At 40.5% G+C, this 144,179-nt stretch overlaps 1 protein-coding gene across 3 annotated transcripts; it reads right to left on the reverse strand.

Moving 5' to 3' along the window:
* Nucleotides 1-49,516: 49,516 nt before the first annotated feature.
* On the reverse strand, nt 49,517-112,224 carry BET1L (Bet1 golgi vesicular membrane trafficking protein like). 3 transcript variants are annotated; one of them, XM_044082819.1, is made up of 4 exons: nt 112,053-112,224; nt 102,036-102,127; nt 86,407-86,466; nt 49,517-50,809 (listed from the first exon to the last, which is right to left on the reverse strand). In XM_044082819.1, the coding sequence occupies exons 2-4, from the start codon at nt 102,108-102,110 to the stop codon at nt 50,642-50,644; spliced, it is 303 nt and encodes a 100-aa protein (XP_043938754.1). In that variant the 5' UTR covers nt 102,111-102,127; nt 112,053-112,224; the 3' UTR covers nt 49,517-50,641. The 3 variants fall into 3 exon arrangements, with proteins under 3 accessions (XP_043938754.1, XP_043938752.1, XP_043938753.1); XM_044082817.1 differs by lacking the exon at nt 112,053-112,224 and adding an exon at nt 110,966-111,282; XM_044082818.1 differs by lacking the exon at nt 112,053-112,224 and adding an exon at nt 110,859-110,986.
* Nucleotides 112,225-144,179: the final 31,955 nt, after the last annotated feature.

Below are 144,179 nucleotides of genomic sequence, written 5' to 3' on the forward strand. Positions count from 1 at the left end.
GTGGAAATGAAATCTGTATCCCTGGGACACTATATTTAAAACCCATTTGTCCTGGGTTATAAGTTGCCAGTTTTTTGCATGAATAGCCAGTTTTCCCCCCAAAGGGGCGGCTAAGAGGTAAGTGCTTGGTAATTTTAAAGGAAAGTCATTGAGAATGTATAGGGAGGTGTCTTGTTGTTTCCAGATTTGGAAGCGGAAGCACCCCATTGCTTAGTTCTGAAAGACCATTGGGACTGAAACCTGGTGCTTTTGGAATGTCTGGGTTTGGCTTGAGTGGCTCTGGAAGGAACTGGAAAGGACCAGTTCTTAGTAGGCCAGTGCCTACTAAATCTTGGAGGTTGTACTTGTAAGAAATCTTTCACAGTTTGCATAGATTTTAGCTTTATCTTCCATCTTTTTTAGAACTTCTTCAGCCTTATTGCCAAAGAGACGGTCCTGCTGCAAAGGAGCATCCAACAATTTTGCTTTAACATGATCAGGCAGAGATTGCTCCTTAAGCCAAACATGCCTTCTAAGCACAAACCTAGTAACAGCAGCCCTGCAAGAGGCCTCCAAAGAATCAAAACCACATTGCAAACTATGTTTTCCAACTTGTTCAGCTAAATGCAATAAATCCTGTAAATCCTTATTTTCCACACAGTCAGAAATCAACATCATTTTCTGTTTAAGCAGTCCCATGATATGCTGTTGATATTTTAGCATATGGAATTGACAGTTTAAAGCCCTGACTGCCAAGGTTGCAGAAGTATAAACCTTTTTACCCCATCTATCCAGCACCCTGGAGTCTCTATCAGAAGGGGTAGGATTTTTAGCAGTAGAAGCCTTAATGCCCTTGGGCCCCTGAGAAATGGTTTCAGGGTCCACAACAGGATTTTTGAAAAGGAATTTGTGGGAGTCAGGAACCATGTAGTATCGGTCTGGCTTACAAGGGGCCGGAGGCAGGGAATCAGGAGCCATACTGGATTCTGAAAACACATCATCAACAATGTCTAGTACAGGAGGTATAGCCAAAGGCCTATGCTGAGGAAGAAGAAGTAAATCCCTAAGCCTCTTTTAGATTCAGAAAAATCCTGACTTTCCCAGTGGAAATGCTCCCTTAAGATATGTAAAGTTTCCCCAAAAGAAAAATCCTCAGGGGGAGAAGCAGAAGAAATGGAATCCTCTGCATCAGAGTCCTCATAAGTAGGTATGGACAAATCCTGTTCATTAGAAGAGTCAGAAGAAACAGAGTCCTGTTCAGAAGATTCATTGTCAAGTTCAGCCCTAGGCCTCTTAGAAGGCGGGGGGATTGACTACCCCCGATTAGAGTAATTAAATCTTCAGCCACTTTGATCATTTGTTTTTTAGGCATAGGGGCCTGAACATATGGCCCGGCCGTCGGTTTTTTAGACACTGATCGAGATTTTGGCCTTAATATTGAAGGTGGTGTCGGTTTAATATACAAATCTGTAGGCCTGAATACACCCTCGGAAGCTGGTGCCTGCACAGCGGCTCCGGACCCATCCAAGGTAGAGACATCCGTGGGTTCCATAGGTGAAGCATCTCGCGGCATACCGGACTCCGAATGGGTCTCATTAGAGGCCTGCGAATCAGAAGTAGTGGGTATCAGGGGCTGCGAAAGTGCCTCACTGAGTACCGGCGAACTGGTGACTGGCTTAGAAGAAGCATCATCGGCAGTTTTGGACCTCAACGGCCTGTCTCTGTCTTTTTCTTTGTGTTTTTTCGGTATTCCAGTAGTCGGATGGCTAACCAATGTCATTTCTGGATAATTAAACCGGGAAACGAAATATTTAGAAGCAAAAATGTACCGATGATGGATAGTGCGCTGATTAAATAAAGCACAAAACAGACAGCAAGGTACATCGTGGTCAGGGCCTAGGCAAGGAATACAGTACAAATGGAAATCCTTATGAGGTATTTGCTTCCCACAAGTAATACAATTATTAACTTTTACTGACATCTGTAAGGAGCAAGAAAAAGTTTCCCCAACAGGGTACTTAGCTTTTAGTTGAAGACTTCGGTTCTGAAACTCGAAAACGAAAATTTCAGGAGTTGGCCGACCGGCACTTGCGAACTGCTTCTGCTTCGGGCACCGCGCGGCAAGAAAGACAGATGAAATGGCATCGGCTGCATGTTTTATACCCCTGACAACCTGACGTCATGGAAGAAGGGACAGCAACCAATGCAGGACCCAAGACTTTGTTAATCAGGCCGACTGAGGGCAACCTGCCAGTAGATTACCCAAATGTAATGACTGCAACAGTGAAACATGAAGAACATCTATGCAGAGTCTTGGCCCTGGCAAATGGAGCATGATGTATGGTTGTGAGAGGCACCCAGGCAAAACAAACACTGTTGTTGGTGGTCTTAACGGGGAATCTGTCTCCCACACTGGCATTTACCCTTCTTGAATGACATGAAGCCCCAGAAGCAACCAAAACATAAGAAAAAAAACTATACCCCAATGGGGCACTTACCTGCGATAGCTCAGAACCAGCAAACAGGACGTATGCATTAAGACCCACAATCAAGAGATGCATTCAGACTGGCAGCAAAGAAGTTCTGAGGATGGTATATCTGAACACCACCTTTATGCCTTACACTTTGCGAGGAACATGTGTGTGAAGTACCACATACCTTAAAGCAACCAAAAGCTTTTGTATATTGGCTGGATGTCAGGCTACCCAAGGCAATGAATCCCAGTCGTAAGGAATACTGCAACCAATGAATGGAAGGACATCTTACTGTAAATGGCATCACCCACACTGAACCAGAGGCCATTGCCAACCTTTTGGCTGACAGGTCCAGCTCAAACCCACCCAGACAATCCAAAGGAAGTACCACATAACACAATCCCCCCCAGCCATTACTAGAGAACAGGTCATTAATAATGCACTTTCAACGCAAAAAACACTGCATCGATTGGCTCGGATAACATCCTGGGAAGTTTAATAATAGCATGAAACATCAACTCTCTAGTCCACTTGAATCACTTTTCAACTGCAGCCTTCAGTCAGATTTTGTGCCCAAGGAATGGAAGATGGCTACAGTCATTCCCCTGCACAAAGGAGGTCCAACCACTGATCTGGGTAACTACAGGCCCATAAGTCTTAGCAGCCTCATATGTAAGGCCATGGAAAGAATGATCACAGACATGATAAATGAGGACATAGGTAACCTGCAATCTCTGGACCCATCATAGTTCAACTCTATTAAAGGAAGGTCATGTCTATTAAATCTGGTGGACTTTTTTTGAGTGTCACCAAAGCAAAGGATGAAGGTAAGACCGTGCAAACAGCATACCTCGATCTGGCCAAAGCTTTTGATACAATACCCCACTCAGGCATTATAGACAAACTCACTAATTTAGATATAAACCTTTTTATCACCTGCTGGATAGCCAACTGTCTTACTGATAGGACCCAGGAGGTCAAAATAGGTGACGTCACCTCCACCAAGAGGCCAGTCACTAGCGGAGTCCCTCAGGGGCTCAGTACTGGGCCCACTCCTTTTTGACAACTATTTCTTTGAGATGGAAGCAATTGTTGAAGGTTTATGGCTGACTAAGTTTGCAGATGACTGCAAGCTGGGAGTCATCATCAACTCCCCTACAGACACTACCATTCTTCAATGGCCATCTCTGACTAATAAATGGTGCCAAAGCCATGGTCTTAAACTCAATGCTAAAAAAATGCATAATTGTACCCTTTGGGAAATCAACCATCCCAGCTAATTACCATGTTGATAATACACCCCTAAGAGTCAACCCAGTGGTTGGGGATTTGGGTACACACATAGACAGTAGCCTTACCTTCGACCACCACATGGCCACAGTGGTGAAGAAATCCTTTTATGTTGCGCAGCTTATAAGTAAGGGCATGACATCTAGGTCCAAAGAAGTCATTATCCCACTGTACTCTACCCTTGTTAGACCAATCATGACTACAACGCTCACATTGTTATGTACCGGACCAGGCATACGTAACAACTGGAGTGACCTCAAAAGTTCTTTAAAAAAGAATACAAGGCATAACAAACCTGCCTTATGCAGAGCACCTTAAAGCCCTTTCCCTCTACTCAGTCTACTATAGACTGCTGATGGGTGATCTATGCCCGGCTTACAAGGCATCTGCAAATCCCACATTTATTAATCTCCTACACATTCATAAGTCAAAGAGCACCAGAAATACAAGGTCTAGGGATGTGAATTTTGTCTGTGACATAAACAAAACATGCTGGGAAGACAGACATGTGTCCCGGAGACTGCCCCTCCTACAGAACAGGCTTCCCATCTATGTGAAGCTGAGTTCATCTTTTATTCAGTTTAAGCACAACCTAGACAAGTGGATGGAGCACAGAAAAGTTACATCAGGCCTGGCACCCATGAGCCTTATGGACAAAGGTAGCTTATAAATGCCTGGCCTTCAAAGTCCTATTTGGATCCAGGACATCATCATTCTTTTGGAAAAACCAGACTAGGCTTAGAAAGGCCCCTTTGGTCAGTAGCCTAGTAAAAGGCTATGAATCTATTATCTGCACAAGTTTGCCATTAAATGCAAATTAGCCTGCAATTAATGATTTGGGAGATTTTCTTCATCCTACCCAACTATTCGAGCAGATTAACCAAAAGCTTAATTTTCACCTTATTGACGTTTAGAGAGATAAAAAGAGGGACTAAAATGAATATACTCTTTATATGTTTCAGATATTTTATTAGAATCAAGCTCAGCCATAGATGGCTGAATTTGAGACTTTATAATAATTTATCTTTGATTATGTTCATAGGTTGGTACTAGGCTATCGGCCCTAGGGCCTATGCAAGCCTAGCCATAAAAATTCCCCTGGATATTTCTTCCCACAATATTTACTTCTCTGGACCCCTGTCTAGCAGGGTGACTGACATGATTCCCGGGTGAATTTCCTATCTCCCAACCAATCATCAAGGTTCCTTTTGAAGAGCGCCAATGAGGCGCTCTGCTTGACATGTATGGGCAGTCTATTCCAGAGTATCGGGAGTCTCTGGGTCAGGAACCTATCCCTCCAGCATGTTTTGTTCATTGTGATGACAAGATGTGGCTCTGAGGGATTGGGATTTCTTTAAGTGGAGCATGTCCAACAGCTCAGGGTTTGACATGACCTTATATGTTAAGCAGAGATCGCCTTTGAGTAGACGATATGCCACAGAGTATAGCTGGAGTTTTTTTATATGGTCAGCATATGGCATCTGCTTTAGGCCTGTGATTCTTTTAGTGAGGTATTTCTGTGGCCTTTCCAGCTGTTGCAGATGACTTGTGAGGTACATACCAAACGGGGCATTATACTTTATAATGGGGTCTAATGAGGGATGAGTACAGTGGGACAATGACCTCCTTTTTTCTGGATGAAAAGCCCTTAGTGATGAGGTGTGCCACATAGAAGGATTTCCTGACTGTTGCGGTGATGTGGTTATCGAAAGTGAGACCGCTGTCCACCTGTGTCCCTAAGTCTCTCATCACACTTTCGATGTTTAGTGTCCTGCCACCTATGTGGTAATTCATGGGTACATGTTTTTTTCCAAAGGGGATAACTATACATTTCTTGGCATTAAGCTTGAGCCCATGGCTCTGGCACCAGGCATCTGTTTCTGTAAGACCCTTTTGTAGAATATCAACATCATTTGGGGATTCAATAATGGCTCCCAGTTTGCAGTCATCTGCGAACTTTGTTAGCCAGAGTCCCTTAGTGTTGGCCTGTACTTCAGAGAAGTAGATGCCAAACAAGAGTGGTCCCAGGACTGAAACCTGAGGTACTCCACTTGTCACTTGTCTGGAGCTGGATTTGGAGTTGGCTACTTTTACAGCCTGGGCTCTGTCAGTAAGCCAGTTGGCAACCCATCGAGTGATGTAGGGATTTATGCACAGCTTAGTAAGTTTATCTAGGATTCCAGAGTGGGGGATGTTGTCGAAGGCCTTGGCGAGGTCCAGATAGGCTGTGTGGACTGCCTTACCCTTGTCCACAGCTCTGGAGACTGATTCGAAGAAGTCAATCAGATTCAGGTGGCAAGATCGGCCCTTCACAAACATAAACTGGGTGGGGTCCAGTGTTTGAAGGTTGCCAATGCCTTTGTTTATAAGTTCCATGATGATGCGTTCCATGCCCTTGCAGATCAGGCTTGTCAGACTGATGGGATGGTAGTTCCCGGGATCCAAGGCGGAGAGTGGGATAACTGTAGCTGTGCGCCATTCAGTGGGCATAAAGCCTGAGGTGAGGCTATGATTACACATGATACTTAGGTGAGGTGCCAGTTCATTTTGTAGTTCATGTAGTACACAGCCTGGGATGTCATCTGGTCCCATGGATGCTGTATTCTTAACTTTGGAGAGTGCGGTTTCTACCTGTGTGGCCGTGATTACTGGAATTTGGCAATCTTTTGGTACTGAGATGGGCCCTTTAGGGGGTGAGAGGGGAGTGAAGTTGGCACTAAATTGATCTGCCAGGATATTGGCAATATCCTTGGGGTAAATATATTTAATGCCATTCTGTTGTAGCTCAGAGTAGATCTGAGCATTACCATTTATATTCTTGACATAACTATAGAATGCCTTGTGGTTGTCTTTGGAATCTTTGGCAATTTTATTTTTGTAACTAGCTTTTGAGGATTTTATGAGGGATCTCAGCTTCTTACTGAGGCTGGTGAGGGAGTTTTTTGCATCATGGGATTTTCCTCTTTTCTGCAACAGTTTCTTCCTTCTGTTGTATAGTTTGTTTATAGCAGGGAACCACCAGATTGGCTTCCTTTTTTTGGAGAAGAGCATCTTGGCTCTATTTGGGATGGCACGATTCATGCACGAGTGGATGTGCTTGTACAGATGACCTCTGAATACCCACGCTTTCATGCTGAGAACATAATTTCTTAGCAGTCACTGAGCTGCTAAAACAGAAAATTTAAATAGTATCAATTTCATCTTTGACATTTCCCAATCTCTTATTAGTACACCATAAACAAAAACATTTTTATTCTTTATTTTTTTTTCATACTTCTTTCAACATCTAATGTAGCTATGAAAATTTGTCACACAATGTACAGATCTCTGTTATATTTTTTTTCTCTCCTTGAACTGTTACAAGGAGACTTGAAATACAATGGAAGTTAATTAGGACTACATTCCAAACAGAATTTTGTCAAAAAAGCTTGAACCATACCTGAAAATGTGAATAGCTCACCACATAACTTTTATTCAACAATGCCTGATAGTTCAAAAAGTTCAGAAATGTGGGGAAAAAAAGAAGTCATGTCTTACCATAATGTTCCATCTGTGTTGTAGATCTTTGTTTATTCATTACAGATAGGACCTTGGTTCCATCCTCGGAACCAATACGGCCGTTTCCCAGCTCGCGCAAGCCAAAAACTCCCAGCTAAGAATCTACCTATAATGCCCCTCTACTAGTTACTCCAAATCGAGTTTGCCCGCCCTGGATAAAAGATGTAGTAATAGAAAAAATAGTAGGAGGCTCTGTCCGAGCAAATACCCTAACCAGGAGTCCCTAAAGTCCACCAGGAGTCCAGGCAGGGGGAAGGAGGGCAGAGAGTAATGAATGAACAAAGATCTACAACACAGATGGAACGTTATGGTAAGACATAACTTTTTTATCTGATGTTGTAAATCTTTGTTCATTCATTACAGCCAGGACAGAGTCCCCAGCTACTTGAGTCCTGGGTGGCCCTAAGGAAGGCTATTCCTGAGCACCTTAAAACCAAAAGACACTCGTCCCCTGGAGGCCAAATCCAATTTGTAATGAGATATAAAGGTATGAGGTCTTGCCTAAGTGGCTGCTGTGTATATATCATCCATAGAGGATCCGGAATGAAAAGCTACAGAAGTAGCCATAGATCTGGCAGAATGAGCCTTTATTCTGGAAGGTAAGGACAGCTTATTCTGTTGGTAGATAATGGTAATGACATTTCTAATCCAAGAGGATAAAGTCACTTTGGAAACAAGTTTACCCAATCTGGGTCCTGCAAAGGCCAGAAACAATTGGTCTGTTTTCCTGAAAGATTTAGTCCTGTCCAAATAATAATGAAGAGTGTGCAAAAGGTTCTCCCCTCTATTAGAATGCCTTGGGAAGAAAACCGGCAGGTCAATAGATTGGTTAATGGAAAAGCCAGAAATGACCATGGGCAAAGAGGGGTCAGTAGGAAGGGACACCCTATCCGTGTGAAAGATCAAGTAAGGACTCTTGACACTCAAGGCCTGCAGCTTAGATTCTCTTCTCATTGAGGTGAGTGCTACTAGAAGTATGGTTTTCCAGCACAAACATTTCAAATCACATGAATCAAAGGGCTTGAAGGGGGAACCTGTGACAGACTGAAACACCAGAGTCAAGTCCCAGGGTTCTAAGGGAGGCTTGACCAGAGGTTTAACATATAATACTCCCTTCAAAAAGGTCTTGCATAGGCGGTGTGACATAACTGAAGAATTATCAAGACCATTATGAAAATTGGCGATGGCTGCTAAATGTACAGTGATTGTCAATGCTGAGGCTGCTGCATGTAAAAGAGTAGCCAGGTATTCTAGGATCTTTTGAATAGGCATAGAGAAAGGGTCTAAGTTCTGGTCTTTGGCACAAATAGAAAACCTAGTCCATTTACTAGAATAAACCCTTCTAGTGGAAGGTTTATGTGAGGCCACAAGAATTTCACGAACAGGAGATGGGATGTCAGGCAGCCTGGCAATCACTGGAAGTGGAGGAACCAAGCTGTGAGCTTGAGACTGTGCAGGTTCAGATGAATCAGTCCCTGAGGATGAGATAACAGGTCCTGGGAATGATCCAGGATCCATGGGCTGTGAATCAGATGAGGCAATAGAAACGGGAACCAGACTTGACGTGGCCAGTAGGGAGCAATGAGGATCACTTCGATTTTCAACCTCTGTGCTTTCTGGAGGAATTTTGGAATGAGGGGAAATGAAGGAAAGGCATACAGAAGACCCAGGGGCCAATCGTGCATTAGAGCGTCCCTCGGTGGTTCCCCCTGTGGGAGAATCAAGGCAAAATAGCTTTTGCATTTGTAGTTTAGAGAAGAAGCAAACATGTCGCAGTAAGGCTTGCCCCAGTGTTGGAAAATCCTTTCTGCTGTTACAGGGTTGGGGGACCACACGTGAGGCATCAGGATGTTCCTGCTCAGATTGTTCGCAATAAGGTTGGATCTCCTGGGGATGTGCGTTGCTATAAGAAAGCGGTTGGAAGCTATCGCCAGTGCCAAATACTCATGGCTTCACGACACAGGGAGTAAAATCTGGTTCTGCCTTGCTTGTTGATATACCAGATGACTGACATGTTGTCTGAATTGCAATGGTCCCCGGGGGTAGGGATGCATGGAACGCTAAGAGAACCGCCCTCCGTCCCAGGACATTTAAGTGCAAGTTGGCCTCCATGGGGGTCCAGGTGCCTTGGGCAGTCTTTCCCTGGATGTGCCCGACCTTAACAGTGAAGTGTCCATGGTCACCGTGGCCGTGGGTTGGGGAAGACAGAATGGTCGACACCAAAGATTCGTTTGTGGCTTCATCCACCATAGCATTTCTTCCTTGCAGCAGTTTGTAAGGCGTATCATGTGGTTGAGTTAACAACGACCATTGTACGGAAAGGAGTCACTACAGGATTCTCATGTGCAGTCTCAACAGTGGTACTAATGTAATGGCAGCTGCCATGGAGCCTAAGAGTTGCAGTACAAGACGTGCTGGTACATAGGTCTGAGGAAGAAGGTCTTGGATTTGGTGTCTTATTTTCAAAAGCCTGTGGGGAGGGGGGAGAAGCTTGACAGGATGTTGTGTCGAAGACCGCTGCAATAAATTCCAGTGTCTTCGTTGGGGACCTTTGAGATTTGTCTTTGTTGATTTTAATCCCCAAGTGGAGAGCGAGACCTTGAGTGTAATAGAGGCTGTGGACTAGGAGATTCCTGGTCGGAGCGGTAAGGAGCCAGTCATCTAGATAGGGAAACACCTGGAATCCTTGTAGTCGAAGATGAGCTACCACAATTGCCATACATTTGGTGAACACTCGGGTGGGGGGGTCTGTCGAGAGACCGAATGGCAGTGCCCTGAACTGGCAGTGATTGGCTCTCAGCCGGAAGCGGAGAAACCTCCAGGAGCGGTGATTCATCTTTATGTGGTAGTGCACATTCTGGAGGTCTATAGAGCACATCCAATTGTCCCTCCCTAGGAAGGGAAGAATGGACTGTACTGTGACCATCCAGAATTTTTGAGGTTTGATAAATTTGTTCAATAGGCTGAGATCCAGGATTGGTCTCCAGTCCCCTGTCTTTTTTGGCACTAAAAAGAACCTCGAGTAAAACCCGGATCCTCTCTGGTCTGGTGGGACTGGTTGGATGACTCTTTTTCTTAGCAGCTTCTCTATTTCTAAGGCTGCTAATTCCCTCTGATTGGGTGGTACATCGGGGATTCATTTGACGGGTCTGGGAGTTAAATCGAATGGTATTTGGTAGCCTCTGGATATTATTCTTTGCACCCAAACATCAGTAGTAATAAGATGCCAGGCTGATAGATGCAGAGAAAAATGACCCCTGAATGCTTCCAGAGGAAAGCAATCGGGATGCTGCTCAGGAGTGCTGGTAGGGTCTGCCAGAAAAAGAATCTCTAGCGCCCTGGTTACGCGGACCCCCTCTACCCCGAAAGGGGCGTCTTCCATATGAGTTTCCCCCTCTACCCCGGGGGGATTGTTCACCATGAGTGTCATGAAAGGATCCTTGGGATTTCTTGAACCACATCTTTCCTCCCTTCTGGTTCCTGGAGTAGGGCCTCTAGGGGTTGGAAAAGCGTATGCCCACAGCAGACAAGGTCTTTCCATCTTTCTCACTACCTGCAAGTGTATCTCATACCTTGGGTCCAAAAAGTGCAGATTCGTCGACAGGTGCATTGATGAAGAAAGATTTAAAGGGGTCTGCGAAGTCACACAACCACATCCAAGCATTATGTATCATGACAACACCAGATGCTGCAGCTCGAGCTGCCCCCTTGATGGTGTGAGATATCAAATGCATCGAGGTGTTCGAGATGCATTCAAGGGTAACTAGATGCGAGGCGACAGTATCACACACCTCATCGTTCAGTACCCCCACCAAAGAGGAAGACATTTTGGAAATTAGGTCTCTTTGGAGGCGAGTAAAGTATGCCAGATAGTTCAGTGACCAAATGGTGAAGGTCGCTGAAGCATAGGTCCACTTCCCTAGTCTGTTCATGGTCCGGGACTCCCTGTTTAGAGGATGGACAGTGAAACTGTCTTCTGCCAATTCCCTCTTGGTGGCCGCCACCACGACCATAGAATCAACTGTCAACTGTTTGGACCAGTGGGGCTGGTCTTCAGGTGGAGATAAAATTTTCTAGGAGAGGTTTCTGATACTAATGTCATTGGTGCTGACTGAGAACCTTCGGAATGAAGGACCCTTTCCATCACCTGTACAGCAGGCCCACTCGAGGAGGGATGGGAGCCCAGAACCGAGAGAGAACCTCGGAACCAGGGTCACACCCCGCCCTGAAGAGCCCACCTCCAGTTGACGAGTTCCGAGAGAACTGGGAGCCATCGGAATCGTGGATATACATGGTGCCAGCGAGAAAATAGGCGCCGGACTAGGTACCAAGGTACGGACAGTCCAAGCACCACTCCGAGAAAGGGTGGTCGGTGCTGACAGGGGAAACACTGCTGTCAGAGCCGAGACAGTATGTACCGAAGTGGACATTGGTACCGAGATCAGGGTGGATACTGGAGAAGGATAAACAGGGGAAGAAGTGGTAAAAGATTCTGAGCCAGGAGGGATGGAAGGTCTAGCTGGAATAGGCAATCTCCTAGCTACCAGAAGTTGGTCCACAACCCGCACTAGGTCTAGTTCAGAAAAACTCTTAGTGGATCTAAAGGAGGCTGCTGAAGGGGAATCAGGTCTTTCTAGAAAGGGGCTAAACGTCTACCCCACAAAAGGGTCGTAAGTTGGAGAATATCTTGTCCTTGGCAGGTATTCGAGTTTTAGAGCCGATGGAGCTGAAGAAACTGTCAGCACCATGGCCGGGGATGGTGCCGAGGCATGTACAGTCACTGGAGCCGATGTGGGATCCAAGGATGGCACCGGGATCAGTGATGCCGAGGTTGGAACTGAAATAGGAGTGAATATCATGGTCGGCACCGAGGGATAGGACCCAGAGCCTGGTGCTGAAGAGGTCTGCACCAAGGGCGCGGGCGAAGCACGCAGCCGACTCGGTTCCATAACTGACGGAGATGTAGGAACCGAGTGACTCCATTTTTCCTTATTTTTTTGGTCTTAGGAGGGATGAAACCTCCGACTCAGATAGAGCCTCCGAGAAAGGTGTCTTCAGTAAACCTATTAAAATAAGTTTATTCTTACATTTTCCTAGTGTCCTATTACTAAAACTAGCACACATGTCACAGTCAGCTTTAATATGATCCACACCCAAACAGTAGACACAACAAACATGTGTATCTGAGTTAGGCATCTTACGTCCACACTTGTCACACTGTTTAAATCCCAACTTAGCTTTGTCTGACATGATAAGACAACAATGCTATCCTATACAAAAAAATAAGGGAGAAAATACCAGTGATGTTATTTTAAAGAATACCACTAGTAAAAGGAAAGGCCTGCCAAAGACAGGAGAGAGGGACAGTACCAGAAAAGGTAAAAAATTAAATTACCAAGGAAAAGGGTAGGAAATACGCTTAGGTTATAGGCGACAGTGAGAAAAGGCTAACTTGACTAAAAATTAAGTAATTTTGAAGAAAAACTGTCATAAAATTAACAATTTTCTGCTTAGCTTTGAGAGAGATGGCTAACACGTCTGACTAGGAACGCGGCAAACGAGATCTGGAGTAACTAGGAGAGGGGCATTATGGGTAGCTTCTTAGCTGAGAGTTTTTGGCTTGAGCGAGCTGGGAAATGGCCGTATCAGTTCCGAGGACGGATCCGAGGTCCTATCTGTAATGAACGAACAAAGATTTACAACATCAGATGTACAGTTATTTCACCACTGACATCTAATGGTTTGTACCTTTGTCAGGCAAAAAAAAAAGATTCTCAAAATGAGTTTAATTGCCAAATAGCAATAGAAACTTTATTAACCATCTCTATAGCTAAAAAAAAAATGAAGTTCAGATCTATGGCTATACAAATTAGAAACTGCAAACATTGCAGATCATTAAAACTTCATCTGTCTAAATGGCGTCAATCTTCAGAGGACATCCTTAAACAAAATAAATCACATCTAAAACCACAGAATTAGTTTAAAGTTATACATTAAAAAGTACAAGAAAGTGAACTTGTATGTCAGGATTATTTCTACTAGCGTCTCAGACAACTTGAGGTTTCTAGGATGAGACCAGTAATGAAGTAGTAGTGCTACAGAGAAAGGCTGGTAGTTAATATTCCCTTTATATTATTTCTCAAAGATCCAAAACAAGGCATCAATATACTCTCACCAAGTTTAAGAAGCCCCTCTCTGAGCACCATTTCAAGGAACAAGCATGTAAATGTTTTAAGGGATAATGGATAAAATCTTTAAAAGGCTTACAATTCTAAAAATGCTTACACAGTCTTCTCAGTTGTTTTCCTCTGCAATCAAGCTCTTCTTATTCCTGTGTTCCCATTAGTCTCTATCTAAGCCTCTCTCTGTAATCTTTATTTTTCTTTTACTTACCTCCATTTGAGTTTTTTCCCCTAATGGAAATTCAAATTTAAATCTTTAAGAAGCAATTTTATGTAGCCAAACTGCATTGCAACCCATGTAAATTGATAAAACCAAATGTAAACCTGCTACTTTATCAGAAACTTTTAAGACTGTTAGAATGTTATATTTAATAAAAACTGTACAATACCTGTGTTTGAACTTTCTAAAGTTTTTCAGCTATCACATTTGAACTGTACAACTAAAGTTTACTTGCAGTACTTAATATTTCTGAGTCTTGGCTGCTGCTAAAACTGGTCACTAGGCCAGTCTACCTACTCTGTTACCAAATAGTAAACATAAAAATAAATAAATCCTTTGTAATTTTCTGCAGAAAAAAACTTATGACAATGTTTAACTGTGAAAACAAATGAAAACAACAAACTTGGTAATTCACTTAAAAATGATGACACAATATAATCACAAATATTAAATGTTACATCAATATACATGGCAAAGGGCATGAAACCTCTCTAACGGCTGTTTAAAAAACGCTGTTTATTTACACAGCCATAAACATACACAATGTTTTGATATCTGTTCAAAGAGCACATGCATACCACTAACAATTTTGTATCTTCACCACCAAATAATAAATACATAAAATGACACTGCATGCAGGCTGGACCCCCCCCCCCCCCACAAAAAAATTTTTTTTTTGCAGCCTTCACAGTACAGTAGTCAGCAGTCCTCCAGAATCTGTTCTCTAATTAACATGGCTGCAAATTCTGCCTGCACGGGGACTGACACCTTTTTATATACACTTCTGCTACTGCCACCTTCAGGCTTTTTATGAGACGGCAGCAACCAGGATTGTATAAGAACTGATGAGCTTTGACTGACAGAAAATACAACAAAGCAAACAGCTAAAGTAACAAGAAAAAATGTAAGGAAAAAAATCTACTTTCTCCTCGTCCACTATTGTAATGTCAAGCAGTGAGTAGTGAATTCAAAGTGTTATTTTTCAAGTAATGCATTATGTTACTTCTAGAATCACTACTGCAAGAATTGTCATTTCAAATGATAGTACAGGTGCAGACCCTGCATCCAGTGACCAAATAGTGGAAGTTTCTGAAAGCTATTTGATCCATCTAGCTATGACTCATGATGTATTGTGGTGCCAGCATTTCTCTGAGCTGAGCTGCCTGACATTGTGTACTGGTACTTGAGCAACAGGATTTCAGACTGACTACTCTTCTGATCCCTGAAAAGCAGACAAATTACTTTTTAAGCTACATTTGAGACTTCTGTGGCTTGCTTTTTTCTGTTTTCTCCTGTGGGGTGGAACGGGGGGGATTGCCGCACTGTAGGCATTTATTTTCTAGTTGCTGGTTATCATTAAGTCTGTATTGGCAAGATTGTTCTGTATGGTTATAATCTGTGCTATGTTGTACAACTACAACCTAGCACTTGTCTGAGCTGAGCTGCCCAATGTTGTGCAACCTGCAGGTAAGCAAAAATCCATGTTAACTACCACCCAGTGGGTACATGTTCTTATCATCCTGTCAGGATCCCTGAAATTTACTTTTCTTAACAGTTATGCAACATGCAGAAGTTTACAAACATGTACAAATACAGTTGCACCCATGATGTATTACTTTGAATAATTTTTGCTAAATCTGTATTCTTTGAAATTGAGAGTAATTAATTTCACTGTTTGCTGAGTTCTGGCACCTGCACCATGAGATTGTGCCATTTCTGATTACTTGTGCTGTGATTACATAACTCTGGGACACTCAAAACTGACGTCTGAATGACACTGTGGCACTTTTGCATATGTCTGTTAAACTGTTTGCCTTCATTCACAGTGAATAGCTGCGCTGTGCCACTGCTTTACTGTGCTGAAATTTTAAAACACACTGCCCTCATTTTAGCATAATGATGTGAGGTAGTCAAGCCTGCATTGTGCAAAAAAGATCTAGCACAAACCCTTGCATTTGTGAATAGTTAAATCTGTAGGAAGTTCAAGGCGACTAAGTCTTGCACCCATTATGCATTTTCATTTCCAACCCCAGACTGTATCGCATCTCAAAAGGAAGGCTACACCCGTCATACCAGAGGGCAATTTATAAATGCCCATCCAATTATACAGGTCCCACTTGAAGGATGACAGTGTTTCACACTGCTTTATCTGTGGGGGAAGTCCATTCCAAAGGTGAGGGAGACAGTGCATATCAAAATTTCTCTCTCCAGTTTGTTTTACTGATCAGCTAAAGCAAGTTTAGATCCCTTGATCTGATATTTATTGGACTTTCTGATTTGTGAAGGGACAAAGAGATCCTGGACTACTGCGTCCCTCACTGCTTGGAAGGCAAGGTATAGGTTCTCCTCTGAGGATCCTGTAAAACACAGTAAAGAGGGAGAGTGTTTTTAGTCTTTTCTGGTAGCTTAGGCATTTTAATTCTGTGATCCTCCAATAGGAAACTCCAGGGTATTTTTCAAACTACTTGGTATGTCTGGTGAGATACATGCCAAAGCATTTTACAACTGGTCTGATCATGGCTGAATATAAGGGAACAATAACCTCTTTAAATCTGAAGGATAATCCCTTGGTGATCAGCTGCAACAAGTAGCAGGATTTCCTGACAAGTGTTGTCACACAGTGGCCAAGAGAAAGAATTATCAAACCAGACTATCATGTCTCGAACTATATTTTCAGTTTGTAGTGGGGTATACTCTAGGAGGATTAAAGCTGTGAGCTGTAGTTCCTGTGGGACAGAGTTTGACTCATTCAACTATCATTTGCATACTCTGTAACCATACCTTTCAACTGTTCAAGTTTATGCTTCATATTTTTGTTGTGTTCCTTATAAAATGTGTTTTTTGGGATTTTTGTAGCAAATCAGTGAGGCTTGAAGTCACTAAATAATGACAGACATTTGAGTTTCAGACTTCATATCCTTTAGAAAATGCATGGTAACTCAAGTCCATTTATTTTAGCAACTTTCTAATTTTATAAGAGCAATATTTAAAACATGTCCCTATTTCTGGGGCTTTGTCCCCCATTATTTTGGCTTTGTCCAGACTTTTTGTGCTAAGATGTTGAGACTTATGTCTGTAACTGTGAGCAAGTCAGTAAAGCAGACATTGCTCTTCGGTCACACCTGAAAAGGGAGTGTATGTGTCCAATAGGCCTACCTGGTTAACAAATGGATACTGCCAATGCTATATGCTGGGGGGATGGTTAGTCTGCTAAATGTGACAATGTTGCATTTTTTAGCATTTAATTTAAATCGATTTTAAATACACCAGGCATGGACAAGTGTAAGTTCCTGCTGCAGGGCTTCTGTGTCAGAAAATCTGTCGACGACTCCAACTTTGCAGTCATTTGCAAACTTTGATAGCCATTTCTTGCTTTTTAGTCTAAGTCATAGAAGCAAATACAGAACAAACCCAGTCTGAGCAATGTTCATGTTATCTGCTGCTGTCTCTGCCACACACAGTGTGGGTTAACGGGTCCATATGACTTGGTCAACAGTTCATTTGATTGACACTCATTTGGTCGACAGTTCATTTGGTCGACAGGCATTTTAGGTGGGGGGCTGTGCCCCCCACACCCCCCTAACTATATATATCAACTCCAGGGTTGCACAACATTGGGGAAGGGGGCAAATCTGCCTGTCGACCAAATGAGTGTCAATCAAATGAACTGTCGACCAAGTCATATGGACCCTGGTTAACACACTGTGTGTCTGATGTACTGCACAGTGGTTGTTATGCAGTGGCAAACATGCCTGTATTTCTAATTGCCTTGCTGACATTTTTGCAACTACTCCTGTATTTTTTATTCATCTTGCCTGCATTTTCACCTAATTTGAGAACCCAAGCCCGCATTTTAACCAGTTTTATTACACTACAAATTGTTAAAATGTGTAAGTAGATCACTACAAAATATCACAGTGAAACACACGATTAACAGCATATCACCTTTTTATCACTACTGCTGCCAACCATTTAAGTGTCAAAACACTACATACCTCGAAAGTAGATATACTCCAGTAGAACTCTGTGTAGCCCATACTAGCCACACACTCTTTAAACTCAAAAAACACTAAGTTGAGCACTGTCTGTACACCACACAACTGCCAATTCCTCTAAAGAAAGTGGTGCTCTACAGTTGCTGTTCTCCATTCACCTTCAACTTGCTATCAAACCTTGGATTCTTTACCAAACCACTGAAAAGCAACACAACAGTCTGCTCTCATCCCCTCTGTGGTTAGCTACTTGCAATGGATATTCTGCAGCAATGCAGCAACTACTTAATGCTTACTGACTGCCCACTGCAATTTCTTACCACCACAAAGAACTGAAAGAGATAACTACTTACTTAAACTGGCTAGTGTTGGTAAGCTTCTCACTTCCACAACAGACCAAAATCCTATGCCAAAAGTTATAAATAAAGCCTATCAAAGCCTTCTAGAGTTTACATCAGAAAACCTCAACCTAGACTGCAGGAGGCATCTTCTCCAACATCCACAAGTACATGTCTATACATGCACAGTTCTCAGACTATCCACAAAGGAATTAAGCAAAAGCCCAAAAAACATCAAAGCTGATCACTCAGAGAAAAGTTTTAATCATTCCCAAGTTTACAATATGACACACACACTTCTCACTTGGCACACTAGACAAGAACAGGGTAACTGTTGGCCAATTGTGGTCAGAATCCATGATGTCACAAGAGACCCAAAAACCTTAAAACTTAAATACAATTAAGACATAGTGCTGAACATAGCAATGAATGACTTGGGCACTCTACTGTAATGGACACGTACAAAGACATGACAAAACATACTACTTATGTACTGGAGGCATGGAAGATGTAGACCATGAACAGACTTTTGCCTTCCCCATGGATGATGCCCAAGTACCAAGATAAGAACAACTGGCTTGAACAACCGGTTAAGCAGTTGGTGTCATTCAAAGGAGATGCAATATGTTTCAGCCAGGGATGAAATAGTAAACAATGCATCCTACTTCAGCAAGGATAGCTTACATCTCACACACGACGACTTCAGCATGCTGGCTAAACACTTGCTGCCGTTATGGTGCATTCTTTAGCCAAAGCCTACTTGAAGGGCATTCCAACAAAGCAAATTCGGAATGCCCTCTTACTGGGCATTCTAACAATGCATTCATATCCAGACAACAAGGTGGTGCTACTCCATGCCGGAAGTCGTAACAGAAAGATGGCAGAAATTAAGGTACACCTGAAACCTGAACTTACCCACATTTGTTTAATTAGCAAAAACTGGTTCCAAATCACTCCATTTACACCAGTGGTCAGGGTTTACCATGCTTTCAGATTAAGGAATAAACAACATGACAGTATTTGTTTTGGTCAGTAATTCCATAATCTTTAAAAAGACTGCCAATGATCCTAATCCAGATCTCCAACACTCAATGAACTCAACTACTTTACCAATTCTTATTACCAATTCCCATCAATGTCTCCAAACAACCACGCTACATGCCTTACTGCACTTCAGAGGATTACTGTTCAACCTAATACTATCATGTGAGCAGATATTTAATTACCTAATCACTGAAGAACATATTTATTACATTATTTATGTATTCTCAATACATTCCATGATATTAACAAAAAAAATATCATGTAACAAATTAAACTACACACCCACACACACACACACACACACACACTAGTCCTTACTAACCTAACTCCTGTCTGTACAATCCCTGCATTACCATCTCTCTTTTAAAATGTAATTGTATATCAGTCATTGCTGCCTTCAAGACACATGGACCCCCACCTCCAAGCCCCCACCTAAACACACTCAATTTATTATCATTAGAGAAATACCTAAAACCGATCTACTGTACCTTCTAGATGACTTGGGTAAATTCCCATGAAATCACATCCCTGAAAAGACAGCGTCTTACACTTTCAACTTCTACAAGCACCTCAGTAATTGCACAGACAAGTAAATGTTCCACCTCCTTAAGTATTGCAAAGGGATTACAAACAAACCCATGTGATGTGTTACTTAGTACACTGTACAAAATGGAGAAGAAAATCTTTAGCAACTGTAACAAATCTAATGCCCTAACTCAAAATCCACTGAACCAAGCTAGCGGACATCTTAAGTGAAACCATCAGGAAATACAGAGTACAGCATGAACTTAAATTAGTCAACTGAAATACTAGAACTCACGGCAACACAGTGAAACAAAGCACAAAAACAGTTCCAGTAGAAATGTCACGATCCACAATTTATTTTCTATTATTCAGACACAAATTGAACTCAGTGGTTTAGCGCTTTCATCTACGTGTTGAAGACTTCTTCAGAACCAAGTTCTGGTTCTGAAGAAGTCTACAACACATAGATGAAAGCGCTAAACCACTGAGTTCAATTTGTGTCTGAATAATAGAAAATAAATTGTGGATCGTGACATTTCTACTGGAACTGTTTATGAAATTAAATTAGCCACAGATAAATGCAATTACAAATCCTTCTTCATCTATGTTAGGAAACTAGGACAAAACAATTCCCCCAAAATGTACCAAATTGGTCCACAATAACATCATTTATTCTGACTAAAGGGCACAGTCAATAGTGTAGCAAGTAAACACAGTATGAATTTTACCCCTCTCCTTATCATCCCTCCAGTACATTCAGAATGCTACCCCCACTACACACACACACACACACACACACACACACACACACACACATCTCTACTGAACAAGTCCTATAATCACTAATCACAGCTAAAAATGACACAGTTAACAGCCCTGACAACACAGCTGGGTACATACTAATCAGTGCCAAGCACCAACTTTCACAACTTTTAAAATTTCTTTCGACCTTGGAGGTTAGCCACTGGTTTTCTTCCCAAAAACCTTCAGATCTGCTACACTAATGACATAAAGGCATTTCTTCTGACCTTGGTAATTACAGGCCCATCAGTCTCACCATCATTATATGAAAGGCAAAGTACGGTACAGTTGGGCAAGAAACTTACCATAACCGTAGATGTTCAAATGATCACAGCTGCAGTAGCCTTAGCTATTTCCTGCCAAGGATAAAACAGCTGGCCAGTTCCTAAAGCTTCAGAACACCTTCCGTGTGTCAAAACTTTCAAGCAGCTCAATTTGAGCTGACTAACAGACAAGTTTGGGCACCACGCCCTTCCAACTGTCCTGCCAACAGACAGGGAGGCTGACCCCAAAAGGACAATGCTAGAAACAACAAAAATAAAATGTCCACACCCTGGCATAAACAACACACACCAAAAAACAAGGGGTGGAGAAAGGGAGCAGCTACTGCATTAGTGTTCATTCAATCAACAACTCACACAAATATTGTTAAACCAAAGAACAACTAGCTCTGAATGACTGCTGGTTATTCTGATGGCACCAACGAGAAAACCTCTTCCATTTGTCAATATATGACTTTCTAGTAGCAGGCTTTCTTGCCTTCAGTAGAACCTGATGCACATCCTCAGTAAAGAGCTTCCTAAAAGGAATTAAGACACTATACTCCAAGCAGTCAACTGAAGTTGATGGATGCTGGGGTCTATCAAAACATCCCTGTTCTTGTGTGAGTAGATCCAGTCTGTGAGGAAGCTTGTGGTAACTGTCTCCTGGCCTTTCCAAAAGAAGGGAGAACCACGATTGCCCGGGCCAGAAGGGAGTCAGCACAATGATCTTGGGAGGGGCTTCTCCTGCTGCATCTTCAGAAATACCCTGGCTATTAGTGAAAACGGTGGAAAAGCATACAGGAATATTACTGTCCAAGGAAAAGAACAGTCATCTGTCTTCCAGGTCTTGTTTGAAGTCCTAGAACATAACATTGTTAGCTGATCTTTCAGAAAGGAGGCAAGAGAGGTCGACTTGAGGAACTCCCTACAGACAGAATGCTGGAAGACCCCCCTCCGATCTAGTTTCCATACATGAGGGCTTGTTCTGGTCCTGCTCAGCTTGTCTGCCATGCAATTTGCTCCAATGGAACACAGGACGCTCGTCGACTGAGATTGTGCTTTGAAGCTATAGCTCAGGCTCACATGGCTAGTCTGCAAAGGGGGTTTTGACTTTGTCCCCCCTCACCCCACTTGCTGATATACCACAAAACTGTGGCACTGTCTAACAACTTGAAGAGGTCCTGGGGACCAATGACGATTTAGAGACCCGAGTGCCATGATCATTGTAAGCATCTTATAGTTTTCACAGGCGTTTACTAGGCTAACAACTACAAGGGCCTTTTTTATGCCTAGCCAAGCATCCCAAATCTGTGAAAAATTCTCATACCCTTGAGAACTTTAAACAGGGCTTAGGAGATAAAACATTTACAAGCACAGGCCTGAAAGAAGATCCACCTACAAACTAAATATGCTCATTAAAGACACAGGTGCCAAACCAGGGATGAATTCCCTGTTCCCCATCCGACTGTCTGGGTAACACTTGAATTGGGTTAGGGAGAACTTTACTTTACATGGATGAGGAGCCTGTTTCAGAGAAGGTGTAGTCTCCAGGATACATACCTGTCCCTCCAGCAAGTTCTATTTATATCACAGGCAAGGTTTTTAGAACAGGTAATTCTGATGCTGTTTATTTTGCAGATATGCAGGAGGTCCATCAGGGAAGGGGGGGTCTAACAATATCTTGTATGCCAAGCATAGATCTCCCATCAACAGCCTGTAAGAGACAGAATACAGGGAGATAAGGCCTTGAGGCGGTATGCACTGGACATGTAATTTATGCTCTGTATTCTTTTTTGAGGAACCTATGTGGAAGTTTCAATTACTGGATGTGCCTGGTTAGGTACATACCAAAGGGGGCACTGTACTGAATGATAGGTCTGATGAATACAAAATACAGAGGAACAATGACTTTGTTAGACCTAGATGCCATACCTTTGTTTATAAGTTGCACAACACAGAATGATTTTCTCACTACTTTAAACATATGATAGTCACAGCCTATATTACTGTTTGTGTGCGCCCCAAAGTCTCTGACTACTGGGTTAGCTCTTAGGGGTGTGTTGTCAAAATGACAGTTACCAAAGATAATGACTTCCTGAAGAATACTATTATGCATTTCTTAGCATTTAGTTTTAGACCATGGCTCTAACAGTGTCTTGTCTGTACCAGCCCTTCCTGTATAACATTTCTGCCAGTGGGGGATTCTATGACTGCTCCTAATTTGCAATCATCTACAAATTTAGTCAGCCTGAGACTGTTGACATTGGCCTTGATTTCAGAAAAGTAAATGCCTAAAAGGAGCGGTAACAGGACCAATCCCTGAGGGACTCTCACTTGTTTTTGGCCTCTTTGAACAGGAGAACTCCCAATTCTAATTTCCTGGGTTCTGTCTGTGAGCCAGATGGCTGTCGACCAGGTGACATAAGGGTTTAAACCTAACCTCTAGTTTGTCAACAATGCCTGAGTGGGGTGTTGTGTGAAACGCCTCAGCCAGGTCAAGGTAGGCAGTGTGAACCATTTGCCCTCATCCATTGCTCTGGTGACCTTCTCATAGTAGTCTACCAGTTTGAGCATACAATACCTCTGTTATTTATGTGCTTGTGTATGTCCTTGGTGTGGCATACACCTTGCAAATGGCTCCCCAAGCAATGTCAGAGGTGTGTGCACTGACCAACTGCTTTGGAACAGGGAAGGAGAACAGCATACCTGAATTTAAAGTTATCTGCTGTCTCCACTAAATGATCTCTCTTCTGACAAACCTAGTATTGGGATTTGAAAAGACAAAGGGTGTTGGTGCTAAGACCAAAGGCACTTCAGATACCTCTATGTCTTTCTTGTGTGCAGTCTTGACATAAAAATCATAGAAGCCATGAGACACAAAATGCTGAGGTATCTGCTCAAAGTGGCCAAAGTTTGAGTGGAAAGATTTAAAATATATCTATATATCATGTCTAGTGTCATCACAGGAACACAATTCTCCGTAACGGAGTCATGAAAGACTTAAATGTTCCCTTGGAATCTCAGCTTGTGTAAGATTCGCTCACCCAAGAGAAAGATTCCTGACACTTTGAAAAAGACTCTGTAAAGATAAGGAAGTCATCTAAATATGGAAAAATGTGGACACCCAGTAGCCTGCAATGAGCTACAACTGGAGCCAGAAACTTTGTGAACACTCTTGGTGCAGTGGACAGTCCAAAGGGTAAGGCAGAGAACTGATAATATGATCCAAACAAAACCTTAAGAAATGTCTGTAGTCTGGATGTACGTGGATGTTACATCTTTTAAGTCTAGTGTTACTAGGAAACTTGAAAGAGGAATAAGAGGTAACAGGTTGTGAAGTGACATAATTTTGAATTAGGGCACTAAGACAAACAGGTTTAGGAAAGAATGATCCAGAAAGTACAGTTGTGTACACTTACCATAAATGTAGATGTCTGAGTGTATTCACTGTTGCAGTCATCACATTTGGGTTATCCCTGCCAGGGTAGCCCTCAGTCGGCCAAAGTACCAGAGGCGTAGTATTTCTGGATCGGTTGCCGTCACCCCAGGACTGATGTCAGGTCGTCAGTGTTATAAATTAAGGCAGCCAACGCCATTACATCAGTTTTTCTTGCCCTAACTGTCAGGATCCCCCAAGAGGGAGCTAGGTTAATTTGGAAGACCACCACCAGTAGAAAGTAATACCAAGAAATCCTTGTAAGGATAGAGAGAGAAATTGAGAGAGAAAAACAAGGGGGATGGAAGGAGGGAAACCAGGACTGCAACAGTGAATACACTTGAACATCTACAGTTATGATAAGTGTACACAACTGTACTATGTTCTTCATGTTTCACTGTTGCAGTCATCACATTTGGGTTGATTCCCAAAGCTGAAGAAAAGGGTGGAAGCAATCAAGAAGACTGGGGGCTGGTTAGGATGCCCTGCAAGACCGCTATGGCAAAGCCTGCCCTGGATTTGGAGAAGATAGGCAGGTGGTAATTCTTGGTGAAGGTATGAACAGATGTCCATGTTGCAGCCTCCAAGATGTCCCTGATGGGGACCCCTCTGAGGAAAGCTGCAGAGGTGGATGTTGCTCTGGTGGAATGTGTCTTGACCCCCTTGGAGGGAGGTTTCCCATGCTGCTTGTAGCAGAAATGGATGCAGTGCACTATCCATTTGGAAATGGTTTGTTTGGATATGGCCTTGCACTCTGCTCCTGCAGCAAAGCTGACTAACAATTGATCAGTCTTTCTAAATGATTTAGTCGTGTCTAGGTATAATCTGAATTGTCTGTGCACATCTAGAGAGTGCAGAATCCTTTCCCCACCTTATTTTGTGGGTTAGGGGAAAAGGTGTGCAAATACATGGATTGGTAGAGAGCCACACTAGAAACCACTTTTGGCATGAAGGATGGGTTAGTCCTAAGGAAGACCCTGCCGGCATGCAAAATGATGAAAGGCTCTACGGCCATTAGTGCTTGTAGATCGGATACTCTTCTAGCTGAAGTGATGGCCAGAAGGAAGGCTATCTTCCAAGAGAGGAACTTTAACTCTGGTGACGCTGCCGGTTCAAAGGGAAGCAAGGTGAGCTTTTCCAAAAGAGGCGTGAATTTTAATGGAAGAGAAGGATAGACCCCAGTGTAGTAGGTCAGCCAGGTAATCAAGGATGAGAGGTAGGGAGGGCTGTGCAGTCCCGGCTAACTTGGCCTGAATCCAGGTGCAAAACCTTTTCCACTTGTCAGCATAAGACTTTCTAGTGCTAGGGTGCCTGGCCTCACATATAACATCTAGAACTTGTCTGCTTAGATTGGCAGCTTGTGCAGTGATCAGGGAATATGCCAGGCTGCCAGATTGAGGGTCTGCAATTGGGGATTCATGAATTCTCCATTCCTCTGGGTCAGGAGTGTTGGGATCTGAGGGAGATGCCATGGTGGCAGTAGTGACAGGCTGCGCAGCAGAGGGTACCAGTGCTGGCATGGCCAGTCTGGGGCAATCAGGATTGTCCTTGTTTTTTCTTCCCTTATTTTAAGTAGTACCCTTGTAATGAGTGGTAGAAGGGGGAATGCATAGACCGAGAGGTTGACCCACTGGAAGGATAGAGCATCCACTTTCCAGGCCTTGCTGAGGTTCCCTGGTGCAGAATTTGCTGAGCTGATGGTTGGAGTGGGAAGCACAGAGGTTGACCTTCAGGGTGCCCCATTTCTGGGTTACAAGGGTGAAGGTTCTTTGGTCTAGCTGCCACTCGTGTGGGTCCAGAAGACTTCTGCTTAAGTTGTCTGCCAGTGACTTCAGAGAGCCTGGCTGGAATTGTGCTAACAGGTGTAGTTGCATGACTAAGGCCATGCGCCAAAGGGTCATGGCGAGCCTGCACAGAGGGTACGAGTGAGTCTCTCCCTGTTTGTTGATATACCACATCACAGTAGTGGTGTCTGTTTTGATTAGTAGATGCCCAGGGGAGAGTAGGGGTCTGAAGGCTGTCAGAGCTTGCTGAACAGCTAACATCTCTTTTTGGTTGATGTGCAGATCTATTTGGGTTGGGGTTCACTGGCCCTGAATGCACCTGCCATCCAGGTGTGCACCTTAGGCATAGTCTGATGCATCTGTGATGAGGGTCTGGGTGGCGTGGGGTTGTGAGAAGGGTAGTCCCTTGTTGTGCTAGCATGCTGCTGCCCACCAAAGAAAATCCTTCCTTAAACAAGGTATCATTAGTATAAGAGTTTCCAGGTCTTGGGAGTGATGATACCAAAGGCTTTTTAGGTACCATTGTAGTTTCCTCATATGCAGTCTGGCATATGAAATGAGTAGAATGCAAGAAGCCATGAACCCCAGAGCTTGCAGGATTTTCCTTGTGGAAACTGGGGTCTGGTGGCTAGTTCAGAGAAGCAGGTTGACAAGTAGGTTTGTTTTTTCAGGAGTAAGGAATGCCATCTGGGATGCCGTGTCCAGGCTTGCTCCCAGGAATACAATCTTTTGCGTGGGTACTAGTTTGGATTTCTTTTCGTTGATAGTATACCCCAGGGAGGTCAGTAGGCCCTTTACAAAGGTCAGGTGCTGTAGGAGCTTTTCCTGACTGCCTGCCTGAATCAGGCAGTCGTCTAAGTAGGGGTACATTTGAATATTTCTTTGTCTGCAAAAGACAATGGTGGGAGCCAGGCATTTTGTGAAAATACTGGGAGCAGTGGATAAGCCAAAGAGAAGTGCAGAGAACTGAAAGTGCAGTGATCCTGCCCTGAAACGCAGATATTTCCTACAAGATTCCCTGATTGGGATGTGTAGGTAGGCCTCTTTTAGGTCAAGGGTGGCTAACCAAGCATCCTTGGAAAGCATAGGTAGAAGTTGCTGGAGGGTGAGCATTTAAAATTCTGGTATCACCAGGAAAGTGTTTAGAATGGATAGATCGAGGATGGGGCACCAGGTGCCCTCTTTTCTGGGTACCAGGAAGAGTCTGGAGTAGAAACCTTGGCCTGCCTGTTCTGCATGAACATGCTCTACTGCCCTCATAGAGAGCAGAGAAAGGACTTGCTTTTTGGCCTCTGCCCACTGGTTTGGGGGTAGATCTGGGAACCCTTTGGGGTTGGTAGAGTGTGGAAATAAAATTTGTATCCCTGGGACACTATGTTGAGGAGCCAGCAGTCATTGGTAATGGTGGCCCAGGTGCTTGCGTGGAAGGAGAGTTTTCCTCCTAGGGGCAAGAGCGGCTGGGCAGAGGGAGGGGGTGGAAGTGTAAAGTTATTGTGAGTTCTTACGATGAGGGGGTGGCTTAACACTCCCTGGTTTTGAAGAGGAGGAACTCCATTGCTTAGATCTCTGCATTCCCTGGGGCTGCTGTCTGGGGGGCCTGTTTCCCCGGGGTCTGGGCTGAGCTGAGCTGACCTGGAGGGGGTAGGAAAGAACCAGTGTTTGGAGGGACAATGCCTACTGAACCTCTGTGGCTGGACCTGCAAGAAGTCGTTAACTGCCTGCACAGATTTAGTTTTTTCCTCCATCTTTTTTAAGACCTCCTCTGCCTTGGCGCCAAATAAGCTGTCTTTATGCAGTGGTGCGTCCAATAATTTGGATGTGACATGGTCTGGCAAGGGCTGTTCCTTTAGCCAAGCATCCCTTCTAAGGGCAAAACCAGTGACTGCTGCCCTGCAAGATGCTTCTAGGGTGTCAAAACCACATTGTAAGGTGTGCTTAGTTACTTGACTTGCAGAATGCATTAACTCTTGTAACTCTTATTTTCTGCAAAAGCAGGAAAAGAAGACATTTTGTTTGAGGAGTTCCATGGTATGTTGCTCATATTTCAGCATATGGAACTGACAATTTAGTGGTCTAATAGCAAGAGTAGCAGCGGTGTATACTTTTTTTACCCCATCCGTCTAACGCTTGGGAATCCCTATCTGAGGGGGTGGGATTCTTAGCAGAAGTCTTTTTGTAATTCCTTTAGGTCCTTGGGAGATAACCTCGGGGTCAGCAGTTGTTTTTCTTAAAAGAAATTTGTGGGAGACACAGACTCTATAGTACCCATCTGGTTTCCTGGGAGGAGGAGGGAGGGTGTCAGCGGTCAAACTGGATTCCATAAAAACATCATCCACAACATCCAGTACAGCAGAAATAGCCAGAGGTATGTGCTGTGGAAGATCCAAGAATTCCTTGAGTCTCTTTTTTGACTGAGGGTAGTCCACACATTCCCATTGGAAATGCTCCCTTAAGGTATGTAGGGTTTCCCAAAAGGAAAAGTCCTCGGGTGGAGAGGCTGAAGGGATGTATTCCTCTGCATCAGAATCCTCATAAGCTGACAGGGGTTGCATATCTTCATATTCAGATGCATTAGAGTCATCGGACTCCTGTTCAGATAAAACTACTGGGGACAAATCTCTTTTTCTTTTGGAAATGTAGCCTGGCTTCCCCTGATAAGCATTATAAGGTCTTCCAACATTTTAAGCATCTGAGACTGAGGCAAGGAAGCAGGTGCCTAAGATTGGGTCATCGGTTTCTTGGGTGTGGTTCGTACCCTGGGCTTTAGAAACTCGGTAGTTTTCGAAAGAACGGTAGAAGCAAAAGAAGTCATCGGTCTGTGTCGAGAATCCATAGTGCGAAGTACTTCCTCAGAAGCCTGCTCAGCGGCACTGGACCCATCCAAGGTAGAAACATCCTCAGGATCCTTAGTCAATGAAGAGTATCGCGTCATACCAGACTCTTAATGGTCTAGGTACTACCTTGCAAATCCACAGAAGCAGGCGTCAGGGGCTGTAAAAGCACCTCACTGAGGATCGGAGTACTGACGACTAGCTTAACGGAAGTGTTGTTGGCAGTTTTGGACCTGTGCTGTCTGTCTCTGTCGTTATCTTTATGTTTTTTTTGGATGATCTGCTGTTGGATGGCTTACCGAAGACATATCGGAATTTGAGGACTGAGAGCGAAAATATCTAGCTACAGTAAGGGCCCAACGATGTATAGTTCTGGCATTGAACAAAGCACCAAAGCGACAGCGGGTGACGTCGTGGTCTGGGCCTATGCAAGTGACACTGTAAGAATGAAACTCTCGGTGTGGTATTTGCTTTCCACAGGCAAGACAATTGTTAACTTTTTCTGACATTGGTTAGAGCAAGAAAAAAGGATCCCAAACAGGGTACTTAGCTTTAGAAGACTTCAACTTAAATTCAGAAGTGAAAAACTAAGGTAGCGGCCGACTAGCACTCGTGCAAACTGCTTCTGCTTCAGGCTCCTTGGCAAGAAAGGCTGATGGAATGGCATCAGTTGCCTTAATTTATAACATTGAAGACCTGACGTCAGTCCTGGGGTGACGGCAACCGACACAGAAATACTACGCCTCTGGTATTCGGGCTGACTGAGGGCTACCCTGGCAGGGATAACCCAAATGCGATGACTGCAACAGTGAAACACAAAGAACATCTGGTCTCCAAGCATTTTCTTTGACATCAAGAACATCCTTGAATAAAAACAATTTCCACCTAGGAAGGAGGATCTGGTTCTATTACTTCTTGGGACAGCATGTGATAAAGAACCAGTGGAAACAAGAGAGTCTGTTATGCAGGATGAGGAACGATCCCCTAAAAATGAGGAATTTCCTCCCACTGCCATCTGTAACCTTGAGGAATTATCTTCAGAACCCATTTGTCTGAAACAATCTGCTGCCAAACAGAAAAATGGAGATTTAGACTTTCTGGAAGAAAACGGGGCCAGGGTGAGAGATGGTCACAAGGTCTCTTATAGAGTCATTAAGACTTGTTGGATTGTCCTTGGTTTTGGAATGTTCAATGCTTCTTTTTGGAATCCACCTGCCATTTCTTAAAACTCTATTTACCTGTATTTTGGATGAGGAGTTAAGAGAATCCTTTAGGAAATATGGACAAATTTGGAAAAGAAGGATTGAAAAATCTGAGATTCCCCTGAATCATCTTACCCCCTTCTTAACACTATTCGATCACTTCAGCAACAAAGGGGTGAAAAACTATACAAAAAAGGAATTTAAAATTTCATTTTTATCAATAGCTGGGAGGTTCTGAGAATGCAGCCATGCAAACCTCCACAAAACAGTACCAGTGGCCATAGCTCGGGATGAAGTGTCACAGTCTTACAAGCACTGCAAACAATGAGTAACAAAAATTATTTAGAGTAGATTTTTCCTCATAAGAAGAGACTACAAATAAAACACTCCTCACACTTTCACAATTAGTCAGAACAAACTATAACATAAGAGCGTTGAAAATAAATAAAAGGACAACGAGTGTAGAAAAATCCACAAATGAGGCAATAGGAGCTAGCGCTTTCTTTCACTTTATTTTCCGTGAACTTCTTTTTTCTGAAGAAGTTCACGGAAAATAAAGTGAAAGAAAGCGCTAGCTCCTATTGCCTCATTTGTGGATTTTTCTACACTCGTTGTCCTTTTATTTATTTTCAAGTTTGTTTCTCGGTTTGTCCGAAGTCATCAAGTGGTATAACATAAGAGCCTGACAACTCAAAATTCTGAAAAATCAAAGCTGCAGAAGGATACACTTTATTCCCATACCTATAAATAATTTCCCCATACTTATCAGAAAGAGTAGGATTGGAAACAACTAAGTGTTTAGTAGCAGAGGGATCACTTAAAAACCATAGCTGTTGGGCAGGTTTGGGAATAGTGTGCAAAAACTTAAAAGACTGAGGAACTTTATACAGCCTATCTACTTTTTAGGGGCAGCTGGCTGACTAACAGGAAAACTAAGGCAGTGACAAACATCCTCTAAAGCATACAGAACAGGAGGAATGGTGTAGGTTCTGTAAATTATTTCTGTACCAATTCCTATTTTCTGAGAGACTGAGAAACCTCAGTGTTCTTCCAGTGAAAACACAACATTCTAGCAACAGTGTCACAGAAAAGAGAAACCCCCACAAGAAACAGAAACTGAGCTCTCCTCTACGCCTAACTCAGAAATCTGAGGAGAAAACCCTGCATCTGTCCTTTCATCTTCCTGTTCAGATTCAGCTCTCCAATCTCTTCCGGAAAACAGATCCATATTTACCAGAAACTACTTTACAAGAAGGCTCAACAATGTGACTGAAACCCTGAGCCAGACCCAGTAAACTACTCCTGCTTACGGAAATTTGAGGAGGAGTAGACACATGCTTAGTTTTTTTTTTTTTTAACGGGGATAATGAGGTCAGACATATTACTAATGACAACAGCAGCTTCCCCTGGGATGGACACAGCAATCTGATACAACAGGGAAGCCTTCTCTGTTCTCTCTCCCATGACAGATGAGTAGCTCTCCCTTGCCCAATGAGGGAACCCCAAGAGCTACAGAGGATGTGGCTAACCCCAGTGGATATAGGTGCTACACCTGAGGAATCTGGGGTAAAAGATTAGTTGACTGAGGTACTACAAATGTCTGCAGCAGAGTCACTCACCTGCAGTTAAGGCAAATTTCCAGCCTGCTGTGGTGGCAATGGCTATTTGCTTAACTTTTTCTTTTTGTAGATGGAAGGAGGACAGGCCATGGAACCAGGGATATGTTCCATGATCAAGCCGAAAATTGTGCCACTTTCTTTGGGAAAACTAAAAACTATATGTCTTTAAAACTCACTTTTTCCACATAAAAGTACAGTAAACAGCACTTAATGTTTTAAACACAGCTTCTCGATGGAAAAATGGTTTTCAGTTCCTTTGCACAACTTTTAAACTGACAGGAGAAAAAAAAATAGTTCTCCCATTTAAAATTACAATAGTATTGTGACATGTTATTTAAAATGCAAACTCCTACCTTTAAAATAAATTTCTTGAAGACAAAAGTTATAATATACACACAATATTTACAAAATCTAATTTTTTCCCCCAAAGGGAACTAATCTGCCAGGCAAAGGAAAAGTACCATACCAAGCATCGATCCTCAAAAGCTTTACAGGAGCACTCTCTTCAACGGCAGTAAAGATCTGAAGAGCACAGCACTCAAACTTTTCTTTTAGTCAGCTCAGATTGAGCTGACCGACAGTTTGGGTGCCTGGAAGGTGCCCTGAAGCTTTGGTAGCTGGCCATCTGTTATATCCTTAGCAGGATATAACACATGTAACTAAGGCTACTGCAGCAGTAATTGATGCCAAGGCACTTCTATGGGCTAGGCTTGTAAAGACTCCGGGGCCATTAGCCTAGTACAACCTACAATGGCCATCAAATAATATCCAAACACATAACTGCAGACACAGGAAAAATTATTAACAATGACCCAGATTGGTTTGATTTTTTGAAGGGCAAGATAGCTCCTCCTGAACATGGTAAGCTTCCAAGTCTCTGAAGTGGCGGCAAACGGTTTCTTGGGGGAGAGTGGCTAATTACATCTGGCTAAGGTTATTGATACCATCCTCCACACTAGTATTACAAACAAATCTCAATATCCATACATCCATCTAATACCTCTTTTTCCCCATTTTTGCACATGGTGTCAGGGTGTCACTTCTTCAATGACAATCTACAGCCAAGGTGTACACATCCAGGTGGCTAGCCCTGCCATGGTAGTTCTTCCACATCACACACTTATACCTATGGCCAGTTTAGAGTGTCCAATCCACCTACTGCATGTCTTTGGAATGTGGGAGGAAACTGGAACACCCAGAGGAAACCCACGCAAACAGAATGCACCCAGTTAAGAATCGAACCGGAGAATTGCTTGCTGTAAGGCGACAATGCTATCCACTCTGCCACCGTGAATAAAATCTCAGCACATATACACCCTAAATTGTCTGTGGGATTGCTAATTAGCCATCTGACAGAGCTCAAGTTATGAAAATTGGGAGTAACCTTTCTAAGCATAAAACCATATCTAGCAGTGCCCCACAGAGTTCAGTGTTGGGGACTTCATCTCTTTCACATTTATTCTGCCATCATCTAGGCCAACACTCCAAGAATACGGCTACCCAAGTTTGCTGACCAACTCAAGCTCGGTACTACTGCTTAATAATAGACTAATATCAAAGTTATCCAAGCAGGGGCTCGACTACACTCACCTAGTGTTCAGAAAACAACCTGAATCTAAAGGACAAAAATGGCAGGCAAGCAGGCCAGCCAAATCCACTTCCAATCATATTAAGAACATACCTCTAAAGACGGACACTGCCATAAGAGACCTTTGTACATAAAAAGGACAACTTACTTGTATCAAACCACCCTGTCTGCTCCACAGTTAGGAAATCCTCTTTAGTCCCATGACAAAGGGAATTTCCTCCAGATCTGAAGATGTAATTATCGCTCTGTATTCCCTCCTTCATTACACCTACTAGGAAATATAATGTCCTATATGGTATGTACCAAACAGAATAGAGATCTCCAAGAAAATAGAGGGCCTTGAACCTTTCAGCTATCCATATGAGATGGTAGCATGACTATCCTGGTACCCGGTAACATACCAGCTCCTTTCCATTGACCAATATCTAGCCTACTACATCATGAAGAAGCCATCTTTGTCTGAACTTTTATGCCTTATCAAGACAAGTATCAAAAATACAAAATACTCATCTACACCAAAACGTTAGCAAAACTCACTGTAGAGAGGGAATAAAACACACTCCAGTCTTACGTACTGTTTGATCTCAATCTGTATATTGTAATTATATTGTCTTTCTTATAATGTCTAACACTTTTTTCTAAACCCTATAGTATCTCATATATGAACCCACTGAAATAACCTGTGCATTTCTACATATGTCTTTTTCTATGTCTATTAATTTTGTTAAAATTTGTTAAAATTCTACTGAATAACACTGTTGGAGCTTTTCTCCCCAGGCCACCATTGAAAATGGGTTCCTGACCCAGTTGTATTTTCCCGGTTACCATATGTCAATAAATAAATAAATCTATAGAGCAAATGTCTCCTACATATCAAGCACAGTAGTACTATACCATCAGGGCATATTACAATTAACAGATGAGGAGCCACCCTCAGGGATCACCTGTATGACACTCCTTGAAAGAGGAGGACAGCATCAGCATTATTATTCCTATGGTTATTCTTAAGGGTTTTTAAGAGCTAAGCATCCTTTCCTGTAGTGATCAAGGCTAGGCCCATTATTGCCCCTCTGATCACTTGCCTTGTAATTTCTTATGTTCCAAGGACTAGTTCATTGGGTTCTAACTGCATCTTTACAAATGACCAAAATTAGTTTTGATAAGTTGTCTTACTGATTAGTAGACACAGAGGGATCACTATTCGTTCATGACCATTGTGTAGTTTTAAGGAGTTCCTCCATTCGTCATTCGTCATGTGTTGTTTAACTGGGTAGATGCACACAAAAGTGTATGAGTGTTGGGGACTCACCCTTCTGCAAAAATATTATTTCACTGAGGGCACATTTTAAAGGTTACTGTTTTCTTGTTCAGCTGTGATGTCATGTGCATGCACATAATCTACACTGCAAACACGTCATTACCTCAACTTATTGTTTAGGTGAAACATGGACTAAAGATGGTAAAATCAGTAGTAATAACTGTCAGTGGGGATAGGCACACATTTCTATTTTATTGCTTGATTATACAAAATAATGCACACATTAATATTCTGCAGATGTCTCTACTTTATATGTATGCAGGACAAAAAACAAATCTCCCTGACTCCTGGGGCAGCTGAACAATTACATGTTTTATGAGAAAGAAAAATATACATATATATGGGTCTGCTTTGGTTTCTGGAAAGTTCATTATTTTGACAAACAAAAGTATAACCCCATGTATGCGAAAGTGCACTTAAACAAAAGTGCACGTTTGCGAATACTGGTTCACCGAACCGGTAATAACAACAAAAAAAAACACTGCAGCACCAAAGCACGCTACAATGGGGATAAGGGAATATACCTGTTTCCCCACTGTAGTGCGATCTTGGAGTTAGTAATATATAAAGTAGCGTGGGTGTGGGGGGGCACAGCCCCTACATAAGGGGTCCAGGGGGGCTCGCCCCCCTGCAAAATTGCCTTTGTACCGTGTCATGTTTTGTTATTATTATTGGTTCGGTGCAGTTTCATTTAAGAGCACTTCACCTAAATGGGGTTGTACTTTTGTTTGTCGACATAGTGAACTTTCGACAAACAAAAGTAGACCTATATATATATATATATATATATATATATATATATATATATATATATATATATATAAACACACATACACACACACACACACACACACACATGCAATACACAGAAGGGAGAAAGAGGTTATGAAAGCACATAATCAGTAATCCCAATACAACCTCTGTTCTACAAAAATATTTTTGGGATACTGTTGCACTGCATTTGTCAAAATTTCTCCATTACCTGCAGTGTCTGCTAAACAGACTACGCCACTGGCAAAATATGACTTGCAGTAAATGCTCTCACAATGGCCATACTTATTTATGAATCCCAGCTACAACAAATTTATCACATAAGCCTTTTTTTTAAAACGTCTTACATTCTGCACCTACAGAGAAAGTGAAAGAATCCACACAATGGCAAGTAAATGTTTATGAAGTGAGTACTGGACTTCATAACAGTTTTTCACAGAGGCATTAGGAACACAGTTATAACAGCGCATGTGTGTGTGTGTGTGTGTGTGTGTGTGTGTGTGTGTGTGTGTGTGTGTGTGTGTATGTATGTATGTATGTATGTATGTATATAACAAGTGTTGAGCACAGATAGCATTTTAAATCAAAGACCTCACTTGTTTCTTACAAAGAAGCAGGCATTCTCACTTCTCCAATTTGTTCAAGGCTGATGAAGAAAACACACTGGCAGACAGTAACCACATTTGCAAAATAAAGCATACTACACTTGTCAAAAATAAATTCTTTACTAGGGAAATAAAACAAGTATTTACAAAACAAAAAGAATGCTGACTTAGACAGAAAATACATCAAAGTTACATGAAAATTCATGTTCTGGTTCTATTTGTCTGTGTGGGCTATGAGCAAATAGAATATAATATATTTATTGTTAGTCTAGCTATGCGAATACAATGGAGAATGGTTTTAAGGTATGTCCAAAGTAATAAACAGCTGCATAAAAGAAAAAAAGAGGGAGAGACAGATAATTATTTGGAAACATCAGAACCTTCAACTTTGTGTGCTTATTTTGTTATAAGGCTGCAAAAAAGTACTCATAACTCAGACTATGCAATAAATTGAAAAACAGAAAACTCTGATTAATATAGCATCTTTAGTTATTTAGCATTTACAAAGAAATTAAAATATGAAGTTTTCATTCCACCTTTGCCACCCTCTTTCAATAAAACTCAGTCATATTTACATAATATAGTAGGGGGTGTTTCAAAGCTGTTTGGTCTACACACACAAATTCTCTACTGCTATACGTATATGTATGTGTGTACGTGTAAACATATATATATATATATATATATATATATATATATATATATATATATATATATATATATACACACACACACATATATATATATATATATATATATATACACACACACACACACACATATACATACATATAGATATATATATATATATATATATATATATACACACACACACACACACACACACACACACACATTACATATGTGTATATACATACATACATACACACGCATATCTATACATACATACATACACACACGCGCACACACTACACAGGGGCCAGCATACTCACCCACTCACAAAGCGCAACACAATGCTAACCATGGAGCCATTACATGTCATTCATCCAGCAGCTTCTCTCCTCAGATTCTATTAGCTTTTTTTTTTTTCACTGATATAAAAATACATCTGTAGGGAAAAGTTTTCTTTTTTTCCTGATGTGAAAAAGTATCTGTAGTGAAAAGGGCATGGTGTATTTCTTTTGTTCTTTAAAAATTAAAGATAAAAAGGGTCAATATAAATGTAACATCTCAGATTTTGTAGGCAGCTGGAAGATACATGGGCAGAAGTATCAATTTTTGTTCTACTACCATTTAAAATGCATGATAAACACTTTCGTGTGTACTGCTTGTTAGCACCATAAGAGATATGGTTAACGTATTCTGTCAAATGCAGTTTGTTGACAGTTAGATGTCACACTTTTTTGAGTTATACTACAGTGTTAATGTCAATGTTGTGCAACTGTGGCGTGAGAAGTAAGGGAGGGCAGATGAAGGCCCTATATAAGCCGGGTGTAGGGGGACACAGTCCCTTGAATAAGGATGCAATATTTTGGTAATCACAAACTTAAACCTATAACATCTTTAGCCATGCTTCTTTAGTTGCGTTTCAGTACAATGCACCGTTTACCAGTCTGATTAAGTGGGACATATGGATTACATTTACATGCATATTATACACATACATGTATATATACAAACATACATATAAAGACAGTTCACAACATAATGTTACTTGGGAGGATAGGCAACTTCACTTAAAATGTCTTTTGAAAAAGATATTTAAAAAGCAAAGCACAAAGTAAGTCAGAGAGATATGCTCTCTCAACAGACAAGGCTGTACAAGACAGTGTTCCAAAATGGAAAAGTCAGAGAGAACTGCAGTGAAGAAGCGCTGTGGTTGGCATAATTGATAAGGTATTTACTTCACAGATACAAGTACATGGTTTGATTCTCGCCTTTGGTCACTGTCTGGTTATTGGCTGCACATATATACATTTAGGTCTGTAAACTGATTGCCTACCTATGAACCCTATGGATGTTCCAACAGCTCAAGGAAGTTGCTTGAAATTTCAAACTACAGCCTAAAGAGAGCTGTCTGCATAGTCAGCCAGGTTTATGCTCTTATGTGCAATGGAGTGAATTCACAAGAAGTTTGCCTCCCCACATGGGCTGAAATGTTTCGGACTGAAACAAAGATGTATTTTCTTTTTAAAATGTCAGAGTACCTCTGTTCCTATTAATGCAGACTTTCCAACAGTTGTTCAGGGCTTTGCTTAATCTACGTAAAAGATGATTTCTTTATTACCTGTAGGTTACTGAATGCCATTGCAACCAAAGTCCTGCCTCTTACATTTCAGTAATCTGACACCATATAAAAAAAACAATAAAACTGAGCACAACCAAAAGACCAGTGTAAATATACTAATACAAAAAAAAATGTAACTGCACAAACGGATGACTTAAAAAAAATTTTAGCGTGGTGTAACTTTTAATAGTTGGTTTAATTGTAAAAAAATGGCTTCTTCATGTGATTGAATGTTTTGTATTTTAAATGAGTATTTATTTAGAGCGTTTTTTTTCAAGCTTGTATATTTCTGAGAAAGTCTGATGAATAGTGACTATTAAAACATTACACTATGCTAAAAATGTTTTCTGAATCATCCCTTTGTGCAGTTCCAGGTTTTTTTTTTTTTTATTAGTGTATTTTACACTGGTCTTTTGGTTCTGCTCAGTTTTCTTGATTTTTGTTGGTGTACTGGCTGAGCTTCCTGATGGCCGGTGTTTCGGATGACGAATTGTTAAATTTAACTCTGCATCCCACTCCTACTTCACAAGGAAAGATACTAAACAATTTGGTAGTGTCAATGGCTGAGATGCAGAAATCTTAGTACAAAATTTCAAGATGGTTCTACTGTGGCTGTTAACCACTTTGGTGGGTTTCACAATTCCTCTGAAGGTGGGGAGGCAGTGTTTCAATTTCCATTAAGAAGAGATACTGTTTATAAGGATGTGGCTTTGGTGCTGGATACAAGCTACAATCTTCTGTTAGTACAGGACAGCCGGAGGTATAGCTGCTGTGATTCAATGTGTCTACTCTCTTGGATGAACTGAAGACGGGACTAAAAAGGTATCTTGCTTTGGTAGTGGAAAATAAGTACTTTGAACATTGTATCAAATTCAACATTGCACCAAAAGGGGCTAGATTTTTCAAAGTACTCCTTTCTTCAATGAACTAGTTTCCTTTTTTAACAATGCCGGCTTAGAGTTTTTAAAACTACTTATTAAAAACAACAATGGCATTTTATCTACATTAAGTACACTGCAAAAATTAGATAACACTTTGAAAGAACAGTTACAGATATGTGGTAAATTAGTGCCCAATTATGACAATGTCCTTGTGTCTATGGATAGACACGAGAAAACACTGATACAGTGTAAACAAAAGAAGGTGGTTCATGATTTAACAGTACATGAAATGATAACAGCTTACAAAATAGATTTCTCAGTAAAACAACAGGATAGTTCCTACAAGGATTTTGGTTTTAAACAACAACAACCATGATGGATGGGTCGGTACCGGTTCACAGAACACTTTCAATTCCCCTAATAGTACTGGGTCTTTAACACTGGCAAGTTTTCAGACAGGAAATGACAGTATGTATTTAAATAGCAAGGGGAAGAGTGGTGAAGGAGGTAATGGAGTCAAACCAAATAATGTTGATATTCCCCGAGCTTGCTCTCCCTCATTTCAGGATCTGTTAGTCAGCTTAATAACAACACTTGTATTCTATAAAAAAACTTCCAAGAGACAACGAACAGAAATTATTACACTCGGTGCAGAGGATCAAAACATTAACCCATTCATGGACAGTGAGTTCAAACATTACGATTTACAATTTTTCTGACTTTGTTGTCAATGATTTGCATCGTAAGTAGTTACAATTAAGTTTTAACTTTCTACCTAGTCAATGAGCAGATAAAACTAGAACACTGCTCGATTTAAAGTTTCTTTACTAGAAATGAACACGTAATAACAACAGAATAAAGCAGGGTCCAAGAGATCATACAATAAGAACAAAATGTATATGTGGTCAGCTCTTTCGCAACTGCTTCATCAGACCATTAAATAAACAATTGAGCTCAGTCAACTTAAATATAATTCATTAACGTATGTTAACGTAACAGAATGCAGAAGAGACAGCCCATTCAAAATAATTAAATACAATAAACTACAACACAAACCCTAAAGTACTATACAACCAAATATATAAGGTGTGTGTGTGTGTGTGTATGTATATATATATATATATATATATATATATATATATATATATATATATAAATAAATATATATATATATATATATATATATATATATATATATATATAAATAAATAAATATATATATATATATAAAATGTATGTATGTATATGTAGGGTCTATATTAGAACATCGAATATTTAACAGTTCGAATCACTAAAGGTAGACCTTTAGTGATCGAACAACTGTTAAAATATCGAATATTCGTAAAAAAAAAAAAAAAACAAAAAAAAACTAAAGGGTGTAGGGCAGGGGGGCAAGCCCCCTGCGCCCCCCACTACTTAAATATGCCAACTCCGAGACTGCACTACACTGAAGCAAATGGAAATCTCCCGTTAAGGAGATTTCCGTTTACCCATTCGATGTTCTGCACCTTCGCTATTCTATTATATATATGTGTGTGTGTGTGTGTGTGTGTGTGTGTGTCTACTAGAATATACACTAAAACATGATCTCTTGAACCCTGCTTTATTCCTTTATTACGTGTTCATTGCTGTTTATCTTTTAAACAACAGAATATTTGTCCTGGTTGGCGGTTATTTTGTCTGGACATTATTTTTTTACTAAAAAGTTAAACCTTAAATACATCATGCAAGACATACATACTAAAAAATGTTTAAGAAAACCTTCGGTTTTTAATCTATTTTACAACATACCATCAGAATTTTTGAGGATTTTTGTAAGAGGGACATAAGTTGTTGGAATAACAAAACTGTCAATCCGTTTTACAATCTCGACAAAGATGAATTTAAGGCACTGTCTGAACTTAGAGTGCAAAAAAGTTTGGGATTCATGAAAGTGGACAGGGAGGGGCGGTTGTTATTATGAATGTTCAAATGTACAATTCCATCATTCTGAAAGTGTTAAGTAATAAGGATGAATATGATGAGGTTTCTTTGTGTGACAATAAAAAAGTTACATTCACATAAATAGTTGTTTGTACGAACTTCTCATGGATAGTGACATCAGTGTCGAACTTTACAATTTTTTACTGGTAGGCAACCCTAGGATCAGGGTGCTCTTTCGAATACCTAAGATCCATAAGAGCACCACTGACCCCCCCCCCCCTTTTAGACTGATCATATCTGCTTCAGGCAGCACTACAGAAGGAATTTCCTTACATTTAGATCACATTTTCAATCCATTTGTCCAGCAGGAGGCGTCTCACATTTGAGATCCTTGTTTTTTTTTTAAATACTATAAGAACATTTCAACAGAATTTTTCCTAGGATCCCGATTTATTTAGTATGGTCACAGTAGATGTTGTATCATTATTTAATGCTATCCCTCAAGATGAGGGGTGTTGATTTTGTTAGGATTTTTTTAAACAAATATACCACTATAGATAATAATTCCATTAACATATATATTACTCTTTTAGAAATATTACTGGAAACAAATTATTTCATTTTTGATAATAGATATTATAAGCAATTATTTATAGTAAAGAATGAAGTCTTTGATCATTCAGATTTTTTAAAAGATCTCAATGATGGCATTATTTTTTTGAAAATTACAATGGGTGATCAATGACAAAAGCTTGTTTTTTGGATACTGAGTTAAGTTGGGACACAGTAGTACACAATTTTCTAAGTCAAATCCATCGTAAAAATACATTTTTTAATAGTTATGTTCATTATAAAAGTAACCATCCAAGTCGCATCAAGACGAACATCCCACGTGGTCAATTTATTTGAGCATCACGTATGACCATTTTAGATGATGACTCTGAAACTGAGGTACATTTCATAGCTCAGTTATTTGTAGCTATGGGTTACTCTTTAGATTCATTAAAGAACATGGCTATTGAAACTCGTAACAAAAGATTTCACAAATTGTCTCCTATATTACTGAAGGGATTTGATGATAAGAATGCAAATACGAATCATGTCAACATTAATACTGGATATGGTATCCTAGATATTGTATAGATGTGACAGCAGATAGTACCACTATCAGAAGTCTTACAGTCAATAACTGGAAAGTTATTATGGGCAAAGATGATTTAGCCCAGGTGTTGAGTGATACCCCACACTTTATTTATAAAAAATACATGGTAACAAACAATTGTTAGAATACGATAGCATGAAAATTTCACCAGTTCCTACTTCAGAAAGGTTTGGGACATTTAAATGTAACAGTTGCAATATTTGTAGGTTTATCCATGAAGGTCCTTACATATTCCTTGAACACATTACTTATAGCATTAGAATTCCTGGTAGAGTTAATTGGGTACTTAGTTATTATCGTAACCAAATTCGCAGTAGGAGAAGAGTCTAACTTCCAAGGGCTTCTCCTTCTGAAAAATGTTGTGAAAGGTACATGGGAAGTGTGTGTCTTGACAAGTGTGGAGAAGTAGTACAGATAATGGATTAGAAATCGGATTAAGGATTTCAGAAGCAAATTACTGCAACCAGATCTGGTGCAGGAGAAATGGCTCATTTCAATGCCGTTCTCCTGCCGAAATATGTTGGGAAATGTTCTTGGGAAGTATGTGTCTTGACAACTGTGTACTGCTGGTAGACAGAATGAGTTACAAACTGGATGCCGCTTTCGGAAGTGTGGCAAAACGATGTGGAATAAATAACCGGAAAAAGCAAATTATTTGAAGCACAAGTATGGTACAAAGGAGTACATGAGTTGTAAAGCAAACATCCTGAGAAGGAACAGCTTTGGCAGAAGGAGTGGCTAAGGTAACAAAAGGGGTGGGGCAAGTCAAGACACAACATAGCAATGATTTTGTAATAGCGAATGTAGTCATTTGATGACAAAAAGAGCAAAGAAAGAAAAGTTCCATCTCAGTTTCTTGGGCAATCTGCAGGTTTTAAAAGCGTGCAAGTTAGCATGAGATGACAATGGTGAAAGCTTAAGGCCGTTTTCTTGAAGCCTGATATTGAATGGATGGCTGTATTATAATTTACCAATGGCTATTGCTACAGTTAAATAAAACAAATTACTTTTGGAAATGGGTACATTGTACATTACATCCTGTGCTGATGTAGAACATTTTTTGGCAGGAGAACGGCTAGGAAATGAGATGCTTCTCTCACTGCGAATCTGATAATAAATATGCAAGTACTTTTAATTGTACTACAGCTGGTGTAGTATATATTTCTCTATGCTCAGGATGCCCTGCCTTTTATGTAGGAATGACTATGAGGAGCCTGAGCAAAAGAATTAAGGAACATGTCTATGCATAAAGGTCAAGGACGACAAGAATGCTTTATATAGACATTTTGTGACATGTCCCAAGTATAAAAAGTTTACTTTCACTATTTTAGATCTTGTGAAAGAAGGCAAGAGAGGAGGTAATTTTAAAAAACAGGTGGAAAAGAGAGAAACCGAGCAGAAGATTAGGTTAGCTGCCCACCATCCACCTGGTTTAAATGACAGTATTAATATAATAAACATTCACAGACTATCGAGTTTTTTTTTTATGGATTTTCGTTTATACTATACTTTATATTGATTTATTTTAATTGGTTTAATTGTATAAATGGCTTCTTCATGTGATTGGATGTTTAATATTTTAAATGGAGTATTTATTTACAGTGTTTTTTTAAGCTTGTATATTCCTGAGGAAGTCTCTGGATGAATAGCGACTATTAAACGTTACACTATGCCAAAAATGTTTTCTGAGTCATCCCTCTGTGTGAATCTGACACCATATCCTGTTTGGTTTCTACTGATCAGATCATAATAAAAATTTTTTTTTTTTCTTCATCAAAATCTCCCATTTGAGAGTTTTGTTAATAATAGGTTTCTTGACCAGCAAAAGTACAACACTTTGAGATGAACACTCCTCTATGTAGAATACACACACACATATATATATATATATATATATATATATATATATTTTTTTTTTGTATCGCTTAGCCCAGGTTGTGATTGAAAAGGTTCTGTTGACCAGTCTACTTACGAAATTATCAAAATGAAGCAAACACTCTCTTAGTTACACTAGTCTGTGTCCAGATAGACAATTTCTTAAACCAAATACAACATACACAAGTGAAACTGCAGCCACAGTACAAACACTAAAGTAGTATTTAACTTAGGCCATGCAGTTTATCTGAAAGCTACTTCCTATTTTCCATCATCCAGCCAGTTTTTCTGTTTATGTTTACCTTTAGTAATCTTTATGCAAATGCGGTATGAAGCCTCTCTCAAATTATATGAGTACGTGTTACCACAGCACATTACAAATTTTTTGTCTCTATTCCATCCATCTTGTATGGTGTCAGTATGTATTAACCTGTTCATCAAGAGATTTCTTTAAAATGTCTGCTGATACGTTTCCACATATGGAGATTTTAGTAGCCTTTCTAGGCTGCCAGCCACAATCACAAGGGATCCATCTATATTGGTATTAATTAACTGCAATGGACATGTAACAAATCTTAACCAGTGGACGTCTTGTTTTGGGTTAGACTCATAACTACCACTCAGCAATAATTTAATTGCAAACTGCTTTTCATAAGGAGCGTTCTAAATGGAGGCCAAATGATTATCAAATTATACCATCCATGTGTGCACTTTGCTAAACCTCCAGCAACCTAACTTTGTAAAGGTACCAGGCCAAGCTATGGCCTACAGAGCAGCTCAGCATATCATTGGGCAAGTGGAAAATGACAAAGTGAATTACATAAATAAATGCTTCTTATTTGGTTGCTGGTAATTGGAGTAGTCCGTAGACTCTTTTAAACTACAATCGGGGCCAAGGTACAAAAACAAGTTATGAAACACAACAGAGAAACAGGTGAAATGCAAAAAGCAGACTTTTACAAAATACATTAAGTATAGAAAAAAAGTATATACCTAAAACTTAATATTTACTATCATATGTCTTTTTAACAGTAACGTCCCAAACATAATGCAAAATAACACAATCACAAGAGTTTGTTTACAGATATAAGATAAGCATACCACAGCATGGATTACTTAAGTTAATAATAAAACCACATGCACAATCATGAGCATTCTTTCTGTAAAGAACTTGTCAGAAATGTGCTACTCCTCAGCCTCTTATGTAGAAAAGAAGTGAGTGAGAAATTACAAATATATGAAGATAAGGGGGAGGGATACATAAGGGTAATAAGAGTGGAATTACAGTATATAGAACGGCAAAGGGGTAGCTTAGAGAAGCAGAACTATATTAAAACAGCATCTCTAATGCCAGTACGTATGTTTTGTTGAAGCAAGAGGGAATGAAGTGACTTCCTGAATGAGATAAGGTTATCTGCCAACATCATGGGTTCAAACAGAACATTCTAGCAAGTTGCAGCATGACAAAAGAAAGATCTGGAACAGAGGACTGAACTGGAGTTTCAGACAGATTAGCTGGAGGTTCTAATACAAATTTTATTGAGCAAAGGGAGGCAGTGTTTTTGTTAAAGAAGTTTCTGTATAAGAGCAGTAGACTAGCCTTGTCACTGACTGGTAGCTATTTTTTGTTTGGTGAGAGTGATGCAATGGTGTCCAAATCAACCGGAAAGGTTAAATAAAGCAAAGGATTTAATTTTCAGCTTTTTGCAGCTGGGTGGTAGTGTACAATGAGCCCAGGGCTTTTACAGGCAATCAGTATTCAAGTCTGAGTAGAACCATCATTTATGGCTATAGCTCAGCAACCACTAAAGTAAGAAGATAAGAGATCCTGCAACAGGGCCTAATTTGATTTTTTTGAGTTTGGGATTCAACATGTTTATGAAAGGACACCTCCTGGACAAAAAGAAGTTCTAAATATCTTTTTCAAACACATGAGGGAGAGGAGACCCTATAGGGTCTGTAATGGTTAACAATGTATGGGCAATTAAGCTTTTCATGAGTGTCAAATAGTATCAGTGAAATTTATGAGTATTTACAATTAGTGTAGTTTTATGGAGTCAGTTTCAGAGAGCTATGACATTAGCCTGAAGTTCTTTCTGTAGGCAGGAAACAGATCTATTCCCTTTAAGGAGAATATCATCATCAGCATAGAGGATACAGTTGGTATGAGTGAGATCCCATGGTTAAGAAAGAGTAAAAAAAGAGCTTTGAGAAACCCACCCTTTGCTGCTAGATCCTCAGACCCTGCAATTGCTGAAGCATGCAGAATGTAGTGTCTACCATAAAGACGGATTCTCAGCAACAGTCTGTCTGCAATACTAAGCCATACGTGAAGTTGAGTGATGCAACACCTCAGAAGCAAATCTTCTCTGATTCTGGTGGCAGGTGGGTAGGTGGGGTTAAGTACGAGCAACCAGTACTAAGCTGCACAATACCTGTGCCTGACTACATGCATTTGTTTTAAGTGCGAAGCACATTTTCCAAACATTACTTACTGCATCCTTGAGGTCATGGTCATCAGTAGACTTTTGCCCTCCCTTTGGTCAAACCCTCGTTGGTCAGGTCTGACCATAAGCTAATCACCCTTGCCATCCACATCCCTTCCCCACCTCCCAGTAAGGAAACCTCTGTAAAAAACTTCTCCAAAGCCAACTTAATGCTACTCAAGTAAGAAGTGACAAACTTCATGACACCCATTCAGATGAGAACTGAAAGTTTGACTGCTGAATCCTACACTAAGGCACTGTACGAGCACATCCACTCGTGCATGAATCATGCCATCCCAAATAGAACCAAAATGCTCTCCTCCAAAAAAAGGAAGCCAATCTGGTGGTCCCCTGCCATGAACAAACTTTACAACAAAAGGAAGAAACTTTTGCAGAAAAGAGGAAAATCCCAGGATGCAAAAAAACTCCCTTACCAGCCTCAATAAGAAGCTGAGATCCCTCATAAAATCCTCCAAAGCTAGTTACGAAAATAAAATTGCCAAAGATTCCAAAGACAAACACAAGGCATTCTATAGCTATGTCAAGAACCTAAATTGCAATGCTCAGATCTACTCTGAGCTACAACAGAATGGCATTACATATACTGATCCCAAGGATATTGCCAATATCCTGGTAGATCGATTCAGTGCCAACTTCACCCCCCCCTCTCATCCCCATCTCAATACTGAAAGATTGCCAAATTGCCAAATTCTGGTAATAATGGCCACACAGGTAAAAACCTCACTCTCCAAAGCTAAGAATACAGCATCCATGGGACCAGATGACATCCCGGGCTGTGTACTACATGAACTACAAAATGAACTGGCACCTTACCTAAGTGTCATATTTAATCATAGCCTCACCTCAGGCTTCATGCTCACTAAGTGGCGCACAGCTATCACTCCACAAGGGGGGATCCATCTTGGATCCTGGGAACTACTGCCCCATCAGTCTGACGAGCCTGATCTGCAAGGTCATGGAACGTACTATCATGGAACTTATAAACAAAGACATTGGCAACCTTCAAACACTGGACCCCACCCAGTTTGGGTTAGTGAAGGGCCGATCTTGTCTCCTGAACCTGATTGACTTCTTCTGATTGACTTCTTCGAATCAGTCGCCAGAGCTGTGGACTAGGGTAAGGTGGTCCACGCAGCCTATATGGACCTTGCCAAGGCCTTAGACACCATCCCCCACTCTGGAATCACAGATAAACTTACTAAACTGGGCATTAATCCCTACATCACTCGATGGGTTGCCAAATGGCTTACTGAACAGAACCCACACTGTAAAAGTAGCTGACTCCAAATCCAGCTCCAGACAAGTAACATGTGGAGTGCCTCAGGGTTCAGTCCTGGGACCGCTCTTGTTTGGCATCTACTTCTCTGAAGTACAGGCTAACACTAAAGGACACTGGCTAACAAAGTTCGCAGGTGACTGCAAACTGGGAGCCATTACTTAAACCCCAAATGATGTGGATATTCTACAAAAGGGCCTTACAGAAACAGATGCTTGGTGCCAGAGCCATGGGCTCAAGCTCAATACCAAGAATTGTACAGTTATCCCCTTTGGGAAAAAACATGTACCCGTGAATTACCACACAGGTGGCAGTACACTAAATACAGAAAGTGTGATAAGAGACTTAGGGACACAGGTGGACAGTGGTCTCATCTTCGATAACCACATCGCCACAACAGTCAGGAAATCCTTCTATGTGGCACACTCATCACTAAGGGCTTTTCATCCAGAAAAAAGGAGGTCATTGTCCCACTGTACTCATCCCTCATTAGACCCATTATAAAATACAATGCCCCATTTGGTATGTACCTCTCAAGACATTTGCAACAACTGGAAAGGCCGCAGAAATACCTCACTAAAAGAATCACAGGCCTAAAGCAGATGCCCTATGCTGACAGTCTAAAAAAACTCCAGCTACACTCTGTCGCATATCGTCTACTCAGAGGAGATCTCTGCTTAACATACAAGGCCATGTCAAACTCAGAGCTGTTGGACAAGCTACACTTAAAAAAAATCCCAATCCCTCAGAGCCACACGCTCCAGGGATCTAAACCTTGTCATCACAATGAACAAAACATGCTGAAGGGATAGGCTCCTGACCCAGAGACTCCCCAGACTCTGGAATAGACTGCCCATAAATGTCAAGCAGAGCGCCTCTTTGGCCCTCTTCAAAAGGAACCTTGACAATTGGATGGGAGATAGGAAATTCACTCCAGGGATCACGTCAGTCGCCCTGTTAGACAGGGGTCCAGGAAAGTAAATATTGTGGGAAGAAATAGCGAGAGAATTGTTATGGCTAGGCTTATATAGGCCCTAGGGCCAATAGCCTAGTACCAACCTATGAACCTATAAGTATATTGTAGTTAATTCCTGCAAAAAAAAAGCACGAGTTAAGATTTTGTTTCCTCTAACTTCTTTATTCCACCTACATCCTGATCAAAGCAACAAAATGCTTTGCTTGCACTCTCAATGAATGAATAACCTCAGTCTTAGCCATCTTACACTTCATTATATCACCATTCCAGTTACTTCCAATACACTCTCTCATACTCTCCCATTTGTGTTAGTACTGTATACTGCTATAATTTGTAAATCCTTCAATTCACACTTTTATAAAATAGTATTAGAACAGTTTTATGTACATAAACTTCATGATAGCCAGACTTCACAATAAGTTATACACCATCTGAGAAGCCTAGTAACATCCAACTGCAAGCAAATGCATTTTTTCTTGAAAATACACACAAACTGCATAGCACTGACTAAACTGGAGCAAGTACATGCAATTACTACAAAAAAAAAAAAAAAAAACAGAAGACTTAACAAGGAAGCAGACCAGGGATGAATGCCTATCAGGAATGAAATAACGCTAACGTGACAGTATGGCAGTTTAACAGCAGCACAGTACTTTCCAATCTGTAGCTACCATACAGCTCCAGCGCTGGGACAGCGCAACTGCAAAAAGACACAGCATTTCAGTGCTCAAAAGTCATTCTAGCAACCACTCAAATAAAAATGACAGTAAAAAGGTAAAGCATGACCAAAACTAGTTTGCAATGGAAAAGACCTTAGACTGCACATATATAAAATAAGCCAAAACAGGTTAAAGTGCACATTACAGGGCACAACCACATAATTTGTAGCTTGCCTACTGCTAGTCAATTTAATGCTATTTATTTATATGTAAAAAGCAGCTGGGTTTAAAGAAGAGTGACATTACATTTAGTGGAAAACACATACGGTCATTTCAATATATACATATAAAATGTCTCTCTTGCTGTGGAAAATACATATGAGGCAGAGACAGAGATCAAGAAAATCAGCACAGGCCTTTTTTTTTTGGGGGGGGGCAGCATTCACAGTTTAAAACCTGTGCTACAGGGAAATTAACTTAATCACTATTTAAATCAGTTGGGAAACCAAGCTGTAAAATTCTTAACAGAGATCTTACAACAAAAGATAAGCTACAACAAAGCTCTAGATTAAATTTAAAAAGAAAAGGGGTGCAGTCCATTTTCAACTATACCATGACTGTCATTAAAACACCCACTACTTAAAAAAACAGACAGGTGTATAGTTAACATGGCATTTCCATACTACTGTATGCTAAACATACCTTCCTGAAGTCTGCTTGAGTCACTGTTAGCTTATCATGCCTGTGAACTTATTAGAAAGTAAATACAGATGAGCAATCATGTCCGCACATGCAATGGAAGTGACAGAATGTGTCATTTGTCTGGTAAGAAACGGTCTGCTGCTGTTCCTTTAAATGCTTGGAAATTACAAATTATTAATTTTACATCTCTTGAGCCCAAGATGGAACTGAAAGTAAACAGAATGGAGCTTAACTGCAAGAGTCACATAAAGGACAATATATTTGCACCCTAAACTACTAAACAGCAGCAATGGGTTTCTCATGTCTGGTATTAGCCACTATCAGAAGAGTTTGGACTGCAGCTAAATCAAAGCAACTGTCACAATGAATACAAAAAAAGTACAATTCTTCTCAGTCTTTACAAAGATCAAAGTTTTTGTTAAGAATTTTTCTATAAAAATGTGAAAAAAATAATGAAAGGATGTCCTCCCCCAAAGTTTCTAACTTCTGTAAAGCCAGTTACTGGCATCAGGGTTGTTGTTAAGTAGATCTTGAAGTGGGCAATCCCAAATGGATTTGCTACCTTCGTAAAGGAAAGATTCTTCTGCGAGGCCATTTAACTAAATCCATTTCTCAAGTATGTGCGTGAGAGACCAGGAAATACAAGATAAAGAAAAGTACCACCACACCAATGGAAATGTAACACAGGAGTTTCCGGTTGTCTCTTCCTGATTTCACCATACCAGAAAACCTCTTCACACTGCCTGTCAACAATCCAGTGACACTCGAGAAATCAGAGTCCTATAAAGAAATACAAATCGATATTAGCAGCCAGTCACCTTCATTAAATCTTATTTTTATATATTACTCTTCTGCATGAAGACAAAGACTACATTTATTCAAAATTTAGGGATTTAAAAACAATACACTTTATGAAAAATGGTATGCTGGTATAAAAAAATGAAAAGCAAAGTGGCTCTCTACAGTTCACAAAGCAGAATGAACAACTGGTAACGAAGTTTAGTTTGGATGCAGTCTGTTGGAAAGTAGTCATTTTATATTGAAGAAGCTTTACGATCGTGCACATTCTTCTGCAAAGGTTGTTGAGACAAGTATTTTTTGTAAAGTAGCTTGAGTAAATTATTATACCTACAGGTCTGTTTCTTTAAAGCTAGTATGATATTTATTCCATACATCACTTTACCTCACCTGAATCATCAGTATAAGCAACATATTATATAAGCAGAAAAACTGGCCAGTTGAATACTGTCAAAACAGAAAAAAAGAAATTATTTGACTATACAAAGCAGCCTTTTCCCTGGTCACAAAACTGTGTTCTATAGACTCTCCTACATGCATCAATAAAACTTCTGATGTAATCAAAGATAAAAAAATAGAGGACAAAAGGACAAGAAGGTAAACTTACAAAACATTAACTTTGACAGTGAAGATGCTTGGTTAAAATATTATTCTGCTTTGTTAACCAAGTAAACCCACCAGGCAGAAGCCCCTTATTTCTAAAGTGGTATTATGACATAAAGGGCAATGTCTGGTTAAGTTACTCACTCTGAGGTGCACAGCATACAAAAGGTAAGAGGAAGTCAAACTTTTACTTCAGCAACACTTTCTTTGGGAACAATATTTTCTGATAAACCATGGCAGCTGCTGGATGTGATTATTCTAGAATCATCTGAAGAAGCATTTAGTTTAACAAACAAAGCAAACTGAAACTAATGCACTGACTTCTATACATGTCCAACAACTTGCAATTTGTTGCCCTAACAAACATGTACAATGTGGTCACAATCAGTAACACACTTCTGCATGCAACAAACAGTACTAGGGGCAAGCGTGTGTGTGTGTGTGTGTGTGTGTGTGTGTGTGTGTGTGTGTGTGTGTGTGTGTGTGTGTGTGTCTTATGCACTAGCCTTATAGGTTCATAGGCAGGTACTAGGCTATCGGCCCTGGGGCCAATACAAGCCCAGCCAAAATGGTACCCTGGCTTTTGCCATCCAAGAAAATTATTTTCCTGTGCCACTGTCGAGCAGAGCCACAGAGGTGATCCCCGGGGCGAATTTCCTATTTCCCATCCAATGATCAAGATTTTTCTTGAAGAGTGCTAATGAGGAGCTTTGTTTGATATAAATAGGTAGTTTATTCCAGAGTATGGGAAGTCTCTGGGACAGGAATCCATTCCTCCAGCATGTTATGTTTATTGTGGTGACAAGGTTTAGGTCCCTAGAGCGTGTAGCTCATAGGGAATTGGGATTTCTTTAAGTGGAGCATGTCCAACAGCTCTGGGTTTGACATAGCTTTGTATGTTAGACAGAGATCACCTCTGAGTAGGCGATATGAGACGGAGTAAAGCTGGAATTTTTTGAGACGGTCTGCATTGGGCATCTGTTTGAGGCCGATAATCCTCTCTGTGAGGTATTTCTGCGGCCTTTCCAGTTGTTGTAGATGTCTTGTGAGGTACATACCAAAAAGGGCGTTGTACTCTATAATGGGTCTAATGAGTGATAAGTAGCGGGGAACAATGACCTCTTTTTCCGGATGAAAAACCTTTTGTGATGAGGTGTGCCACGTAGAAGGATTTCATGACTACTGTGGCAATGTGATTATCAAAGGAGCGACTACTGTCCACCTGTGTCCCAAGGTCTCTTATCACACTTTTGGTGTTAAGTATACTACTGCCTATGTTGTAGTTCATGGGTACAGAGTTTTTACCAGAGAGGATGACAATGCACTTTTTGGCATTGAGCTTGAGGCCATGGCTTTGACACCAGGCATCTGTCTTAGTGAGGCCCTTTTGTAGGATGTCCACATCGTTAGGAGTTTCGATTATGGCTCCTAGTTTGCAGTCATCTGCGAACTTCGTTAGCCAAAGAACTTTTGTGTTAGCCTGTACTTCAGAGAAGTAGATACAAACAGGACAGGACCCAGGACTGAACCCTGTGGTACTCCACTTCTCACTGGTTTGAACTCGGATTTGGCGTCTGCTACTTTCACAGTGTGAGTTCTGTCAGTGAGCCAGTTGGCAACCCATCTTGTGACATAGGGATTTATACCTAGTTTAGTGAGTTTATCTATAATTCTAGAGTGGGGGATGATGTCGAAAGCCTTGGCAAGATCTAGATAGGCGTGTGAACCACCTTACCCTTGTCTACGGCTTTGGTGACTGCTTCAAAGAAGTCTATCAGGTTTAGGAGACATGATCTGCCTTTTACAAACCCGAACTGGGTGGGGTCCAGAGTTTGGGGATTACCAATGTCTTTCTTTAGAAGTTCCATGATGATACTTTCCATGGCCTTGCAGATCAGGCTAATGGGGCAGTAGTTCCTGGGGTCCGTGGTGGCTCCCCCCTTGTGGAGTGGGATAACCGCCACTGTGCGCCATTCAGCAGGCACAAAGCCTGAGGTGAGGCTATGATTGATCATGGTACTTAGGTGGGGTGCCAGTTCGTTCTGTAGTTCGTGTAGAATGCAGCCTGGGATGGTGTCTGGTCCCATGGATGCTGTGTTTTTGGCTTTGGAGAGTGTGGTTTTTACCTGTGCAGCCGTGATTACAGGAACTTTGCATTCTTCCGGTATAGAGATGGGCTCTTTAGGGGGTGAGAGGGGGGTAAAATTAGCACTAAACCTATCTGCCAGGATGTTGGCAATATCAGTTGGGTCTGTATATTTAGTGCCATTGTGCTGTAACTCAGAGCAGATCTGAGTGTTGCCATTGAGATTCTTGACATAGCTATAGATTGCTTTGTGGTTGTCTTTAGAATCAGTGGCGCTTTTGTTTTCGTAACTAGCTTTGGAGGATTTTATCAAGGATGGCAGCTTCTTATTGAGGCTGACCAGGGAGCTCCTCCACTCATGGGATTTTACTCTCTTTTGCAACAGTTTCTTCCTTCTGTTGTACAGTTTTTTTATGGCAGGGGATCACCAGATTGGCTTCCTTTTTTGGAGGATAGTGTCTTGGTTCTGTTTGGGATAGCACAATCCATGCACTCATGGAAGTGCTTGTAAAGTGCAATTGTGTAGGATTCAGTAGTCGTAACTGTATTGTCCATCTGCATGGGGGTCATGAAGTTCACCACTTCTGTTTTAAGAAGCATGAAGTTGGCTTTGGAGAAATGTTTTACCATGGTTTCCTTAATGGGAGGTGGGGGCAGGATGTGGATATCTAGGGTAATTAGCTTATGGTCGGATCAGACCAATGAGGTGTTGACTTCAGGTGTGGAACACCGGTCACTCATGTTGATAATGACTAGATCTAAGATATTGCTGCCCCTGGTGGGGGTGTGGATAAGTTGATCCAGGGCATTGGAGTTTATGAATTCCAGAAAGCATTGAGCAAAGGAGTTAATAGGGGAGTAGTTTTCCCAGTTAATGGTGGGGTAGTTGAAATCGCCCATTATTAGGGTGTTTGGTTGAACCCTAATATTTTCCAGTACATCAAGAAAAGAGGAGTGGGAATCCTGGGGCACGGTGGGTGATCTGTAGCAAGCTACAATTTGGATTGCAGTTTTGCCCAGAGTTAGTTGCACTTGGATAACCTCGGCTGCATTATGCTGAGCAACTAGCCTGGAGGTGTGGATATCCTTAATGAATATGGACACACCTCTGCCTTTGGTGTTCCGGTCCAGGTTACATGGCCAAAAAGTTTGGTATGAGTTATAACCTGGTAGTGCAGGGGTGCTCTCTGGAGCCTTGAACCAGGTCTCAGTCACTGCACAGATAGCGATGTTCTCCATTTTAAGGAGTGCCTCGAGTGAGTGCATTTTGAGATTTAGACTTCTAGCATTGAGTAGCATCACCCTCAGTTTTTGCTTGCCTGTTCCTGTTACGGTGGTGAATTTGTCATTGGAACCTTGCCTAAAAAAGGCACTATAGGGGCGGCAAGAACCTTAATGCTAGATCTTTGTTGTCCCTCTCCCTGTCTATCTCAGTAACTGGGATATCCACCTTGAGGATTCGAGACAGTAATATCTTCTGTACAGTTCTCGAATGAGAAGTCTTTGCCTCTCACCTTCTGAGAGTTGGCAACAGAGACCACCAGCAAGCAAGGAGCCTTCTACATCACCTTTCACAAGGTGGCATTTGTCACCTTGCACAAAGGCAGGTCAGTTGACCCAGCAGTAGTGCTGTGCTTGTTGCCTTATATCTGCCTGCACCACAGCTGATGCTGCAGAAAAAGAAAATATATTGAGAAGAAAAAAATCCAAAAGTAAAAAAGAAAGAAAAATCAAGTGCTACAAATTTAATAGCTTAATTAAGCAAGTTACATTTCAACAAATAACCACATCACTGCCAGCAATACACTACAATTATCCTGCTACTGGAAGAAGTTGCCCCTCCTCCTCTCACAGGGAAATCTCATGATGCACAGAAAAAGAAAACGTTAATAAGAACAGCATATCCATGACAACAGAAGACAACTACAATTATGGGTGCTAAACCCACCATATAGTGCCAGTCGAAGATCAGAATGCTTACAATAAAAAAGGTGGATCCTTTTCCCAAATCTTCTTTCCCCTTCCAACAGAGGTCTGTGCCTGTACTGTTCACCAAAGTGGGTGATGCCAGTAGCATCATACTTTCCTGGCATTCTGATAGCAAGCATATACTTTATGCGGCCCTGTTTACCAAACGTTGTCCCCACTGGTACCAGTGGATTATGTGCAGGAAAATTTTACACTCTCCACTTAAGTAGGTAGGTGAGAGCAGTGAGACAGTTGGAGCCTGCTGAGGCCACAGAGTCTAATCCAGGAGACAAATGGTAGCTATGTGCAATGCCCATCAACAGTAGTATGATGAAAAGGGGCAGTAGCAAAGGCCAAGCTTCACACATACACATATTATACAAGACCTTCCAGCCTATAAATGAGCAGAAAGAGACCCCAGTGGCACTGAGAAAGGGTGGTAATGCATCACATTACTGGCATGATTTATTGAACAAGAAACTATAAAACACAAGTGGTCACAGGGATTACAAGATGCCTAGACATATAAAATCTTTAATGATACATGCACAGAGAGTTATTGCAAATCTTTACAAGTACTTAATAGTGCTTACCTACCAAACAATTGAGGGCTACACATGATTAGACTGGTGTAAATTTGTCTACCCATCCAGTCATCAAGAATAGCTTTAAAGGAACTCAAAGTAGTACTTTGTTTGACCTGCAGTGACACCCTATTCCACAATGGCTAGAAATATAATAACACATCCCTCCAGAATCTTCTTTGTTTGTTTGTGTAGATTTAGGTGCCTCGTAGGGGTGTTTGTAGAGCCGCAAGTGTTCTAAAAAACAAGAGGTCATATAGAATTAGGATCTTTATAGCTCAAAGGCAGAGTCATAGGGCTCCATGAAGCAGCTCGTAGGCTACCAAGTAAAAGGAGAGTCATGCTAATAAAGACAGTTGAAGGAAGCAAGACTTTTAATTTTCTTGGCTAGAAATCTCCAGGGCCTTTCAGGCTGAATTATTTACTTGGATTTTTACATACTAAAGGCAGCACTGTATTCCTTGATAGGTATGATAAGAGATTTCCCTGTGTGATACCTTAAACCACTTGTAATAGAGGCCCATGGGATATATGCAAATGGCCCCTTAAGAACATCATGTGTTTCAGCTGTATAGCTTCTGAATGTCCATGACTTTTTACTTTTTTTTTTTCAAGTCTTTATGGACAGATTCAGGTCAGTAAAGCCAAAGCCCACTAGCTGTGGATGCACATTTTTGCCTTCTTATGACCTCATCAGCAGAGTATAAGTGGACTGTTTGGATATACTCTAGAAACACCTGGTCTTTAAACCCAGCTGATGTCCATAACCATAACTTTTTGGTTTACTTGTCAATTGGGATATTTTACAGACACATTAAAAACACAGACCGCAAACATATCCTTGAGAAGTGTACAGCTCATAAGGCCTTCTGGGACCAAGTATAGCAGGGACTGGTATAGAACATCAATGCACTGGATGGCTGTAACAGGACAACAACAAAAGTGCATAGCAGGATCAAAGATATGCTGCTATACTCCTGGATCAAGTCAAAGACAGGCTTGGGTGGACCACTGGGATTAGGCCACCAACACAGACATATCTTATAGGAATGCCTGGCACCCCTCAAAGACGAAAAATAAAGAACCTTAACACTGGTGTTGACTACCCAAGTATCTGTAGAGTATGACCCAAATAAGTTGCAGCTTATGCAAATTCTGTACAACAGTGACTTGCATGTCTGAATGGTATACTCTGGCAAACACATACGCATTTATATCATTCAGAGTAATCAGAGTTGCAAAAGCAACAAAGCTGTATGTGCCCATAGGTTACTTACAAGATTTGCATGTAGCAATCAGTGTGCCACACAATGGAGAATTCACAAATATAATATACTACTGGCAAACGTATGTTACCTATATGCATTCATAGTTTCCAAAAAACAGATCAGCACATACTTGATGTTAGTGGGTTACACCAGTTTACTTGCAGCACTTGTTGTAGTACATAACTGCTCCACAACAGCGGAGCTCTTTCTTTCACCATAAAATCTTTTAGAAACACCATCTCCAACTTTTTTCATAACTTGATACCAAGTAGTATCCGATTACTTCTAGTAGTACCTTAACTTGAGCTTGATTCACAATACCACACCAGACAAAACCTGGACTGTAAAAGCTCAGTTCTCTACACAACTCATTCAATGCCTTCAATTTCAAACTCTGCACTGTAGTTTTGTGAGAATGGCATACAATTCCCAACTGCTCGTCATAAGTATACTTAAAGCATTATATTGTTTGAAAAGCAGGCTAAAGTTGCAACTTCAAAAACTATTTCTGATTCACTGCACAAGATAATTATACAAATATAATAAACATACATACATAAATAGTTTTGGCTCACTTCTGTAAAGCAAAACCTTCTAAGGGTGGATGCTGCACTCCTGAGTGTGTCATCTTTTGGAAGGGAGGTTAAACTAAGGCCCCATCTCCTTAAGTAAGTGATAGCTGATGCGAATGTAAAAGATCCCACGGCACCTATCAAAAACAGGAGAGAAAGTTTCCCAATGCGCCAGCCAAATTTCCCCTAAGAGTACAAATACCACCTCAGGTGTCCCCTGAAAAAGAAGCTACTAGCCTAGTGAGACTAACCTGGTCAACAAAAAGGATAAATAAATAAAAACAAATTCTACTGTTCATAAAGGTAGCATTATTTCACAGCTCTATTCCAGGTAACTATGTATGCACCTTTAACGTCATAAGTCTGTTGAGATCATTTTCCTTACATTTCATATTAATAATCTGTTTTAGACCTATGGGTCAGAGGTATGAAGCCCTTACTACAACCCAGAAGAACCAGGTTCACTTAGCAGCATAAGTGGTGAAGGGGCCAGGGTGGACAGTGGTGTGTCTGTGTGTGTGTGGCCAATATCAGCTTACTTATCTTGGGGGGGGGGGCAGATGAGACACACTCCAGTAGCAGAATTAAGAGCCTGGGGATCTCCATGCTGGAAAAGAAGTGTGCCATTTGTTGGGAGGTCAGACATGCACCTCCTGAAGGCAACAACTGCGAAGCTTGCAAGGCTAATGTGGGATAGTATGTGCTACAGGCACAGTCCCTGGCAGCAGCATGACCCTTCACCAACACCCTTAATCTCCTCAATAGCTCCAAACATGGGTTGGGTTGAGCCCAGAGGAGGCTAAGGCAGGTCCAGTAGACCCTGTGAATGAAGAGAGGAGCTGGTGGCAGCTGTTGGTCAGCTAAGTGGAGAACAAATAATTTGCTTTATCCTACTTTATATTAAACTTGATCATATTAAAATATCATTGGTTGCATTCCTCCATGATAGCTCTCTGAAATGTCACACAAAATAAGTATATCACTCCTTGTAGTTCTGAAAAATCCAACAGACTACAGGAAGATAACAGGTTTTTCATATTATCTGATGAAATTTATAAACAAATGTTTATACTCTACTCATTCATTTTTTTGGAATAACGGACTTTATCTTTAATAAGGTCTTGGGAATTCCACAGCCTTTTATGGCAGCCAGTGGACACAAGGCTTTGAAACTCATTCTGGACAAAGTGTTTGTCCACAACAGACTGAACAGACTCACTCATCAGCCAGTGGACACAAAGCTTTGAAACTCATTCTGGACAAAGTGTTTGTCCACTGCAGACTGAACAGACTCACTCACCCAGTATGCGCACACCTAGTGGTAATTTCAAAAATTGTCAGTCATTCTCATACACGTCTTTGGGAAGTAGGGAAACTAGACCACTTGTAACAAAAACATATACAAAAGGAGGATGACAAAGAAATGCCCCCCTTCTGAAAACCAAACTGGTGGGCTTTCAAAGTCTGCACTGCAATCTTGTCAGGAGGCATACAATTCCCAACTGCCTGTCATTGTATAAAAAGCAGACTAAATTTACAACTTCAAAAACAATTTCTGATTCACTGCACAAAATAAGTACACAAATACAATAAATACACATGTACATAAATAAAGAATAGCTTTGGCTCATTTCTGTAAAGCACAACCTTCTAAAGGGGGATTTGCTGCACTCCTGAGTGTGTCGTCCTTTGTTAATGAGGATAAACCAAGGCCCCATCTTTTCAAGTTAAGTGACAGCTGATGCGAATATAAAAGATCCCACAGCACCCATCCTTTTTGATGATTTTTAGTAAAGGAAGTTCTCCAATGCCCTGGCCAAATTTCCCCTAAGAGTATAAATACCACTTCTGGGTGCTTCCATACCTTGACAACTGGCTCCTCACGCCTCCCACCAGGCATCTACTGACAGGCACCAGGAAATACCTGTTCCATTAACGTCTACATCTGGGCATCACAGTTAACTACCACCTAGGGTCTCGCCTGAAAAAGAAGCTACTAGCTTAGTGAGACTAACCTGATCAACAAAAAGGATAAATAAATAAAAATAAATTCTACTGTTTTAGCATTCAGCAATTAACATGTTTTAGCCATTTGTTAAGGTGCAATTGAGAACACACTGTTCAGTTAACAGTTTTGAATTCACTTATCTGCTTTGCACTGCTCAATGTTACTCGTACTGAGAAAGCAGAACTGCTTGGATTACTTCTCTTACAGTACAATTAAGAAAAAAGATTTGAATTACAAATGCACTTCTTCACCACACTGTTTTCATGAAGTTCCTTAGTAAACTTGGTATGCAGTTCTACTGTGCAATTTCAACATCCATCGCTTTGCTAGACAGCTGTTCCGAAATTCCAGTAATGAACCACTTGCCAAAGTTCAACAGCAATTGTAAGAATACAACCATTTCACGTGCAACGTTTTAGTGTTCATTACGGAAACATTTCTATAGACAGAGTTGGGTTTATCATGCAACACTTTAGCACTTGTTTAAGCTAACATTTCTTTAGGCACATTGAGTTTTTCTTTCCCCTGATTTTACTACATTAAATGTAGTTTCATCAAGCTTCATTTTACAAGGCAGTAAATCCAAACACTGTATTAACTAACATAACCATTTTCATACCACAACTGTTCATCAATGCTTACTGCAGCATAAATTCACCTTTACCCAAACTAGACAAGAGTGTTGTAACATGTCTCTCTCTCTCTCTTTATGGTGGTGTTAAATCCCACAACCCAATTTGTAAACATCTTCCATACATTTTCATCATGCTAAGCAGCAGAAATCTAATTCTCCCAAACTTTACCAAGATGTTGTATACTGGAGGTCATTAGCTTAAACAGAAGATGCAGATAAACTACATTCAACATTTCCCAAGCCAAAATGGTAAGTAGACTATTTTTTCATGCACAACTGTCTCCCTTTTATTACACACTGAAAAGAAAGCTAAATCTCTATACTGTTTAAAACTTACTCAGCAAAGAAAACAAAACTTTCACCAATAACAGTTTTAGAATGTACAGATAAGCTCAGGCCTGATAACTCTGCCCATGGCATTCATCAGTTTTCTTGCAGTGGAACTCCTCCCCCCTCTACTTCTTCACTCAGCTCGTTTTTAGTCTAGATTCGTTAAATATGAATGTGGACTCTTATCCTCCCCTTACACCCTAGGCCTCCTGCCATCATGACTCTGTTAAAACACTGTACTGCAGGCTGCCTCTAACCACCGCTATCAGACAAGTCCTCCACACATAAAAGCTACTGCACAAAACTGCAAAACAATAAATCTACTTCAGTACCTCTTCTGTGTTTTTTCAGTGTAGGTGCTGACCTGACTGGGGTATTAAGTCTTCTTACAAGCAGCTTTAACTCCTTCCCTTTCACTGTGCTACAATATACGTATATTATTTGCAAACCAATAATGCCAGGGATCCATCTTCCTTAGGAAGGTAAAAAGGCATTAAGTAATTGTGTCAGAAGCCTTAGAATAATCACAGAGGGTCCTAACATAGTGACATTGTCACAATACATGTCACTACATTCAGTCAGTTTAACAATGATAGTATCACTGCCATGACCTGGCCAAAGGTGTGCTGTTACATTTTTGAGAGGATGTCAAAAGGTAAGAAACCTGCAACTGTACCACCTTTTCAAAAACATGGCAAGGAGGCCAAGGATGGTCCTAAAAGTTTTGACACTAGGCGACTCTCATAATTTTTTAAAGGCGCAGAAGCTGGAAGTAAAGTAAAATTAGACTAAGCAAACAGTCCCTATAACGTATCGCTCTTTTCACTCTTCTGTCAGAGAAGCTGTGCTATGCTGAAGGGGCGCACAAGTTTACACAACATCGTGCTCCTTGAGACTTAAGAAAAAATCTTCCATAGTCTTCAAATTTCACTCAGTGAAAGGTGTTAGTACTTGTGAAAGCCTGCCTCAGCTTAGAAGATGGAAATCAAATTATTTCATAACCCCAACATCTGTTACAATGAAACAGAAAGCATGGCACTCAAACAGCAACATAAAATAAACACCTAGTCTTGCTGCCTTTGCATACAGAATGGGTAGGTTTTGCCAAACAGACCAACTACTTCACTGGTACCAGAGTTTGTCCCAAAAACACTCATTTGCTGCATATGCTTTCTTTCTTTTTTTTTTTTTTGAACAGAAATAAAATGTTTTTGCAGGTAACATTTGATCTGCAAGGCTATTCCTAAAGGGTCAACATCTGTTTTCAACCTCAAGAAGGTAGTAGTTTTGGGGGAAAAAAAGCTCCTGGGACCAGAAGCATTAGATCCATCAATGGACTTAGATGTTACATGAAGACTTCACAGGCAAGCCTAACCCTTGTGGCCAGTTCAATGAAATCATTAGTGAGCACACTACTGTTGAGATAGAAATTGAGGAGGATAGGACACCTGCACACCTAACAAGTAAATATCTGCCTTGCCTAAAGGAAACTACAAGCTGGAGATGAAGGACCTTTCAAGCACAAAGGAGTATTAGAAGATTAGCCGAACCCATCAAGGAAGATCTTCCCTATGTAAGATGATGTAGTCTACAACTAAGACTCTGCATCCTCTTAGATGAGTCAATAACTGCATGGAATCAGATGCAGTAAATCCACATAGGGAGAAGAAGCTGAATGATAAGGCAAGGATCAGAAGTACTGATACGATGAAGAATATCCAACTCTTCAAAACAGTCCGAAACAACGTTTGGTAAAGTTATGCATCAAGGACAAGCTGGTGGCTGTGCAAGTGGCTACAAGAAACTGTTCTGAAGCAAACAATGGAAGAGGCCATGCCTCTACAGAAATGGACTTCAACTGCAGCATTTTCCATCAGAAGGCAAACGATAATGCAAATGGCATTCCACTTGGGAAAGGGTTGCACAGAGTGAAACAAGCAGCCATCCCTGGTCATTCTAAAACTCATTAGGACTGGGGATGTCAAAACAAAATCTGGCTCAGCTACATCAATTCCGCTTAGTACATGTGTATCCCAAAGTCCTACTGATTGGTCAGGGTGTAAATGGGTAATAGCACTGGGAGTCTAACCAAAGGTTTGAAAACCTCACTTCTAAAAATATTAATGAAATCAACAGCAAATCAAGCCTACCGGTAGCAAGATGAATTACAAAAATCCTAACATTACAGAAATTAGATGGACTTGGCTGAAGGACAAAAATATTTCTCAAATCATATTTTGCATGCTTATGTAAAAGACCATACTTGACAGCAGGTTAACAGACTACATTTGATGGTCAGAAAGAATACCTCAGGTCTTACTTTTTAAGAACTCTATACCTAATAATTGTTTAACCATGTCTTGCTAGGGGGATATACAAAACAGGGAAATTCTAGAAATACACTCAAGCAACCAGGTCTGCCAATGTATGAGTGGTGGTGGGGTAGATCTTGCCTGGTGGCCATCCAATGTTAATTGGTATATGCCTCAATACAAAGAGAAAATGATGGACTTTAACAATTGGCTTAGTTTCTGGTGTCATTCCAGGGGTTTCCAGTACCTGACAGCCTGGGAAGATATGATCGACAGATCACGATGCTTTGCCAGAGATGGCCTCTACCTGTCTCACCTGGGCTTCAGGCTTCTGGCAAAAGGTCTTGCCTCCCCATAGTGCCTTTTTCAGGAAAAGTGATGAGGTTAAAACTACCAACATAAAAAGTTCAATGAGAATAAAACAAGTGCTATAGTAACCACCACGGCTGATTAATCCAAGCTGTTGTACTCAAAGTTTCATTTATTCAATAAATAAAATGGAGGAGTGCGTTTGCGTAACCAAATGTACGCTTCTTCAGATCCTTAACAATTTTAAAATAATGCCAGCAAGTTTATATATGCACATCATGTGACCATTAATACCTTAATTAATCAATTATAAAATCAACTTCTAAAAGGGATAGTTACATATTATTTAACAATTTGTTTAATAGAGCGTGCATCCAACACTGGCTTAATACTGATGTTATTGTTAAGCCCAGGTGTTAAATGAGCTTGAAGTCTTAAAATCCATCGCAGCTTAATTCTTTCTAAATAATTATTATTATCTCCCCCTCTTAAATTCAACTTTACTTGTTGTTGTTGTTGTATCTTTCGGCTTTTCCTGGTTAGGGGTCGCCACAGCGGAACTCCGGTCCGCTAATGATTGCCAGTAGATTTTTACGTACCGAGTTACCAGCCCTGACGTACAACCTTCAACGAAGGTAAGCCCATTCACGCATGTCTCCACACAGAAGACGCTTTAGCTGAGAATCGAACAGGACAAAGTCTTATTGTGAGGCAACAACACTACCGCAGCACCACCACCGCGGTTTTGCTGTAATATCCTAAAATTAAAACTATGTCCTTCCTGTTCCATTATATGTTTCGCTAAAGCATTTTGTGTGTTCTTATTCCTAATATCATATAAATGTTGATATATTCTATATCTCAATCTTTTCAGAGTCTTTCCTACATAAAAACTTTTGCAACAGTTGCAACTAGCAAGATAAACTATATTAGTACTATTGCACATAAAACATAAAAAGTTCAACAAAACACAAATTAAAGGTTATACTGCTAAACACTAAGAGTCTAAACATGAAACTTCACTCATTGCAAGTATTCCTAACCCTGGAAAATGCTGACAGAAGCCTGGTTCAAAGCTGCGGACAACACCCCAGCCTTTCTGGTTACTCATCCTATCATACATTCAGACCCTAAACTGTGGACAGTAAAGCCGAAGGAGGTGGAGTTTCAATATACATTAAAGACATGCACACCTCCAGACTGGTCAAACAGTATGATGTAAAGGAGACACTCCAGGTGCAGTTAACCATTGACAAGACCCCTATTCAAAACATAGATAGCTACTGGCCCCCAAATCTGACTCAAGATGTCCTATCCGCCTATATGGACCTGTTCGAATCTATCAAGATTCAACCCTTTACCCTGACTCTGGGTGACATTAACTTCACGAACACAGACTGGAAGAACTACTCATGCCAGAACACAAATGCCCAGAGATTCCTTGATTTTGTCAATGCAAATGCCTTGGAACAGCTAGTCGATACCCCCCACAAGGGGGTGATAATATCGTGAACTCACTGCAGCATCCCTATAGTATCATCCTCCCTGGTAAGATCCGACCACAAAGCGGTCACTATTGAAGTCACCATCTCCCCCAACCTCCCACTAACAAGGATCAGACATAAAGACTTCTCCAAAGCTGATTACAGCCTCCTGAGGGATGGTATACACAGCTTCATAGCCCCTCGTCCTCTGTAGGAACTGGCACCAATATCCAAAACTACACCAAAGCACTATACAAGCATTTATATAGCTGCATGGAATCAGGAATACTAACAGGACAAAATCATCATCCACAAAGAAGAGTAAACCTGTGTGGTAGGCATCGGCAATAAATAAACTCTATAACAAAAGGAAAAAATTGCTGTCCAAGACCAAGAAGGACGAGCTGCCCAGCTGGAAGCAATTTCTCCTTCAGCTGAACAAGCGAATAAGAGCAATAGTGAAATCCTCCAAATCAAACTTCGAGTCCACATTGGCCACATCTGCTAGAGATAATCATAAGGCTTTCTTCATATATGTCCGCAACCTCAAAGGAAGCACCCAGATCTGTTCAAAACTGGTGGTCAAGGACACCACATATACAAATGCCATAAATATAGCAAACTTGCTGGCTGACAGACTCAGTGAAAACTTTACCCCTCTGCCCCCCCCCCATCAGTAAAATCAAGACATCCCCAGCACCTGCCCCCTTCCCTTATATCTAGGGAAGAGGTCATCACCGCTCTCTCAAAGGCAAAAAATACAGCCTCCTAACATCTCAGGATGCATCCTACGTGAACTCAGGCAGGAACTTGCAGTACCATTAGGTACCCTATTCAACCAAAGCCTGAGTACTGGCTTCTTTCCAGCTGAGTGGAGGACAGCCAGTCATCCCTTCACACAAAGGTGGAGTGTCCACCGATTTGGGAAATTATAGACCCATCAGCCTAACTAGCCTAATCTGCAAGGCCACGGAATGGATTATCATGGACCTCATTAACAAGCACATTGGCAAGCACCAAACACTTGATCCCACATAGTTTGGCTTCGTCAAGGGGAGGTCATGTCTGCTAAATTTGGTCGACGACTTTGAGACAGTCACCAAAGCCATGGATGAAGAGAAGATGGTACACACCATCTACCTTGACCTGGCCAAAGCCTTTGACACTATTCCCCACTTGGGCATAATAGATAAACTCTCTCAACTATGCATCAATCCATATGTTACCAGATGGGTAGCAAACTGGCTCACTGACAGAACCCATGTAGTCAAAATAGGGGAAGCCACCTCAAGCAGTACAACTGCAACAAGCGCCATACCCCAGGGTTCGGTCTTGGGCCCTCTGTTATTTGGGATATTCTTTTCTGAGGTGCAGGCCAAAACCAGTGGGTTATGGCTGGCCAAGTTTGCAGATGACTGAAAGCCGGGTGCTCTCATCAATTCCCCTAGTGATGTGAACATCCTCCAAGAGGGTCTCTCTCAGACAAATGACTGGTGCCAGAAACATGGCCTCAAGCTGAATACGAAAAAATGCATCATCATCCCCTTTGAGGAGACTTCCGTCCCTACACTAATAACAACATCCTAAGCACTCAAATCAGTCGTGAGGGATTTGGGCACCCAGGCTGATAGCAACCTGACTTCTTACGACCATGTTGCTTCTGTTGTATGGAAAGCTTTCTACATGGCCCACCTCATAAGTAACGGTATCTCATCCAGGGACAAGTAGGTCATGACATCCCTGTATTCTTCCCTTACAAGGCCTATTATTGAGTACAATGTCCCTTTTGGCATGTACCTCACAAAGCACATGCAGCAGCTGGAGAGGCCACAGAGGTTCCCCACCAGGAGAATCCAGGGCCTTAAACATCTACCATACACAGACAGGCTAAAAGCCCTAACTTCTACTCAGTTTCATACTGACTCCTCAGTGGTGACCTCTGTCTGGCATACAAGGTGATCACGGACCCCACCTTGATGGTACTGCTGCATATCCACAAGTCAAGCTCCACTCAAGTAACCCGCACATGTGGCCTCAACCTGGCCTGTGACATCAACAAGACTTGTTGATGGGACAGATCTGTGTCCCAGAGACTCCCCCATCTATGGAATAGACTCCCTCTCCACATCAAGCAGAGTACCTCTTTACCCCTTTTTAATCACAAACTGGATGGGAAACAGGAAATATACCCCTGGGATTCCACACATGTCCTTGCTGGACAGGGGCATTGGGTGCCGATTTGTCTAAACATGGGCGAAACTCCTGGCTAGGCTTATAAGGACCTCAGGGCCAATAGCCTAGTAACCTCCTATGCATAGGGAACTGAAACTTTTTATGTTTCCTTCTAGGATCAAGGGAGCACATCTCCATCCTTGTGGCCGATAAACACTGTCTTGCGATTGAAAGAGAGGGCATTCACTACAGTGGAAACTGACTGCTGGAACCATCTGAATGTGGGCATTCAAAATGAATTAACTTACCAGTACTTAATACTAAGCTGTGGACAACCTTTCCTTCCTGCCATCATTTTAAGTGCTAAAGATATTGTTCATCTGTGTCTTTTATTCAGATACTCTTACTAAAGTTGCACCTGGATTCACATTACAACATACAAATGCCTACTGTTCATGTATATGGATACTGAAAACTGAACTGATTATGGTATATTTCATTTATGCATTTCCTTTCACTGTTTTATATAAACTGGAACACTGTGTAAACTAGTTATTTGACATCTTATTAATTTATTTAATTGCATATGATTACCAGGAAGGTCTGATTGAGTCAACCAAGACTTATTTTTAAGAGGAGGCTTGGAGAGAAAAGCTACAAAAATGTTTAGTGAGTAAAAATTACAGAAAGAGATTACAGTAGACACTTTGTGACTAGAACGATACTTGAAGTACAGCGGTTATACAGTCAATACCAACAAGAAGTCTGAATGAGTGTAACACGTAGGAATTATCAAACAATGAAAAGGGGGGAGTGCAGTGCTGAAGCAAGTAGTTACGGTAAAGAGAGTTGCAGAAGAATGGGAAAGGACTACAAGAAGAGACACAAATGTTTACAGAGATCCAAAAATATTAAAATGTACAAAAATCTAGAAGAATGTAAAGTGTGTAGGGGTAGATGAAAAGTGCAAAATTCTACAGTTACCAATGATAGGAGACACTATGGTTTGAGAAAAGGAAAGGTGGGAGGGGCAACTGATTTAGCAGGACAGGAAGACCACAGCAGACTTTATAGTTAAGGGGAGGAGCACCCAGATTTTTCATAAAAATGTTTTGAGTTTGACGTTGTCTGAGGGCAGATGGCATCTGATTCCACAGTCTGGCCACATGACACAAATACAAGGCTTCACCATGTGCATTTGAGGCATTGTTCTGGAAGGCAAAGTATTCATTATTACAGTACCATTTCAATGAGATTAGGGAAGGACAATCGGATGGATGGTGCAGAACAGACAGTGCTACCATCAGATGGTTGCACTGGAGATAGCTGGAAAATTCCATCCAATTGTTTTCAAGTATAACAATGCAGTGCAGCGTTTCATAAGGGAGACTGGCGGCAAATTTATTTGGTTGCAGCATTACTCAAGTCTTCATTGTTGAGTAGTAGGAGGGCTAGTGTAGACTTGAGCAAAACAAAGTATACTGGGTAGGAGCTAAACATTGGCTATAGCCCTTTGGGCTTGTTCTGAGATAGATTTTAGATTCTGTAAAAGCCACCAATTTTTTTTTTTTTTTTTACGACACTGGATGTTTGTTTGTCTTTCGGCTTTTCCTGGTTAGGGGTCGCCACAGCAGAACTCCAGTCCGCTAATGATTGGCAGTTGTTTTTTATGGTGTCGAGTTGCCTGTCCAACGTCCAACCTTCAACGAAGGCACGCCCATTTAACGCATGTCTTTCGAACGCCCACTCGACCGTGGGGAGGACATGCAGACTCCACACAGAAGGCACTCCCAACCCAAGCTGAATATCGAACGGGAGAACCTCTTGCTGTGAGGCAACAACGCTACCGCTGCACCACCGACACTGGATGTATGGATGTCAAATTTTTAATTTATTGCCAGGGTAACTCCAAGGAATTAGGTATTTGTGACAATATCTAAGCTAATAGTGTTGGAAGATGCAATGGAAAAAATCAGTATGTGTGGCAGGACTGCAGCTATGTAAGAAAAGCATTACTTTTGTATGCATGGCACTTAGTATTGGGGCCAGAGTTCAACTGAGGAGAACAATACAAATGTTATGTACTCCCCGTAACAACACAGCTTTGTTGTCTGTTTTCACCCTTCCTCAACCTTTGGGTTTTGAATCAGACTTTAGACACTTCTCAGACTTTAAATTCATAGCATAGTTCAAGCTCCTCTGTAATCCTCTCCCAAACCCCAAATTACCTCAGATCACGTTTGTCCCCATGATATCAAGATATAAAAAGGAAACAATTCTATAAATGTATAGAAAGGTATGTGGAATTAACATCAGGAACGACTAAAAGGGGAATACCTCTGGTCATACCAGGAGACCATGTGAATACCTTCTTTCAGTGGAATTAGAAAGGAGGGAGGACAGTCTGATAAAGGACAAAAACAGACACCACAGATACAAAAGTCATGTACTCACCATAACGATGTATCTAATGTCTTTTTTATCAAGTCTTCAACCTTTGAGACACAGTCCACAGCTAGTACCAACCCAGTGTGGTCTCATGGAAGGATATTCCAGAATATGGCAGAACCAAACTCTGCCCTATTTCTAGAAAGTACATCCAACTTAAAATGACCTATGAAGTTTCAAGCATTGGACCAAGGAGCAGTAGCACAAATGTCATCTACAGACGTTCCGGATAAGAAAGCAGAAGAAGTGAAGTCTGACCTTGTAGAATGAGCTCATGGTGGGTCTTGGTAAAGACAAACCCTTGTGTTTATAAACATAACAAATACATTCAGTGAGCCACTGTGGTAATGTAAATTTAGACACAGACTGTCCCAACTTAGCTTTTGAAAATGAAATAAATAACTGGTCTGATTTCCTGAAAGCATTTGTTTTGTGGAGATAAAATCTCAGCTGTTTACATACAATAAAAGAAGTATACATAGCCTTTTATTGGAAAACTTTGGAAGAGCACTGGTAAATTAATGGACTAGTTAAGGACAAATCTAAAAGCTACTTTCAGAAGAAAGAATGGGGTGGTGCAAAAAGAAATCCTGTATTTATGAAAAATGATTTAATGTGGCTGGCAAAATAAAGCCTGAAGTTCTGATACTCTTTTAGCAGATAAACAGCAACTAGAAAAATTTTCCATGTCAAAAATTTAAGGCAGCCTTAGCCACTGGTTCAAAGGGAAACAGAGTTAATGCCTGGAGAAGAATCATACCAAGCAGGGGTAGGGGTCCTTGATATCTGGCCTGAGCAAAAACGTACCTTTAAGGAAGGCCTTGCATAACCTAAGGGAGGCCAATGACAAATGATCTCTGGCTAAATGAAAACTGGAGATTACAGCCAGCTATACTTTGACTGTAGAGCAACTTGCTCCATTATGAAAAATGGAAGCCAGGAATTGTAAAACTGCTGGAATGAGTATGGAAAAGGGGTTTAGATTTCTCTAGTTAGCCCAGACAGAGGATTGTTTCCATTTGCTCTTGTATACCTTCTTAGTGGAGATTTTTTGAGAAGTAATGATGTGTAAAACCTTGGAAGAAAGCTTGGACTGTCCAGTCATCATTATAAGTGCAGAAACCATGTGGTCAAGCCTGAGGGCTTGTATGCCCAGGTGAAGTAGCCTGGAAGGGTGAGACAGAAGATCCCAAAGGGGATCCAGAACTCAAGGAGGATATATCAAATGAGGTCAGAGGAATGGGAGCCACACTCATCAAGCCCAGAACGGGGCAATGAGGATCACCTTGCTCTTTCACTGATGAGTTATTTTTTTCGTAAAAACTTCAATATGACAGGTATCAGAAAGTAGGCAAAAAGGAGTCCGGGGGACCAATCATGAATCAGGGGGTCCCTCGGTGACTCCTCCTATAGGGGAATTAGGGCAGAAAACCTGCTGCATTTGGAATTGTGGATATAGGTGAACAGATCACAGCATGGCTGGCTCCACTGACAAAAAAATCTGTTCCGCCACTGAAGGCTTAAGCGACCACTCGTGAGGCATAAGAACAGATCTGTTCAGTTTATCTGCTAAAACTCTGGAATTCCCCATAATCTGTACTTCCAAAAGAAAGCAGCTGGAAGAGATCACCCACTGCCACACTCTTATTGCCTCCCAGCAGGAGTAGTAAGATCAGGTTCCTCCACGTTTGTTGATGTACCAGACCACTGACATGTTGCCCATCTGTATAGCAATTATCCCTTCAGGAAGGATGTCTTGAAATGCCTACAACAATAGAAAGACTGCCCTTATCTCCAGAACGTTGATGTGAAGGTTGGTCTCTAAGAGAGATCATGTGCCTTGGACTGTGTCCCAAGTAATGCCCCACCCTCAACCCAAATGGGAAAGGTCACCATGGCCTTGGGCAACTGAAATACAAAGGTGTGGCCTTGCAAAATATTCAGTGTGTGGATCTGCTAGGATACATGCTGTTGGCAGATCTTTGTGATTTGAATGGGAGATGTTGAGTCAGAGACCATTGGACTGCTAGAGTCCTCTGCAGTGCTCTCAAGTACTATCCCGCTAAGAGTAGAAGGGTTATGGAGAGCACTACTGACCCCAGAAGCTGAAGGATCAGCCTGGTTGATGGTGACTGAAGGCAGAGTAGATTTTTTTTTGCTTGAAGCTGCAATCTGGACAATCTGCACTGAGGAAGCCGAGCTACTTCAGAAACTGTACCTAGATGAGCCCTTATGAACTCCAGGGTTTGGGTGGAGAAGGAGGTGAGATTTGTTGTAGTTAACTGTGATGCCCAAAAGTAGACATAAATGGAACATGCAGTTCCTGGTTCATGTCAGTAGATGCCTGGTGGGAGACATGAGGAGCCAGTTGTCAAGGTATAGAAGCACTTGGTATCTCAGGTGAGCTACAACCACTGCCATACATGTTTTGAACACCTAGGGGTCTGTGGTGAGACCAAAGGGCAGGGCTCTGAATTGAAAGTGCCAGGTGAGACCAAAGGGGAGGGGTCTGCACTGAAAGTGCCCAGCTCCCAGCTGTAAGTGAAAGTGTCTCCTGGATCACTTGTCTTATTTTTATGTGATAGTACACACCATGGAGATCTATCAAGCATATCCAATATTCCTTCCTCAGAAGAGGGAGGATGAACTAAACCATGACCACTGAGAACCTGGAGTGTTTGACAAAACTGGTTCAAGTGGCTTAGGTCCAATATTGGCCTGAGGTTCCCCAGTCTTCTTTGGTACCAAAAAGCATCTTGAATAAGTTCCAAGTCCTCACTGGTCTGGTGGGACCTCTTGGATGTCTCTCTTTCTTAGCAGCTTTTCTATCTTCACGCTGCTTCCTTCCTTTGATGGGGTTGTACATCCGAAATTTCTTGTGAATGAATGGGTGAGGGATAGGAAAAGGTAATGTAATAACCTCTGATAATTATTTTATGCACCCTAACATCTTTGATTATGGACATCCATGCTTCCGGATGCAGAGATATGCACGCCCAACTGCCTGCACAGTACAGCAGTTAGACAACTGTTAAGGGGCACTGGAAATGTTTCTTTGTAAAGAGCTCTCTGAAACCTTGGTTTTGTGGACCCCCCAACATTTACGATTACAGTCCGCCCCACCTACCGTGGGTGCTCTATCTCAGTAGGAGTCCTGAGAAAACCCTTGCAATTTTCAGAACCACATCCTTCTACCTCCCTTTCTGGTTTCTTAAGAAGGTCCTCTAAAGGGGTAGAAAAACATATCCCTATGGTAGACAGGGTTTCCCTCCATTCCGTTCACTCCTCTAAACGTCTCTAACTATAGTTCCAAACAAAGTAGATCCATCAAAGTGTGGACTGATGAAAGATATCTTGTAGGGCTCTGCAAAGTCTCATCCAGGCATGCCCCCTATTAGTAATGCCTAAACCTGCTGCTCTCAACACACCCTCCAAAGCATGGGAAATCAACTGCATAGAAACATTTGACAGGAAATGGAGGATGGCCAATTGCAAAGGAGTGGTCTTTTTATCCTCCTGAAATGAACCTTGAGAAGGATTTGGTAAGTTCCTTAGTCAAATCCCTTTAGCACCTTTTTAAAATGTGCCAGGTAATTTAGAGACAATCAGGCAAAGGTTACTGAAGCAAAAATTCACCTCCCAAATCCAAGTCCCTAGACTCCCTGTTAGGGTGAAACAGAGGGATTTTCCTCAGCAAGTTCCTTTCTGGTGTCTGTGGCAGAACCATGTCATCAACTGAGGGACCCCTGCTCCAATGGGTATGGTCCTTAGGTGTAACTAGGAACTTGTCTGGTTTTCTAGGAATGGGTTCTGTCATATCCAGATAATTCCAAGCTCAACAGGAAATAAGGTCCACCATTTCATCTACTAGGAGTAACACACAGGAAGCAGCTGAGTCAGTTCCAAAAGCCTCAAGAAACACTGACTCCTCCTGGGCAGGGGCTTCAGAAGACCGACAACTTTCTTGTCTTAGATGATTGAGAATTTCTCAGAAAGATAAATCTTCAAGGGGTGACCTGGTGGACCCCCTCCTTCATCAAATTTCATGTTTTCTGTGAAAGACTCCTGTGGTGAATTGATGTGCCTCCTCTTGCATTTATACTTCAAGGGAACTTCCTTGTGGGGATGATCTGAGGAGGACCTGGAAGTGTGTGGCCAGTCCTGTAAAAGGACTGTTGTGAGGCCAGAATGAACCACTTGCCCTGATGTGACAGAATGAGCAGACTAAAGATCCAGGACATACAGTTGTAGGGGAGACCCGAGAGGGGCCAAGGATGTCCTCTCTCCAGTCATTTGGAGAGTTCTCTCCACTGCCTCAAAAGCATAAGCTGATTGTGAGCCCAGAACCACTCCAGAAGGAGAGAAAGCTACTTGCCTATAGAAGTCCAAGACATTTCCACAACCTTGCCTCAATGCAGAAGTCAGAGCCAAGCTACCTAATGCCAAAGTCCTGAGGGGAAGGGGCAGCTCCAAAAACCCCACACCAGAGTCAAACCCCTAACCCCAAACTGTGAGCCAAAGCTACGGCTCCAAGATCGCTCAGGCTCAGACACACTCGGTGCTAGATGGATCAGATACAATGTCACAGTCAAAGGCCAAGCTTTCAAATGCGACCCACACAATCCCGGGATTCTGGTATATGGTATCTCCGAAGCCGAGGAACAGATCAGACTTGGAGTGAGTAAGGGTGTTTGGGCTGGTCTACAGCTCACAGGTCCAATGGGAGACTCAGCCAGAAGTACTCCCAACTGAATTTGAGTCACGAGAAATTTTCTTATCATCCTGTCCACATCTGCTTCAGACAGGCTCCTGGTAAACCTGAAGGACGAGGCGATAGATGGAGGTCTCAACACTCTACATGGAGTCTCCTGCAAAAAAAAGAGAATGTAATCTGGATGAAATCAGCTCCAGAGAGAACCAATGTTGCCAAAGGGTTGGTGATGTGGCAGCCAAAGTTTAAGGATCTGAAGGAGTAGATGAATCCGAGGTCCTGGAAATTTTGGTTGGAGGAGCCAAAGCTAGAGTCAAGTGAGGACAGCAGTCAGGGAATTGTTCCTCAACTCCCTTGGCTTATCTTTGGCCTTCTCTATCTTTTGTTCTTGGGGTTTCGCCACTGACTTCTGCTTGGAAAGTATGCATCAGACAATGAAGAAAAGGAAGGCTCTTTGGTTGAAGCCTGAACATATTACACACTGCACCTCCAGATGTGCAGCCTCAAGACAGCACACACAGTCGGAGTGGGCATTCAAGTTTGGTTATCTTGTGCCCACGAGATACCCATTTTTTGAAACCAGTAGGTTTGTCACATATCTTAAAGGATAATGACCAATCCAAAAAGCAGCAAATATTAATGCCAAGAAACAGACTGCAGAGAAAAAAAATCTAGTTAGTCAAAAATAGCAGCAATGATAAATAAATTTGCAGACAATAGGAAGGGAACTACCAACAATGGTAGAGAAAACTACTAGAAGAAAATTGTTTAAAAGGGGGGGGCATAAGGTCTGTAAGGCAAAGAAAGGCAACCCTATAATATGCAAAACAAAACCTAAAATGTATATCTCAGAGAACTTTTTTTCTTTATATAAATAACAGGGGAGGATGGGAGAAGCAGAAAAAGGGTCAAAACCCTAGAGAGTCAGGTACTTATGTCCAAAACACTTCAGTTTTATCACCTCTGATTGCTGAGGCAGCAAATAAGATCTGGGGCTTGATAGAGGATTATGGGTAAGGGGAGAAGCTTGACCTATGGATTCAAAGTATGAGAACTGACTGATGTAGAAAGAAAAGATGATATTATGGAAATGAACTTCTTCATGTGTGTTTGAATGCATTTTTAGGTATATTCTATGTGGATGTTTTTCTACCTGTTAACTGTTTTGGAGAGTTTTATTTTTCATACATTGTTTGAAATGTCTTAAATTCTATTTTTCATGCATCGTTTGAACTGTCTTAACTTTTAGAGAAGATTTTGATTGCTGGGTGTGTCATTTTTATTTTATTTTATTTATTTTATTTTACATTTGTTGACCGGGCTAGTCTAGCTGGATATATGTCCATTTTCAGTAGAGGCCCGGGGAGAAAAGCTCCAAGGGTAAGATTACAAGTATAAAGCAGACATAAACAATGGTAATACAAGTTTTACAAACAAAGCAACCAAGTAGGCAACAATAATTTCAACATACCAAACCAAATATAATGTTTGTATAAGAAAAAATGGTTAATAATTTTTTGTTTTTTGTCATGTAATGCAACGAAGCTTCATTATAAAAGGAAAAGGAAGTGTTTTGTTCTGTTTGTTCACACTCAGAAAGGACGCATGACAGAAAGCTTTGTGTTTTATTAAAGAAGTTTCATTGTATTGAAGCTGCTTTCAAGTATTTCCTTACACTGGAATTTTTTTTTTTTTTTTTTTTTTTTTTAGTAGGATCCAAGTCAGATCCAAAACCCAAACATTGAGGAACGGATGAAAAAGATAGCCATCATACCCCTGGGTTTTGGCTTATAGTTCCATTAATGTATGGGTAATAGCAAACAAGGGTGGTCTTGTCTACATAATGAATAACTGATGAGAAGCAGTATACAGACCATTAACAATGTATATTAAAAACATCAATAGGTCCAGTATAGAGCAGTGAGGGAAATCAATATTAACAGACAGGAAGGAAAAGTATGACGTTTGCCGCTTGACATATTATATTCTGCTATAGCTGTGGAAAGGTTGAGAGTGGTGAGTTTATGGAGTAGTTTAGAATGAGACAGCATGTTGGAAGCTTTTGACAGACAAAAAAAAAATGTCAGAAACCAAAAGATTGTTATTACAGTGCAGGCTGGCTGAACTTAGTAAAAACATAAGACAGTTGATGTGCTGTGGTTAGGGTAAAATCCATGCTTTTAGAATTACTTAGCGGTCACTGCAGTCTTAAAGCCCAGGTCATGATCAATAGGTGAGCTAGAAATGTTCTGGCAAAAGGTGGAATAAAATCAGTACTAATAATATTCATGATGCTTCTGATGCAATTACTAAACCTGGAAGTCAAGGAACAGTTCAATCACGGGTACATAAACAAGAGTGCATCTATACACAAAGCAACATTGGTCATGACATGGGTCAGAAGCCAGTCACCACTAACAGGTACATTTAAAGTGAAAGGCTAGACAAGTGTCCTATGTAATCTTGTAAGCAGATTTCATTTCACTTCATTACAGTTATTTGTTAAACTGGAACACTGATTAGACCATGGACCCTTGTAAGCCAGAATTACTAGAAACCCCCCCCCCCCCCCCCCCCCCCCCCCCCCCCCCCCCCCCCCCCCCCCCCCCCCCCCCCCCCCCCCCCCGCCCCCCCCCCCCCCCACCCCCCCCCCCCCCCCCCGCCCCCCCCGCCCCCCCCCCCGCCCCCCCCCCCCCCCCCCCCCCCCCCCCCCCCCACCCACCCCGCCCCCCCCCCCCCCCCCCCCCCCCCCCCCCCCCCCCCCCCCCCCCCGCTCCCCCCCCCCCCCCCCCCCCCCCCCCCCCCCCCCCCCCCCCCCCCCCCCCCCCCCTCCCCCCCCCCCCCCCCCCCCCCCCCCCCCCCCCCACCCCCCCCCCCCCCCCCCCCCCCCCCCCCCCCCCCCCCCCCCCCCCCCCCCCCCCCCCCCCCCCCCCCCCCCCCCCCCCCCCCCCCCCCCCCCCCCCCCCCCCCCCCCCCCCCCCCCCCCCCCCCCCCCCCCCCCCCCCCCCCCCCCCCCCCCCCCCCCCCCCCCTTTTTTTTTTTTTTTTTTTTTTTTTTTTTTTTTTTTTTTTTTTTTTTTTTTTTTTTTTTTTTTTTTTTTTTTTTTTTTTTTTTTTTTTTTTTTTTTTTTTTTTTTTTTTTTTTTTTTTTTTTTTTTTTTTTTTTTTTTTTTTTTTTTTTTTTTTTTTTTTTTTTTTTTTTTTTTTTTTTTTTTTTTTTTTTTTTTTTTTTTTTTTTTTTTTTTTTTTTTTTTTTTTTTTTTTTTTTTTTTTTTTTTTTTTTTTTTTTTTTTTTTTTTTTTTTTTTTTTTTTTTTTTTTTTTTTTTTTTTTTTTTTTTTTTTTTTTTTTTTTTTTTTTTTTTTTTTTTTTTTTTTTTTTTTTTTTTTTTTTTTTTTTTTTTTTTTTTTTTTTTTTTTTTTTTTTTTTTTTTTTTTTTTTTTTTTTTTTTTTTTTTTTTTTTTTTTTTTTTTTTTTTTTTTTTTTTTTTTTTTTTTTTTTTTTTTTTTTTTTTTTTTTTTTTTTTTTTTTTTTTTTTTTTTTTTTTTTTTTTTTTTTTTTTTTTTTTTTTTTTTTTTTTTTTTTTTTTTTTTTTTTTTTTTTTTTTTTTTTTTTTTTTTTTTTTTTTTTTTTTTTTTTTTTTTTTTTTTTTTTTTTTTTTTTTTTTTTTTTTTTTTTTTTTTTTTTTTTTTTTTTTTTTTTTTTTTTTTTTTTTTTTTTTTTTTTTTTTTTTTTTTTTTTTTTTTTTTTTTTTTTTTTTTTTTTTTTTTTTTTTAAAGGTTTCAAAGATAAGTTTGGTTGATAGTTTGTTTCTTTTCACGAGTATTGGTGATTTTCCATTTTCAGTAGAGGCCGGGAGAAAAGCTCCAAGGGTAAGATTACAAGTATAAAGCAGACATAAACAATGGTAATACAAGTTTTACAAACAAAGCAACCAAGTAGGCAACAATAATTTCAACATACCAAACCAAATATAATGTTTGTATAAGAAAAAATGGTTAATAATTTTTTGTTTTTTGTCATGTGATGCAAAGCTTCATTATAAAAGGAAAAGGAAGTGTTTTGTTCTGTTTGTTCACACTCAGAAAGGACGCATGACAGAAAGCTTTGTGTTTTATTAAAGAAGTTTCATTGTATTGAAGCTGCTTTCAAGTATTTCCTTACACTGGAATTTTTTTTTTTTTTTTTTTTTTTTTTAGTAGGATCCAAGTCAGATCCAAAACCCAAACATTGAGGAACGGATGAAAAAGATAGCCATCATACCCCTGGGTTTTGGCTTATAGTTCCATTAATGTATGGGTAATAGCAAACAAGGGTGGTCTTGTCTACATTTATTTTTTTTATTTTTTTTATTTTACATTTGTTAACCGGGCTAGTCTGGCTGGATACATGTCCATTTTCAGCAGAGGCCCGAGGAGAAAAGCTCCACTATTAGACTAAGACAATACATGAAGAATACTTTACTAAATAGATCAATCTTTTTTAACAAGAAATAAAACAAAACAAAAGAGTACAAAGACAAAATACAGTTTGTCTGGACTAACTTAACTAGGTTACAGAAAGATTTCAATCAAAGTTCACATCATGTGGCTGAGGAGATAAGCTCAGGCACCAAAATATAAAGTTGAGTTAAGGATATCTGAAGTATAGCTACATAAAATTAATCATTGGTCAGAAGGTAGAGGACAGAATTGGTAATTAGCAGAGGGAAAGAAAGCTAGTAGTTAGAAGTGTTAAAAAAAAAAAAAAAAAAAAGCAAGTTAGAAGGTAAAGAGGTATATAGGTAGTAAAGTTAAGGGAAAAAAGGGATAAGAGATAAAAAGAAAAGAGTGGGTAGAATATGTTTACATAGGGTAATGGCATTTTATCAAAGTTAAATGTTAAGAAAGTAAAGTTAAAAAGGAGAGTGAGGTATCTAGGCAGTGAGATAAGGGAAAAGGGTGAAGGTCCAGAGAAGGGGGCTAAGAATGTTAGTCTAGGTAAGAACGGGAGAGTAAAGAATGCAAGTAGCAGACTGTTCAGAGTAATGAACATTAGTATGCTCAGTCAGGATTAGAGCAGGGGCAAAGCCAGTGGATTAGTAGGTGGTTTTTTATCTGTTTTTTGAAAAGGTGACATGATGTTAGAGAGGTCAGTTCAGTGGGAAGTTTATTCCAGTAAGAACCGATAGTGTTTGCAAATAGGGAATCACCTGATTTGTTATGAGATTTCAAGGTAGTAACTAGTAGCTTGTTGGCTGATCTGAGTGTCTTGAGATTCTTATAAGGTGTGATGACATTATTTAGTATTGGTATATTGGAGGGGTAATGAAGAATTTGAATAACTGATGAGAAGCAGTATACAGACCATTAACAATGTATATTAAAAACATCAATAGGTCCAGTATAGAGCAGTGAGGGAAATCAATATTAACAGACAGGAAGGAAAAGTATGACGTTTGCCGCTTGACATATTATATTCTGCTATAGCTGTGGAAAGGTTGAGAGTGGTGAGTTTATGGAGTAGTTTAGAATGAGACAGCATGTTGGAAGCTTTTGACAGACAAAAAAAAAATGTCAGAAACCAAAAGATTGTTATTACAGTGCAGGCTGGCTGAACTTAGTAAAAACATAAGACAGTTGATGTGCTGTGGTTAGGGTAAAATCCATGCTTTTAGAATTACTTAGCGGTCACTGCAGTCTTAAAGCCCAGGTCATGATCAATAGGTGAGCTAGAAATGTTCTGGCAAAAGGTGGAATAAAATCAGTACTAATAATATTCATGATGCTTCTGATGCAATTACTAAACCTGGAAGTCAAGGAACAGTTCAATCACGGGTACATAAACAAGAGTGCATCTATACACAAAGCAACATTGGTCATGACATGGGTCAGAAGCCAGTCACCACTAACAGGTACATTTAAAGTGAAAGGCTAGACAAGTGTCCTATGTAATCTTGTAAGCAGATTTCATTTCACTTCATTACAGTTATTTGTTAAACTGGAACACTGATTAGACCATGGACCCTTGTAAGCCAGAAGTACTAGAACCAGTATAGGTGTTCTGCATTTCCTTCAGGACAAGATGACTGGAATTTAACTGCCAAATAATAACTGGCTGAATTTATTCATTGTTCTAGACTGAAGAGGCATCTCCCTTCCTCACTTTTGTGTGACCATAGAAAAGTCGATGCAGTTTTCAGGGGTGTGGGAGACCGTTTACACTGAATTTTTTTCCCCTTCAACCTGTGCCATTAGTGTGCATTTAAATTTTCAGCAGCTGTGACTGCTGAATATACTTTCATGCAACAGACTCTCAATCATTCATAATGGATCCAACAAATACAAACAAGAGAAGTACAAGTTCAGAGGTGCACATAGGTACTTCTTAATCTACCACCTATAGGAACTGCAATACTAACACATATGCAGCAATTACAAAAGAACAGTACCAAAATATACAGAAAACCAACATTAAAACTTCAAAGACAATACCATGAACAGTGATTCTAGGAAGATGCCGCAAATGATGTCTGTAGCAGCAGTCTTTGCTACCCATTTAACCTAACAAATTGACATGTGTAGTCAGTGGAAAGAAGCCATCAATTTAGACTTAAAACCCTTTCTGGTGCAGACAGAAGAGAATCCCAGCATGCTAGGACTACCTTTTTAATCATCCTCCAGCCTACTGTCAAATTAAACAAAAAAAAAACATTTTAAGGACAGTACTAATCTTCCTTACAGTTCACTGATATGTGGTACACCTCAACATTCAATTTATGAACAAGTTAGCATCATGTTAGGACTGATGCAACCGAAACCTACTACTAGTGGCTAGGAAGTAAAGCTCCCCGGATTCAGCAAGTACAGTAAAATATCAGATTTTTGTTTAGGGCAATTTAAAGCACATTAATATTGCCAGATGAATTTTACCTGGTACCAAGACAGTCATTCTAATGGCACTTGTCTTTGGAGTAGAATCAACTTAACCTTGGACCTAGCTGCTGAAATATTTTGTACATCTTATCAATGGTCACTTCTGAAGATTATGGTTCATCCATCTCAAGATATCTGTAATCATAAAGCTTATCAAAACAGGATAGATGACAAAGCTTCTAGTCTATTCTAAATATGATGTAAAGTTCTGGCTGTACTCAGCAATAAACTAATGTATTACTGTAAAACCAAGCAAAAGGCCCACTGAAGTCACTGTTTTCTCTTCTGGAACCATTTAGGTTACATGCTTTTCATATTTTATACAGAACGTTCTCTCTCCACAGCAAGAGGTTCTCCGGTTCGATTCTCGGCTGGGGTGCCTTCTGTGCAGAGTCTGCATGTCCTCCCTATGGTCACATGGGTTTCCTCCAGGTGCTCTGGTTTCCTCCCACATTCCAAAGACATGCAGTAGATGGACTGGATAATCTAAACTGGCAGTATGTGCGAGTGAGTGGTATGGATGAACTACAGTGGCAGGGCTAGCCACATGGTGGTGTAAACCTTGGCTCAAGATGATCATCACTGTTGAAGTGACAACCTGACCCCATGTGCAAAAATGGGAAAAGGGGTTGAGGATGGATGGACTTATTAATAAAAACAGAGGTCATCTGAGTACATAGCAAATGTGTAGACAAGAAAATCAAACATGACATTGTTAAAAACAGAATAAGATCAGCCCAAGAGAAAAACATTGGGGTCAGCCTTGAAAGTACACAGTTCCCAGTCAGACAAATCAAGCACAACAGCAAAGGTTCTAGTCCTTATACAGCTGTGAAACTAGATGGAAAGCCCACACCAAAACCAACTTTTCTGCAGCTGTGCAGGCAGCAACATATCTAAAGATGGCTCCAGTGAGCAGCCCTTTTGCCAAATTAATATACATGCCAGTTATACTGCAGATGTTAGGGTATTAAAACCATTTCTAAACCAGTGCTGCACCAAAGCAAGAAGGTTCCAAAACTAATACTCTGAAGACAATTTTTTGCCAAAAACACTACTCTGTAGAAGAGAGTATCATTATTGGAGTAGGCCAGTTTGAATAGGAAAAGAAATCACAGCAAGCCTGAGGTGTGTAGAAAAGCTTCTGAAGCTAGTGGCTGGTTAATGATATAAGCTAACAGGTTAGAAATTATGAGAACAAACGCTTTCAAAATGGAGGTTGTAAGTCACAGACAGACTGCTCATTCCTAAACAGAATCTCTTTAAGCAACTAACCTACTATCCTCTCTGAAACAGGTCAGGAAAAAATGTACGGCTTATGCTGGACTTTCAAAAATAACGATCAGGTCAGTAATGCTATCGACATTAACTCCCTGCCATATTATAATTAGAAGTGTAGGATCTTAACAGGTCAACACACTTGGTGACTAATGAAGGCAAGAAATGTCCTGCTCTGGTTGCAGTACAACAACCTGTACAGCCACTGCAGGCTGTCATACTGCCCTACAAAATAACATCAAATGCTGATCAATACCTGCTTATTCTTATGGTATACAGAACTGGCTAATGGTAGCTATTCTGTGTAGCCTTAATAAGAAGGGATTCTCATAATGGGCAGGACTCCCAAGATTGTTTCCACTATTTCCAAGCGCTATCCCAGTGACTCATCTCAAGAATATTACCCTTTTTCAGCCTCCTCAATTAGGAAAATTATGTTGCATCATCCTACGACTATCAAAGGACACATCTTTTGTTTAGGGCTCAGTTGCAATAGTTTGTTTTAAATTGAGTCTAACAATTTTCTTTAAAGAGGATATCAGTCCTCCCCTGTCAAACTGGTTTGTTTATGATCTCTTTGAAAGCCAACTAGATGGAACAAGCCAATAGTCACTAAATTAATTAACTTCATAAAAACACAAGAGGCAACACCATAATAAGCGAAGGAGGCCGTTTATTTCACCACACAGAACAAAAAATAATAAATAATAAAAACAAAGTGAGCGCTTTCACATTCAAATGAACGCTTCTTCAGACTTATTTATTACCACAAAAATATTCATTTAAGTATGGCTGGATGGCTTGAATGAAAAAAAATCACTAGCCAATCAAGTGTCTAACCTGATCAAACAATTAAACAATTAATCACGATATAATATTCATTTATCTTCCACATTCATCTTAAAAAACTCATAAAATAATATAAATACTCATTATATAAACTGTATGAAAGCTTCCATGTAATCATGAAACTTGTTAATATTATAAAAAAAAAACAATAATAGATGTTCATTTTATTGATAGAAACATAGAATATTATAATATGATTCAAACACCAACATTGGCAGAAAAACATACTATCGTGCTGTTACATCACTAGATGGCAGTATGTATATAACAATAACATGGCAACCTAATGAATAAACCTTTTATTCATTAGGTTTCTATGTTTTTGTGTTTTTCTGCAATAGGCCATCCGTCTCATTTTTCCCCTTTTTGATGTTCTTATAGATTTTTTACATATATTTATACATTATATATATGTATATACATATATTCAATGTTTTTTTTTTTTACACATTTTTTATGGTAGATAAGTTGTCATACCAACATGTTAATAGTTTTTTATATGGGAGTATTTATTGTATAGGTATGAAATGAGTTTAGTAATATATTTTTACTAGATACATCTGTATTACATATATATATATATATATATATATATATATATATATATATATAAATATAAACACACACAAACACACACACACCGCCATCTAGTGATGTAGCACCGCAATATGTTTTTGCTGCCAACATTATCATATTATAATATTCTATGTTTCTATCAATAAAATAAACCTGTATTATTGTTTTTTTTTTTTTTTTTTATAAAATTCCCAGAACTCCCACCTTCAGCTGAATGACAAGCCAACTGAGATCAGGCTTCTTTTGTATAAGGTAGGTTGTAAACATGTGGTAATGAACAGTAGCTGTAATTTACCAAGGATGGATGGCACATTTCTCGGGTACTTAAAATCATTCCTCATCAAGCATCTGCACTCACTGGTAACAGGCTTAAGACCTTCTCATCATAGGGCAATTGGTAATTCTGAAAAACTGCCCCCAACACACACACATACTTGTCAACATCAGGGTTATTCACTTCCAAGCAGTGTTAATTAATATCACTAGCAAGAAATGTCATGAGATTTAAAACAGACTTGAATGGCGCTATTCTTAAATAATGTCTATGATTTTTTTTGACACTATACTAAAGCAAATAAATGCAATTAAATGTAACACAAACACGTTCACTAGTTTCAATATCTGGACACCAAAATTTCAAGTCATTATTTGTAGAACTACACAACCCCCCCCCCCGGGACAGCAACAGTCAACTTTTTTTTTTCTTTATAGCTGTTCTGAATGGGATTTTATCTGACTAACTTATGGCAACAGTCACAATCTTAAGGCAATGCATGACTGTGCTATTAGATGTGAATCAAAATACCAACAACTGATAGTTTCATGAGGCATTACAGTCACCAAATTAACAGTTTGCTTTTTCAGTACTACTGCTAGATAGCCTGATAAATCTATTTCACAAACTGAAAAAGTTGTTCCAAGAGTAAACAAAACTGAATACAAACTCTATCAGGCCTGAAGATAATTCTGATGTGGATTTGCAAAAATACAGCTGTCAAATGGAGACGGTCTGAAAAAATGTATGATTCAGATCAAAATAAACTCAAAGCTCTAATCCACTCTCATTTAAGCTAAAAGAGGAGTCAATCTATGCAGGTTTTAAAATTTGCTCACATTTTCAAACAGTTTATTTTTATCTTAAAATCCCTTCTAAAGGACTAAAGTTTAAATGACTCTCAAAGTCCCACACTTAAGTTGATTTTACACTTTAGCTGCAGAAATACTTTTCAAGAACAAAACACATAATGGTACCCCACCCCAAACTTCAGAACAAGTTCATATAAGCTGGTATATAGCAAAAAAAATCTGAAAACATTACTGGTGGCTGATTCTGAAGTTCCTGTAAAAGGTTTACAAAGATAAGCTTTGGTGCTGGAAGATAAGGTTGTGGGTTCTATTCTCACAAGAAGTATGTGGATTAAATTTTCCAGTACTGCCTCAGGGCTCTGGCACTCCTGAGTGTGCCATATTTTACAAGACATTAAAATGACGTCCCATCTGCTTAATCTGGTGGTTAGCTTAGGTGGATGCAAAAGATCCCACAGCACTTACTGACAAAAAAAAAGAGTAAATGAAGTTCACCGGTACCCTCTCCACATTTCCCTAGTCATTACAAATACCACCTCAGATCTCCTCTAAAAGGAGGACACTAGCCATGTGAAACTAAGCCAGTCAAAGAGTAAATAAAAATGTAAATGTTTTGAGATGAGAATCACTCACACCCCAAACTATTGCTTAACTCTATAAACTCACTGGGCATGCTGTCCCTTCACAGAGCATATAGTAGGCAAATGCAAGCTGTGGAAATTAAACTCATTACAGCTCCAGGGTCCAGATCTAGGAGCAAATAGTCTTAAACATCTGCACCAAACTGCTTAAACCCCTGCACCAAAATCCAGTTGCTTGATTTTATGATGGGGTCTATTTTTCTTTTTATGACTGCTATATCCACTTTATTAAGATTTTTGCCTTCTATTTGCTCATAATTGTCAAGTGGTCACAATAACCCTTTAAAGACACATCAAGTCAGTACAGTCTGTTTAAACAAACTCCCTTTATGCTCTTCACAACAAAAAAAAAAAGCCTACCTAAACTCAGCTCAGCTCTCTGTAATGTCTTACACAATAAGAAATCAAACATGTCTGTCTACCTACACTTCTTTAAAACCAACCTTCTGAACTATCTTATTTAATGACAAAATCAGTGTATTCTTCATAATCAATAACCTACTCCATCCCCACAACAGGTATGACATAATTTATTCATATATATATATATATATATATATATATATATATATATATATATATATACATATATATATCCACATGTGCGCGTGCACACACACATTATATATATTACATTACATGTATATACATACACACACACAACATGAAAATAACTAGTAGGAAGACAAGGGGAAGGGCTGACAAAAGTCTGCAAAAAAAAAACAAACATGCAGAAATCCTGGCTTACCATGCCATCTATCAAGTACCTATTCTGGGTATCTGTCTCACGATCAATATCCAACGCAAGCTGAAAAATTAAAAACAGAGAAAATTTTATAATGGTAAATCAGTTTATAAATCAGAGTGTTCACAACAAAAGTTGCAGAATCCTTAAGTCAGGTGAAATGAAAAGGAAAAAAGTCAAAGTACCTCAAGAATTACAATATTGTATGTAAACCTAGCAAAACTGCCTTTCTTGGACTCTCAATATTTACTTATATTTGTCAGCTAAGGTGCAGTACTAATCCACATATATATTTTTTGCACTCAGTACAGAAGCACTGTCTGGTTAAGTGAGTTGCTCAGAGTCGCAAAACAAACAAACTGAAAGCCAAGTAAGTAAGGCCGAAGTTTTCAGTCTCAATTCCAAGGACTAGTAGCCAGGCATTACGTTACTACATGAACATACAGCAAATAGCCAAAATAAATGAATAATTACAGTAAATAACAATGCTTCTAAAATTTCTATCAAACTTACCTTCTGAACCACTACTAAAACGAAAAAATAAACTGATTAAAGAAAAAAAAAAAAAGCATTTCCTTTTTAGATCTGTTAAACAAAAAACACACAACTGACCTATAGATAAAGTAAGCTTGTATACAGGTACTGTTAGGGAAGGGATTTAGCACTCTAATGTGGAAGATTGAGGTTAGGGGTAGGTTAGCACGCACAATACACTTTATTCATGCCTGCCAAGATTACCTCTACCCTAATCCTCCACATAAGCTCCACTCGAGTAACCCGCATGCGCAACCTCAACCTGGTCTGTGACATCAACAGGACTTGTTGGCAGGACAGATTTGTGTCCCAGAGACGACGACTCCTGTGGTAGAGACTCCCTTTCTGCTAATTAACCTTTTTTAAGTGCAACCTGGATAACTGGATGGGAAACAGAAAAAAACACCCGCTGGGAGTCCACCTGTGTCCCTGCTGGACAGGGGCATCGGGTGCTGACTTGTCAGAACTTGGGCTAAATTCTTGGCTAGGCTTGTAAGGCCCTCAGGGCCAACAGCCTAGTAACTTCCTATTAGGATACTAAACTCCCTTTCCCTGAAAGTATCACTGAACAACAAGAAGGGACACAGATGCTTATGCGCATACGCACACTCACACACAATCACTCCACTGTGAACGGTGATTTGGTGATTTATCCTTTTCCCTAGTACTTAACTCTCCAAGACTCATATGCACACACAACCCAAAAAGACACAACTTTCATTTGTAAGTAAAGTTTTGGGATTACTACCACATCCCACTTAACTTACATTAACTATTCATCACTTCAACGAATGCCACCTGTGATCATCCACTCGACCAAAAATGTAGGCAAAAATATTAATCAACATACATTCAACAAATGCAATGCATTCTATTACACATATGTACATAAACGCACACACAATTTTCTTATATGTATATCTAGTGCATTTACTAAACTACACATGCTAAGAGTATTTGGGGCTTGCAAATTTTACTGAATACACACAAAAGTGTGACTGGAAAAAAGTGAAATGCTAAATTACAGTTGTGTAGTTAAGTTGGTGGGATTTACCTTTTGGTTGGGTGGAATGTTTTATGTTTGGGGGATGCCAGAGTGATGTGAACTACTTATCTGTAGTAATGAATCCTTGCTGGTGGGATTTAGAGGTTTTGACAGTGATTCTTGTGTTACAGGGATTTCCCTCTTGCTCAACTTGGTTTAACCCTGGGGTTTGTATATTCAAGTCTTGGGGTGTGGAATGACCTTGCACCCCCACATGGGTGAGGTAAAGAGAGGCTTGCACTCTGTAAAAAAAATGTACCAGTGATTTACCTTTGGGTAGGGTTTTTGTTTGGTGCTCAGTAAGTTATAGTCAGTGTTTGGTGTGTGCATTAAATTTTGGGCATTCATTTTTCTACCCCCCCCCCCCCAATTACTGGATGGTTGCCATTTAGCTGCCATAATCATCATACACTATATTATATAAATACATACACATACACGTGTGCAATTATATTATGCTATACGTTAATAAGACAAAACAGAAAACAAGTGCTAAGTATTCCAAATTAACCAATCATTATGCTTGGCTGGGGCGAACATACAAGAGGAAGACCTTTCATGTGATATATTGATACAATAACTACAACAATGGATGCCCCCTCTTTTGGCAGTCAGAACACACTTCAGGACAACTATTCATAAAGCTGCCATGAGATGACTTTGACCTGATGGCACATGATGCAAAAAAACAAGTATGTATTAAATTAATTATAAAACTACATTCTTTCATAAATGGTTTCACAAATCAAGAAAAACCTAATTAAGTCCTTCACAATCATGTTAAACAAAATTTGGATGCATGCCTCACCTATGGAAACAGGATACAGCAGTATCGGTTTACAATATAATTGCACATCAGAGCTACACACTTTTAGACTAATTAACCTGACCAGTACTCTATGTAAAAATCATGGAAGTTGCGATAATGCAACACATCCAAAATGGCACTGGGTACCTATTTCTGTTAGACTGTGATGATCCCTACTCTGGGCCAGTAATCAAGGAGCCTTATTCCTCACCAAAGACACCAGTGAGGGAACAACCAACAAAAATGGATACACAAAGTATTTTCAGATGCAGCTTTCTGCACCAAGCACAATTTCCCTTAACAGCACACAGGGAGCACTCTCCAGACCTGGGGCTGGACTCTCTGTCTTTCTCCAGGCCCCAAACAAGACACCACACTGACCACTTTTGAGCTCTGTGTACCCTGTTTCAAGTAGTTAATGCACACACTTCGATGTTTGATTTTCACACACACACCCCTGGGAAAGGCTGGAAAAAATTTACCAGCTGTGCCTCCTCTGCCCAGACTATACGGTAATTATGCTGCCACCAGTTAGCTACTTTAAGGTTCTTACAAGGGTACCCAATTATACTGAGCAAAATTAATACTAATACAAATGACAGAGTTTGATCAATGCAGCAAGGTTTTCAGGAGTGGCCGCAGTGTCACTAAAATAAGCATAAGTACTCATAAGATGTTAAAAGTATTCTCTAAAAGACCAGCCACAATGAAAGGTATAGAAATAATTAATAATAAATAATAAATTAGAAAATATAAGAAAACTGAATATGTAGTTAGAATAAACACCATAGTTTCAATCACAGGAGATATAAAAAATAACACAGTTGGACAAATTCACACAGATGCAGAAAAACTTTTAGTTATGTACTCACCATAACTTCAGACTTTTTCCATTCATCCTACATCTATTACCATTCTGAATGATGGGTTCGATCCCCTCGGCTCCCTCGGCACGCTTTATGCCCAAAAAGCGAAGTCTCTTATTGGCTGAGCTTACTATATCCCAGGATGCACCACTACCGGCCCAATTTAATTTTAGAGATTGAAGGGACTGATGCCAAATCCATGGCTGGTACTTCTGATGTGGAATCAGAGAGAAGAACCTGGAAAGAAGAACTTTTGTTTGTGGTTTTTTGTGTGCAGCCATAGGTCGCCCTCTTCTCCCCAATCTCTTGAAAACCTGGGCTAAGCAGTTGCGGTTTAGAGAGAGAGAGTGGAGAGAGATTGTCCTGCTTAATTTGTCCGCCATTTGATTTTGACTTCCTGGATGTGGGCTACTAAGAAAAAGCGCTGGTAGCTACAGCCCATTCACACTCTCATGGCCTCCTGCAAGGGGATATGATCTGGTCCCTCCTTGTTTGTTCAGATACTGAGGCAGTGGCAGTCAGAGCCAGTGAGATAGATAGGGAAGGACCCCAACCAAGATCTGTGAGCCTGAGCCACTACTGCCAAACACTTTGGTGACACACCTGGGGGCTGTGGTGAGACCAAAGGGCAGAGCACAAAATTGGTAATGAAAACATCCTTCTCCAACAAGAATGATTGTAACGCGACCATTCGGAATTGGATTTCGATTGGTGATTGGTTCAGTCTGCTGCTGAGATCAATATTGGCTCAGGGTCCCCTGTCTTTTGGCACTAAAAGAACCTGGTCATGATGTGGTGGGAGGCTGAAAGAGGGTCGCCAGAATTAAAGCCCTTCTGGTGCCAGGGCTCTCTGCCTGCCTGGCTCTGGGACGGCTTTCCCCTCCTTCCCGTCCTCTGCCGTCTGCCTGTGAATCTCTGCTGCTGGGAGAAAAACTTGCGATTTTTCGGAAACCACATTTTCCCCCCTTTAGCCTTGGATAAGGGCAGAAAGGGGAGTGAAATCACGGGCACCTACAGCAGATAAAGTTTTGGAAATGCCTCATGGGCCGAAAGAGAAAATTGACGGCGATATAGCCAACTGAGAGCTAACGGACTGAGTCAGCGAGAGGCCATCTCATCATCCGAGTCAAGAACGGAGATCTGTCCCATGATTGGGACAGTGTATCATTGTCCAGACAGGGGTTCCTTCCTCTTGGTCTTCGAGAAAATCTTCTCCGGGAGTCTGAACCAGGGGTTGAAACCTCAGGAGGGAACCCGGACCTCACTGGGGAGGACCCCCAGGGCTCGGGGACCAGTCAGGCTCTGGGAAGGCTGGCTAAAGCTGCGGAACCAGGGGAGGGGACTTGTGAGGCACCACGCATGGGGGCAAGAGGACCCCGAGATGGCCGAACGGTTTGGGGCTCGGAGAACCTCCTGGGGCCCGAAAGCCGGACCCCGTGATCGAGCTGCCGAAGTCAGGAGCCGAAAGCAGCCGAGTCCCGGGAAGCCACCCGGGTAACCGAGGAGAAGTCAAAACAAAGGTCTTCGGACCCCCCTCCGTCACCGCAAAGAAGTGGCCAAGGCCGACCCTGAGTGAGGGGCGCTGCCGGGAGCAATGACTTCGGAGCCCACCAAGCACATGAGGAGGACGGCACCGGAGGAGGCGAGAGCGGAGGTGTGGCGGCAATGGTTGATGTGGGTCACCAAAGAAACAAATTTTTGAAGACTGGGGACTGGAACAGTCTTTTGGAAGACTGGGGACTGGACAGTCTCCTGTCTCACTCGAACTATATCAGACAAACAGGAGAGGAAACAGGAACGGGAAGAACGGCCTCCATCGGGCCCCGCCTCGGAGGGTTAGGGCCCGAGCCGCTCGGAGGCGCTCGGCTACCAGTATCGGGCAGCATCCATCGGCCGATGGTGATTCCAGGAGGTAGAGATGGCGCCATGAGCTGGCGCCAAGGCGGCTGCGAGCTTGTCGAGCCGGGAGGTCGAGCCCATGAGCCGTACCCAGCCTGCAGCTCCCTGCTCCAGTGCTCAGAGAGGAGCCGCATTGGGTGCAATCGAGCACAGGGTTTCAACCTCTCTTCAAGTCTTTGGAGTCCCTGCCTAAGTTTGCCTAAGTTTCTTCAGCAGGGATCCCGGGAGGACTGGTCGGAGGACTCTCTCTTCTTGGCGAGCAGGAGAGGGGGATGCCAGCTTCTTCAAGGAGGAAGGTTTAACTAACCCCTTAAGAATCAATTTATTTTTTTCTTGAGGAGACCCTTGAGAAAAAGCGTGACATACACTGCATGACTGCCCAAGTGCTTTGCTGCCTCGTGATATACAAACGAATGAATGACTGTGATAGATGATAGACATTTTAATTTCCGCATTTTTTTATTTATTTTTTTAAAGCTAAAGGGGAGAGACATTGATGTTACACAATTTAGTCACTCACTGGAAAGTAAATCACTAAAGTCTTACTGATGATAAAGCTAAGCTTACAGTAATAGCTTAATGCACACACTTCAGAAAAGTTAGTTAATAAAAACTACTCAGCCCAGCCAGCTCGAGACACTGGTAGTGGTGCATCCTGGGATAGTAAAGCTCAGCAATAAGAGACTTATCACATAACATCAATACTTAACTATTCTCACTATATTTTCCTCTGACTACAGAATCACTGGTCCCTAGTCAAGTTACTTACTACAGCAAGCCAGGATGATGAGTGGTGAGTTGCTTACTACAGCAAGACAAGATGAGGTGTGTGGTTGTGTGAGATACCAAAGAGAGATCTTTCCTGTCAGGTTCTGAAAAAACAAAGTGCTGCTGTGAGAGTTCTGGAATATCTCTCACTTCTTCTTCTTCTTTCGGCTTTTCCCGGTTAGGGGTCACCACGGCTGATCATCTGTCCGCTCATGATTGGCAGTGGAGTTTTACGGTGTTGAGTTGCCAGCCCGGCGCCCAACCTTCCACAGAAGACACACACACGCACACACTCACACCCAGGGCCAATTTAGAGTGTCCAATCCATCTACTGCATGTCTTTGGGATGTGGGAGAAAACCGGAGCACCCAGAGGAAACCCACACGACCACAGGGAGGACATGCAGAATCCGCACAGAAGGCACCTCAGCCGAGAATCGAACCGGAGAACCTCTTGCTGTGAGGCGGCTGCACCACCGTGGCCACCATCTGGAATATCTCTCACTAATATCTAAAAAAATAATTTCAGTGCTGGTTATAGAATGACATCACATCTGGTCACCTGACTCTGGTAAAATACACACCCAGAGTTTTGCTAAGATCTGTTGCAACATCTGAAAGCTATAAAACAATTTCAAAAACTTCCACTCTTCCAGGGTAGCAGTTAGTTCACCCCTAAAGACAACACAATAAGATTCCTAGTCCTGGGTTTCCCAGACATTTTTATCTCTGGCTGCAATCAGACCTGTAAGATAAAACCTTTATGGCCTAAACCAACCCACTTAATTTTCAAGCTATTTTTCAAAATTGCTGGACCGAGATCTACTTTTACCCTTCAGAATTCTCTGTTAAAATATATACATTTAATCAGTTATAATTATACTGTCTGACATACATGTATATCTCTTTTCTGTCCGGCAGCACCCACTGTCGATGAATTTTTAATACAAGCATCTGTAAAAACAGTGCGATAGTCAAATGACATAAAATTATTTACAAAACTCCGGCTGGCTATGCTAGCATATATTACACATGCACTGCCCTACTCTCACTGGCACAGATGGCATCACCTCATATCATCACATAGATATAAACAATTTGGGTCTTGTTACTCGGAAATACTGCAGCATTCTAAAGAGGTTAACCACAGTAATTGAAGGAAAGGTGGTTCATCCTCTTTTCTTGACCTTATGGTATTTAGTCCTATTCCACATGAGAAAGCAAATAAATTAAAAGCATTAAGTGCCAAACCACATGTGATTAATGTCTAATGGAGCAGTAATGATCCCAGCTTTAAATTTCAATAAGACATTAGAATAAATGATTTTAATACATTATTTCCACAATAGCCCATTTACTTCTGAAGAGCTCTCTACTCATTCCAGAGAAACGGGTGTGCTGCTTAATAGACAATCACACAGTAAGCAAAACTGAATTATTAACAAAAAAAACTTCAAAACTACATGTTAAACTGCTTACAGCTGACCAGTGCTAGATCTCTAAGGCAAAATTTGATCCAGTTCCATTTGCAAGTATATGCCTGGAAGGCACTTCTGGGGATCAAGGAATCCTACACTAAATCATACACCAACAGCAGAAAAAAATAGAAATTAAAAAGAATCCTTACACAATAACTTTCAAGATTAAAATTGCAGAATAAGCTTTCTCTTGTATTCAGAGTATTACGTTCTTTCTAGGAAACGCATGCTTTATTAATGTCTATTTTTATCCCTTATCCTGACAACCATTCTCTCTCACCCACTACATTCCCACTGTTTCCCCACTGGAGGGAGTTTTCCATCCAATGAGGTGAAAGATGCCTGAAGGGGTTTCCTTAAACAGGGGCAATTTTTCTGGCTTGCGCCATCGCTGGCATCCCAGCTAACAGGGCACTTTATTATGAATAGCCAAACTTCTCCACTAACAGTGCTCTGAGTACTTGCTTCATAGCAGTGACCACCTATGGCTTTTTAGTCCTTACAAGCATAGTCATCCACATGCATCAAATGTGAATGTCACTGTTTTGGATGGTCAAGCCAATGTCCACTAGCTCCCTTCACCCAGACATACCCCTGCCCTCTGGCAAAGGCTCTGTCAACATAGCACCGGTGTGACCAAGCAGGGACCACCATCCCTCCTCCCTCAGGATAGACACACCCATCTTCTCTGACAGTACCACCAAACTCCCGAGCCGCTTCTTCTCTGGTCAGGCATTTATCCTTCTACCCACTGGTGCAGGCTTTCAAAAATAATTCTGATATATACATATACAACTGTACACATACATATGCATAACATCCATTTCTATTACCTACTGCTTACATATACCTATACACACACATTAAATACATACATATATTTTATGTATGCACCTACACAGAGACAGATACACACAAAATCAATGAACTGTCATTAAAATGAAACCCTATTAGTGCAAAGTAAATCGATGAACTTACCTTTTCACCAAATAGCTACTTCTACAAAACAAACAGGAAAAGGTAGGTAATAAAAGCTCACTGTAGATCGAATACTATCATACCAACTAACATGGTTAGTATACATATGCTACACGTCTGGGACCCTCTGTGAAAGGTAACTGCTTGAAAAATGTCCAAGCAGTGACCTTTAACTCCAGAGATGTGAAGCCAGACAATGGCTAGAATGCAAAAATTGTAAACAGGGGTGACAAAGAAGGGCTACCTCCCTGGAAGGGGTTCATATTATAAGCTCGAAGGTCCTGTTCAGCGAATACGAAAATAGCAACACATATTTACCGAACCCCGTAAACCGCGAAATTTAAAATTACGAATCATCATACTTGGCCAACCCCACCACCCGCTATGCTACCTACCCAAACAAAATAAATAAACCATATACATGCACTATGTATCTATGCACTTACCTTAACCCGCACCCTAACCGTAAGGTCCGCAACTGTCGCACACTTACCCTACAGAGATATACCCAAACAAAATAAATAATCCACACACATACACTTAACAAAACCTTACTTCTAACCCAACATTAAACCTTACATACACTACCTATCTATGCACTTACCTTAACCCGCACCCTAACAAAACCTTACTTCTAACCCAACATTAAACCTTACATACATTACCTATCTATGCACTTACCTTAACCCGCACCCTAACCCTAAGGTCCGTAACTATCGCACACTTACCTTACAGAGTTATACCGCAGACGGGCCAACTATGACGAATCGACATTTCAAATTTCCTGGTTTTGAACGTTCACTGTTTTCGTGGTTCGCACAATAAGTGTCACTCTTTTCGTATTCGTTGAACAGGACCATCGAGCTTCTAATATTAACCCCCTGGAAGCACAATCTACATAATGTCTGGCAAAAACACAGACAATCGAGTGACTGACTGGCCATGATATGTGTCAAGCAATGAAAACATTATATGAACAACACCCTTGATGGAGTGAACTTGACAACAGCAGTCTTCAAGGAGTGGTTTGTCATCTAGCTAGCAAAATATACTGTAGTTTGTGGTCCACTTGGTAACAGGTTGCCTCACAACTGTAAGCACTGCTTTCACTGAAGGAAAGGAGATGAGTACCTGTTCCATCCTTCTGGAGCTCATACATTTAAGTAAATCTGAGTTTGCAGTGCACTGTCTATGTGTGAAATGCTCTCTCTACAATAAATTATGGTCCCAGAAAATTAATTAACTTACTTAATGACAGGACTATGGTTCCATAAGTGGTATTAGAACTAAAGGAATCCAAATCCTTATGAAAGTCCAACTTATGGCTTCTACCAAGTATCAGGCTGATGGTCAAAGAGCCTAGAAGGATGTGATGGTTAACGATACTAATTTCTGGAATGCTCTGTATCTACCCAGAGACAAACAAACAGAACCACCTCTGCAAGTTCCAGACCCAAAGTTTCAAGCAGGGTATAAGCAAGCCTGTCAGTCTTGACAGCAAGGTCCCAAAGAGGACATTGACTCCTCAAAGTTGGGCAGATATGTAGAACATCTTCAAAAAACTGATTAACAAGGTAGTGCTGGGCTACCATCTTGCTTGCTGCTACATACCGTAGCATAAACCCAAGTAGCACGCACTGTACTGTGACCATAGACAACTGAAATATAAAACATACAGCTACGTACATCAAGATTATCTAACTGACTAACTAGGGTGACACTGCTCACTGTACAAAAGAAGAGCCTATTTCTCTTAGCAGAGAACATCTGGCAAGTGGAAGGTTTCTGGCAACCTTAAGCACATGGAGGACCCAGCAGAAGCACGGGATCTATGTCGAGAATAGTCTTAAATTACCAGGGAGAAAAAAACTTTAAACTACTCCCTTCTCAGCAGTATAGTAATGAGGATAACAACTGTTTTCTTTGAATTCTATGACTGGATTTGGTCGTGTCAACAGCAACTCAAAGGCAGTTTAAAGGAATTAGGTCCCTTAAAAAGTATATCTTGGAATTTTATGGGGGTGGGTCTGAATCTTACACTCCCACACTGTTCACCTCCTCTACTTACACATACAAACTCCAGGGTCCCAACACTTTTGAAAAAGAAGCTATTTTATCAAAATGGTCTTTCAATGAGATGGCTCTCAATGAAACAGCCCATTTACGAAATGTACTTTCAAGCATGTTTTCCTATTTCTCCAAGACCTTGTGATCTTACAACTGCTATATATCTTGGAGGGTTTACAATTACAACTTGGAAACTGCATAATTCGACCAGCAAATGGTCAACTTGCAGCTTCCAAGTGGGCAGAATGTCAAACCCAAATCGATCTACTACACTACAGTGAATGGGTAGTGTTAGTCGAGCATTTGGGTTAGACATTGTGCAAGGGGATCGTGGTTCAGAGAGGAATAGGAAATTAGCCCATTTCCTCACTGAAGTGAGATCTCAGAGTTGGCATATTTAATTTGCAGGAGGTGTGGGGGGCACAGCCCCCATATGAGGGTCCAGGTGAGCACAGCCCCCCTGCAAAACATTACAATTAACGTGCCATTGACTGTACAGTCTAAAGGTACATTAATGTTCATAGCAGGAGGTGAGTGATCTCACCTCCTGCTATGTCGATTACATCAAACCATGGTTGTCTATGTATTCATTTTCGAATTGGTTTACTTTTCAGCATGCTGAATTCCACATTTAGTGTCTACATTTTAAACGGTCAACTGATGCAGTTTCGACATGCCAATACCAAACCATCTTGGAAATAGTGCAAATAAGTGGGGTTTGCCTCCACATGGTGGCATGCTGAGAGGATGCCTTCCTACAAAAATGTTATTCAGCGTATGTTGAGAGAGTTGTGTTTCCAAAATTTAAGATGCAAGCACTTGCATCAAAAATGCTTGCTGTGCCATCTTGGGAATACAAGTAATTCACACTCGAGGAATCAAAGAGGAACCACAAAGGGATACTGACAAAAGGATTTATTAATTATCAGCTACCAAACAGGCCTGAAACTGCTGATTAACTCTCAATCTCTTCAGGGATAGGGAATCCAGTAAATGTTACACCATTACTTGTAACTCACTGACAGATATGCATGGTCTTTCTGTCCAAGGCTTGTAAATAAATGCCAACCCGTTCTTATGGGGAAAATGACATACTGGATGTTTGAGTAAAGTTGAATGAGGTCTGAACTCAGCTCCCCTTCCAAACCAAAAAATGCTACTTACAAGTCATGCAGGACCCTCCCTTCCTGGTAGTTACATCTCTCCTAGTTCACAAAGGAGCTTAGGAAGTCATCAAAACATGTTAGAAGCATATGCCATGTGTTCTGTTACAGGAAAGAAGATCTGTCAAGGGAAATTCACCAATCCAAAGCTTAGCATTAAGGTTCAGACACTAGAAAAATAAAACTGAAGTGTTAGCTTTGCAACCACTGGCAAAGTCCACTGACAACGGCTGGACATAATATGATCCAAAAAGAAGAAACAACTCTGCAATCAGTGCCATCTCTTGGTCCACTTAAACTACAATCTGAAACATACAAGTGATCCTTGAAGAAAGTGCCTGCCATAAAGTCCAGAAACATCAGCACAGACACTCAGCCTCCTCACCCAGAATGTCAGGCACATAACTTTGTGTGTCCTATATCCCAGCAGGAATGCTCAACAAGAAAACACACTCAGGTCTTTCCCAATAAAAGCATGCATCTCACAAAAACTCTGAGATGACTATTTCAACTTTATGAAAAGCATGTGGATCTCAAACCCTACAACTGCAAAAGTGAAAGGACCTAACAGTAAACTCCTCAAAAAGGCCACCAGGAGACAGCCATCAAGAAAACAGAAACAAAGGAGGTCCTTCTGCAAGGTGATCAAAAGTAGAACCAGTACTTTGGCAAATATTATGGGTGCAAAAGAAACACCAAAATTGTAATATTTTGTACTGGAAGTGGTATCTACCCAGACACCAATGGACAAAACTTCCTCTGCAAATTTCATACAATGACATATCAAAAGCATCCATCATGCTCAGCAACACCACCCCACAGTCCTCCAATAGCACAAGTATGCCTGCCTGGATAGTCACTATTTAGAACTTGACATACAGGATATGCACCTTTAAGCCTCCAAGGCAGAAGTCCCTTACCTGCTTCACAAATCAAAGCAATGAGTAAAAATATGTGGTCTTATTCAGAACGAGGGGTAATCTCTATGGCTGCTGAAATAAGTAGAGTCTGGGGACAGCCACAAAAACTTCATGCTAATGCATTTGGCTTCTAAGAAAAAAGCATTTTTGGTAGAGGACCTAAAAGCTTTAAAGCTTGGTATTCTGTGACCACATTTTGCATCCCGCTGCTTCTCTGTGTTGGCCCAGAAAAACCTGGAGTGATCTCCACCCACTACCCATTAAAAGACCTGGAAAGCAGTTTACAGTATGACAGCTAGGCCAACACATTAACCATCCTGGACACCACAGCTGAGAAAGGACTGCACCGCTTTGCCCTATGAACAGAATCTTTTCAGCCCAAAGAACTGCACTGCCTTAAGGGAGAACAAAGAAAAAGATCCCCCAAACCTTTTTCTCCTGGAAGTCCTTAAAGATGTCCCAAAAGTCTACCGAAGAAGAACTCACTCAAAAAACAGGTAATGACAAATATGTTCCTAAATTCTACCTTAACAGAAGGGCACCAAAACCACATCCCTTTGCCCAGTAACATGTTCAGGAGCCTGCTACCTTAGCAAACGCATCACTGCAGAGAAACTATGCAGGGCCTCATGGAAGCAAAAAATATAAAAACTGCAGTAAGGGCCCTGTGTAGCTCTGTCAAGTTCCCAGAAACAGGGAGGGCTGTAAGCTTCCAATTACTGTCCACCAAGGAGGAATAAGACAGCAGATGGACCCAAACCCCATATGAGCAAATGAGAACATATTCTTGGATACTTTAAACACAGCCTCAGTTGGACTCCTTAAGAGAAAGAAGGCTTGCAAGAGTAAGCAGGTGGTGGAACAGGGGGTCAAAAATACTCGGTCCCAATAACAACCAAAACTCTCATTCTAGAGGATGGGGGAGTTACTTTCTTAGTGCAAGTCCATCATGGGAGTACTGCAGCTGTTTGATACGGGGAAGAACAATGCAAATATCCCTATCAGCAGAGGAGGTGCTTGCAGTATACAAAGTTGTCCAAGGAGTGGCCTCACCTAGATAAGGATGTAGATGATGCCTTCACTTCTGCTAATTATCTGTATCTCAACGGTCCAACACAGGTCTGGTATATCATGCGAGGATGTCTCCCGTCAATCCCAGCACTAACACGCTTCATCTCTACATCTGTGCTAGGTGACAACTGGAAAGGGTGTGCAGGCCAGTTTGTCTACACAGTCAGTAAACATGACTAAGAAAATAAAATGAATGAACAGAAAAAACAAACAAAAAAAAAAACAAATAAATAAATGAATGACTAAACAAAAGCAAATGAATAAATAAAAAAGTAAAATAATGAATAAACAGGCAAAAATCAATCAATTCATCTCAGGATGCCATCAACTTGCCCTTTTTTACTCGCTGGGTAGATGGGCTGAAATGTTGGCAATGAGTAAGGCTGAAATTGAGTACCAGACTAAAAGTACACCCCATGATCAGACACAGCTGAAAAGACAACTACTGCCCGAACTGCACAGCCAGTGCTTGACAGTATGACACACCCAGCACTAATTAGGACTGGCAAGATATGGTTGTTCCATCAGTGCAGTCTCGGGGTCAGCAACTCACGGTTTGAAGTAATACAGTTCCAGAAATGTAAAACATGGGAGTGCCATTCCTTCATTGAAACAATATATAATTATTTTTTTTGTTTGTTTTAATACTGAGGTATACTTGAGAGACTGTAATTCTATCCTGTTACTACCCCAGTATAGTACTATTACAGTTGCAAAACTGGTACAACCTGACAAAGCTCAATGTTGACAGCAGATTACTGCTCAAAGTGCAGAGTAGTAACATCCCTTCACAGCATTAAAACATTAAACTTGACACCAGTTGAACAACAGTACCAAAAGTGGAGAAGCACCAGTCAGGATTTTAGCATATCATAGTACCGCCGCAACTACAAAATATAACTGCAAGGTACCAGAAGGTATAATGTTAAAAGAAATAAAACAAAGTAACAAATTGTAACAAATTAGTACAATACAAGAATCATTTACATCTGGGACACATTTAGTAATCCTGAAGAACCGGACTCTTGCTGGACCTACCAGACGTATAAAAAGTTTTTTTAAAGGGATGGCATAACAGACAACCTGGGGGTGAACTAGTTCATGGTGGTGCCCTGGGTTGTGTACGTACGTGCATATATATGTTTTATTTATATATACTTATACATATAAACATACACACACGTATTTATATACACATTTACATACACATGCAAATGTATAACGTGTGTGTACGTTTAAGTGCGTGTACGTGTACATATAAATATACACACACATGTACAGTTCCTCCTTGACAGCTTTTAGGGTGCTACTCAATAAAAGCAAATTAGACAAAATGCTGTGCAAGATAATTTAACCCAAGGGGAAGTGCCTACAAGCAGCATGTTCTCTCCTTTTAATTTCTCCGAATGTTTGTTAAAAAAAAAGTGAGACATGGATGTTCCCCCTTTCTAAGTCAGGGTTCAATTAAAGTTCAGTAAAATAGTAATGCTTCAGTTTTTCAAAGTTTCCCAATACTGCTCTTTTCGGCACCAGTAAATATACCTGAAGTGCCTCCTTCTGTCGTGAATGTGTCATTATCTGTACTGGTTAAAAAATGTACACTGTTGTTCCTACTACTAAAAGGAACAATCTGTCTTGCTGTCTTTATTCCACATTACCCTAGTTTTTGCTTACATATTTTGGTAATTTAAAACTTTACATCTCTCAATGGCCACAGCACTGTAGTCACTACCTTTAGCTATTTCAGTAATTGTTGCTTTTGTCTCTTTTTCCTCAGCTACAACATCTGTTTTTCTCACTTTTACTTTGCTGGTGGTTGGTACTGGAGTTTCATGAGATAATTAGTGCTGCCTGTGCTTCTAAGTTACTTGCATACTGTAGTGGTTGCACAACTTCAAGTGTAACAATCTTGCCACATTACTGTATCTTCACTGGATGACCAATGACATAATTTACAATGGTTGCTGCTGCTCAGGACCTAGTACTGCTTTTAAACAGATCATGTGCAAGTAATTAAACAGGAATATGTAACTAACCAGCTTGAGTCTGGATGCTTTGTTTGCTAGATTGTCTGTCATACGCTTGTTTTCTGCATCCAACACCTCATCCATTGCACTTGAGTTCTGACCTGAAAAAAACAAATTAAATTAAACATTTTTATTATATGTAAATCAACCATGTGTATCAAAGTAAAACCACCTGCTAAAGTCCAAACTTGCAGAAACAGGCAGAATTACTTCAAACTCATCTAAACAAAAGCATCAAGTATTTGTTTGCAAAAGCATTATATCTTCTAGCATCAAATTTATAGTCACAGTGCTTCAGGCAATGTCTATACAGAGATTTCTGTATACTACAGATAAATCGGTCTAAGAACCTATAGGTGATATCACAAACAGAGGAATCTGACACTCAAAAAAACTCCCTTACAACAGTTTTAAATATCCTAAAACAATTCTACAAAATTACAAAAGGTAAAACAAACCCACATCTGAAATGTCACCAGTGAAAGAATTGTAAATTTAACATGTCTGATTTATAGTTTTGACGCTTCACACTTAATGAGCTCAGAATGTTTTTTAACTTCACTTTGTTTCTGTGTTGCAAAAATCACTGCAACACGTGTGAAGACACCGGGAAGGTGACTCTTCAGTCTAAGATTCAGCACTAGTTCAGCTAAAATGCATTTCTCTTCTGCACTTCTTGTTTAACTACTACAATTAAACGGAAGCATGCCTAAACAAGGAGGAAGGGTGATGCAGTTGATATCAACCACAAAGGGAGGGGTTTGGAACATCAACAAAGGCACAAACTGCAACCATGGCAGCGTATGTATGATGGCCCCTCTGGCTGACTCTTAGGTTCATAGGTAGGTACTAGGCTATCGGCCCTAGGGCCCATACAAGCCTAGCCAAAAAATGTACCCTGGCTTTCGCCACCCAAGAAAATTATTTTCCTGTGCCCCTGTCGAGCAGAGCCACAGAAGTGATCCCCGGGGTGAATTTCCCATTTCCCATCCAATCATCAAGATTTTTCTTGAAGAGTGCTAATGAGGAGCTCTGTTTGACATAGATAGGTAGTCTGTTCCAGAGTATGGGAAGTCTCTGGGACAGGAATCTATCCCTCCAGCATGTTCTGTTTATTGTGGTGACAAGGGTAAGGTCCCTAGAGCGTGTAGCTCGGAGGGATTGGGATTTCTTCAAGTGGAGCATGTCCAACAGCTCTGGGTTTGACATAGCTTTGTATGTTAGGCAGAGATCGCCCCTGAGTAGGCGATATGCGATGGAGTAAAGCTGTAGTTTTTTGAGACGGTCTGCATAGGGCATCTGTTTGAGGCCAGTGATCCTCTTTGTGAGGTATTTCTGTGGTCTTTCCAATTGTTGTAGATGTCTTGTGAGGTACATACCAAAAGGGGCGTTGTACTCTATAATGGGTCTAATGAGTGATGAGTAGAGGGGAACAATGACCTCTTTTTTCTGGATGAGAATCCTTTTGTGATGAGATGAGCCACGTAGAAGGATTTCCTGACCACTGTGGCAATGTGATTATCAAAGGAGAGACTACTGTCCACCTGTGTCCCAAGGTCTCATCACATTTTCGGCATTAAGTAGACTACCAGCTATGTGGTAGTTCATGGGTACAGAGTTTTTACCAAAGGGGATGACAATACACTTTTTGGCATTGAGCTTCAGGCCATGGCTTTGACACCAGGTATCTGTCTCAGTGAGGCCCTTTTGTAGTTTGTCCACATCGTTAGGAGTTTCGATTATGGCTCCTAGTTTGCAGTCATCTGCAAACTTTGTTAGCCAAAGACCTTCTGTGTTGGCCTGCACTTCAGAGAAGTAGATACCAAACAGGAGAGGACCCAGGACTGAACCCTGTGGTACTCCACTTGTCACTGGTCTCATGTCGAATTTGGGATCCGCTACTTTCAGTGTGGGTTCTGTCCGTGAGACAGTTGGCAACCCATCTTGTGACATAGGGATTTATACCTAGTTTAGTGTGCTTATCTAGAATTCCAGAGTGGGGGATGGTGTCGAAAGCCTTGGCGAGATCTAGATAAGTTGTGTGAACCATTTTACCCTCATCTATGGCTTTGGTGACTGCTTCAAAGAAGTCAATCAGGTTTAGGAGACATGATCTGCCTTTTACAAATCCAAACTGAGTAGGGTCCAGAGTTTGGAGATTACCAATGTCTTTGTTTATGAGTTCCAGGATGATACATTCCATGGCCTTGCAGACCAGGCTCGTCAGGCTAATGGGGCGGTAGTTCCCAGGGTCCGTCGTGGCTCCCCCATCGTGGAGTGGGATAACTGTCGCAGTGCGCCATTCAGTGGGTACAAAGCCTGATGTGAGGCTATGATTGAACATGGTACTTAGGTAGGGTGCCAGTTCATTCTGTAGTTCGTGTAGAACGCAGCCTGGGATATTGTCAGGTCCCATGGATGCTGTGTTCTTGGCTTTGGAGAGTGTGTTTTTTACCTGTGCAGCCGTGATTATAGGAACTTTGCATTCTTCCGGTATAGAGATGGGCCCTCTAGGGGGTGAGAGGGGGGTAAAGTTAGCACTGAACCTATCTACTAGGATGTTGGCAATATCAGTTGGTTCTGTATATTTAGTGCCATTATGCTGTAACTCAGAGCAGATCTGAGTGTTCCCATTTAGATTCTTGACATAGCTATAGAATGCTTTGTGGTTGTCTTTAGAGTCAGTGGCAATTTTGTTTTCGTAACTAGCTTTGGAGGATTTTATGAGGGATCTCAGCTTCTTACTGAGGTTGACCAGGGAGTTCCTCCAGTCATGGGATTTTACTCTTTTTTGCAACAGTTTCTTTCTTCTGTTATAGAGTTTGTTTATGGCAGAGGACCACCAGATTGGCTTCCTTTTTTTGGAGGATAACATCTTGGTTCTATTAGGGATAGCATGATCCATGCACTCGTGTAAGTGCTTATAAAAGTGTATTTGTGTAGGATTCGGCAGTCATACCTCTATTGTCCGTCTGCATGGGTGTCATGAAGTTTGCCACTTCTGTCTTAAGAAGTGTGAAGTTGGCTTTTGAGAAGTTTTTTACGATGGTTTCCCTAATTGGGGCTGGGGGTGGGATGTGGATGTCTGGGCTGATTAGCTTGTGGTCGGATCTGACCAACGAGGAATTGAACTCTGGTGTGGAACACCGGTTTCCCATGTTGGTAATGACCAGGTCTAGGATATTGCTGCCCCTGGTGGGGGTGTGAATAAGTTGATCCAAGCAGTTGGAATTTATGAATTCTAGAAAACGTTGAGCAAAATAGTTGGTACATGAGTAGTTTTCCCAGTTAATGGTGGGGTAGTTGAAATCGCCCATTATTAGGGTGTTGGGTTGTACCCTAATACTTTCCAGTGTATCAAGAAATGAGGAGGGTGAATCCTGGGGCATGGTGGGGGGTCTGTAACAAGCTACAATTTGGATTGCAGTCTTGCCCAGAGTTAGTTGCACTTGGATAATCTCGGATGCATTATGCTGTGCAACTAGCCTGGAGGTGTGGATATCCTTAATGAATATGGACACGCCTCCGCCTTTAGTGTTTCTTTCTGGGTTAGGTGGCCGAAAGGTGTGGTATGAATTGAAGCCTGGTAATGCATGGGTGCTCTCTGGAGCTTTGAACCAGGTCTCTGTCACTGCACAGATGTCAATGTTCTCCATTTTAAGGAGTGCCTCGAGTGAGTGCATTTTGAGGTTTAGACTTCTAGCATTGAGTAGCATTACCCTCAGATTTTGCTTGCTTGTACCTGTTACTGTGGTGAATTTGTCATTTGAACCTTGCCTAAAAAAGGCACTATAGGGGTGGCAAGAGCCTTAGCCAGTATCCGTAATCCTAAGGGAGACAGGTGCAGGCCATCTCTGGCAAAGCATTGTGGACTGTCGATCATGTCGTCCCAGGCAGACAAATACTGGATCCCCTTAGAATGACACCAGAAGCTTAGCCAATTGTTGAAGTCAATCATTTTGTCCTTGTACTGTGGTATCATTCTGGGTGATGGCAGGATAGGGTTAGGGTCATACCTGCCTGGGATACAAGATCGGGGAGTTCCTCCATGTCTCTTTTCATGTAGTCCAGGGAGGTACGTCTCAGGTCATTCACACCAACATGGACAATGACAGTGTCATATTTGTACTTATTGTGGAGTGACCTGAGTGCATGCTTTATGGTGTGGATCCTGGCACCTGGCAGGCAGCTGACAGTCACTTTCTCCTTGTTTAGTCTAGTGAGTGCAACATCAGTGTGCCTGACTATAGAGTCACCTATGACTAGAGTGTTGGGTACGTTGTTATGCCTTATGGGCTGTGGTTGAGTGGCACAGTGAGTTTGTGGGCTATGTGTCATTTGGGTTGTGTTGGGGGGTGGAGTTTGCTTGCGTTTATGCTTTGGATGTCCCTGATGCTTGGGCAGGTTTTTATTGAGAGCCTCCGCGAATGTAGGTGTGTGTTTTGTGTTTCTATGTGTGTGTTTTGGTGGTATAGGTTTTGAGGGACTATGTGATGAGTGTGGTGTGGTGCAAGTGTTTACCTTCTCCTCTTGACTGTCTAGTCCAGTCTTGGGTGAAGAGAGCTTTTCTTCCAGTTTGGCTATATAAGTGCATCTCTCACAGGTTGTAGTGTTGGGTGGTAGGAGGAGAGGGTTGTCTGTGTACATGAGGCAATTGCTGCATTGCCCCAAGATGCCCAGATTCATCAAGTAGACAGGAGAAATCACTGGGAGCTGAACCTTAGACATGCCTGGATAAGTGTTTATTTATTAAGTACTAAAAACTGCTTTCCACTAGACAAGTGAGGAAAGTTGAGTGCTGTAGTAATTTGCAGCTTATGTAGTGCTTACAATGAGTTCTGAACAAGTGCTGAGTTCAAAGAAACAGATTTGAGTGCTGAAACTAGAAAACTGGCTAGTTATAAGAAAAAAAAAACTCAGCTAGAAGGCTTCCCTCTTGACTGTAAAAGCAACAGTAAAGGCCTGATGGACTACAGACATGGACTCATAAAAGGATAAAGAAAACCAGGGGGATCCCACCTCTTAAGAGAAGATTTCTCTTGACTCAAGCTGCTAAATAAAATTCCTTTTATGAACAACCTTGACAGCAAGTCACATTACAAACCAACATAATATTTTTAATTTTCCAGCTGAAAACTACTAAAAATTATTTTAAGGATAGTATAAACGGCCATTGCACTTTTAACTCTACAACCAATACAAAGCTGACACAAAACAAACTCAAGTTAAAACAAAAAAAAAAGGAGAAAAACTTTTCTTAACTCATTAACATCTCTCTAAAGATAGCAGAGTGACACCACCAACTGTTTACTTTTACTTCTTCATACATATATTATTAATGCAAATCCACATTACATTCATACTACATACCGGACAATGAATTGCTACTTTAATATGACGTGCAACATAACCGCAAGTGACTCCAGACTCATCTAGGAAAGCTACTAATATTGATATTCGTATTCACACAATTATGTATAATTTCACACTTCTGTATATATCAATAACAAAACTGCACGGACAGACTTGGCTGGCTTCATATGATAACTCACAAATGCCTAATATACAACTGTTGAGGAAGTTGCAAAAGGTAGGTTTATCTGTTGTGAAGGTAACTGTCCACCTTTAACAGTAGTTCAACTAGGTATAACCTATAATGAACAACAACAGGCTGAAGCATGGGAAACATTATCAAACGAGAAACATCAACAGACATTATGCTGATCTTAGTTGGTCTTTACTCCCCAACCCCATGAAATTTCTGGGTAGTAGTAAAACCTACTTGTGTGTGTGTATGAGGGGGGGGGTTGTTTGAAGAAAAAAAAGAAAAACAGTCAGCATGCAGCTACTGATTTTAACATGTCAGCCTGTTCTGAAATACATTTCAACTGCTCTTCAAACACTGCCCCTTCCCCCACATTTAAACTAATTACTAGAGGCACTATACACTTCCCAAAATCTATTTCAGATAGTATCCTAGTCATAATTTGAGATCCAAGGTTGCTTGCAGAATGTTTAACTTTTTTCTGAATGCAGGGCAATCAAAATGTTTGAAAACATGCACAAACATACCCACAGTCTTTCTCTGTATAACTACATTTATACATGACAGACTGTATTTGCCTAGTGGCCTGGTCATAAATGAAGAGATTCCCTGAAGCAGCTGACCCACCTGGTTAATAACTTCAAATAAATACACAACGAACTTGATAGTATTACATGTCAGAAAATTAATGCCCCCTTACACACCTTACAAAACAAAGATCAAAATGTAAAGAGCAAACACCTTCATAGCAGCTGCTTAAGGAAAGAAGATACAGTACATATTTCTTACAAAACACTGTAAAGGTACCAAAAATTCTATGCAGCTGAAAAAGTAGAAAAGATTAATACCAACTTTCACCACCCCCGAAAAAAAGCTAACCTATAAAATCTGGTTCTAATATGCAAAGGGATATAACCTTGACTATCAAACAAATGACCCACGAACAATTAGTGTCCTAAATGGTGGATAAGCCAATGAGAAAGGTTGGTAGTAAGCGATCAGTGCATGCTCTCCCATCTTGAAAGAAAGAAGGTGAACCAACCTGTCAATAACTACTGAAGAAAGAGAAGTGCATGGCATGCACCACACAAACTGGGGGTATGTGCAAAGCTCTGGCAAGCCACATCTATGTGGTAGACTTCATGGTCGCATACTACAACATGTCTGCTTAAAAGAGAAAGCAATGCAAGCTACTGCATTTACCAGGATATAGGTCATCTGTGGGAGAGTTACTAGGACACCAAAACACAAATGTCTGCAGTCATGACTACTGATACATGACCATGTCTGTCCTGCTAATGATAAGCAAGCAATGATTGCACTGTAGACTACATGATTCAAAGACACAGGATCCAGAAAAAAAACATAAGAAAAAAAAAACATTATCCATAGTCTGTAAAGAAAAAAATATGTTAAACAATAATAAGATAACTACACAAGATAGAGCTACTTGCAAATGCACAAAATTGTAAAAATAGCATTGCAAGCCTGCTATCAGTTAAAAAAAAAAAAAGACAGGAACAGACATGCACACACATACATGACCACAACTAAATCCCAGACAATCTCAACATCAACAGGTAATGGAAAACAAATGACCATGAATAATTTTCAACTACTTCCACAAATAAAATGACTATCAACATTCTCATAGGTTCACAGATAAGTATTAGGCTATCTTCCCTTGCAGGCCATTTTAAGCCCACTTTCCTTTTTGGTGTTTGAATTAACCTATTTCACTTAATGTTAGATTGGCCTTACCCATCTCATTATGTATACTAATGTGTTACCCATAGTAAGAATAATTAGAATTATACCATAGATAATTTGAGGGGACCTATGCACGGCATAAAACATTTAGAACCTATCTCTATTCATCAGCAGTACAGGGGACAGCTCAGGGGTAATTTTTTATAGATGCAAGTCATGCTTAAATACAGACAGGTAGGAGGTTTGTTTTACGTGGAGTCTGTTCCAGAGCAGTGGTATCATCTAGGAAATATACTTGTCCTTCCAAATGGTTCTGCTGAAGTTGTATGATGCCATTTGGCTTGCTGATGTGCAGCAGATCCATCACTACTGGGTCAGAGGATCCCTTGTATACCAAACACAGGTCACCTCTTAATAGTCTGTAGGATACAGAGTAAAGTGACAGGGCTTTGAGTCAGTCCATGTAGAATATACGGTTTAGGCCTTGTACCCTTTTAGAAAGGCATATACTTCAACGTTCCGGTTGTCGCATGTGTCTGGACAGATACACTTCAAATGGGGCATTACACTCAACAATTGGCCTAATAAAGGTTGCGTAAAGGAGCACAACGATATTAAATCTAGATGGATCTCTTTTGTTTATAAGTGGTGCAATACAGAAGAACTTTCTTATGCCAATGGGCACACGGTTGAAAGTAATGTCACTGTCCAAATAAATTCTCAAATCCCAAACAACCGGGTCAACTCTTAGGGGCATACTGCCAATGTGGTAGTTCCACTGGGTAGATGACTTCCCATGTTTAAAATAATGCATGTTTTGGCATACAGTTTCAGTCCATAACTCTGGTACCATTTACTTGTGGACAAATCTTCCTAGATGATGGCCACTTCAGCTGGGGATTCAACGACTGCCCCCAGCTTGCAGTCATCTGCAAACTCAGCCAGTCAGAAACATTTGGTATTAGCTTTTACTTCAGAGAAACTGATGCCAAACAAGAGGGGTCCCATCACAGAACATCGTGCGACTTGATTGGTGACTGGTCTCTTTGTGGAGGTAGCTTTTAATCTCGAGTCCTAACTCTGATCCAATTGGCAATCCAGCAGGTGATGTAGGGTTTCATTCCCAGTTTATTTAGCTTTTCTACTATGCCTGAGTGTGGGAATATGTCAAAAACTTCAGCAAGGTTGAATTATGCAGTGTGTTTCGTTTTACTTCCATCTATTGGTTTGCTGACTTTTTAAAAAAAGTCAAATTACATCTCTCTAGATGTTTACAGATTAGCCTCCAGAGAACTAGCCATCTTGATACAAATAAACATATTGACAAAAATAAGCATCACTTGCCAAAGTTTAAATAACATCACATTTAAAAAAACATAATGAAGTACACATTAATTAATGCTACATCTCAGTTTGCTTTAAAAATATACAAGCCTCTTGTATCAGAAGTGACTAACAAAAGGCTACGATCCAAAACACAAAGTTTAATATTGAAAGCACACTGTAAGAGTCACTACGTTAAATAAGCCCTTTTGCAAACTTCCCTGCACTTCACTTTGATCTATCAATTCCTTCACCTCTCTTCAAAAAGTACCCGTTCTTCAGTAAAATGCCTCCATGACTTTCTGATAATTCTTTCCTGTATAAACATCAGATACGTTTTCAAAAAAAAACTTCTTCCCACCTCTATTCCAATCTGCCATCGTTAGATTACACTTTGTAAGTTCCGGATTCCAAGTCCGGGGTCAAAGTTGAAATAGTGCGCTTGGCAGACCCACTGCGTGACGGATGACAGTAAGGCTTTAAGTGAGTGCGTCAGGAAGACTAAAATTGGTCACTGTTATAACCTATAAAGAAATAATACACAAAAGGGCACTACAAACAAAACTTTATTTTCCCTAAAGACTTTTATACGTGAGGTATTAGGGCTCACCCATTTCCCTACCCCGTGTGCCCTACAACTACAAATACTAAACATCTCTGTTGGCACTAGCCACGTAGTACCGGCGCACACTTCTGAGCAATAATGTGCAATCCTTTTTAAGGTTCGACTTTTACGTCATCAAGAGGCGTTGCACTACGTGCAGCACCATCCTTTTCCGCGAGTACCATAACTAACAGTTACTGAGCACTGTGGAGGGCATTGCTACTTCTCTGGGTATTACCAAGAGAAGTAAACGGTCATGTTTCATCCAACCACCCACAACCCCTTTTTCTCATTTTTGCATATGGGTTTTCGCCACGCTTACTTCTAGTTCAGACTCGTAGCTCCTACCTAGAGAATAAGAATTAGGCATTACATGAACAATTTCAGTGTTAGAAATTTGGTCTAACCAAGGTAACGCCCACTTTGATGTCATATTTATTCCTGCCCTTATGTCCTTTCCCAGTGTTGTTTTAGTTCCCAGTGTAAACTATGTCCTCATATTGCGTTCCGATCAGCTTTCAGACCGAGAAACAGGACATTTTAACTTTTCATCCAACCATGTCGTTCAACCTCTTATATAGTGGGACAAAGGACCAAAAATAGGGACGTATTTTAAATATTATTCTTATAAACTTGGAAAGTTGCTTGAATAACAGGACTTGTATTAGCATGCATTTTCTGGTCTGAAACCCAAATGTATGTCATTATTTACAGGCTTCAGTCCTCGGTGATTTGCAAGAAAAACACACATTTTATGAAAAACAGACCAAAACTATAGGGCAAAAATCTGAACATTCTGCGAAAATCTGAACAGTTGGGAAGTATGTTTGAAAGTCTTCCTTACCAGTTTCTACAGATGTAAAATTTAACAAGTATCTCTGTTATGGTGATCTGCGCTTTTTACTCCGATAATATACTTCCCCACTATTTAGCAGTGGTTCTACGTAGTACAGTACAATGTCATGATAGGAATAGTATGACAGAAGAAGTGCGTTGTCAAATATTAAATATAGCTGCACAATAACGAAATCCTACTCTACTTTCTCACTAGACATATAACCGCTGTTTTTCCCTGCCAGCAGGCAGCAGTTTTGTTTGTGGTTTCTGTCGCCATAGCAACTGTCGCTGCTAAAAGAAATAATTCGTTTAAAGAAAGTGCAATCGGGAACATTTTCTGTATACTCCCGTCATTACTTATTTATTTTTATTATGTGTTTTTGCTGTGTAGAGTTCTGAATGTCTTTACTCAACAGTTCCGGATCAAGCCAAAAATAATACTGCCATCAAAGACGTAAATCGGTGACAGTTTTGACGTACTGCTGCCAGTGGCTTAGATAGTTAATCCATCAAAATGTTTTGTATCAGAACATAGTTTCTGAATAATAAGAAGTGTAAGGCCATAATGTCTGCCAAAGTGATTCCACAGATAAAATTAAATATAAAAAATATGGAAAAAAAATAAAAATATAAAAAAATAAATAAATTGCACTTCACTTTATTCATCAGCTTTTAGTGTATTTGTGTTTCTTCCTACTTTATGACTTTATTTTGCTTTTGCTGCTTGTTCTTAAAAGTATTCAATTGCATTTATTTTCATGCATTTATTACTGCTTGTTAGTAGCCTGATTAAATTGTAACTATTATTCTAAGTCTTTTGGTTTAAGCATTTGGCCTTCTGGACAGTTGTTTTACACTAGGAACGTTTGTGGTCTACACTCTTGAGGCAGGAGAGGTAGCTTACATCCTTCTAAGTTGGGAATTGCTTGTTAAAGGCTAAGTGTGTCTGTTATTCTAAAAGTGTCTTAGTTCTGGTTTAAGCACTTGGGCTTCATGCCAGTTATTTTACATTAAGAAGGTTTGCGGTCTGCATTCTTGTGGGAGGAGAGGGTAGATTCTGCCCTTCTGAGCTGAGAATTGCTGGTTGAAGGCTTATTGTGTCTGCTTATATGAACTGTTTCTTTCTGAAATAGGTGCACTTTGTTTGCTGTAGCATAGACTAGATTCAGACCTGCTGAATCTAGCTCTGTTTATATAATTTGAGAACTAAACCAGGTCATCTTTTGTTGGAGAGAGTTCCCCTGCACCCTAGTGGCAGGAGTGTGCAGAACTCATCTGATTGACGGTTGCTGGAACAAGGCTTAGTTTTCAACTTTTTTATTGGTTAATTGGTTAATTTGTTTAAATCAATTTGCTTGTTTGCTACTGTCATATTTAAGTGTGTATTTGTTCTCCTGTGTTAAATCAACCTAAACAGAGTTTAAATATCTTTAGCATTGTCTGGTTACAGGTTTTGCTGTAGCCAGATCTGTTTTTGTGATTCCTATGTTTCTCTCTACACCATCTTGTGTTGGTTGGGGCCTACCTGCCCTTAGTGGAAGTAAATGAACTGGTTGGAACTGGTCTGGCATAAGGTGTTTAGCTAAGAGCTCAGGGTATGGGTTGTTTGGTCAATTCCAGTATTTCTATTTTACTTTCATTTTTGTGTATTTAAACCCCGCGTTTGCACAGATTTGTGCTTGTTTGCACATCGCACACCACCGCTGAGCTGTTTTAATCCTTTGCAAGGTATCTCAGCTGCATTTTTTCCCTTACCAGTACTCCTGTGTAAGTGAGGCCCTCGCTTCCAGCTACTGTATTGATTTTATCCAGCCCTACTCACATCTATATGTACTCCCCTTAGATAGTACTCACTCTACTATCCTTGACATCTCTTCCACAGATTCTAATAACTGTGGACAGACAATTTCCTATGGTTTCTCCTGCTAGTCTGGTTGATATGGGCATCCTGAGACAGTGTAGCAACTGCCTCATATACACAGACAATCCTCTGCCACTACCACCTAGGAACACAAAATGTGAGAGATGCAATTACATTAAGAACCTAGAATCCTTACTGTCTCAATCACAAGCCAGTCCATCTGGCACTGAGAAGGTTGTCTGTGCAAACACTACAAATACCACACCTCTAACACCACCCACACCTGTACAACACAATCCTACTTATGCAGAGGTTCTCAACAAAAACATACCTAAACAAAAGAGACCTCCAAAACAAAAACACACATGCGCATCAAAACCCACAGCACCAAGCACCACACATAGTACACATGCCTGTGTCTCACAGCTTCTAAGGCCCAACCACAAACCCACCATACTAGTCATAGGAGACTATCATGAGACACAGAGATGTGACCCTCACCAGGCTATATAAGGAGAAAGACATGGTACATTGCTTGTCAGGGGCTAAGCCGACATATCATGCAAGCACTCAAGTGTTTTAACAACAGGTACTGTTATGACTTGGTCATAATCCATGTTGATGTGAATGACTTGAGATGTACCTCTCTGGACTGTATGAAGAGAGACATGACTGAGCCCACTGAATATGTGTCACAAGCAGGTATGTCACTAGCCTTAAGCAGCCTTCTACTGTTACCCAGAATGATTCCTCAATATAAACAGAAAATGATTGACTTTAACAATTAGCTTAGTTTCCGTTGTCATTCCAGTGGGATCCAGTACCTGACAGCCTGGGAGGACATGATTGACAGACCATAATGCTTTGCCAGAGATGGCCTTCATCTGTCTTCCCTGGGCTTCATGCTTCTGGAAAAGACTATTGCCTCCCCCATAGTGCCTTTTTTAGGCAAAGTTATGAGCACAAAATTACAATGTGAAAAATTCTTCTAAATGAAATTTAAAGGCTATGCTGCTAAATGCTAGGAGTCTTAGAATGAAACTGCACTCATTGCAAGCATTCCTCGCCCTGGAGGATGCTGACATTTGTGCAGTCACTGAAACCTGGTTCAAACCTGGGAGATCACCCCAGCCTTACCAGGTTACTCATCCTACCATACTTTCAGACCCCAAACAGAGGGTTACAAAGGCAAAGGAGGTGGAGTTTCAATATTTATTAAAAACATACACACCTCCAGGCTGGTCAAACAGTATGATGCACAGGAGACATTCCAAGTGCAGTTAACTGTTAACAAAACACCTATTCAAATCATAGTTAACTACAGACCCCCAACCATGACTCAGAACACCCACTCCACCTATCTGGACTTACTCAAATCCATCAAGATTCAACCATCTACACTGTTCCTGGGTGAATTTAACTACCCAGCTGTAGAGTGGAAGACCTATTCTAGCCCAAACATGAATGCCTGGAGATCCCTTGACTTCGTCAATGCCATTGCATTGGATTAGCTGTTTGACACCCCCACGAGAGGTGACAATATCCTGGACCTGGTACTAACCAACATGAGTAACCACAGTAGCACCCCTACAGAGCCATCCTCCTTGGTAAGATCCGGCCATAAAGCAATGACTTTTGAAGTGACCATCTCCCCTGACCCCTGCCCCTCCTGTAAGGGTCAAACAAAAAAAACTTTTCCAAAGCTGACTACAATCTCCTGAGAGCAGGTATAAGCAGTTTCACAGGCACTGTCCCTTCAGTTGGAAGTAGTACTAATGTCCAAGCCTACAACAAAAAACTATATGAGCACCTGCATAGATGCATGGACTCAGCAATACCTGACAGGATCAAATCATCTTCTTCAAGGAAGAGCAAACCTGTCTGATGGACAGCAGCAATAAGCAAACTCTATAATAAAAGGAAAAAAATTGCGGTCCAGGACCAAAATGGAGCAGGTGCCAAGTTGGAAGCAATTTCTCCTTTGTCTGAACAAGCAAATAAGGTCACTGGTAAACTTCTGTAAGGCTAACTGCAAGTCCAAATTGGCCACATCCACTAAGGACAATCACAAGGCCTTCTTTACATACATCCGCACTCTCAAGGGTAACACCAAAATCTCCTCTGAATTGGTGGTCAATAACACCACATACACAAATGCCATAGATATAGCCAACCAGATGGCAGACAGATTCAGTGAAAACTTCACCTCCTTGTCCCCCCATCAGTAAACCAGGACATCCACAGCACCTGCCCCCTCCCCTCATTACCAAGGAACATGTCTTTAATGACCTCTCAAAGGCAAAAAATAAATACAGCTTTCCTGGGACCTGACAACATCCCTGACTCCATCCTACATAAACTCAGGCATGAGCTCTCAGCACCATTAGGCATCCTATTCAACCAAAGCCTGAGCACCAGCTTCATCCCAGCTGAATGGTGGACAGCCACTGTCATCCCTCTACACAAAGGTGGAGCATCCATTGACCCAGGCAATTATAGACCCATCAGCATAACTAGCCTGATCTGCAAGGCCATGGAATGCATTATCATGGACCTTATAAACAAGGACATTGGCAGCCTCCAAATGCTTGACCCCACACAGTTTGGTTTTGTCAAAGGGAGATCATGCCTGTTAAACTTGGATGACTTCTTCGAAACAGTCACCAAAGCCATGGACAAGGGAAAGAAGGTGTACATCATCTACCTTGACCTAGCCAAAGCCTTCAACACTATTCCCCACTTGGACATAATAGATAAACTCTCCCAGCTAGGCATCAACACTTATGTTACCAGATGGGTAGCTAACTGGCTCACTAATAGAACCCACTCAGTCAAAATAGGGAGAACCACCTGTAGTAATAGATCTGTAATGAGTGGCATACCCCAAGAATCAGTCTTGGGTCCTGTACCATTTGGGATAAACTTTTCTGAGGTGCAAGCAAAAACCAGTGGCGTATGGTTGACCAAGTTTGCAGATGACTGCAAGCTGGATGCTGTCTTAAATTCCACTAGTGATGTGAACATCCTCCAAGAGGGTCTTACCCAAACTAATGACTGGTGCCAAAACATGGCCTCAAACTGAATGCCAAGAAATTCATCATTACCCCCTTTAGGGAAAATGGCATCCCCACTAATTGTCACATTAATAACAATGTACTCAGCACACAATCAGTGGACTTGGGCACCCAGGTTGATAGCAACCTGACATTTGACCACCACATTGCCTCTGTTGTATGGAAGGCTTTCTACATGGCCCACCTCATAAGTAAGGGTATTCCATCCAAGAACAAGAAGGTCATAACACCTTGTACTCCTCCCTTATCAGAGCCATTATCAAGTACAATGCCCCCTTCAGTATGTATCTTGCCAAGCACATGCAGCAGCTGGAGAGACCACAGAGATTCCTGACAAGAAAAATCTGGGGTCTCAAACATGTATCCTATACAGATAGGCTAAAAGCCTTGTCTCACCACTCAGTCTTGTACAGACTACTCAAAGGTGACTTGTGTCTGGCATACAAGGCCATCTCAAACCCAGCCTTGATGGAGTTGCTGCATATCCGTAAGTCAAACTCCACTCATGCAGTCTGCACACACGGCCTCAACCTGGTCTGTGACATTAATACAACTTGTTGGCAAGATAGAATTTTGTCCTAAAAACTCCCCCATCTGTGGAATAGACTCCCTTTCCATGTCAAGCAGAGTACTTCACTAACCCTCTTCAAGAGGAACCTGGACAACTGAATGGGAAACAGAAAATACACCCCTGGGATCCTACCTGTGTCCCTGACCTGGACAGGGGAAACAGTTGCTGAATTTGTGGGAACATGGACAAAATTCTTGGCTAAGCTTTTAAGGGCCTCGAGGCAAATAGCCTAGTATTGTCCTATGAACCTATGAATCTATAGGGTAGCGGAACCATTCAGCAGTTATTGTTTTCACTTCACTGCAAAAGATTCTCTGGTTCAATTCTCAGCTGGAGTGCCTTCTGTGCAGAGTCTGCATGCCCTCCATCTGTTCATGTGAGTTTCTCCCCGGGTGCTCCGCTTTCCTCCCACATTCCAACAACATGCATCTGGAGTATTTCTCGTCGAGCTTCCACAAAAAATGGGCTCTGTCCCAGTTGGACTTTCCCAGTAAACAAATGTTAAATAAGTAAAATTGCTGGAGGGACAGACCAGAAATATAGCAGAATCAGGGATGTTCGTGGACAGTCGTATGGTATGCTTTGTAGCATAAAGAACTGTAATTACCTTGTATGTAGCTCTCTATAAAGGCTAACATTCACATTTTATATTTGTTCTACGTTTTATGAATGTGTATTTATTAATGCCATGTGTTACATGTTTTGTACTTTTGCATAATACAGTTCATTATAAGGACAGGCATCTTTACATTTTAATTAATATTCAGTTTTGTCGACATTTCTAACCCTGTGACATTCTCTTTACTGAAGCTACATGGGTTAAGGGAAGAACTTCTAAACAGCTGCCTAATTCAAACAATTATAAGAAAAGCACTTTACAAAGTACCTCTTTAACCTCTTAGCGCAAGAATGTTGACAAAGCCAAAATTATTGGGGGGGTACAGAGTACCTAGGCCATTTGGAGCCCAGGGCGAGACCCTCATTTGGCACCCCCCCAAAAAAAAAATTAAACAGCAGTAAGAAAAATGTCTTGCTAACTACTTTTCACAAAAAACATAAGAGACCATGAGCTGTCCAAACAGGAGCTCTAGTAGGAGTACATCTTGTTACATTATTGGCATGTTTCACACACACACACACACACACACACACACACACCTGACATTCCACATAACCAACACACAAAACACAGAGCCAACAACACTGACATTTCACAACACCGAAACCGCACATACCGGACACACACAATACTGATACTTCAAAACCTCGACACACCTCTGTAAAACATACACACAACACACAAAAACATACAAAAGAAAAAATACAACACTCAACATAAAACTACCTACTTTCCCTCACTCGCACCCTGCCCACCATCTAAACCCTTACCACTAAAACAAAATATACACTACAAATAAAAACTCTAAAACACTTACCTTCACATTTCATGTTCTTGCAGGGGGGGCAACCCCCATACCCCCGTAACTTAAATATACCAACTCCGAGATCACACTACAACGTCCACAAGAGTGGATTTCCTGTTTCGCTGAAGTTGAACTGTCGACCATTCGGAAGTCGGCATTCTGACGTTTTGGTCATCTGACACGTCGAGGTTTTCAGCTCTGTGTTTAGTGTGTCGGTCTACTGAGATTTTGGTAATCTCAAGTAGACCCATATATATGTATATATAGATATATATATATATACATACATATATATATATATATATATATATATATATATATATATATATATATATATATATCTTTCCCATACAACTCAACATTTTGGCCCAAGAAATCTGGACAAAGCCTCACATAATGGGGGTACAAAGGCCCAAAAATAGGGACAGATTTAAATATTGCTTTTATCAACTTAGAAAGTTGATAGAATAACAGGGCATGTATTAAAATGCATTTTCTAAAAAAATATGAAGTCTTAAACTAAAATGCATGACATTGTTTACTAATTTCATTCCTCAGATAATCCCAGTGATTTGCCAGAAAACCAAACATTTTATGAGGAAGAAAATGAAGGTTTTGGGCAGAAATCTGGACAGAATGGCCAAAACAAATAAAATGGCAACATAAAATACTGGAGATGTACTTACGTATGTAATGCAGATTGGATACATGTTTACTTCAACTGCATTTTTCAAAAGCCTGTTAGAATAATGTTGAAGACATTATGAAAGCATTATAGTTTGATACCGTCACATTACCTAAGTTTCTAATCTTATGTAATGTATAAAAACCTGCAAGATGAGGAAGTGTGAATCTTCTACTGCTTTGTACCATCTTAGCAGTGGCAAGGAAAAGTATCACTAAATGATGGAAGGCAACCTCACCACCACAATTTGAAGGATTTTTATCTTCCCTAAAAGAAACTGCTATCAGAGAGACTAAAATAAAATAAAGCAGGATATGTCTTAACGTATTTAACAACAATCCTTGGATAAAATTAATATCTCTCATTCATTTATTTCAACAGAACTCTGCCTCTTGGAAGTTATTTTTTACAGTGATTACTTTTTACATAAACACCTCACACATTTATTGTATTGATTTTCAGTCTTATTGGAGTGTTAGTATCTCCATCACTTTAAATTTTCAGGCATTCATAGGTTCATAGGTTCATAGGTAGGTACTAGGCTATCTGCCCGAAGGTATTTATAAGCCTAGCCAGAATGTGTTGGCTTTCGCCACCCCCTTAGATTAGTTCCCTGTGCCTCTGTCCAGCAGGGCCACTGAATTGATCCCAGAGATAAACTTTCTGTTTCCCATCCATTCGTCAAGATTTCTTTTGAAGAGTGTTAGCGAGGTGCTCTGCCTAATGTAGCTTGGGATCTTGTTCCAAAGCATGGGAAGTCTCTGGGACAGGAATCTATCCCTCCAGCACGTCCTATTTATTGTTTGGTGAGGTTGAGATCCCTAGAGCGTGTGGCTCGTGGGGATAAGGTTTTCTTTAGGTAGAGCATGTCCATTAATTCTGGGTTGGACATGGCCTTGTATGTCAGGCAGAGATCACCTCTGAGTAGGAGGTATGCAACCGAGTACAGCTGTAATTTCTTCAGTCGAGCTGCATAGGGCATCTGTTTGAGGCCAGTGATCCTCTTGGTGAGGTACTTCTGAGGTCTTTCCAGCTGTTGCAGGTGTCTTGTAAGGTACATCCCAAATGGGGCGTTGTACTCTATGATGGGTCTGATGTGTGATGAGTAGAGGGGCACAATGACCTCTTTTGATCTGGATGCAAACCCATTTGTGATTAGGTGGGCCACGTAGAAGGATTTTCTAACAACTTTGGCAATGTGATGATCAAAGGTGAGATTACTGTCTACTTGGGTCCCCAGATCCCTTATCACGTCTTCCGTATTTAGGGGACTACCACCTATGTAGTAGTTTGTGGGTATTTTGTTTTTTCCAAAGGGGATGACTATGCACTTTTTGGCATTTAGCTTGAGGCCATGATTTTGACACCAGGTATCCGTCTCCGTGAGACCCTTTTGGAGGATGTCTGTGTCAGCCGGAGAGTCAATTATAGCCCCTAGTTTGCAGTTGTCTGCAAACTTGGTCAGCCATAGTCCTCCTGTGCTTGCCTGTACCTAACAGGAGTGGTGCTACTGTAACTATTGTACATATTTTTTAATCTGCTTTTATTTCTTTATGTTCATATGATTACTGTTTGTAACTATACTAATTGTATCTTTGTTCTATTGTTTCTCAAAACAAAAAAATAAAAAAAAAACTTTTTGAGTAAAAAATAAATAAATAAATAAATAAATAAATAAATAAAACATTTCCCTGGATTACCCCTTCAGCAGTTTGTCCACGTATGCACAAGCACTCAGATGACACCAAAATTAAACAGTTCCCCAGCAACTCCTTCAGTAGTTTGTCTATGTATGCATAAGCACCAAAATGAAACATTTCCCCCAAAAATCCCTTCAGTAGTTTGTCTATATATGCACATGCACCAAAGTGAATCATGTCCCCTAAAGATCAATTCAGGAGTTTTTATATGTATGGACAAGCACTTCAATGAAACCAAAATGAAACATTTCCCACCAAGATCCCTTCAGTAGTTTGTCCACGTATGCACAAGCACCAAAATGAATCATTTCCCCCCAAAGATCCATTCAGTAGTACGTCCATGTATGCACAAGCATCATTTTCCCCAAAGATCTCTTCAACAGTCTATCCATGTATGTGCAAGCACCAAAATGAAACAGTTCCTCCAGTGACCCCCTTCAGAAGTCTGTCTATGTATGCACAAGCACCAAAATGAAATGTTTCCCCAAAGACCCCTTCAGCAGTCTGTCCAGGTTTGCACAAACACCAAATGAAACATTTTCACAAAACCCCTTGAGCAGTCTGTCCAAGTTTGCACAAGCACCAAAATGAAATGTTTTTCCCAACAACCCCTTTGTCAGTCTGTCCAGGTTTGCAAAAGCACCAAAAAGAAACATTTCTTCCAACAACCCCTTCAACAGTCTGTCCAAGACTGCACAAGCACTAAAATAAAACTTTTCCTCCAACGACCTCTCCAGCACTCTGTTCAAGTTTGCACAAGCACCAAAATGAAACATTTCCCCAACAACCCCTTCAGCAGTCTGTCCAAGTTTGCACAAGCACCAGAATTAAACATTTCCCCCAACAACTCCTTCAACAGTCTGTCCAAGTTTGTACAAGCACCAAATGAAACATTTAACCCAAATACCCTTTCAGCAATCTGTCCAAGTTTGCACAACTATCAAAATGAAATGTTTTCCCAACAACCATTCAGCAATCTGACAAAGTTTGCACAAGTACCAAAAATAAAACATTTTCCCCATGACACCTTCAGCATTCTGTTCGAGTTTGTGCAAGCATCAAATCTATAGGTTTTCCCATGACCCCTTCAGCAGTCTGTCCAGGTTTGCACAAACACCAAATGAAATATTTCCACAAAACCCCTTGAACAGTCTGTCCAAGTTTGCACAAGCACCAAAATGAAATGTTTTTCCCAACAACCCCCTATGTCAGTCTGTCCAGGTTTACAAAAGCACCAAAAAGAAATATTTCTTCCAACAACCCCTTCAACAGTCTGTCCAAGACTGCACAAGCACTAAAATAAAACTTTTCCTCCAACGACCTCTCCAGCACTCTGTTCAAGTTTGCACAAGCACCAAAATGAAACATTTCCCACAACAACCCTTTCAGCAGTCTGTCCAAGTTTGCAAAAGCACTAAAATGAAACATTCCCCCAACAACCCTTTCAGAAGATTGTCCAAGTTTGCAAAAGCACCAAAATGAAACATTTCCCCAACAACCCCTTCAGCAGTCTGTCCAAGTTTGCACAAGCACCAGAATTAAACATTTCCCCCAACAACTCCCTCAACAGTCTGTCCGAGTTTGTACAAGCACCAAATGAAACATTTAACCCAAATACCCTTTCAGCAATCTGTCCAAGTTTGCACAACTATCAAAATGAAATGTTTTCCCAACAACCATTCAGCAATCTGACGAAGTTTGCACAAGTACCAAAAATAAAACATTTTCCCCATGACACCTGCAGCATTCTGTTCGAGTTTGTGCAAGCATCAAATCTATAGGTTTTCCCATGACCCCTTCAGCAGTCTGTCCAAGTCTGCACAAGCACCAAAATGAATTGTTTCCCCCAACAACCCCTTTGTCAGTCTTTCCAGGTTTGCAAAAGTACCAAAAGGAAACATTTCTTCCAACAACCCCGCAACAGTCTGTCCAAGACTGCACAAGCACTAAAATGACACTTTATTTCTCCAACGACCCCCTCCAGCACTCTGTCCATGTTTGCATAAGCACCAAAATTAAACATTTTCCACAACAACCCTTTCAGCAGTCTGTCCAAGTTTGCAAAAGCACCAATATGAAACATTCACCCAACAACCCTTTCAGCAGTCTGTCCAAGTTTGCACAAGCACTAAAATTAAACATTTCCACCAAAGACCCTTTCAGTAATCTGTCCAAGTATGCACAAGAACTGAAAATAAAACATTTTCCTCATGACCCCTTCAGCAGTCTGTCCAAGTTTGCACAAGTGTCAAAACTAAATGTTTCTCCCAATAACCCCTTCAGCAGTCTGTCCAAGTTTGCACAAGAACCAAAATGAAATGTTTCCCCCAATGAACCCTTCAACAGTCTGTCCAAGTTTGCACAAGCACCAAAATGAAATGTTTCCCCTAACAACCCCTTCAGCAGTCTGTCCAAGTTTGCACAAGCACCAAAGCAAAATATTTCCTCTAACAATCCCTTCAGCCATCTGTCCAAGTATGCACAAAAGGCATACTAGTAAGTATCCTTACTTGAGATTTTCTTTACCCTAGTATCTCTCCCCAACACTCCAAATACTCCCAGAGTGAGCTAACAGATATAGTGTTTTGAAATCTAAATTGCTCGCTTTGGATATCAATGATATAGCCCAAGACACTGTCTTTATAGCACCTCAGCACCACCCCCTCTAGCTGCACAATCAATCAGAAGTCTTTTGGGGCATGCCCAAGTAAAATTATGTAGGGGGAGACAGGATGCACACAGGAGTGTTTTGGACATCTGTTTGGGACATATGCATTGCCGTTTCCCTTAAAGGATCATAAAAAATATGTATTTGTTTTAAAATGTAAATTGTGCTCTGGACAACACAACACATAGGGTAATTGCCCCAATCACCCTGCCCTAGTTACACTACTGGGGGAGTGGCAAATGCCCAAAATCAGTGAAACTTTTTAAATATTGCTCTTATAAAACTGGTAATAACATTGCTAGAATAATGGGTTTTGCATTGTCATGCATTTTCTGAAGGATGTGAAGTCTAAAACTCAAATGGCAGCTAATATTTATGACTTCATTCGTACATTGCCAGAGAATCACAAATACTTTGAGGAGCAGACCAAGAATATGAGGCAAATATCCAGACATTTTGCAAAGCTATCAGTAATTGAGGTGTTCTTTACAGCAACTTGAGCAGATCTGAATGCACAATGTCACTTGTGTTTGTCAGAATTTTTTCTCTTTCATTTGATGAAAAAATCTATAATACTCATTTAGTAAAAATGAGTGTATGGATTTATTTAACAAAGTTATTTTGCCAGTGGAGGACAGACATAATATGGTAATAATTTCCTATTATTTTCATAAACACTTGTTTCTCATCAATAGAATAAAGCCACAATATTTTACTGTATTATATGTAAATGAGATATAGATATACTTTTTAAATTAATTTTGGGAGCATATTATTGCATCTCACGCTACTTATGGATCTTTATTATTCATTTCTTGTTCTGTTAGCAATATTTTCAAACCTATGTGACTATCAGATTTTTCACTATTTAGGAAAGTAATGTTGAGCAGAAGTAAATTCACAATGTTGTTTCTTTGCTTACATATATATATATATATATATATATATATATATATATATATATATATATATATTATAAATATAAGCAAATGTGCACAGATGTAGTCTGCTGATAAATAGTACATTTATTGTACTTCTTCTACATTTTGTACATTTCTCTGAGCTTTTCTCCCCAGGCCTCCATTGAAAAAGGACCTGTGTCCAGTCAGACTTTCACAGTAAACACATGTAAAATAAAATAAATTAATAAAATAAATAAATAGTTTGTGTTAGCTGAAAGCAAGTAGAAATATTTCATTGTGACAATCTTTTACTGAGGTTATACATCTGAGGGTTATGTACTCAAAGTGGCTAGAATGAGTGAGTACCGAGGCTATCTGTGGATGAATGTGACTGGCTTCAGCATTTTTTGATAACCTGTGGTAGCATAATCTCACCTGATTCTTGTTAGCCCCATCTGTTCAGTTCCTTCCTGTAGCCTTCCCTTGCTTTAACGTCTCCAACCACCACAGGGGAAGATGTTCGCTGTTTATATAATTTTTTTACTTATTTGCATTTATTAACCAAGGTAGGTCATTGATCCACGTGACCCTTTCTCAGGCTCATCCCAGGGGCACAGTTGTGTGCCTTGCTGTGATCCATACAGTAGGAAATGGAAGCCAAGTGAATCAATTCCTGCAACACAACACTTCTTCAGTGCTGTTAAGCACCAGTCCTGCAATAGAGCATTAACAGCTTCCTGATCTCTGACTGCTGTTAAACTACTTAATTTGAACATTTTTATCTCTGAATTCAGTGTTTTAATAGCTTCTTGATGCATTTCTTTAGTGGCCACTTAAAGGACAACAATGAGAATCTATTTTTAAATGCTCATCTTCTCTGTCTTTTTTCTCCCTGTTTACTCTTCCTGCTATGAATAAACAAAAATGCAGCATTTAAAATATTTTAAATTGACGGTTGCTCTCCACTAGAACAGTACCTTACTGTACTGTGGTGGTTTCACTTTCAAAAAACTTTTGTCCCGCCCTTTCTGCACTTCTCCAGTTCACTAATGTCATCAAGGTCATTGAATACAGGTAGTTTTCTGGCTATTTCCCTCCCCAAACTGACATCACCACTACCATCCTAAAAACCCACCCATGCTGTGATGTCACAGCTGGTCCTTCCCCTATCCATACAGAAAGTAAAGGATAGAACAAGGAAACAGTATATGAGTAAAGTCTCCTGCTTTGAGCTGTCAATCACAGTAGGTAACAGCTCAAATTACCCTTAGCACTTTGACAGCTAGGGAAGTTAGGTGTGAAGGGGGATGGGAGATGAGTCAAACTAGTACAAGTTAGGCTTCACAAAAGACTGCAGTTTAGCCATTCTAAAAAGAATTAACAGTAAAAAGCACTTTGAAAGTCTGTTCTGTGGCATTTGGACTGTTTGTGTTTTAAGTAGTCATGGAACAGCATGAAATGTTACTTAAAACTAACTGACTGAAAGACAGCATTGTATACATGTAAAATCAATGCAGTGACAGGAGCTTTAGGAAGAAAAAAGCCTGTGTGATGTAATTTTTTACAGACAAGCACTGCATTGTTGGATACCTAGAGGCAGACTAAACAATCAGCGTTACTTCAAAATGCCAGACCCCATGTGGTTAGACTGAGAAATTACGTATAAAAATATTTAAAAACCTGTAAATAGTCCCAGAGTGGTATTAAAATGTAGGAAACACCAAACCATGATGAGATAAACATGTTTTTTGAGTCTATGGGTGCAGTTCTCCTTTAACGATTAAGGGTATGACCTGTTATAAACAGTTTCCTCATGGTTCAGACTTGCAATAAGTTTAGATTTCATAACCATGGTGCATTCACCAAGGATTTATATCACTTATGTTGACGTATAGTACCCCACTGTTTGTAAATAAACAAATAAATAATGCTGGAATACTCAGCCAATCAAGGATATGAAGGAAATAAGGAGTTACTATTGAAAACACATTTACAGAATACAACAGCTGGAGGGGATCTATAAAAAGAGATTAAAGCATGAAATCATGGTAAAGCAAATAAAATGAGAGATATAAGGAAAGACAAGAAGAAGAAATATGCTTTGCTGCCTGTTAAGAAAAACAGTGAAAAGATATGACATGCAGCATAAAGTGGATGAAATGAAAAAAAAAAGTAACAGGGCTTTTGACAGTGGCTGGAGTACTTTGGGGAAAGTGGTATTTAAAATGCAAATAGAGTATATGCAGATTGGAGTTGATTAGATATGAACTTTTGGAAGGATCTGGGGTACAGAAATGTACTAAAGAAGATAAGTGTGCAATTTGGAATATGTGTGCATATTCTAAGGCTATGATGAGGGAGGAAGGCTGGGTGTTGTGGAAATCTACTTTAGTTGTATTTAGCGTAACAGACTTGTGAGGTCAGGTAATATAGCAAATGTGGGTTTAATTGTGAGATAAAAGATTATATATGTATTTCAATAGTTTATAAATGTAACAACTGGGTTTCATATGCATGTATATGTTGTAACTTACATTTAAAAATGAATAAAGTAACATAAGTAAACAAAAAATACAGATATTTAAGATTAGCCATCTGGATGCAAGCTGGCTAGTCATCTGTGAATAATTTACAGAGTCCTTTCAGAGATAAGGTAGTAACTTCTGATCTTTTATTAGTTCATTGTTTGAAAGCATCATCAAAGATGCACCTAGATTTATTCAGGAAAATGACAGTGCCTTCAAGAATTTCATGGAAGACACTGACTCATAATAGTATGTCCTTCTTCTTCTTCCCTCAGTTAAGTTTCCAGCTTACCTACCCTGCACAGAAAACCAGTTTCTTACTTAATATTTGCTCTGGAGACAAGACTGAGTAAACTATACGTACACTTTTTCATAAAGAAAGCTACTATTATACTAACCTTATTCTCAATTTCTCCTCCTCTTATTTATCTTGTGGTATGCAGTGATTTTATATTTCACACATTTAACCTAGCATTGATACTTATGCAAGTTATTGTATTGCTGTGATTGTACAACAGTCCATGCCATCTCCATAGGTTTATAGGTGCAGACTAGGTTAATGACCGCTAGGGGTTTTTAGGCCTAGTCATGCATCCCAAATCTTTGACAAGTTCTGGTGTCCTTGGTAAGTGTAAATAGGGGCTTGGGAGATGTAGCATCTACAAGTAGGGGCAGGAAAATGAATCATTTACAGGCTGCCTGTGTCCATTAGAGAAAAAAGTGTCAAACTAGGGATGAAGTTCCTGTTCCCCATCCAGTTTTTCCAATTTACACTTGAATTGTGTTTGGGAGGAACTCTGCTTCACATGGATAGTGAGCCTGTTTCAGAGAAGGGGTAGTCTCTGGGATACATTCCTGTCTCTCTAGCAGGTCCTAGGTTTAAGTCTTTAGAATGGGTAATTCTGGTGCTGTTTGTTTTGTGGATATGCAGGAGGTCCATCACGGTGGGGTCTGACAATCCCTTGTATGCAAGCCATAAATCTCCCCTCAACAGTCTTTAGGAGACAGAATACAGGGATAGGGCTTTGAGGTGGTTTGTGTATGACATGTTATTTTCTCCCTGTATTCATTTAGTGAGGAACCTCTGTGGACATTCCAACTTTTGGATGTTCCTGGTTAGGTACATGCGAAAGGGGGCACTGTACTGAATGACAGGTCGAATGAATGCTGAATATAGTGGAACAATGACCTCCTTGGACCTAGCTGCCATACCTTAATACAATGATTTCCTCACTACTGTAGATGTGATGATCAAAGGCTAGACTACTACCTATGTGTGTCCTCAAGCCCTTGACTGCTGGGTCAAGTCTTAGGGGTGTTTAGTGAATATGATAGTTACCAGGGGTGAATGACTTTAAGACACAATTATGCTTTTCTTTGCATTTAATTTTAGTCCATGGCTCTGACACCAGTTATTTGTGTCAGCCCTTCTTGGAGAACATTAGTGTCTGTGGGGTATTCTGTAACTGCTCCTAATTTGCAATTGTCTATAGATTTGCTCAGCCAGAGGCCATTGACATTAGCCTTGACTTCAGACTAGTAAATGTCAAAAAGGAGCAGTCCCAGGATTGGCCTCTTTCTAGAGGTGGAATCCCCAGTTCTAACTTCCTGGGTCCTGTCAGTGAGCCAGCTGGCTATCCACTGAATGACATAAGGGTTTATACCCAACCTCTTGAGTTTGTCAACAATGCCCAAGTAGGGTATTGTGTCAAAAGTCTTGACCAGGTCAAGGTAGGCAGTGTGAACCATTTTGCCCTCATCCATTGCTTTGGTGAACTTCTCAAAGAAGTCCACCAGGTTGAGTAGGAATAATCTGCCCTTGATGAAACCAAACTGGGTTGGATCCAGTGTCTGGAGGTTACCTTTGTCATTACTGATCATTTTCATGATAATTCTTTCCATGGCTTTGCATACTAGTGAAACTTATGGGTCTGTAGGTTCCAGGGTCTGTAGATGGCTCATCTTTGTACACCTTTCTGCAGAGGGATGACTGTTGCTCTTCCCCATTTATTAGGCATGAAGCCTGTTTGGAGGCTAAAGTTAAACAGTGATTCCAGAGGACCTGATAGGTCATGTTTCATGCTATTTAGTAGGCATCCTGTGATACTGTCTGGACCTGTCTGGACCTATCAATGCAGTGTTCATGGTCTTAGAGAGAACATTGAAGACCTCTTCTCTAATGAGAGTAGGGAGTAGGAGAATTACATTTGATGGTATTTCCTGAGGGGAGGTTAATGAGAGAGAGGGGTAAAGTTAGGGCTGAATTTGTCTACCAATAGGTTTGCCATATGTTTTGGCTTAGTATAGGTATCTCCATTAACAATGAACTCTGCACACAATTGTGTATTGCCTTTGAGGTTGAGGACATAGCTAAAGAATGCCTTGTGGTTGTTCTTGGCCTGAGAGACCATATTTACCTCAAATTTGGCTTTGGTAGATTTATTTTTTTCTCTGAGTTGTTATTTTTAGTGTGATGAGAGTGCTTTTATCCTTCTGGGTGCTATACCTGCTAACGTTTGCCATGATTTTCTTCCTTCTGTTATAAAGCTCAGCCTACTGATGTTGTGATTCCACCAGACAGGACACTTTCAGTTACCAGAGAGGACATTACACTAGAGGGTATGCATCACTTTCTCATATTATTGATGACCAGATCCAGTCCATTTGCACCCCTGGTCAGCATATTGACAATCTGGTACAAGGAGTTTTTATGTACAAAATTCAGAAATCTCTGTGCCTGCACATTTGGTGTTGTATATGATTCTCATTTAATAGTGGGTATTCGTAAAGGTTAAAACAACAGTAGCAGTACAAGGTACACATCCCTAAAATATGTAGTCTGAGATCTTATTTCAATAGCAGCATGCCTTCTGGTCATTTTGTAGCATCATTACAGCTATCACTTTTCCTTTTACTTAAATTATAGGCTTTGGTGCTGAGCTTATGAATGATTGATCTGTAAGAGTCTTGACTGCATTCATCATGTGTCAGAATCTCTTGCTACCCATATCTGTCTGTCTATCTATCAGTGTGTTTATCTGTGTGTGAGTGTGCAAACAAACAAACACACCCACACACACACACACACATATATATATATATATATATATATATATATATATATATATATATATATGTATATATATATATATATATATATATATATATATATATATATATATATATATATATAAATATATATATATATATATATATAAAATAAGAGAGAGAGATGAAGAAATAAATGCTGAGTTCATACACACACACACACACACACACACACACACACACACACACACACACACACACACACATACACATAAATACATATCCATATATAAAGTCGGTCGCTGTGTGTGGGACTTAAATGGTGCAGGTATGAGAAGGCAGAAGACTGAATGTTTGGGTATAGAGCTGCTGGTGCTGATGTAAGTATATAATAATGCTGAACTGTGGAGAGATCAGCATTTTCAGAAATGGGTCTAAATGTGAATGTAAGAATGTTTATGGATTATGTTTAGAATGAAAACTAGGGAAGTGGATACATGTTGTGCTATGTTTGGAAAGTGGTAAATGTCATGTATGTGTTTGTGTTTGTGCATGCACATTTGCACATCATTAGGGAAAGGATTTTTAATAACATAGGGTTAGGGTTAGCATATATGAGTAGAGGGGTGCAGTGGGGTTTACATGTGCCAACCCTAATGTTAACTAGTGTAGTTTCATGTTATGAGTAGGTCCTGCTTAATTTAACCATCATTAAAATCTTTCTCTACTTTTACTTTTGGAAGCTGTATATTATCTTTTTTCTTGTTATATGGTTTCTTGAAGTCATAGTACCACAAATGAAAAAACTATTGAGGCAACACCACAGTAGTGAAGGAGACTTTTAATAACATATAAAAAACCAACAAATAAAGTAAAAGCAGTATACCCAGTATGTCATAGTACCACCATGGTGGTTCGGATAGATAGTCATAAACATTGCCCAGGATGCATAGGGATGTTACACAGAAAGAATGATGTACAACAGCCTCACACAATTTACAAATCCCATCTAATTGTGGAGAAATGCCAAATACACCACTGTGTTTGTGGAATAGTTTAGGTACACTGTAATAATACAAATTAAGTTGTGAAACTTCTACAGTTCACAAACAATAGAAGCTAGGAGGAAATGATACAGGTAGAGGCTTTAACAATGTAAATAAAAATGTAGCCTACCATCACCAAAATCAGTAACTGGTGGTAATGTAAATGTATTGTAATGTAATGGCGATAACGTGTATCTCTCTCTGTCTCTCTCTCTCTCTATATATATATATATATATATATATATGAATGTGTATTAAAATATTTCATAGTACTGAATAAAACTGACAAATAATGAAAAGATTTAAGCCTAAGAACTTGGAAAAAAGAAATGGTGTCATCAATACCTGAAAACACCATGGTGTTTAGCCTAAGCTGCCAGGCAATTTCTTTCTATTCCAAAAATGGTTATTTCTAGTATCCATTCATATGATTTGTAAAAATTCTGTTGATTACAAAAGCTAACCATTTTTGTAATCTATATAATTCATGGAATGCTTAAAAAGTGCATCATTGACATTTTTATTTTAATGTCTTTAATATGCTCATATAACCTACTCTTCAAGTGATGTTCCAGTTTACCAGTATAAAATGTACCACATGATAAGCACTGGAATAAACAGACCACTGTCTTTGTGCTACAATCACATTTACCTGGACATTAAATCATTCTGTCATGTCCACAAACTAAAATGTTAGTAATGTCAACTTTACTGGGTGCAAGACCCACATTTACTGGAATTGGGACAGGATGGTTTTGAGTTATTTTCAATAAAATTCTTAATTACTTTTACCTGTACTAAAAACAATCTTTGGGTGATTTTCTAGTTTATTTATAAGATCTTTGGGAATATACCTGCCCTAATAGTCATTCAAGATTCCCCTAATGGTTTAGTCATCAATTGAAAAAAGAGGGTAATAAAAGTTTAAGTCACTTGAATATTAGGACAATAAACAGCCATAAAACTAATATTATATAGAACAGGCTGATCTCTAATAAATCTACTCATCTTTACTTCAGATGCAACAGCATCTACTAAATCGGTTGGATAATTCCTGGTATAAAACATTTGATTCAACAACTGCAATCGCTGTCTAGAGAAATACGTTTGAACAAGTGGATCATTTGCACCTTGATGCCATTTCTTTTTAGTTTACCAGATGACAACTGGAATTGTGCAAATATGCATTTGAAAAGGTCATTACCTATACAGTGTAGATTGAAACCTCCACTATAATGTATCTTTAAATACAATAACATCCAAATAGTGTATTCTGTCCAATGAATATTCATAAAAATATATAATAAAAGTGTAGTGTTCTCAAGATAATTGAAAAATTTGTGCAAAATGTCTTGGGTTCCAGACCAAAGTACGAACATCATCTTGATAATGTAAGCCCAAATGAATATAAAACATACACTGACAGGAAAACACAAACATCTCCTCCCAGTACAATAACACAAGGTTGGCATATGTAGGGGCTGATGCCTCTCCCATAGTCACAATGTTGTGTTGTCAAAACTATTCACCCTCAAAAAATTCAAAATTATTCTTTAGGGTGATGTCTTTGAAAGTCTTGAATCTTCCCCATGAACCAGTCTAACCCTAAGTCAAATGGAATCACTAAATACAAATACTTAATGTCTGCAGTAACTAGCAGTGGATCATCAGAGTAAGTAACTTTAGGCAAACTTTGTAAAAAAAAAGTGCTAGAAAGATCTGCAAATCAAAACCTCTTAGAATTTTACAAGCCTTTACATGCATCAGGGCAACTTCTACTATCATTCTCCCTTGCCAGATTATGGAACTCTCTTCCCCCTCCAATTAGAACCACCCCGAACCTACCCTCCTTTAAAACCCTACTCCACTCTCATCTCTCTTCCCTCTGGGAGTGCTCCTGTACTCATCCTACCTGATTCCTTACACCTATCCCTCTTCTATCCTACTCACAATCTCTGCCACAGCTTCAATTTCTCTCTCTAAAATTCCTTTGCCTAAAAACATATATTGTATTAAATTAACATGAATTTATTGTTTTTGTAAATATCTTATAAGTGACTGACTCAGCTCATATATTTCAAGATATGTATAATCTTGTCTTGCTGTACATTGAATGTTAAACTGTTGTTCTCATATGCTCTACTAATACATTGTATATTGTCTTTCTCTCTGGAGCTTTTCTCCTCGGGCCTCCATTGAAAACGGGCTACCTTGGCCCAATGGACTTTCCCAGTTAACAAACTGAAATAAATAAAATACCTTAGTATATGCAAATTTTCAGCATAAAATGTGTTTAACTGGTTGATCCATATATACTGCTAATAGTTCTGTTATAAATCCATAAATAAACAGTGGGTCTCAGTAGAGAGATGTTTAAATGTTTGTGAATTTTCAGGATGCCAAAGATGACAGGTACTTGTGGATTTATGACATGCAATTATTGTTACAAATCTTGGCATATGACATTTTGCAAAAGTCTATCATTAAAAGCAGCCTAAGCATTATATCCATGTGGATAATCATTAATGTTGAAAACTAATTTGTTTTAATTTAAAAAAACTTGTGATTGTATTTAAAAAAGCACAGATTTCTGATGTTCACCTTAAATGAACGTTCAAATAAATTTAATGCTGCATGCAATGGTGGATGAAAATTACTAGTTCTCTTAAAAGCATGTTCTAACCTATACAGACATAATAAAGTAAGATTTAACTTATGCGTGTATGTAATTTAAGATCACTAAGTATTTGTATCATGTCTGCTTTGAAAGACAACATGAAGGAGAAGCCACATTAGAAAATGTTCTTGTGTATAGAGTTCATGGCCAAATGACTGTATATTATAAAGACTCATCAATTATAATGTGTGGGAATACAACAGAAGACTTATCATACAATACAGTCAGGTTTTCCTTTATCTCTGGTTTATTCTCCTCCTCCGAGGATGGTACTGAAAAGTTTCCTCTGATTGGTGAAAATTCACACTGCATTTTAACTGCTGACTGTAATTCCTGTTGGCCAAGTCAGTCTGATGAACATCTTAATGGGGGAATCACCTAAAAAAATGTATTATCAGTAAAATTTTGGTGTGGAGATAAGTCTTCCACATCGTCTGTGACAGTAGAATGGATCTGATATGTCTGGTTACAGCTGTTATTCTTAAAAAGCTCTGTATTCTCATACTATTCAGTTTTGTCCCTTTTTAATTTGTTAGCTTTCCTTTCACTGATAGTCTCACTGCCCTTACTGACTATCAAATATAATGTCATACAAGAATTTTTAGGATGTAAAAATAAGATCTTTAGAGTCATTCAAAATGTGAATTCCAGCAGGCAGCTTGTCCATTAACTTAGCATTGTGTTTATTGAGAATATTCATTAATTCCAGCCTTGACAGATTGAATAAATATGATAAATCTTTATATAATGGAGACTCTTGCGTTATTCCATCTAGAAATTTCCAGAGACAGAGTCCTTTATGGACTCTCTTTATAAGTGTGCATGCCCTAAAAAAACAAATTTTCTAATTGCAAAAATATGTATTTAGTTAATTTAGTCTCAGCGGTCTTCATTTGTTATGACAAAAATAAGTCAGAGCCAACAGAAGAAAAAAAAAACTTTCAAATGAGGGTGGAATTTGAAACAAGACTAGAAATTCTGACTGTAGGAAATTGACTCAGTACAAGAACGTGAGATATTGTTGCCTTGTTATTCTGCTGGTATTTCTAAGGCAGCTTCTTGTGTAGAAGATGAAAACTGAGAATTACATAGTTGATTACCTTCAGAACTAGATGACAAATGTTCATTATAATCTTCACAATTATTGTATGAGCTCGGGCCATACCAATTAAGTTGTTGAATAAGCAGAGCAAAGTCTCCTGGCAAAGCAGATCAACTACCAGATGAGAATAAATCATGTAAAGACACATTCCAGTCAGAAGAAAATCGTGAAACTAAGAACTCAGACCCTTACTGCACTGGAACAAGGATGATTAACTTATACAAAGAACCAACTAAAACCAAAACCAAGTGGTTCTGTAATATAAAAGTTTAAACAATTGAGTGTTTTCATCCAAAGCATCCAGGAGTTTATCAAAACAGATTTATATAAAAACAGGTGCCTCATTTAAAATGAGTAATCAACCATGTAACACAATTAAAACTAGTAAAAGACATTCTTTAATAAGTACTCTGCTAAATTATTAAAAAAACTCATCTAATAATTAAACGTAATTGTGTGTGTGCTATGTATGTAAGTGTGTGTGTGTGTGTGTATATCTATCTATCTATATATATATATATATATATATATATATATATATATATATATATATATATATATATATACACACACATATATATATATATATATATATATACACACACACACACACACACACACACACACACACACACACACACACACATATGAATGTGCATTGAGTAAAACTGATAATTCATGAATTACATGTCAAATGTAAACAAAAAAAAAAATAAGCCTAAGAACTGGAAGCAAAGAAACAGCATCATTAACACCAGAAAATACTGTGGCATTTAGCATAAGCTGCCAGACAATTTTATTTTCTTTACGTATGTGTAACTTTACATATGTTAGCTCTAGGAACCTTTCAGCAACCTACAGGGGATGCAGTGAGAATATTTCAGGTTCAGGCATCTGCCTCAAGAATTCTCCATCAGTTTCTCAATACCATGCTTCAGCATGCGGGGAAGCACAGGAAGTTCCCATGACCTTCTCCAAGGATGATGCTACAATATGAACAAAAGATGACTGACTTTAATAACTGGTATAGTTTCTGTTGTCATTCTAAGGGGGTGCAATATTTCTCAGCATGGAAGGAGATGGTCAACAAATCGCACTGCTTTTCCAGGGATGGTCAGCACCTCTCCCCTCTAACCTTTCAAATATTAGCTAAAACACATCCTCCCCATTGTGTTGTTTTTAGGCAATGCCATAATGAAAGTACTTCCCACATAGCAAATTAAAACAAGAAAAATCTGAAGGTGTTACTGCTTAATGCTAGGAGTTTAAACAAAAAATCTACACTCCCAACAAACTCTCCTCACCCTATAAAATGCTGATATCTGTGCAATTACTGAGACATGGTTTAAATTCATCGAAATCACACCGACAGTGAAAGACTATAATGCCTTCCACACATTTAAACCAGCTAATACACAGACAGGGACTAAAACTGGAGGAGTCTTGATTTACATCAGAAATAAGTATACCACAAGGCTCGTCATACAGGGCAATGCACTTCAGCTTCTCTTAATTCAAATCACCATAGGCAAAATCCTATACCACTTCCTTGCAAGGTATATGCCCCCCTCTATGACTAAGGAAACCCATAACATGTATTTAAACTTATTGGAAAGACTCACCATCCAACCCAACACCATATTCAGGGGTGACATTTATTACGCCACTATTAACTGGGAATCATATATGACACCAAATATACGGGCACAAAGATTTCTGGATTTTGTAAACATAAACTCTCTGGACCAGATTGTCAATAGACCAACCAAGCATGCAAACATATTGAGTCTCAGCCTCACTAATATGGGACAGTGCTGCACACTCCCTAGTGTAATGTCTCACTAATATGGAAGAGTGCTGCACACTCCCTAGTGTAATGTCTCAGTAATATGGGAGAGTGCTGCACACTCCCTAGTGTAATGCCTCACTAATATGGGACAGTGCTGCACACTCCCTAGTGTAATGCCTCACTAATATGGGAAGAGTGCTGCACACTCCCTAGTGTAATGCCTCACTAATATGGGACAGTGCTGCACACTCCCTAGTGTAATGTCTCAATAATATGGGAGAGTGCTGCACACTCCCTAGTGTAATGCCTCACTAATATGGGACAGTGCTGCACACTCCCTAGTGTAATGCCTCACTAATATGGGAAGAGTGCTGCACACTCCCTAGTGTAATGCCTCACTAATATGGGGCAGTGCTGCACACTCCCTAGTGTAATGTCTCACTAATATGGGAGAGGTAGTGTAATGTCTCACTAATATGGGAGAGTACTGCACACTCCCTTGTGTAATGTCTCACTAATATGGGAGAGTGCTGCACACTCCCTAGTGTAATGTCTCACTAATATGGGAGAATGCTGCACACTCCCTAGTGTAATGTCTCACTAATATGGGAGAGTGCTGCACACTCCCTAGTGTAATGTCTTCTTTGGTAAGGTCAGACCACAGAATGGTCTCCTTTAAAGCAAAAATAAAGCCCGTAACCCCATCTAACCTTGGAATATTCAGAAACTACTCTAAGGCTAACCTCCTACTATTATATGATAACCTGGCAAAATTTAAATCCCCCATAAACTCTGTTGCCTATGCAGAAATATTCACAGAAACCTTATACAAGCATGTTAATAGCTGCACAAAGGCTGTACCTGCCAGGAAGAAGTACAGAACTAACTCAAAACACAGGTCATCCTGATAGAATCACAACATCAATAGGCTGTATAACCGAAGGAAGGAAATCATGGCAAAAATTAAGAGCAGTAGCACCCAGCAGGATAAAAGCAGTTTCATCAAACTAAACAAGCAACTCAGAGTACAAATAATGTTTACCAAAGCCAAGTCTGAAGTGAATTTGGGCTCTCAGGTCAGGGACAATGACAAGGTATTCTTTAGCTATGTCCTCAACCTCAAAGGCAATACACAATTGTGTGCAGAGCTCATTGTTAATGGAGGTGCCTATATTGAGCCAGGAGGTATAGCAAACTTACTGGCATACAAATTCAGCTCCAACTTTACCCCTCTCTCCTCCCCAACCTTTCCTCAGGAAATGCCATCACATATAACCGCTCTGCTATCACTAGCGAATGGTTCCTTAATGCTCTCTCTAGGGCCAAGAGCACTGCAACAATGATCCAGACAATATCCAAGGATAGCATGAAACATGACCTATTTAACTGTAGCCTCCAAACAGACTTTATGCCTCATGAATGAAGAACAGCAACAGCCATCACTCTGCACACAGGTGGGCCATCTAGAAACAGTGGAAACTACAGACCCATAGGTCTCACTTGTTTCATATGGAAATACATGGAAATAATTATTATAGAAATGATCAGTAATGACATAGGAAACCTGCAGGCACTGGACCAAACCCAATTTGGTTTGGTCAAGGGCAGGTCATGCCTAATCAACCTGGTGGACTTTGAGAAGGTTACCAAAGCAATGAATGAGGGCAAAATGGTTCACACTGCCTACCTTGACATGATCAAGGCATTTGATAAAATAGCTTGCTTTGGTATTAGTGACAAACTCAAGAAGTTAGGTATAAACCCTTATGTTACCCGGTGGATAGCAAACTGGCTCACAGATAGGACCCAGGAATTTAAAGAGACCAGTCACAAGTGGAGTCCCTCAGGGGTCAAACCTGGGATTGCTCCTTTTTGGCATTTACTTCTCTGATCTCAAAGCTGATGTCAATGCCCTCTGGCTGACTAAATCTGCAAGTGTTTGCAAATTAGGAGTGAACACAGAATTCCCCGCTGGCACAAATGTTCTCCAAGAAGGACTGATACAGACAATAACTGGTGTCAGCACTATGGACTAAAACTAAATGCCAAGAAATGCATAATAGTATGCTTTAGGAAGTCATCCACCCTTGATAACTACCATATTGACAACACACCCCTAAGAGCTGATCCTGTAGTCAAGGACCTGGGGAGTCGGGTCACACATAGACAGTAATCTAGCCTTTGACCATCAAGTGACTACAGTAGTGAGGAAATCATTCTATACTGTGCAACTTATAAACAAAGGTATGGCATCTAGGTCCAAGAAGGTAATTGTTCCACTGTATTCAGCATTCATCAGACCTATCATTGAGTACAATGCCCCCTTTGGTTTGTACCTAGCCAGGCACATCCAACAATTGGGACATCCACAGAGGTTCCTCACTGAATGAATACAGGGTGTAAGTAACATGTCCTTTTCAGTCCACCTCATTGCCCTATCCCTGTATTCAGTCTCCTACAAGCTGTTGAGGGGAGATATATGTCTGGCATACAAGGCATTGTCAGACCCCACCCTGATGGACCTCCTGCATATCTACAAAACATACACAGCACTAGAATTACTCATTCTAAAGACTTAAACCTTGCTTGTGTTATAAATAGGACCAGATGGAATGACAGGTATGTATCACAGAGACTACCCCTTCTCTGGAGCAGACTACCCATCTATGTGAAGCAGAGTTCCTCACTAACCCAATTGTAACCTGGACAACTGGATGGGGAACAAGAATGTTATCCCTGGTTTGGCACCTATGTCTCTAATGGATATGGGCAACCTGTAAATGGTTCATCTTCCAGGCTCCTACTTATAAATGTTTCATCTCCCAAGCCGCTAATTACACTTATCAAAGGTACCAGAACTTCTCAGAGATTTGGGATGCCTGGTTAGGCTTATAAAGGCCCTTGTGGTCATTAGCCTAGTAAACATCTATGAACCTATGTACCCCAGAGGAGATAGACAACACCATGAAGGACTTCTGTGATATAACCCATTTCCCTGAGTGATAGAGGGCATGAAATGTACCCACATTGAAATAAAGGTCCCGCCCGATAAACTAGAACAGAGGTTTGTTAGCTACAAATGTTAGCACTCCATTAACTACCAGGTGGTCTGTAATGCAGAGGGTAGCACATACAATGTACATGCAGCCCACCTAGGCAGATTCCACTACTTCCATATATAGCACATATAAGACCTTTACCAATTGTTTGCAGGGGGTGACTTCCCAATGAGGCATCTTGTGGGTGATACCAGATATGGCCTGGAACCCTGACTCTTGACATCAATTAAAAATCCACAAAATTAAACAGACCATGAGTACAACCATGCTCTATCACAAACCATAAACATTATAGAACATGTGTTTGGTCTGCTGAAGTCACATTTTCTCTGCCTGGATGCAGCCTTTGGTACCCTGCAGCATAATCCCCACTGTGTGTGCCAACATACTGACTGTGTGTGCTACATTACATAAGATTATATTTAGGAGGCAGTAAAACCAGGGTGGCCTCTTGCAAGGACAGCAGCTCCCAGCACCACAGGCAGCAGCAAATGAGAGAGATGAGGAGGCAGCAGCAAGGGATGACCATGCCAGATGGAGGCAGGCATAGTACACTGTGGCAGTAGTAAGCAAGTAGCAGATTCCACATAACTTTACAACTTAACTATGCATGATACACTACAATATCACAATCACACACTGTGTATAGCCATGCATAGGCTGGCCAATCTGTGTGTCAGGGATAACAAGTAACAATGAACAAAGGGCAGGGCACAGTTACCATCATTTGCACAGATGGGAAAAAGACTGCAGGCATTCATTTCTTTCACAGAGAAGTGTGCAAGAGTGAAATTGTGAGTACTGAGATATAGAAATGGAAAATGTGTGCCTGTGGGTAGTCTGATAATTGGATTGGGTGGTGGCTAACATGTAAAAGGGGCCAAGGACAGTAGATGTGTAGGATGTGCAGGGAGCTCTATATATACATGTATGTGTGTATGTGAGTATGTTTGTGTGTGTGTCTGATGGGACATACCCTCAACACATGGTGAAGTCCAGGGTCATGCATGACAGAGAGTTCATCTTTCAATGCACTCCCCTGCCTATGAGAGATGGCTCTGCCGGGAGTTGGACTGGCTGTATCATGACCTAAGCTATATACTGCTGTGCTACCTGACCATGAGCAACATCTGCTGCAGGAAGTGTTAGCATGACTATCACCACAGGGATGGCCTCTCCTGGGTGCAGACACATGTACAACCACTGTCATTGTGGATGTGAAATCTGGCTAATCTATAGCCAGACTGGCTAACATCCAGATGACCATCCACAAGGATGTTCTCTCACCATGACAGATGACTCAGACAAAGCATTGCATGGTCCAATATATGATTCTGTCTATCCAACGAATCACACATATGGATCATGCACTCCTGTAGGTCAGCATGCACAGCCTGGATCACCCTCACTACCTCTTCCATAGGTCTGTTGAAACTAGCCTGTGTCTCCAGAATAACCCTCCACATATGATGGATGTCAGCTACCAACACATCAACTTCAAGGGGGAAAGTGGCAACCATACCTCCAATGAGCACCATTATCAATCCCCCTGCCCATAAGTAATATGGGGAGAATCTCCTCTCTGCTGGGGATCATCAAATCTCCCTGATCTCTAGTATCCCCATCAAACTGTCCAGTCTCAAATAGTAGTGTGTCCTAGGTATGTACAGGAATAGTGACGGTGAGCAGACTGCAATTAGGGGATGTGACAGTCAAACTGCCTATGTCCAGCACATAGTCTGCACCCCCTGAATGTGCCAGCTCATCCCCAACATCATCTTTATCAGGGGCTACAGATCCTCCAACATCAGATGTGGGGGAGGGTCAGGCAGTTCCACAGTGCCAGTGCTGGATAATGAATCACCTGTGAATACACAAAAGCAAAAAATATTCAGTGTTAAGGATGACCCAGAACACAACTACACATTTAACTGATTTACAACTATAAAAATAGATTGAGTAATCGCCCTTTCCATATCTGGAAGTTGAACTTGGATGCCAGCAGTGAGACAGCTATTATAAACTGTAATGTAAATAACATGAATGAATGGGTGCAGATGTTGACACTAGGACTACATACCTGTGGTATCTTCAGTTGAAAGTCTCTTGGGCCTATCCAGCTCTGCCCTGACATCCAGCACCACACTGCAATACGGGACATTGTGGAGGTAGTACCCTTTTTAAGTGAGGTCAGGAACTCCTGCAAGGAGTGGCTCTGTGGATGGAACACAATCTGTTGCTGTCTGTTCCCATACCAGGGACTCCGTGAGTGGCTGCATGGTTCATATTAGTCGCCCTGTGGCAAATCATATCTTAAATACAAACCTGCCCAGCCACAGCACTGACATTGTTGAAAAATTCATGTCAGACATGGTCACGGAAGGGCTGGTCAGTGGAATGGACTGCAAAGAGCTGTCTACCATACAACAGGAGGGCCTCTAGCACCACTTTATTTTCATCATTCAAAAACCTGGGCTTGTGTGTTAATGTAGAAGCACCATGCCACCACCAGATGCAGTAGCCTTTTTCTATGCCTGTTTCTTGGGCATGGCTCTGTTGTTATGGAAAATAGTGGAATTAACAGCTACGGTCCTACATATGTCTTAGAAATCTTAACACTATGCTAACAGGCCTCACTGTATGCTTTTGTTACACCTGACATTAACATAACTGTATCCACAAACAGTCTTTATGGGAATGTCTGGTATTTGTGTCCTGAGCACACTCTACCCCCCCCCCCCAAAAAAAAAAAATTGCTTATTCGTGATCAGCACTGGTTCAGAACTGTTGTAAGTACTAAATAAGCTACTAATTATTACAGCATTCAACCTTCCTCATTACCTAGAGGAAAACAGTTTTGGTACTTACTTTCCTCACTTGCTTAGAGAAAAACAGCACTTGTACTCACTTTGCTCACGTATCTAGAGAAAAATAGTTTTTTATTCAGGCATGTCCAAGGGTCATCTCCCAGTGTTCTCTTTGATGAATCTGGGCATCGTGGGGCAATGTACACAGACAACCCTCTCCTCCTACCACCCAACACTACAACCTGTGAGAGATGCACTTATCTAGCCAAACTGGAGGTAAAGCTCTGTCCAACCAAGATTGAACTTGACAGTCAAGAAGAGAAGGTAAACACTTGCACCACACCACACTCATCACATAGTCTCACTAAATCTACACCACCAAAATTCACACATAGAAACACAAAAACATTCGTGGAGGCTCTCAGTAATAATCTGCTCAAGCAACAGAGACCTCCAAAGCAGAAATGCAAGCAACCTCCACCCCCAAACACAACATAAATAACACAAAGCCCACAGACTCAGTGTGACACTCAACCACAGCCAATAAGGCAAAACAATGTACCCAACACACTAGTCATAGGTGACTCTATAGTCAGGCACACTGATGTCCCACTCACCAGGCTAAACAAAGAGAAGGTTACTGCCACCCTGTTGGGTGCCAGGATCCACCACATAACCCACACACTCAGATCACTCCACAACAAGTACAAATATGACTCTGTCATTGTCCATGTTGGTGTGAATGACCTGAGACGTACCTCCCTGGACTACATGAAAAGAGACATGGGAGAGCTCTCCGATCTTGTAGCCCAGGCAGGTATGACCTTAGCCCTGAGTAGCATTCTACCATTACCCAGACTGATACCGCAGTACAAGGACAAAATGATTGACTTCAACAATTGGCTAAGCTTCTAGTGTCATTCGAAAGGGATCCAGTATCTGTCTGCCTAGGATGACATGGTCGACAGACCACGATGCTTTGCCAGAGATGGCCTGCACCTGTCACCCTTGGGATTCCGGATACTGGCTAAGGTTCTTGCCACCCCTATAGAGCCTTTTTTAGGCAAGTTTCAAATGACAAATTCACCACCGTAAGAGGAACAGGTAAGCAAAAACTGAGGGTGATGCTACTCAGTGCTGGAAGTCTAAATCTCAAAATGCACTCACTCGAGGCACTCCTTAAAATGGAGAACATC

Source organism: Protopterus annectens, chromosome 9.part0 (genome assembly GCF_019279795.1).
Source record: "Protopterus annectens isolate FY-2018-M chromosome 9.part0, PAN1.0, whole genome shotgun sequence".
Taxonomy (NCBI): Eukaryota; Metazoa; Chordata; order Ceratodontiformes; family Protopteridae; genus Protopterus; species Protopterus annectens.

Bases quoted from the DNA above. Each gene is read 5' to 3' on its own strand.
- BET1L (XM_044082817.1), bottom strand. The intron at 86,467-102,035 runs GTTAGTTACATA...TTAATTTTTCAG, and splicing joins AAGCATCCAGACTCAAGCTG to CTTGCGTTGGATATTGATCG. The intron at 50,810-86,406 runs GTAAGCCAGGAT...ATTTCTTTATAG, and splicing joins GGTACTTGATAGATGGCATG to GACTCTGATTTCTCGAGTGT.